This window comes from Labrus bergylta, chromosome 9 (genome assembly GCF_963930695.1).
Source record: "Labrus bergylta chromosome 9, fLabBer1.1, whole genome shotgun sequence".
Classification (NCBI taxonomy): domain Eukaryota; kingdom Metazoa; phylum Chordata; class Actinopteri; order Labriformes; family Labridae; genus Labrus; species Labrus bergylta.
In genome coordinates this window covers 18,369,477-18,479,785 of record NC_089203.1, presented here as the reverse complement: position 1 = coordinate 18,479,785, position 110,309 = coordinate 18,369,477, and the positions used below count along the sequence as shown (strand labels likewise).

The 110,309-nt window shown below is 40.0% G+C and overlaps 1 protein-coding gene across 5 annotated transcripts; it reads right to left on the bottom strand.

Annotated features, from left to right (window-relative positions):
• Window positions 1-1,975: 1,975 nt before the first annotated feature.
• Window positions 1,976-100,101, bottom strand: fgf13a (fibroblast growth factor 13a). Of its 5 annotated transcripts, none has more exons than XM_020635785.3 (7): window positions 99,900-100,101; window positions 97,486-97,648; window positions 50,249-50,416; window positions 24,213-24,323; window positions 18,220-18,323; window positions 8,275-8,473; window positions 1,976-3,966 (listed from the first exon to the last, which is right to left on the bottom strand). In XM_020635785.3, exons 2-7 carry the CDS (start codon window positions 97,532-97,534, stop codon window positions 3,830-3,832), a joined length of 768 nt encoding a protein of 255 aa, XP_020491441.1. In that variant the 5' UTR covers window positions 97,535-97,648; window positions 99,900-100,101; the 3' UTR covers window positions 1,976-3,829. The 5 variants fall into 5 exon arrangements, with proteins under 5 accessions (XP_020491441.1, XP_020491440.1, XP_029133545.1 ...); XM_020635784.2 differs by lacking the exon at window positions 99,900-100,101 and adding an exon at window positions 97,902-98,478; XM_029277712.2 differs by lacking the exons at window positions 50,249-50,416; window positions 99,900-100,101 and adding an exon at window positions 97,902-98,477.
• Between the last annotated feature and the right edge of the window lie 10,208 nt (window positions 100,102-110,309).

Genomic DNA, 110,309 nt, shown 5'->3' with positions numbered 1-110,309 from the left:
CGGCCCGCTTCTTTTAATCATCACAGACTTAATGCAAGCAAGACTTCCTTTTAAACACACCTTAGAGCAGGTAAACCTGTTGTCATGGAGATGCAAATCCATTCCAGCAAAAAGCCTGTGGTAAAGCCCAAGACAGACAAAGACGCGCTGCAGTAAAGCACACCTTGTCACTTAATGTTGCTGTTATCTGCTGAAACTTGGAGTGGGTAGAATATACATTTAACTGATTGGGCCACAATAAGAGGGACTGATCAGCCTTTTTTGTCAACCAGGGTGCTGTCCATTGTCTGCAGCGCTGCTTGCACACTGATTGTCATGCTGTCATTGTTAAGAAAATGAATAATAAATAAAAAATAAAAATAGTCTTGCGGGACAGATATGCTAGATCAGACCTCAAATCGATGTGTTTCATTGGCATCTTTTTTGACACACATTTTACAAATTGCCTCATCTTAAATTAGCTGGTTCAACTTTTTCATTTGGCTGAAAGCCAAAATGTTGCCAAAGGGGCGAAGTTACACTCGATTTAGGTACCGGGACAGTTACCATCTGTTTCCATCTAAACATGAGGTGGGATGGGTTGACTTCACTTGTGGTTGTGACGGTTGCCTATGCTCTGTGGTTGCCTTGTTAATACTGTATGACGGTAATTCCTTTTTGCAGTTCCCACGACAGCCCTACTGTGCAGACATTCATTTTTGTGTGTACCCAATATGGGTTATATCCGCTAAGATTGTCTTGATTTATAAAATCAGCAAATCTTGAAAATTTAAGCTGATTCCCTGATTGACATGTCTTATGTACCATTTCTATTGATTTTACTACTTCAGAAAATCTTCAAAATTCAAACTAAGTTTCCATAAGTACTACTACCTGCATTACCATATTGATTTAAATTGCTCCTGCCATTGCTATACCTTTCATCACATTTCCTTTACACCCTTCACCTTTGTCATTCGTGACATGAACTGTGAGTGTCAATCAGAGCAGAGTGATCATGGACAAAAGCCCTCATTAGAGGAAGTGCTTCTTCCTGCACTGACAGAGACAGTGAGGGAGAGGGCTGACCTTATTAACAGAGCCTGGTAGGTTAACACAGTGTCACACCATCATTCAGATCCCAGAAGCACCTGACAGATGGTAATTATTACCTTGTGTCATGTCCTCTGTGCACAGATGAAGACACTATAGCACTGAAGTGTTCTGACTTGACCAATTAGGCGGATATTTTTGTCTTTTTTATGCAGCATAGTAATTTGAGACTTATTTGATCATGGACAGCCTGTTATCCTCTTTCATTATGGAAATCTGAGGCAAATGGAGGCAAGTTGTGCATTTGCCTGAAATTTATTTTTGAAATGTTTTTAGAAAGAAAAATATAGTTTTTGCCTAAACAAATCTCCAGATCAACTTTGGTGAGGAAAGTAAAGTTGATCTTTCTCACTTAGTTCACTACCGGGGAAAAGGCAACACTCATACTGACAGAGGGAAAATTGCAGTGAAGCAATTTCCAGGCTTTGGCCTTTCCTATAAAAATAGAGATATTGATTGATAGAATGAACTCTATAAGGTTGTCTGCCTTAAACCTGAGGCAATTAAATCCATACCCTACCTCTGTACGGTATGCTGGTGGTCGCAGATTGGAGAGATGCCAGGAGGGAGTGTGTGTTCAGGAGTTCCTCTGCGGAGGAAGCTTTTCTAACAGCAATACAGCATTGATGGCTCCCATTTCTGCACCACCAATTATTACCGTTCCTGCCAACTCAAGTCTTAATGTTTGATCTGTTTTTAACTTCTATTTTTATTTTTTACAAGTATATTCCCGTCCCCTGTTTTCTGGAGCTGCTGTAATGCACAAATTTTATCCCACAACTGGAAATGTGGTATGATTACATTGGCCGGATGGTGGAATACATGTATTAATTTAAGTACATTAATAAGTCAACCAATAGGACAAAGAAGGAAATCAGACACATTTTAAAAGTAAATCTTAATATAAACATTTTATTCAGTGCATTTTTGTGTATACAACAAATAATAAACAACTGGAAGTTATCAGACAGCCCCAATGTGTGCCTGTAAATGTTTGTTTATCAGATTAAGCCTGGTAGTTTGGATCACATGATCCAACATGGGGTTTATACACATAGCCTACATCATGCAGCTCTAGACTGGAATTTCCCTGCTCTCTCCCATGCAACAGATAGGTTCACCTAATACAACCTCCAGAGGAAACCAAGAAAAAGAAAGCCTCCCAGAAGCATGTACCAGAAAGAAGTTATGTAGCTGAAGGGAAGAGTATCTAGCCCACAAAAAAGGGGTCCTTTTTGTACATAATTGTGTTTGTACATGCCCTGTGAAAGAAAGGGAAGATGTTCATTTTTGTATGTTTTTTTTTCTTCACGTTTACAAATATGACGTGTCCTATAAAATGTTAAGCCACCTAAAAGTCCACAGTATTTTTTTTTTTATATAGAAAATATTGTCACCACAATAAGTTACTCAAACACATAACAAGCATCCTGGGATGGGGCTTGCACCATATTCCTATGGTGAAATGTATCAGTCAATTAAGGTTGACGAAAAAGGAAGGCGTGGGGGAGGGGTTGAAGTATGACACAAGCACGGAGGGAGGAAACAGGTCACGAGGACAAAAGACATGTGACACATTGGTTACAGAAGGGAATGGGGACATATTAGTTAGTTCCATACCTTGGCCATTGAGCATATCAGCATAAAGCACAACGTCAATCACTTTGCCAACTTGCCAACAAGTGTGTAAAATCACTTCCTAGACCATTATTCCTTTTTTCTTCCAAAAATCGTTGCTTTCTTTTACCACAAATGTACAGTGAAAAAAAAAATTCCAGCTTTGCCTTTACACTGGCTTGGTTTTCAGCGGCTTAAAGGGACACTCTTTCGTTCTGTCTTTGGTTTGCTGGAACCCCTTTCAATGATGAAAGCAACATAATACAAATACTGAACCATGGTTAAGGGAGGACAACAAGAGGGGACAAATATAAACAAAACCATTTGTCAAATAAACAGCTCTGGCTAATTCAGAAAATTAGCAAAAAAAACAAAAAAAAAAAAAACAAGGTGCAGCTGTGGCATTTCTGAAAAGAAAGAAAAAAACTGCGAGAGCCACACTGCCCCTTCTTATATTTCAGGTCAGCTGAACATAGGCTTCATTTTCCCATGCTAGAGAGCTCAGTCTCTGAGCGTGTGCACTAGGACGCAGTAGAGCTACCGTCTGGCTGGCCGCAGTCCCAGCAGCACTGGGCGTTGCCACACCAGGGAGTTTATAGGCTTTGTATTCACAGAAGCACGGATGAGACAGAGATCAGGGCTTACACTGTACCACTGTAGCCTCGTAGACCAGCACCATTACTGGCTGCCCTGAATGCTTACGTCTAACTTTCTGTCCCTGTCTGACAAATGGACGAATGCTTGGTGTCTACATGACCTAAGAAATGATAGTATCCACAATAAATTAAGAAAATAAGATAAAGATGAGCTAACTGGTATGTAATCATCAATTTAAGAGAGTGATTAAGATAATATATAAATCTCAAGCCCAAAAGAAAGATTTTAACAACGTTTTAGTCCAGAATGGTTTATGTTCCGTTAAGTATCTAACTATAGATGATGAAGAATAATGTATAGATGCTTCCTAGATGTTGGTTATTGATGGTGTCAGGGTGTATGCAAATGCTTTGTTGTAGCTAGTCCTGAACCGCTGATCGGTGAAAGAAGTCTTCTTGGATTCACGCTCTGCTGGAGGTAAGGTTTTCGTGGTTCGGCCCCAGGCCTGGTTTGGGCTACCGGGCTACGTCGACTCATTCTGGCTCACAGCTTTGCCTCCGTTAAGCACAGCTGAGGCGCTCCGACTCTTGGTTGGCGTGCCGCTGCCGGAGCGGGAGAACTCTGTCAAGTCATGGAGGGATGGCTCTCTGTACATTGCAACTGCGGAAACAGAAAATGTAAGAGAATAAGACAAAAGATCTAGTATACAAAGACAAATAGAATAAAAACACAACACAACTCAATTGTGTAAGAATACCCTGTGATGATATAATATGAGATCTTAAAGTTCCCTGCAAACTGCTGAGATCACAGCAAGACCAGGTTGGTGCTGAAGAGAAAAAAAAAATCCTGTATTTACAGCATGGCATTATAAATTCAGTAGTTGCTAGTGCTTTAGCTTTGCTGTGTTTGCAGCTTCAGCCCAATCTGCATCTCAGCAACCTTTTAGAAGAAATATCAGTAATCTGAGGTTCCCAGTCTTTGGTTTCAGGATGTTGTCAACATTCTTCTGCCTAGGATGCTATTTGATGTTCATTCCTAAGGGATTCTGTCGCTGAAACAGCAAACACAGTGCTTCAGACACTTCACTTAGCCCAGCATTTTCCGTTACAGCAGCAATCCGCAGGCCATCCTTATACACATCAATCAATGGTTGGATTTCACTCAGAAACTGCTGATGATTGGTTCCAGTCTTGTCAGTGACAGCCTTGTATGATTATAATGACGGACGACTGACCTCGGGATTATGGCATCACCTCAAAACCACTGCTACTACTCTAACATTAATCCCCAACAACAACCATCCATCTTGTCATCTTCTGGTGCTTCAGTGACAAACGCCACTTAACTAACTATACACTTACAGATACAGGCGTCTCTTTGTGCTCGCAGCAAGATTTTCAGGAAGGATTATAAGAGGATTTTCCTGTGTCTGTTTGAATGACGTGAGCTGAACTAGCTTCTTCCAGAGAAGGACAGAATGAGAGGCTGTAGGCTGGGACTCACTGACTGGAACCAGAAGAGCAGTCCTGAGTAATGGCTGGAAGAGATGCCATTGCCAAGGCGGAGACAGCTTCTTAATTGGTGCCCTGTAACACCACTGCCTCTGAATCTTTATGAGCTGCTGGAACAAATTCTCCTTTATTTTTCTCTCACTCTCTCTCTGCCTTGCAAAACTCCAATTCCGCCTGCTACATTGGGAATTTCTAATTATGTGAAATGTATAGTATAGCATTGTGCTTTACTGATTGATTAAATATGTTTTTCTCATTTTAGATTTGCTGTTGGACCTCAAAGATAACAGAAAAGTCAGCGCACATAAATGGTGTTTGGATTCTATGAGAACATTATTTCATCCAGCCTATATCTATCAGGTTGTTAATCTCGCTTTCTCTTTTTCAGTATGTTGTCCAGCATGAATCCAATCATTCTCTGGTTATCCCGTTAAAGTGTGTTTGAGACCCTCTGGATGGCCCGTTAAATGAAAGAGAGAAGCTATTAAAGTGATCTCAGAGGGCAGACTGAGATTCTTAATGAGATGCTGGCTGGAGCAGTTCAAACAAAGATGCAAGAAGAGGCTGCATCACATTGAGAAAGAGGAAAAAAATATTTAACTCCAATCTGGAATAGTTTAGCCCATCAAGCCCTGCTGGATACTGTAATAAAACCCAAATTACCAAGATAGAACAAACCCGAATCCTCTTCAGTATCTACTGGAGGTGGTTTGGAGAGGCTGTATCGGACTCGTAATCTTTCATCATCCCATTAATAATTTAATATCTCATCTTTTAATTTCATACATTTTTAATGAATTCTTATTAAGTCCTTGGGCTTGATTTCCACTAGAAATAAAGTTTGCAGTGACCTTAACTGACCCATTCTGCAAAGAAGCATGTGTGCCTGAACTCAATTGATTATAAGTATTCTTAATCAGCAGCATAATCACATCTTTTGACTCACTAGAAATTTTTAAGACGTTTAAGATTTCCTCCATTTTTAATAAATGATAACAAAAAGTGTTTTTAATAACATGTCCATTACGGGTGCATAGTATAAGAAACATTTAACAGCTCAACAATATACCATAAATTAGAATGATTGTCTGTTGGGGCATTTTCAACCAAATACCATACCAATACCAAAGGCTTTGTTAATGTAGAATTCTTAGCAGAACAGTTTTATTTGAGTGCATCAGATTGTACCTTATGGAATAGTAAGCGGGCAAATCACACTTTATTAATCTCTTCTAGAGACTCAGAAAAATGTACAGTATGTTAAAGTTAAGATGATGAAACTCTCTTGATGTACCAAGTATAAGTACCACTATCAAAGTAACTCTACTTTCAATTGAATCATCCCAAATCACCCAATACATCACTTGTGTGATACAGGACGGATTCTACTACAGCATGAAAAAAATTAATGGACCGAAATCATTGCACTTATTTCATGACTTGTTCTACATTTCAGTGAGTTACTACAGATACCACTTATAACATAATAGTGCTAGGAGGTATTTTATTGTCCATGCACAGAAAACCCCCCAGATTGTAAACAAATGATAGAACTGATAAATCAAAGAACAACATCTGGCATATCAAACATCTGAAATCGCGCAACTATCAACAATCTAAATGTGTTTTCTATGTCATTTTGTTTTTTTGCACTGCAAGCCTTTTATTTCATACTGAAAGAAAAAAGTGCTCTTCTTTGATCCCTCTGAAGTGAAAACAGACTCTGTCTGTCTCCCCTGTGTTGACAGGTAAGTCTGTGTCTTGTAAAAGATAAAAGGACTGTGGCCTTTTCAACATAAAAAACAGACCCATTTCTTCCTCTCTCCTCCCTATTTCCTGTGTTCTCCACAACCACACATACACAGCCTTCATGGGTGGGGCTCTCTGGGACTTTACTGTACTGGAAATAAAGTCTCATGGGATATTATTCAGAGCATTAAAACACATTGTTCCTGCTGCTGCACAGAGACAATGGCTCAGCCTCCGTCTGCAAAGTCTTCAGCAGAGTGTGACCTGCTAGGGGAAGCTACAGAATATTTATGTGCCAGCATCTCTAAGAAATATGTTAAACACTGAACAGTAGAGGGTTATGTCGAAAGCAGCTCATTTGGAGCCGAAAAATATATTAAAATGGGAACCCATGTTAACAAGTCCATCGAGTGATTGTCTTAGAAACACGCTTACATTACCATCTAGGGCTGAGTCAAAAAATAGATTCATCAATGCATTGCAATATATTTTTTCCCAATTCTAATTGATTCAGAAATTCCTTAAGTCAATTATTTCCATTGTAATGAAGCCCACCTCCTGTGGGGGCACTGTGACGCTATACTGTGATTTGTGTTGGACAGAGGCCCCACTTGACGTCTGTAAAATAAATTTTTCAATACAAATTATGCAAACATTAGTATTTAACACATTTCAGAACGTACTGTTATTCATTATCTGGGTATTGTTGTCACTTATGCATATTATTGAATCGATATCAAAGCGTATTGTTCAATATCGAATCAAATTAAATCGTGACCTAAAGAATCAATATCAAATTGAATTGTAAGGTTATTGACAATACCCAGCCCTATATATTACCATCATTCATATGGCAACCATTTTCCTCTGATATCACACTTTGGATAGGAAGTTAAAATGCTGTAATCATTTTATACAACATTTGTTCTAGTAGGCAATTCTGGCCATATTTGAAGTAAAGTAAACCTCTACCCTTATGACCAAGGCACAATTACTTGCCCTTTCGAGTTAGCAGTTTAGAGCTCCACTGTCATTACGTCTTAGTACTTTTATATTTATTGCCCGCGTAATGTTGGTGTTGCAGTGTGCCTCGCAATGTCTTACGTTTTTACAATAATCCCATCTCACCCCTGTAACGCCTGTTACCAACACAAATGCCAGCACAGTGGTAGTTACTAGATTATCTTTTTTTCCCCTTTTAAGCTGTTAAACAATCACAAAGTAGTTAAAAGATAGTTTGTCAGATTCACTTTGTTAGTATAACTTACTATAAAAGATAATTTGTCAGACTCAGTTTGTTAATATCACTTTTGAAGTGCTAAACAGCAGTTTGACAGACCGGCATTTAACCCCCCAATCTGAGCCTGATATCATAGGAAATTATCATTTGTGAGTGTTGTGCACACTTTGCATGGAGTATTTCTAGTGGACCATAACGCAACTTTTTTTTTCTCTAAATCTAATTTTGGAGCTTTTTCTGCCTATCTGTGAGAGGACTGTGGATAGAGAAGGAAAACAGGAAAGAGAGTGGGGAAACGACATGCGGAAAAAGGAGCCACAGGTCAAACTTGAAACCGGGCTGCCCACTTGGAGGACTATGACCTCTATTGATGGGGCGCGACCTAACCACTATGCCATTGACACCTTATAACCCGACTCTTAGTATTGAACTGTCAAATGTAAATCAGGATCTTGGCAGGCTTACCTTTTAGAGGTTTGGGAAGGAAGTGGGCTGCTGGTTTGTTCTTCTTCACATGATTCCCCTTCATGATTTCTCCTTCTTTGTTCAGACCAAGGTACCAGCCCCTGCCCGACTGCTGCTGTCGGTATATCATGGAGGAGTATGTCACATAATAGTTCTCGAACACCGACTCCTTGAATTTGCACTCCGGTGTAAAGTGTTCCTGCGGGGGAAAGGAAAAGTAGATACAATGTACAGTAGTTGTTGGACAGTAATTCACAAGGTCTCTGGAGTCTCTGACATCGTGATATGAGGAGAAGCAGCTGAAATGCAATAGTTCATTACTTGGAAGTGCAACTTAATAATGGTACATTGCGCCGCATGCCCAACACACTTGAGCACAGAATGAGGGAAGGAACTATCTCAAGGCTTAAGGCCGTGCTTTAAATGTATGTCTCTTGAGAATCATCTAAATCTATTCATTCCATTTACTGTAGTGAATAATGTAGAACTTTATAGCATACATAACCGTGGTATGACAGATACAGAGGGGCATTAATAAAATATTCAAGATGAAGAGTATATTCTCATTTTGCTTCAAGCTGTTAATTATGCATGGGCAGTTCATTATCTCAAAGAGTATTGTCCACCATATTCAAGAGTTTGTTGGACATGATACTTTATGTCTGCCATTTCACTTACTATTAAAATATTTATCTACTTTACCACAACACAGACATGATTGAAACTCTTTCATAAGACAGCTTTAATGACTTTATACACAATATTTGCTCACTTCTTTAGCTCATGTGTGTTTTCTCCACCCAGCTTTTGTTATATTTGCAGGTACTTTTTTAACTCCTTTACTAAAGATTCTGGCATGAGGAAACTCCTAAGAGGCATGCAGTTTTGTAGTTAACTTTCCGGACTCCGTACTGTGGAAGATTCCCCCCCCCCCACTTTCTGTGTGGTTAAGGGCCTAGTGCCTATATAGGATTTTGCCATTAGTGCTACAACACAGTGGCTGAGGTTTGTGTCCTCTGAGGCCAGATTTTCTGTGTGTGTGCTTCAGTATATACGTGTGTGCATCGGTCCAATTTAGAGAGCTGCTTGTGCAGCGAGTCCGCAGAACAGAGCCTAATCAGTTAGAAGACAATTTCCCCCGAGAGACATCAGGGACATTGTGTGAGGGAGAGGCAACTTAAAGCAAGTGAAGCTAGTCAGCAGTGAATTTTTCAAGCTAAGCTTTTATATTTTCTTCTAAGGACAACTTGTCTGAACATGAACAAATGTGTACAGTATAAACACCACCATAACATCAAGTTACAACAGTTGGAATAGCAATCGGGTTAAACTAACAATGGATACAAAGTGAGATTTCTCAGAAAAAGACGAGATTAGATGGCTCTTTCAGACCAAGTAGTGCCAACTAGGATCCCTCCAATACTGAAAAAAAAAAAAATCACATTTGTCGCTGTCAGTGAGAGTGATGATGGCTCACCTTGGCCAGAGACCCTCTGTGAGATCATGACTTACAACATGTCACAACCAGATATGGAGTCATATAACAGCCTCTCTGGTTTTTGTAACAGTCCCATAACGTCACTTTCCATGTGCAGCGCTAAGCGGACTTCAAAAGACTGAATGAGGAACAGGTCTGGTGAGGTGCTTGGCTCTGTTTTCACTTAGCTTCAGTAGATAATGCAGCATAAACATACAAAAGGTACGCGACATGAAAGCAGTTAACTGTAATGGGTTGTAAAAATGCTCCCTTATTGGACTCGTTGAAAGAGCAACCTGGTGTATGATCAATAGTGTGTATTTAGAATTTTTCACTCCCAAATCCAGAGACAGTTTTTGACACAAAAGCCAGACTAACCTTTAGTAACCAACAACAAACTCATTCATTATCTCCTGCATCTGATCTGCCCAAACCACACAAAACAAACAGACAGACAGAGATAAAGTCACAGGAAGCTTGTGACATATCACTTCATTGGGATACATCCTGTTGGCTCAGCGGGTTCTCAGTTAAGCTGCAAAGACACAGGGGTACAAAACACTCCATTTGGATAAATGCTAAGCATGCCGGCGGGGGGGGGGGGGGGGGGGGGGGTGACGACACCAGCTGGGAGCTCAGTGTCACCGTTAAATTAGATTTGATCCTTCATTTTTCAGGCTAAAGATTGTTAATGCTGTTAAGAAAGAAAGAAAGAATATGATTCAAGCTATCTTTTTTTGACAAGTGCTAAAAGTTATCTGCATTTCATATTGAGCAGGGCTATATCCTACTTTTCACATGATTATTTGCCTTATAATTACGTAATTCACTGATCTACAATATATTAACACAAACTAACATACTCTTACATGTTTCAACAAAAAAATGCCTCCCCCATGTAAGACCAACATGGTCCCTTCCAAATGATAGTAACCACTATTGCAGTAGAAATAACATGATCTCTACTGACTCCCAAATGACAAAGTCAAGATAAATCCTAACATTAAACACTAAAAAATAAATGAATCTAATGAGTTGAGTAATATAATGTCTTAATTTATCAATCATTGGTGAACTAATTCTCTTACGATGTGGATTGATTTCATCTCCTCAAAAACTTAAAATACTAAAAATCAAATGGATTTTTGGGGTTTGGAAAATACATTGACAAATTTACAAACCGTAAAGTTAGTTGAAGCAGTTTTCTAACAAAATCTGTCTTGTTACCTACTCTTAAAGCATGAAACACATTACTAGAACTCTATATTCCTTAAAGATAAAAGCACTCAAAGTACAGTATATTTTGTGTTATGTCATACTTCTTATCCTAACAGACTTCTGTCATGTTAGGATTTGTTCTGTGTGAGTCCAAACTGAGATTAGGGAACAAACCAATCCACCAAATGCTTGTTCAAAGTTCCAGAGACACTGACAGCTGGAGATGGAGTATCCAACATAGACCACACAGTTTACCCTGATGTACAGCACCTGAGCTGGTGTCATAAAAATCAATATTACATAGACCATGTCTGCACTTATTTTTGCCTTTGAGCTTAGCCTCAGTCCTAGACGAGATAAAGATGTACAGTGGACTGCTTTTGTCTCTTGCATGTTCTCATTCAGACCTTAGAGCAAAGGTTGACATATTTTTCTTCAATCAATTCTACATTCAAACAAACTGCATGCGCATGTGCACTTTGGACAAATTGTTTCTTCTGTCAGTATAGGCTGCAGAAATCCAGTCCTTAACAGCTTCAAGCGTAAATGAAATAATCCAAATCTATTCAAAAAGCATTATCCAATAGGCTTACTGCCATTACATTTTGTATCTGACCGCATAAAGTACAAGTACTATGGTTTCAGAATCAGTATAAGATTAAGATTGTTTTTGTACTTTTACTTCATTCTAATCTGAACGATCAGATGTACACTAAGAAAGAACAAACAAAGGATGTGAACCATATGTTCATGTTGCTAATCTGCTTTATTTTTTTGCATAGATTAAATTTGGTGATGGGTCAAGGCTTTGTCTAATTGTTAAAGCTACCTTTTATCCCCCCTCATCCTTTTTCAGATATATTTTCTTTTGCTGCTTTCTTAATCCTTCCTTCTCTTAATGAACACTATCTTAATGTCTTCTTTTTTCTTGTTGTATAACTGATTAACTGCAGCAGTCTTAGAAAACCTTGGCAGCATCCATCTCAGTTATCCATGAGCAGCAATTGAGCTAAACAATGGGCTGCTCAGCTCTCGAGCCAGGAGTTCTGTTCTACCTCTAATAATGAGCTTATGTGGATTTGGCTGGTTACACTCGCCCTGGAGAAGAATAAGAGTCTATTGATAAACAGACGCATACAAAAAGATACAGGCACACTTAGAGCCAAAATGGAGGAGAGGCTGCTGGCTGGTGCTGCTGTATATTGGACGGGGTCTGTGGATAACAGGCTCACTCAGACTGACACAAGGAGGGGCCAAAATGGCAGGGGATCCCCATCTCCATCTTAACAGGACTATGACAGACAGATATTCAGATTCTTTTGAATGGACTCCAGTAGCTTTGTCTTCTTGAATTGATAGCATATCTATTATTCACTGAAACCAATCTCAAATCACTTTAATCATGGCTCCAGTGGCAGCTGGAGAAAAGGGAAATCACTTCAGAAAAAAAAAAGCATTACATTTTCTGCATAGAAATAATATTGCTCGTGTCATCTCCCTCCCCCCTTCTCTATAGTTCTTTAGCTAAATGGACTTCTGATTTTTCCATTACACCACAGCTGCATTTTACTTAAATATCCAACTTCAAGTCCTTGTCAAAATGATGCACAGCTGGCAAACTCCCATGATGTCCGGGGAAGAACATATTGCTGTTAGATGAGCCCCATGCTGTACACAATTCTTTTTTAAAGTTTGTCAGCTGTTCCTTATTCTCAAAAGCATCTAGTTGAGTTGCTTGGAGCACTGATCTTTTTCTAACATGTAGAAAAAGATTAACAATAACACAATTAATAATAACAATACAAGAAGTTAGATAAACCTGAACGTCCTTTTTATTTAGAAAGTGCTTTTGTAAACCTGAGTACAACTGATTGTTATATGAAAAGCTGCATCATTACAATAACATTATTTGCTACGCCCCATCAGGGACTTCAACTTTACAAAAAACCCTGTACATAACAAGTTTGCAACAATTTACAGAAAAACGTTCTTTGTATCATAGATGTGCTGTGCAGTCAGACCAAACACAAAAGGAAACGTGCATTTAGGGGCTAAATCTACATACAGTTCTGGCAGAGCCTTGGAGGGTTAACCAATGGCAAAGCCTGTTAGAACACATTCCTTATAGAACTGGAGTTACATCCAGCAACTATTATTTTTTGGACCGAACACAGCGCTCCGTGAAGAAGTTTGTTTGTCGAAGTTTGCAACTCCAAACTACAGCAGGCTGTTGCGTTACTGATGAGAAATGTGAATCTTATTGTTGTCAATCATCACAGGGACTGCCCATCTTGGAAACCCTTTTGTTATCTATCATCGCATTAGCTGTTATCTATCATCCATGTACATAGTTCAGCTGTGTTAAGGCTAACTGTAAAATGAACATTGCATTAGCATGCCAAGAAATCCCCGATCAATTATGATGCACGCTCAAACAGCATTCTGCTATGTTCAGGGTGTAATTACTGCCCAGTGGTGATTTCCTGATCCAATCAACTGTCGCAGACATGCTAACATAATCTGATCTTCTCTGTAAAGATATTGGCCAGATTTTTCACAAGACAAGCCAAATCAATGCTGCAAGCTGCCCCATGTGTACTCAGCAGCCATATTGAAACTAAGATGGCACCAATTATGCCAGTGGAATCAGAGTTGAATCCTGTTCATGTTTCTTCGCAGCCCTGACATCAATTCTGGTGGGACTCACTAAAGCCAATGCTCCGGCTGGGCAGTGAAGCCAAATCTTCCAAAATCCGACTTTTTAATGTTCTAGTCATTTAACAAGAGTCGAAGTGGATTAAAAAAGCACCTTTTACTTTAGCTACAGATAAGGCACACTCATTTGTTTGGGAATAAATTGGAGAGCTTAAGCTAGTGGAAAAGACCCTTTACAAACACCAAACACCCACACAGGGTACACATTGGAGCCGATGGCGCACGCACATACACACACACACCACAAAGTAGTTAATGACACAGCTCAATGGAGTGAAACCTTAGAGCAGTGGTTATTTACCGAAGGCATTGTGTGCCTGCTTAATGGATGAAAAGGCATGGGTGTGTGCCAAGTACCTAACAGCGGTGTACTAAAATACATTTATAAGTACAATATACATACTGTCTTACTGTTTTCTGTCTTCAATAGCATCATGAATGGTTTTATTGTTATTATGTGCTCCATTACCTCTACTGAGGCATTCTCTTTCTGTTGGAATTAAACCTTAAATCAGGACTAAGAATGAGAATAAAAAACTTAATGCGACTTGGTTAGACAAAAAACCTGTTATGCCTCTGTTTCATATATCTAGCGACCTTTCGTTTAAAGTCATCATCACCTCTATCCTTTTTGTCTGTCTTTTCCTTTGTATGATCCAGGTTAAGTCTCTTTTCATTACGAACAAATATCTGGTGCTTAATAAATATCCTGGCTGGGTGCCTCGAGTGCAAATGCGATGGGTGTTGTGTCTTCTGCATGAAATGTTTCACAGGATGCGTTCCCATCACAGGAGTGTAAAGAGCCCGTAAACTTCAGTGCTAACCCGATAAATATTTCTCCACCCCATGTGCCCTGAACTCTCCATTCTACACTCTCACACAGCGCTGTCTAGACAAAACTCAACTGGAGCCTCTGTGACTCGCACAAATTCCAATATGACCCAGCAGGAAATTAATAACACCACTTTAAAAGCACCTCATGAAATATGTGAACACTGCTAAGCTAAAATATAAAAGTATAAAGACACCCCTGGAAACATGTCAAGAAAGCTCAAATGCTTTTTTTTCCCTCAGATTTGGAATTAAGATTCACTGCATATCAACAAGAATAAGACAATATTGTTTGTGTAGAGGGTCACAAAAAGTAAGATAGGATAGTACATTTAAATACATATTAATTGACTCCCACACATTGACGCCAATCGAGGAATATATTTTCACGGGTGCATTCTGCCTCTCCCACACGTGCACTATTTTCTCCCTACACGATTCTCACTCTCTCCATCCCTTTTTCTTGATATACTCACATAACACCAAGTGATGTACGGGGGGATGCACATACACCAGATAGCAACTCAAATGACTGCTTTCACAAGAAATAAAACATCATCTTAAATCTAAAGACACACATTTATAATTTAGTATGCATTAGAATTTATGTCAGATTTAAATTGACTATATATGTAAATCTGATGAATCCTGTTAATGAGACAAACATTGGCTAACCATTCACTCATATTTCCATTCATGCATGCATATTATGCACATACATTTACAATAACGGGAGGCTTTATTATCCCAGCAGCAGCACTTCAACCCTCCACCCAGACTACGTCATCTGTTGTCTCTCTGCTGTTCATTGGGAATCTCCCTCCAAAGGTGGCCTGCTATTGGCTGGTTTAATGTGTAGCTTCGAGGCAGTGCTTCACCAACATAACAGCAATCCCAGCTAGACAGGCACTATTAGGCAGCCAGCTACACAGTCAATTCAATTCCCTGTCTAATTTAGCTGAAAGAGAAAGCCCTACAACCCATCCCCCAACTGCATTCTTCCAACACTACTTTACCTGATACTTGCTATATATACTGGGTTTTACAATAGGGCTGGTATTTACATCGCCAAAGATTATATACTGTATAAAGCTTTTTATTCGCCTCACCATTCATCAAAAAGGTATGCATTTATATTACAAAAACAAAGAGTATAAATGCAAATTCAAAACATACAGTTACATTGTATTGGTTAAGGTTCCCTTTTTTTTTTTTTACTAAATCCAACTTACATTTTCTGAAGCAGAATAAAAATGAAATTTGTGCCTACTTTCAGCAAGACGCAAATTTATTTAAAGGTCACATATTATGCAAAAAACACTAACATGGTTTTATAACACTCATATGTAGAGGTGGGGTAAAATCGATTTATGTAAAAATCCAGATTCTTGTCTTCTGAGATTTTAAATAGATTCATAAGTTCCAAAAATCAATTTTTATTTTTTTTTGGCTAATCAGTCACTCCCTGCAAAGTGCTAAGGCTAGCTCTTTAAATCAGTACAATGCCAAATGGTGTAGATAGAAATTCAGCCAGTCTCACAGATGGCTGGGGTAGATTCTGAAGTATAAACTTGAATCCAGAATCGTTTTGAATCGAAAATAGGTTCTCAATCGAAATGTGACCCCAAGAATCGAAATCAAATCGTGAGACACCCAAAGATTTCCACCCTTACTCATATGTGTCCCTAGCCTGTCAAAACCCCAAACCCTTAGCAATGAATGACATTTCAGAAGTAAGGACCTTTTACTGCTGCTTCTATATGCTAGGAAAGCCTTTCCTAGCAGGATCCATCTTTAAAAAATGAATCATACTGCCATCTGCAAATACTTAATTAGTGACAGCAAAGCGTATATCATTAAAATCACTCACTGGGAGCAGCAGACTGTTGGGGTACCATGTCAGATACAGCACATGAATGTTTGTGGGGGGGAAAGGTTTGAAGGAGTGTTTTTTATTTCAATTATTTCTGTATATTCCCCCCAGGCATGCTAAGCTAGGACAACCCCCAATGAATATGTTGTCAAACAATTGCTAACATGCATTTATATGTTATTATAGGCCGTCCACACGATCACTCACAACTCTTGCTACAATGATTATGCTGTCATTCTTTTACTTTTACAGATATTACACTGAATAAGACCTCTGCTTCTACACATAGAACACATTAAGAACAACCATCACTTTCACAGTGGATAGCACCTCCATTGGTTGAACTCGGCATAAAAGGCTGAATGATAAAACCCCATAATTAGCTTTAACTCCAACTCTGTTTGAACTGCCAAACCAAACCTGTTTTATGGTCATACCTGCAAAACTCTTGATCTGAAATGTAAAAAACTTATAAAAAGCATGTTTGTAATTTAAATTTTAAACATTATAGAATAGCGATAAAACACAATGTGATGCTGAAAAGAAATGGAAATCCAGCTTTCATGTTCAAACAATATCCTGGTCTTTATTTTAACAGTTAAAATAATATTGTTTTTTTTTAGTGATTTGATAAGGGGATTTTGTTTGTCACAAAAGTGTTAAGATATTATTTTTTTTACCCTTGAATTAAAGGACTGCCTATAAGTTTATACAATTTACATTTTCTTACATACCTCTACTTCTTCACAAACAGCTTTAAGTATGACAATTGTATATCTATACAGATAAACATCATCATTTTACACCCTCATATCTTTAAACTGCTACGGCACCTTAATGTTAAACATATCTTTGTCTTTGCTTTAATCTTATATTGATATATGAAGTATGGATTGTTCCATTTATTTGTGTGGTTTTGTTTTTTGAGATCTCCCTGAAAGAGCAGAGCCTTCTTCACCCGATGTAACTGAATAACCATTTGCAATTTCTTGACATAAGTGTCTCTGACTGAACTAATGCTTGCTGAGAGCTTGCGCATTAACCCTGCTTATTAATGCATTTGTGTTTGCTTATGGAGAGAGTATGATCTGCAAAAAAGAGAGGGAGAGAAAGAAGCGAGATTTCTTTCTTCCTCTGTCACATTATGCCTAAGTGCATAATGGGTCATTTGTCAGTGGCAGCTGCAGAATAAAAAGCTACAAGATCATTCGGTTCCTTTTTGCTGTTTTCAATCTTGTTTCCATCAGTCACCATTCTGTCTTCCAACCGAGACCTTTACCATACAGAACAATCTTTACTAATTTGACTCTGAGGGTTGTCTGTTAACATTGAACGACTGTGTCTGCACGCCCTCTGGGTGCACATCCGACCCGCCTGTCAATCTTCTCAGTGACGTCCTCAACACAATACAATGGTGGCATTTGGGAGGACGACTCACAGGGACATTGTTGGACCTGAAATTGAATTATTCATAACCTCACAAGTTTAATCAAAGATGAAGAGCCAGCTGCCACAAGCCGATATGTATTGAACTTTGAACGGATACTGAACAGTGTCAGAAGATGATGCTGCTTTCTCATCAGACTCAGGATTATGTATCTTGGTTTGCATGGTGAGAGTGAGTTACACATTCCTGCAAAAAATGCAAATTAAGTGAAATAAAACCTGCTAAAATATGTTCCCTATATTCCTTGGAGGAATGAATCCCCTCTCTATTGTTGATGTCAGATGTTAGAGACCTCACATTTCTCTCTGCGTACAGCCAAACGAGATGGTCAGCCACAAGGATGGAAACACACATGCACACAAACATTATAGGTAAGACACTTACTGATGTATACAGGAAGCCCTCACTGTTCATAGCCAGATAGAGTTTGGTCTGCACCCCCTGGATGGCCACCACTCGCAGCCCCACTGGAATAAGGTTGAACACGGCTGGAAAGAGACAGACAGCAGACACAAAGTGTTAACTAAAAGAGACTTTCAATTCCCTGTTAAACACACATTTCATCAGTTAATGAAAAGTAAATAAAAAAAAAAAAAAAAAAACAGAAAGGATTTTAGTTGTACTTTAGATTCAGATTTAGATTCAGATTCAATATTGTCTTACAAGGGGACATTTTGAATCACTGTATAATGATGTATATGACTTTGAGAAATTATTTGTGTGTAGGGCAAATAAGCTTTTCGTAATTTAGTAGGAAAATATATATAGCATTTATTGACACATAAGGAGCCAAAAAACAACATTAACTTAACAGAGACAAAACAACCCCTCAGACTAACTGTTTTTTTTTTTACTGTCACTGCACCAACCAGAATGTAATATTCCACATTAAGGTGTTAAAATAGTCATTTATCTTTCTGGAAGAGTGAGTTGACAACAACAAACCACAAATAGAGAGGTACGACATAAGCTCAGGGACTCAGTCGCTCTCTCCCAGGAGTGTTTCATAAAGCAAATGATCAAAATCAGAAACAAGAGACAGAAGCAGAGAAATAGCTAAAGCAGCCCACAATGTTGTGTTTCCACACTGATATCCTAGGCTTTGTCAAGTACCGCAAAGACAGTATTTAAGATCTTTAAGGTGAAAAGAAACAAAATATGTAAACAGATTTTAAAGCCAAATGATAGGATGATAAAAGAAAATTGCTGCTTTTTTGCCAGCAGGCACTGTGAGCCAGTTACAATGCAGCACTGCAGAAAACTCTTGCACACCTCTGTACATAGACGTCCTACTCATGCTCCAACACACACACACACACACACACACACACACACACACACACACACACACACACACACACACACACACATAAACCTGTGTGTGACTGAGTATGAGTCGTGAGTGTGAGAGAGCCAGCGGCAGCCCAGCTGGTCAATGAGGTACACCTCTACCTAATTACTGTCTGCCTGTGCGGTGTATGAGTGTGTCTGTGTGTTTCATAAGATGCTGGCAGGAAACGCTGAATAGAGGAAAGCACATGAACATCCACCTGAAAGTCTGTAGTCGTGCTTCTGTCCCAAAAAAAGGAATGTGCTCGCCTTTTATTCGGACTATTGTTGGACATCCTCCCAAACAGTGATGCCATCACCACTGCTGAGGATTTTCGTTTGATCTTTTTTGCTATCACAAAATGCAGAACTGTCCACAGAAAATTCACAAAAGTCTAGTCTGATAATGCTGTTCTCTGACACATAAGTACGGGGTCTTCCACATTTATACCCACAGGGGCGGGGTAATTAAACTTCATTCTCACATCAGTTAAGCTGTGAGTCAGAGGATGACCATACTTCAGCTCCTCTTGTCGACCACTAAGTACATCTCTATCTGCAGACTCCTTTGAAAGAGGTACACTATAGAGGCTTTTTTCCCAGGCTTCTTGTTCTGCCTATATCACTTTATCACCACAGACCTCCGTTTCTTTGAGCGTTTACTGTAAACAACAGCTACAGGAATGCATAGGGTTAGGGTTATGTATTTACTTAAACAGGCAAGCCTTTCTACAGATTATCATTATATACTTTTGATTATTTTAAAGCCACATAAAAGGTTGTTTTTACCTTGTCAGCCCTTTTAGAATGATACTGTATAAACAGTTGAGGGTGACTTGATTGATCAGAAGCCAAAACAGATCTCAGAAACATATAAGGCTTTAGTCTGATCTGTAATATATTCCTCTATAGAATGATTTCTGTGAGTTTTTACTTTTTGCAGTTATGTAATCACAGCCTCTCTCATGAAACTGGCATCTCATGGCAGACACTGGAGCTGTGTTTTGCCTGATGAACTTGCCGTTTACATTCTCAGGTTCAGCAGTGTTGAGATTATTTGTTGACTAACAACAGCTCACACTGAGACAGCCCCCCTTTTCAAACGTAACCACAATCCAATTATAGTACAGCTATCAGAGAAGGCTCCCTGTGAAAAGAAACTCTGATCTCTGTCTTGAAGGTATAAGTATACCTACAGGAAATTGGAACTACGATGTATAACCTCACTACATGCTGTATTTTACTGTGTGCCGAGCAGTAATCTTCTTCAAGTATTCAGCTGACCTGCTCATTTTTGCACAACCTCCTGCAGAAGGAAGGGTCTAAAGATCATGTCAGACTTTTCTCTAGTTCTTTTTTTTTTTTTTTTTGATTATTTAATACATTTTTCTGCAAGTTTTGTTGCTTTTCAGAGTATTCTTCAACATTGCAGTGCGGGGGCTTAGCAATATCTTGCCAGAAATCCACAGGTTACAGATGGCACTATCTGCAAACTTTCTCAACAAGTCCACGACCGTAGTTCTCATCGATCCATCTTGGCTAAGCTGTGTGCAGAGCTTGAGGGGATGCAAGTGAGTGATTTGAGAATAATCGCTTCCATGTACTAGAGTTTGTCAAACCGGCAATATGTTCAGACTTTTTCTGATATAACGTTTGGATCCTTGTAGAGACATTTTGTATCCTAATTCTCTTCCACTGCATAGTTTGAGATATGATGATTTCATCTCCTTCCCTCCTGGAACACCTTGCTATGTGAGCACTTCTTGTCTTTTATAATTGCACCCTTCGCTCATGGAGTTTTCTCCCTTCATACTCCCACCACGACGCGCACATACGCATCTGCAGTCCTCTTCATTTCAGGAGGATTACCAGCCGGTGTACCAATGGAGATTTTCAAGAGGGGAAACTCAATTACTTCCTGCCTCCTAGAAACACCTGAGCACACTGAAGAGGATGACAGGGCTGCCACCCACTCTCAGACCTTTCAGGGTACAGGGAGAACACAGAATAAGAAGGGTGACAGGGCCTGAAGGACGGCTTTCACCATTACCTGCAGGCTGTTTATGTGTCTGTAAGCTCCACCTGCTAACATCTGAGAAGTTATGACCAGTCCAGAGTGACACTCAACCTGAAGAGCCCCAGAAATCACTTTTCTTACAATTAAACAATCTTACTCACTGTTTTTTGTTTATTCAAGCAGCAGCAGGCTTCGATTTGTGCAGCCGAAATATGACAGCATGACAAAGTAATGGAGCTAAAATAAGCTGTTGTGACAGAATTACACAGCACATCTGATTACTGCTCAGCTGCTGTACACTGATTTCCTTTAAAACACATGATATGAAGACTAAATAATTTAAGACTTGTGTATAAAGCACCAAAACCATTTCATTTCATTTGACTGCATTTGTCAAGTAGCACACAGAGACATTTACTGTTAATTAATGAAAGCATGAAACCTTGTGTATAGTGCTAAGGTATGTTTTAAAGGTACAGGTACATTTAATAGAAGGAGACAGTGGTGTGAATTTGTGATTGATATTAATTACCCGTCACAAGACATGCTAGTTAATTCTTCCCTAATCCTTGCATCCATACTCGTCACTTCCTAATTAATTTTTTTTCACTAGAGAGGCTGTTATAATGTAAGACTAAATCTTAACCTAAAAAAACTCTGAGCTTAGACAGCGTTGAAATAAAAGTGCATAATCTCTGGGGTGGATTTGTGACACAGCTTGAAAATCAAACTCAAGCATTTATTTAAGTTTGAGAAGTTGTATAGAAACCTTTTGAATAGAAAAAGAAAAAAGGAGAAACTGGGAAGCTTGCTATATTTACCACAATTTATTTATTACTTTATTTTCTCTTTCTCTACTATTGACTCTTTGTGGATATGTTTTGTTTGATAGTTGTTGAAAAGCAGGTAAGGTTTAGGTCGAATAAGTGTAACTTTAATTCAACTCCAATTTGAACATGGCAGTCGAAAAATGGCAGTCAACATTTTAGTTAAGGTTTACTTTTCATTCTTTCTATTGATTTCCTGTTTATTTATTTTGTTTTATTAACTTTTTTTAAATAAAGATATTAATAAATCAATCTCAAATGTTGTTGATGGTTTTTTGTAAATGGACTTTACACATTTTGTCTTTAATGTCGAGTTTTCTACAAAGGCAGAAAAGCCTGAGACTATGTGCTGCATTTAAACATAGATACTGTACCCTCTTTCTTTCAAAGAAAACAGTTCTACTGTAGTCTTACAGTTCTTTTTCTCCCTCCACATACCCGGGGGGGGGGGGGGGGGGGGGGGTTGCTCAGTTGTGATGCAACACAAGAAAATAGTGTATAAAGTGGGAGAGAAAGCAGTGGGAATGATGAGACTGAGGGGGTTTGTTTTTTTCTGACATTGTTTGCCTTCTCAATGGAAATGTCACAGAAATATCAAAGTTCTTTTTTTTATCACAGCCAAACAGTAAAGTCTTCTCAGCAAAGATCACTTCATTGTTTTTCTGTGAGTGTGATCGTGCTTGTGTGCATCTGAGTAGGTCCTCTCCCACCATCACAAGACACCAGTAGCTCCAAGAGGACTGTGCTCTCCGTCACCATGGAGACAAGCGCACCCAGCGCCTAACAACGCTATTTTTGGAGCAGTGCAAAGAGCTTCACTCTTTCTCCTTCTATTTTTTTTCCTTTTCAGCAGCACTCTTTAATTTTCTCTTCAAAAACTATTTTAGTGCCGATGCGGGCCAGTTGTTATGCAAGTCAACAGTAAAGTGATAGCATGCAGACGTATTGTATTGACGGGGTGGATGACGGTGTGTTAAATGAAGTGTAATATTGATGTTGTCATTTAATTATGTGTATTTCCTCTCCTGCACTTAGCCTGCTCTGTGTCGTATTTAACTCTGCTTTGATTTAATTTACGAGACAAATTCCACGCAGATTACAAAGTGCTGTTCTTCTTCGACAACATCCCACATGCACAGAGCTGCTATTTATATGTAAGATACACACGCCATCTCCACCAAGGGAGTAATTGAATACTGTGGTACTAATTCAGAGGCTCCACGTGTTTACATCCGCTTAGTGTCGGGATTACACGCTAAGTATCACATCAAAGCTGTTTCAGCGTGCCGTGCAGATCTTTTTTCTTAAAAATAAATAATAAAGAATTGTATGGGGACAAATCAGAGATCATTAACATCTGTACTGTTTTAACCTTTAAAACCATTGACTGACATGTCTTAACTACTACAGTGTAAGGCTCTATTTCTGCTGCATTGTTACCAGACACATGTAGTCAAGTATTTCATTGATCTCTTCTTTAATCTGTATATTAAAAATAAAATAAGAGCCTGTAGGTGTAATGGCAGTGATAGGACTGCACCAATAAATAGCATTAGACAAACTGGGGCTCACCACAGAGACCGTGTGTAGGAGAGAAAACAGCCAATCATCATCTGTGTGTAGACGGATGATAGGATGATTTTGACTGGACAAAAATACACAGCTTATCAGTTCTGCAGCGCTTACATATGTGCAGGCAAAGACATGCTTTTGTTTTTACTGTGCTGCTGGAATGTTTATCCATGCTGATGATATAAAACCAAGCTGGGTTTTGAACAGTTTGAATGCTGTGAAAAACAACATGTCTGCAGTTAAGAAGAACAACTCAGGGTTTTTAATTAAGCATGAAGAAACAATGTTATATACAGTCTTTGTTGAACTGATTCAGAGTGTTCTATTCTGCCAGATAAAAACATTAAACCCTCGTATCCTTTTAATGATACACCATAAATGTGTTTATGGCTATATGTTAACATCTGCAGGCCCCTTAACTGAAGTGAATCAAACCATATGTTTGCAGACTTTGTGATGTCAACATTTTTTGCATTGTTCCAATAATATTTGATGAACATCTATCGTGATATAACTTGTGGTTTTCACCTCTAGTTTACTCGACATCGCTTCATGCAGCCCTGATAATAGTGCTTGGAATTGAAAGATCTTTGTAGGAGACGTGTGGCAGTGTGCGTATTAGATAAACTTACTATAACCATTGTCCTCCTCCTTCGTTCCGTCAATGGTTCCATCTGCCTGCAGCTGCAGGTGGAAACCTTGTCGACTGTACAGCTTCGTCACTATCCCCTTCAACTGGGGCTCTGTGGGAGCAGAGGGGACACAGACAGGAAGACAAGAGGATGAAACCACACACTGTAGTAACAAATACAAATGTAGCAGCGTGATGTCACTCGTAGCCTCGCAAAAGTGAAAGGATAATAAGGCTGAGTGGAGCCAAGGTTGGAAGTAAATGAGCATTTAGGAAGGCTGACTGTGATATACAAAGACACCTGTCACTCAAGCAGACAAGATCAGATCTAGCTTCTAGAAGCACCCCCAAGACAATATCAGAAGAAGCTAACTGAGGCGTGGCATTGTTGATGGACTGTTGGTTGTGTTTTAGGCTGAAGCCGACAGCTGTTTTAAAGTCTTTTACAATGTTTTGACCGCTCAGTCATGGTGGTGACCACTTCATTGGCTTTCTAATTCATATCAACAAATAAAGCAACATGCCAGATGAGCTTCCGAAACAGTTTGACCAATATCTAACAGTTTGTCCTTTTCTCTATGCTGGAACAGGGGGAAAAGTAGATGGTGCAGCCCCCTGTGGCTGAAGAACAGAAACTGACACCAGCAAATAGTACCAAATTTAAAAATGGCTTTGGGGATGTGTGGTGGCTCAGTGGTCTTAAATGGCTGAGGACATTTGTTTCACGACACCCTTTCTCTTTCTGAAGCAAGCACTCTCCTCTCGATCAAAAATATTTGTAATATATACTCTTCTTTTACATTTATAAAAGCTAGTTCTGGATAAATTCAGTTACACACAAACAAAAACAATAATTCAAACTTCTCTAAAACCTGTATGTATGCAATAATCACAACTGTTCTATAGTGCTTACAGTTTTTAGTATATTTGTTGAATAGTGAAGTTAGTTCCAAAATGTATAAGACCATTTAAAACACAGAAAAAGAAAGATGGAGGAGTGGAAACAGTAAGGCTTCAAAAGGGCAAAAAGCTTCCCGACACCGTTTAGCAGCTTTTAAAACAAACCGCCATATCTCTGAAAGACAGTAGTTTAAAGTGGCTGAGCGTTTACTTTTTAAGTGTCGGGGCTGCCCATCTGTCTGTGTTCCATCAGTGTAATGTCTGATAAGACCTAAGTGCTCTCCACTCCCTGGTTACTGTCCCTATTGGAGGGTCCTCTACTGTGGTTTACCACACCTTTCATCTATCCTTTCATCTGTCAGACCTGCCATTTCTAGATGACCCAAGGTTACTTTTACTGCAGAGAAGGTTCAATCCGTCTATACTCCTGGAATATTGTAACAATGTTGTAGTAAAAGGTCATACAGTTTATTATTGAATGTAGCCTGAAGATATTCATCAGATCTGTAGCTGGACAGTTTGAAACACTCGAATACACTGAGAAATGTACTGTGAATAAAGAAATACATAAATACATAAAGCCCATGTGCACACTACATTAGCTGCTCTTCACAATGCCATGTACAAAAGATGCCAGCTCTCTTTGTGTGTTTTCTTTCAGGTACCATGTGTAAGCCATACGCACAACGCCTTCTCCTTGCCTCTTATTGCTTCCTCCACAGGATACAAATGGAGATTATATGTGAGAGGGGTTTAAAACTGCAGGGTAGCAATGCTTTGTTACATAAACAATCACTGTATAATCTGCAGGGGCAACAAAGAGATATAAAAACTGATGGAGCCTACATAAATCTAAGGGATTGAAACCGTCCTGGGATGGATCACTTACTGTAGCTGAATGTTGAATGGAGTTGAAACATACAAGCTTATTTTCTACTCACATACTTTAAAAAAAAGAAAATGACACAGCTGACACAGAGGGGAAATTTTGAGTCTGCAGTAAAGTCTGATTAGATCACATTTGCAGCCATGGTCCCTTCTGTGATTTCCAAGAGAAGTGGGTGCTCTTGGCTATAGGGACACACTTCTGTCACTGCAAGAATAAGAATGATTTAGATACCACCCTGAACCTTGACTCACTTATCCTGTTTCTTATTTTTAACACCAAGGTCTAACTTATTTCCTTGTTGCTGCCAAGTATTTTCTCAGGTGTATACAGTATTATAGCAAGCATGTTGCAGAAAAGGTAACTTTTAAAGAGCTGATTATGTTATCAGTTAATTCTAAATAAGATAGCACCTGTTTAATTAGATTTGTGTGCAAGACTGTGTCTACATGTGATTCTACGTATATTAAAGTTGTATCCTGCCCATTAACTCTTTTTATTGATCTCATTCATCAATTTGACAGTCTCATAATACAGACATTTAAAGTGACCTGAGGTGAATTGACTATGCAGTTTAATTTGAACATTGAGCTCTTACTTCTCAGTGACAGTGCAGCCTTCAGTGATTTCCAAAATGGACTTAATAATCCCTCCTGTCCCGTGTGCACTGAATAAGTAGACAGTTAATGATGAAGCATGAGTTTAATAACGCTTTTATGGCTTCTCAGACCAGTCTGAGAAGCCAAAGGTGAGCTCTCTGTGGACAAACTTCCACAGAGTGAGCCCCCTCGTTCTCCCACTGACTTTGCCACATGTCGTTAATGACTCTTGCACAAAAAAGGCAGTTCTTGATCGTTTCTGTATTTGTATGTTTGAAATTCAATAGCACTCTAAAGTAGATGTAGAGTAAGTGATGATGAGGATAAATGCCGAATGAAAGTGCACAACAGACCTGGTCGTCTCCTTCTCCTCTTCTTGGAGCCAAAGAGTTTGACCCGGGAGAAAACATTAAGTCGGCTTGGTTTTTCACAGGTTCCTTTGGTTTTACTGGGGCTGCTGACGCAGCGGCAGGCATTAGTCTTCTCCCGCTCCCTCGCCTGCCTTTTCTGCCGTATGAGGGAGCTGGCTATCGCTGCAGCCATGGCCAGTTTGACAGCGCTCTGGAAATAACTTCCAGAGTTAACGATGAAACAATATCACCCTTTGAATCCAGAGAAGTGGATTCAGAAGGACAATGTCCGAGCGCGGAGGTAACGAAAAGGCAACTACAACGAGTCGTGATATCACAACAATTTGTTCAGGTGGACAATGAGGAGTAGACAATAAAATAGTCCCAACAGTTTGGAAAAATAAGTTGGATAATGTCCACATGAATCATATTTTTCATGAATTTGGGCGTTATTCGGGAATCGTCCGTTGTAGCTCCGAGACAAAAGTAAAACTTAACCAAAAATAAAAAACCACACGTTCCACCGTGAAGCTGCAGAAAGACTTCCACCAAGGCACGCTGCATGTTCCTCCACATGTATCATTTTGTCGGCATCACAATCAATACGCACAAAGCCAGTCTCTGGAAGCCGCTTCTGCATCATCCCACCAAACTACATGGCCGCGCACATGGTGCTCAGGCAGGCGCACAGTCGTGAATGAAGCTCAGCGCGCAGCTACAGTGAAGGATGGAAACACCTGTTTGCAGACGGCAGCACAGTGTCAGCAAAGCTCCCTATTTGGTTTCCCTAAACCTTATCTGAAGCTGAAGTTGTGTGAGAGAGAGAAACTTACAACTTGCAACACAGAGGATGTGAACGAATAACTAGGGAGATTCTGTTTGTTTTTCTCTCTGTTGTTGGAGCGAGGCAGCGCAGAGTAATAGCAGGAGGCGCCTCATTGTTAGATGCAGTATATGAGCCCGGCGCAGAGCACACACTCAGCTGAGCTGTGAGATGGAGCAGGGAGGAGGAGGGGGGGGACAGGGAGTCTAACTAGTGATACACAGACCCTGGCAGTGTGCACAGACAATGAAAATCCCCACACAGGCCGGATAGAGGATAGTTTATATTACATGTGAAGAGAGAGAGTGAGGGGTGCAGATGGGACTAATGGAGAGGTGGCATACAAAAAAACAAAACAAAAAAACAAAGACGTTATACCACAGATTTAAAATGACGATAATAAAGACACGGAGAAAAGACCTAATAATTCTGAGGCTATGATACATTTGAAAAATTGATCTCCTGTTTCACACTGTTGCAAAACTCTCCATCTGACCTAAAGTTTACAAAATGTAAAACAGAAAATTACGCTAATTAAATAATGAAATCTTTTCATTGATGTCATTGCAGGCTTTAGTACGCAGGTGAGTGAGCAGAGTAAAACAGCATGCAGGGTTAGGATCTTCAGACGTCAGCAGTGGTTCTAGCAGGTCTTTTTTGGACTATCTATAAACTATATGCATTTAAAGACATTCACACTTTTTTATTTATTTAGTATTAGAAATTAACACTCAAAAGCAATCATTATTTGTATTCTACCTCAAATACATCTATTATCTTATTTTTTAAATTGTCTATTTCTGATAAATAATGAATTTACATCATGACCATGTCACCTGCAGAAAAGCATGCTCCTCACTATTTTTGTTTTCTGAAAGCACAGAGCAAATGTTCTGTTCTGTCATTTCCACTCCTGACTTCCCACCTCTGTCAGCCTGAGTCCCGGGCTGAGCACATCTAACAGCTTAACCAATGGTGCCATCTACAGTCCTCAGCACCAAACTGTCCTAGACATTATGTTTATGTCCTCTATATAGTAACTGACGGCAGTTACACACACTGGGATTGTGTTGATTATAAAGGAAGCTACACATAGTTTTGTCTTAAATCTCGCGGAGTAGGACGGTCAATAGAGAAAGTTTAGAAACGAAACAACTCCAAACATAATCCTCTCAATACTCTCTCTAGTAAAGTTTCAAACAAACAAGAAAACATCTGCAAAGATCCAGGGCAATGAAGTGTTTAAACCTGGTTTAAACGCAGCTCTCCTTCAGCACCACGGACAGCTCCAGAGTGATTTACCAGCGAGCACCGAGAAAAAAACACCATATCAGTTAGTAACGTTACTATAAGCCTTGGCTTAAAGGTTTACATTTACTCAAGATAAGTATTCATCATGAAAACACACGCAATTCAAGTTTTTTTTAAAAAGGCACAACATAAATTGAAAACAGATCAGCCTACCTGACACAGCTTTTCTCAGGGGAAAAGTCATTTTAGTTTACGGAGAAGCCAAAGCGCAGATTGGATTCTTGCAGCCCTTAAGTAGTGAAGTGGAGCAGTCTAGTAAAGTTCAAACCATTGCCAGACAAACTGTTCGAGACACTGGGGAAGAGAAAGCAAGCATCTAGGCGTGGCCATCAACAGGAAGATCATTACAGGACATTAGCGACATGCCATTATGACTCCTAAAATGCTCATTAAACATTCATTTAGAGGTCCGCATGATCCGACAAACACGGGCGTGTTTGCTGTTCTGTTGCTGCTGAGCATTGGAGGGGCCGGATTGGAGAAAAGTGATCGAAAATGCAGACTGAGATTAGACTTCCTTCTTGGGGCAGAGAAGACTTTGCTCTCATGTTACAAAAAATGATGTAAAATGATCCGATAATGCGTCGACTAAACCGGTTATGCAGGCCTGTCCACTTTCAGCAGAAAAATATCGATGTTCAATGAACCGAGACAACATGCATTAAGGAAAGTGTTTTTACAAGGACAATTCTCTGTTCTGTGAAACTGCACAGTTTAGAGCTTTTAACACTTTTAATACTGACACGACCTGATTTGAGTTGGGATTATTTCTGAACATAGGCTATAACTGTCAACACAATGCATGAAATGCTGTCTCGTTGTTTATTATAACGTCAGAGTCCTTACATACGTTATTATATAAATTAAATTAATACACGGATTAATGTATGCTCGGTTGGTAATGATTGACCGAACAATGAGCTCCCAAAGTGGGCCTTACAACAGTACAGTACTGTACAGTACAGTAATATTCTCTACTGCCAATAGGCATTACTGCTCTCTGACCACTAGATGGAGCTAGTGTACAAGCTGTAAAAGCAGCTTATACAAGCTAAAGGGAAAATGTAAAGGAGAAAAAAAAAAACAATATACAGACATCTCATAGACAGAGCACCAGAACCTGAATTAAATATACTTTATATATTTTTTTAGCATTTAATCAGCAGCCGACGGTTATTTGTCTTGGAAACATGCTGTAGTATTCGATATTATTTTTTTAAGAAAAGGTAAATACAACAGAAACAACATACAGAACTAACTACAGCACATGAATAGACTGCCACCTTAAAATAATTCTTAATAACCTGAAAGTCACGATATGAGTGTCCATTATTGGATTTAAAGGTAAAGCAGTCACAGTAACATATACTGTAGGCATTAAATGTACATGTGTACAGTTCAAATGAAATATAACATTGTTAAAAGGGTTCTGATCAGGCCAACTTTCCACTTTGGTATCGTTTAAGTTGATCTATTTAGCTACCTTAGGGCTTTGATGGACAGATGTTTGAGTTTCAATTCATTGATTTAACATGCAAATACATTTTATTTAATATAAAGCTTGTACTTGTGAATCAGACATGTTCTCATCTGTTAAAAACTCACATTAATCCATAGCCAAAGGATAACACTAAGATTAAATAACTACAAACAGTATTTTCCTGCCAGTTAGATTATAGACTGGCATTCATTTTACCATCTTAACCTGAGATGAACACGTTTTTATAAAAAAGAACATTCTGAATATATTCAAAGCAACATGAAACCATAAGTGCAGTTTACTATTGACTAACTAATAGCTTTCTGCAATCAATTAAATTGTGGTATTGTGAAGAGAAATCATATTTCATTCAGGATATGAGTTATATCCCATGATGCTTTGCAGTCAGCCTACAGATGCTGGCTACCAATATATTGATTAACAAGGGATGTGGTTGAAATGACATGAGGCGCTGTACAGATAAAAGCACTTGTTCTCCTTTTACTCGCATTGATGTTCATCATAAACAGCTCCCTGTAATAGCAGGGACTCTGACCTTTGACCCCGCACGCACTAAGAAAGGATAGTGGCCAAAGTTGTTCCAAGGTTAAAGTAGGCTTTATGGAATCACTTCTATCTGGAGAACAGCTGGCACCTTAATAAATAACAGCATTTATATCCACAGGGGCGATTCTTGCTGTTGTGTAAAAACAAAAACCAGGGGAAACCAAGATCTCATGAGCAACACAGAATAAACAGAAATTATCAAGATGAAAAACGATCTCTTGTCAAGTATTTTAGTCTTAGCTTTTCTTGCCATATTCACAACCAGAAATAATGGACTATAACTTCAAATGTTTTGGTCAAGAATTCAGTGTTAAAAAACCTATAAATGTATATGACAAATAAATCAAAACTCTGTGGCATACTGGAAATAACTTTACTGTATTTCATTCTGAGCGAACAACGTGTTTCGCCTGTAGCTTCCTCTAGGTTCGCCCAGCAGGAACCCAGGTGCCACAGAGTTTTGATTTATTTTTCATGGTTTGTATCTGCAACTGTGCACAACTGAGAACATATAGGCTGTGCACAGGGTATCCTGTTGGCCCTTTCTATAACTGTATATATACATCTTTGGATGAGCTGTAGATATTTCAAAGTCATTGATAAGCAAGGAAATTAAAGTCACTGTACTGTAGTTAACAATAGCATGAGAACAAGTTGTAGCACTGCTCTATTACTTGGTAATGTCTTAAGCTGGTAAGATACCACACTGAAATGTATAATGATGGCTCTGTATGCTCTACACATCCAGACCATCAGTGAGAAGATTGATTATTTCTTTATAGTTATTTATAATGCCTCAAAACACTGCTAGGGTTTTACTTTCAGCTACAGTATTTAACTACTGCACTCTTAAAAAGGGGAAAAAGGGTTTCCACTATCAACCTGCCTACCTGGTACCACCCGATACCTCCTGATCCTGCCCTTAACAAAAACAGACAGATCTCCTCACTACCAGAAACAGATCCCTGGTTGTTGCTTCAGTTTTCCTCCTGCTGATAAACCTGGGCCATCACTCAAACAGACATTGCAGCCCTTTAAGAGGATGGCTGGGTTTATCACTGACAGTTAGGAGGACACAGAGAGAAGGTGAGAGTCCCATGCTGCATTGTACAACAGCGACACTAATCAAACACCTCAGACAATGTTAAAGAAGTGCGAATGTGTACAGGCCTGATAATGTCCGCCCTGCTGTTTCCCTTTGAAGCAGCAAAGATAGGATGAAGAGGGAAAGTGCAAAAATAGAATCGAATGACAAAAGGGGTAAAATAAGAAAAGAACAGAGTCATGTTTTGAATAGACAAGAAGGGATCAAAATATTAATTGCAAACGTTTGTTTGAGTCTATTTTCTGAATATCGTTAGTTTTCAGCTGTCTCTGAAGAAAATATAGCTCTCTTTCTCTGTTGTAGTTTTGTCATTTTGAAAGACCAGTGTGCCATAGCTATATTTGACTTATTTGAAGACGACACAAGACTTAAAACAAGACAAATATAGCTAGACTCCATTTTTGTCATTAAAACCCAAAGACAGACCAAAAAAGACTAGAGAATGCATTTCATCTTATTTTTGCAGTATCATTATGCAGGTGGCTCTGAAGAAAATATAGCTGGTCCTTTTTTAGCTTTTTAAAGACAAAAGTGGTATCCAGCTATATTTGAAGTCCATAATAAGACAGAGCAATGTGTTCATTTTCTATGCTGTCAGAAAGTCGATCGAAGATAAGAGACGATGCACAAGAATTAGTTTTTTACTAAATGCAAAAAAAAAAGTTTCAGTCACAGTTGACCTCTGTATCTTAAAAGTATTGACACTTTAAATAAGACCAATGAGAAGTACACAAGGACACTCTCACTCACAAAAACTGCCCCCGTGTCTCTCTGCTGTGTTCTGGTTGCTTGTGAAGCAATGTGCCATGGGTACATTAATTACTGTAGTGCCCCAGAATGCCGGTCTACTGTGGCCTCCCTGGGGCACCTTCACTGAACTTTCTCTCTCTCTCTCTCTCACACACACACACACACACACACACACACACACACACACACACACACACACACACACACACAGTGAGTGTGAAAATAGTTGAGAAGCTAAAAAAATGACAGTTCTGTGAGAAAGTATTGCAGAAAATGCTGCTTTATGCTTATTTTGTTAGTCTGCTAACACATACAACAAAAGTCCAAGTACCTTGCTGCTAGCTCTTACCACCTCCGGCCACTAGAGAGCAGAAGTCCAGAGTTAAAATAAAGTACGAGATGGAGCTGTGTGATGCCAAGGTCGAGCACTGTGTTGACCTTTGTATTATTAAATATAACCAAACAATTAATACTATCTCTTCTTATTAATAACCCGGGGCTGTTATGATTACACCCAGGCTTTAATGAATTTTAAAAATTCATAGAGAAAAGTGGCCTCCAAGGGCAAACACTGAATAAATGAAGAGGGTAACCTTGCTCCTGGTGTGTAATAGAGGGCAAAGTTGCATGCGATGATTGTGCCCATCAAGATATTTGACGCCCAGCTAAATGAGTGTCTTCATATGGCATTTGAAAGTGCAGTAGAAGGCTTTTTTTTCAGTAAACCTCTTGGTGGAGAGCAAGGGGATGAAATGGAACATTATCATGTACAGAAAAAAAAAAGTATAATCTCAGATAAGCTCAAAGGGGCCACTGGTTCTCAGACCTTTCAGCCCTCTGAATGCATCATTCTGCAGGCTGCTTGTTTTTCTGCACATGTGCTGGTACAGTAAATCCACTACAACAGCCGCCTGCAGCATGCTAGACCATAGTGATTCCACGTGTTACCATGGAGACTGCACATACGCAAGAGAGGGTGTGTGAAAGATGAGAGTGTGGGGCTGAGAATGGGGGGTTTAGATATTACAGAAGAAGAAGCCATCACTCAAGGTTCCCAACGAGGGGGAAAGGTGTGGGGTATAGGATACAGGCATGGTTGGTTGATTGGGGGACTCTTGGCAATGATTGTATGATGTATCCCTTCCTTGTTGGCATTGGAGGGTTGCGTTCAGGACATAAAAGCAAGGAGGCAGCAGACTGAAACTGCCAACAGGTAAACTCTATCTCCACCTTTGGGACAAAAAGCTTGCAGGCTGAGTGTAGAGAAAGTGTCCGAAACTCTTCCCAGGGAGCAAGCTGTGTAAACAAGTTTGAACTGTGCTGGACCTCTTTAGGTACATTTATTATGGCTCATCAGCTGTGCTTTATAATTTGTAGAAGGTGCCAGAAAGATGAGAAAATTATTCATATAGTACGTTCTCCTGTTTTCGGCTGCTTTGAAGAAGAAAAAAACATAAAACGTTTTTTTCAGCTTGAATACCCAACTCAACGGCAACATTGAGCTGTGTGCCAATCTGTTCCTCATTAAACCACCACCCGTTCCATCTCCATCTCACTTTAAAACTCTGGAACTAATTAGGAGCCGACAGAATGCCTGGCATTTGTCATCTCACCTCTCACCTTTTGTATAACAACTGGCTTCAAAGTCTTTGTCTTACTCATCAGCGCTGCCATATTTTTTTCTCTCTCACACACTCTCACATAGAGAATAACTGCAGATATTTTTAATACCCACGTGAAAGGAACACGGTTCTATTTTGTACCTCAATGAAAGCTAAATATGGCACTGAAACACAGAGCTGAAACAATTGCAGGAGTTGAGCATCTGCCAGACTCTCTGTCACAAAGCGACGATAAGGTGCACAGCTGGATGCTTTTTTTCCAACCTCTGAGAGGTTTATTTGACATCTGGACTCACATGGCTAAATGCAAGAATTATGAAGAGTCAGAAAGGGTTGTGTTCATCCAAGAAAATGACATTTTTATTAATTCTGCCTTCGTATGCCTCATCCAAAAGCACAATAGATGATGTCAATGTTTCTGCAGCTATTTTATTATGTAAATACGACATTTAAACAAAAGGCTACAATATTATGATTTAAAAGATCACTGATCATGAGGACATTAGGACACATAAGAGTATTTTTTTCTACATTTTTCAAATACTTTCTAAGTCCTTTACTCAGTTGATGGTTTTATTTATGGTGAAAAAATTGACCCCTATTTTCTTAAAGTTACTGATGTGGCAAACAATCTGTAGACTTTATACTGAAAGTTCATAGACATTTAATGATACACTTTAGGCTTACCCTTACATCCTGTTTTAATTCAATTAAATCACAGCTCAAGAAAATGGATTTACATAGTTCTTCGACGGATGTGCTGTCTGTAAAAAGCTAACAACTGGAGATTGGTAGAGGAACATATAAGCTGCTCCTTACAGGCACTTAGCACAAAAACCAGTGAATAACACAAAGCTAATACTCTAGTAATCATTGTTACATAAGCTTGACTCCACATGATGTCCCGTCTTTATTGAACTGCATGTTGGCTTTCACATGCATGACCCTCTGAGCTCTTTGTGCCTGTGTGAATATTTCTGTTTGTGTTTGTGTGAAAGGCTGTAATGGCGTGGAGAACTCTCAAACAGAGGCAGCAAACCGGTGTGTGAAATGGCCAGTAAGTTCAGACAGCAGCCTTCTCCGAATGACTAATGCTGCACCACCAATGTGCTATCATTACCCGCGACACATACCACAGTGTAAAACTACAGGCCGCAGAGGCTCCCTGTTTCTTCTGTCCTCGAACCAGCTGACCCTTATATGTTCCTCACACTTTAAACTGAGATAGTGATAGTTTACCAAAAAGCTGCAGGGCACAGATTTTAAAGACCTCTTTGTCTCTCTGTTAAACTGAGCAGGAATATAAAAGAAAGAGGCCAGTTTACGGAACACTCAGGATCGCTTATAAAGCATCAGTGAGATGAAGTCAGCAGGCTTTGCTTTTATTCAGGCCGCTAATGGAAATTGCAATGTAATATCTGTGTATGTGTGTCTACCGATTGCATGGCCCTTGCATGACACCTTGTTGGTGAATCATAACCAACATTGTTGTAAGCCAGGGGATGGTGGCTAAAAGCCCCAGTGACTGATTGCTTTGTAGAGAGCTGTTGACAGTGTCAATACAGCAGCAGGTCTTACAAAGCTAAAGCCACATTTTAAGGCTGATTCAATAATCAGGTTTCAGTTTAGGGTATATAGTGGAGGACACCCTTTGAAGCATCTTCCAGGCCTACAGTGATGTCAGTTAGTACATAATGTTCTGCAGGCAATAAGCTTGGTGCATATAACGTGGTTTCTAGGTTAGTTACAGCACACAGTCTCTAATGACACATTACTTTTCCATCTGCCGGCTGAAGCAGAGCAAGTGGGAGATAAGATCAGCATGATGTATACACACATACACTGTGTACATAGATAAGATAACAAGCACACATACATACATGCATAATAGACACACACGTGCACACACAGACTGCAAAATCTACTAGCAGCCTCTAAATTGCCTGTTATCAGTACAACATCCAGTATCTATCAATGCCAGCATCATAACAGGAGGTCGCCGGAGGAGAAATCTAATGCAGGAGATGATCCCTCTGCCAAAATGGATAAGTGAACAGTCACATGTGTAAATCATAGAGTGAGTCAATGGAGACCCCCCCTTTGGCAGTTTCCATTAGGGTGGGTAAGCTAAAGAGAAGGGAGAATTTAAACAGCTGAAAGAAGATAAAAAAAACAAATTGACATTTGTTCTCCTTCATGTCATCCCTCCTCCATTATAACTGCCACCCACCCACCCAGGAAACGGGCCCTCGTCACAGCGAAGAGGGACAGCTGGTATCAAAGAGAAATCACAGAAGTATGCTGCAGCCAAAAAATGAAGAAGCTCCTTTTTTCTGAAAAGTTCTTATTAATAACTCCACACTAATTATACCCGCGTCTAGCAAGAGCTGTCTAAGTCCCAGAATACAGTAAGTGAAGTGATGTTGTCCTACATATTCCCTCCAGGATGACACATCAAGGAAGTGGGAATGGAGTGAGATTAAAGGCATCATCTCAGACACCAGCTGGCTTAAACTGTCTACTTACTGATGCAGACACAAAGGGAAACTCTGAGACTGGCACTGGAGCACGAGGTCACACTTCCTGCTTCTTTAAGAGTTGCTAACTTGGGACTTATTGTTGTCTTAGAGGTGATGGACACTTCCTAACAAGGCAGACGAAAGCTGCAAATCTGCTATTCTTGAAGCTAACACGGTGTCTGTCTTGATTTAGAAATGCAAAGTAAACTAATTTGTGCTCACTTGGAGAGAAGAAACATAAACTTCTGTCTGTCTGGGCGATGGAAATGCTTTTCATCCAAGTGTTTGTAAAATACTCTCATCTTGTCCATTACGCAGATCCTGTCCTCAGAATAACCCCATCACATCCCTCGTCTGGCCCTCAAGAATAACTGTGAATATTATGCAACGAGTTCAAGTGTGCAGCGCAGGGAGCAGGGTGTGATCATTAATGAAGCTCATTTTAGTCCAACCACACGCTCTGGATCTCCCTTGCCGCTCATGATTGTCCTCCAGGAAGGTATTTGGGGTTTCATTTCCCTTGTGGGGTTTGGCACAGAGAGTCATGATGCCTGAGAGCAGATATGAGTGAAAAAGAAGCTGCACAAAGAGAATAGTTCTAAGTACTGAATAGTTGTATAATCTCTGGAAATACATTTGTGGTAAAAAAAAAAAAAATCATGTGTATAAACATGCCAGTGTGATTGCATGGCTGGATTGGCATGGATTATTTCAGTGTACTTAAAAGCCCGACGTGTTGGCTGGAACAGATCGACTAAGCTGCAAATGACACGACAGGAGACATGACTCAACTTATGGGAGTGGGTGGGTAAATAGGTCATGTTCCCTACCCAACACAGCATTATCCCACTTTTCACTTTCAGTCCCAAGGCTTGTTAGTGGAGTCAGCATGCTGAGAAATCAATGCGCACATAATGACAATGGATAGTTGTGGACCAGAGTTTGGGACAGACCAGTTGGAAGGAGCTGTGCAGAGCTGATAGGGAATCCTATAGAGGTATGAAAAAGTAGGGCAAAGCAAAGCAGAAGAGTGGTAATAGCTCTCTGTAGTAGGCATTTAATATAAAATGCAGAATAGCTTGGACATGCAAAATCATAATGAATTTGTAGTGGTAGGCTGCATGGCCAGGTATCAACATCCAATTAAACTAGCTTTATGTAGAACTAGTATCGGTATTGGCCACAAATATCCCATAGCGGTCAGGCCCTAAACCAAACATAGAACTGTACAACCAGAACCCACTTCTCCCAGTACTCCCTACTGTACTCAGGACTTTCAAGCTATTATATTTCCTCCCTGAATCTTAGTGGAGCTATGTCTGCCAATCTATTACACAGTCCAAATCTGCACTCCATTTCCTGCATGTCTGTCAATCAATGTTGTATAATGTGTACAGAGACCCAACATTTATTCACCATGAGCAAAGAACTTGGCAACCATGAGCAATAAAAAAAATGTTCTTTTAACATGCAGAAACATTGAGCAGAACCAGATTCATGTTGAACAGCCATCTGCTGAGATTACAGTAGTTGTAGAGTCCACAACTAGATTTTGTTATACATAATTCCATGTGTCTGATAAGTGGTCAATTCAAAGAAGATTAGAATTATGTTTCAAGTGGCATTATTTTAAAATTACAATTTACAGATTCTTAATCTTATGGACCAAGACTAGCTGGACTCTTAGGGTTTTGACTCTAAAATGAGAAGAAGTTGATAAACCATCAAATATCCAGGGGATGCAGCCTTCTGTTCAGGCTCCACCTTCTGGCAGGCCCAAGTTTATCCTATCCCTCTGGTGTGCTGTATAGCTCAAAGGTCATGCATTGACATGATTGAGTGATCACACTGAGGCCTCTGTACCAATTGACGGATCACTGCAAATGACTGGAGCTCATCATATCATATTACTAAGGCTAACACCACAGCAGCACACAGCTGCTGTGTGTCTGAAGCTCAGTAAGTTTGCACAAGTGGCTCCCTGTCACAAATGTGCACTCATATGCAACAATTAACAACATGTTTGTTTCAGTACTGCTGGATAAAGATTTGTACCGCAGACTGCAGGAAATAAATCCTAAATGTCTAGGCATCACCTTTGATACGCACCAACATCCAGGGTCAATTTGTGTGTTCGCAATTAAGGAGATAACACGAGGAGATTAGGACATATTAACTGATGCTTTGGCAGCCAGAGTGCACAGATTAGAGAGGGGAGGCTGCGTGACACCGCACTGTTGTGATGATGGTTTAACGTGTGAACTTCAGCGCTGCTGAAGGTCTGGCTCAATGTTTTGCTCAATGATTGCTACCCATTACATCACACTGAACATTGATCTGAGGCCTGTGACATTCTGCTCACCTACACACACACACACACCCACACACACACACACACATCCAGAACAGAGCCAACAATGACTATTAGTTTTTTCACTCCCACACTGAAAATGTAATATTAACAGATTGATAAAGTAGATCAACCGATTCACATTAAAGGTTATGTGTGTGAGGGGGGTGGAGGGTAGAGAGAGAGAGAGAGAGATGCACAGCTGTCAATGTATGCTGGCAGGGCATGATGAGATGTGCAATGTCTAATTATCTCTCCAGTCAGTGGATTAATGAGCGAACACTTATAGCTGCCATAAGGCCGTAGGTCCAAGAGGGTACACACACACACACACACACACACACACACACACACACACACACACACACATATACTCTCACTCAAATGCAGATGAGACATATGCAACCAGGTAATTCTCACAGAACATAAGCATTGATGTGTTTTTTAGGAGAGCACCCACGTAAATATAAGGGGCTGGTTCCTTCTTTGATGATCTAACCAGAGAGACATAGGGGAATAGACAATGGGAGGCTTTTTGAGACTACCTTCTGTGGACTATGCATGGTTAGCTGAGTATAGCATATAGTGGCAGATTTTAACCACAGTGCGCAGTCTGCTTCCATTGCTGCAGTTATGTGCCTGAGTGTGCATGTGTGTTTGTAAATCAGCCTGCATGCTGCCTTGTCTCACCGCAACCTGACAGCTGGGGTTCAGCCCCACCACACGCATGCACCACCTCTAATGATATTTATTCAGTCCAATGCCACGGCCTATCCCGCTTGGTCGCATGTATGCATGCTGTAAAATTAGATTTCGGTGTAGGATAATGACTCCTGGGCCTCCTGTTCACAGCATACTGAAGACAGCCCAACTGAGGGTGTCTGTGTGTATTGACAAGTACACTCTGCAGGAGATTGCTGAATGGCAAATGCTCATCATCATACAGGCCAATTTGGTTTCCCTCATCAGGGCTCATTTGACAAACACCTGCAGAGGGTAATGGGGAAGTGCTGTACACTGTAGTGACGCTAACACATTCAGGAGGGAGCTGATAAGGCAGAGAGCAGCACTGACTGAGGAAGCAAGTGAGAGCACTGTATGACAGTGAAGAATTACCATTTCATTAACAGCGTGCATTATGTATGTATCACCACTCAAATGCCCTGGCACATACAGTATATCTACTATGACCTTGAGCGATCACACTGGGTGACTTATGATGGAGAGAATGTGAAAAAGCACCACATTTAAGTTTTAAGTGTTTTAATATTAACTTGTCCTCGTTAACATCAATCTCTTTTGACATAGTTTCACTTAATGAAAAAAAACAGAACCATGCATGAGATTCCTACATTTGAGTCAACGTAAGAGGTCTGACTTTTTGACCTACCACACTGACATGCACACGCCTCGCACATTACAATGTGATACAGTTATCACTGAAGTGCAAAGCTGTGTAAGTGCAAGGTTAAGTAAATATTTGCAAATAGATCAGGGGTGAAACATAAGCACACTAATGTAAACAGCCAGTATAATACATTATTATAATGATTTAATATAGGACTTGGATGCCTTTCCTATTTATTTATTTTTTCAATTGGCTGCCGCTCCAAAGTTGCACTTCACAGATCATTGAGTCGCCATTCAATTGGCAAAGGCCACAGTGGATACCCTGGACACTTTCCAGACATTCAACCACCACTGAAAGGCAAGTAAACAAACAGTCCTTCTGCAAAAATACAATCAAGAAAAGGGAAACACAAACTCTTGCTAGCTGGCAGCGTTTAACCCAACATTTGTTTAAAACTGATCCCATGCTAGGCCAAAAGGTTTTGAGTGTAAGCAAATACATTTTTCTCCAACATCTTTCATCACTTAACAAATCATCCTTTGTATGAGAAGAACAAAGCCATTTTTCTGATCCTTACTCTGAGCCTAGACATGCACCCTAGAGGAGGCAAGCATCCTCCATGACTGGCAGGAGACATGATGGGAGAAAATGGGCATACGGCAAATTGTCAATACAAGATAGATCTCTGTTTCTCTGTAATTTAAGCTCCAATGCTTCATCTTTGGTTTCACTATACTATTTTTTGTCCACACAGAGAATCAGTGGCTGAAAGCCCAGGATTATTAGAGCTCAGTCTAGTGGAGCAACTGTAATGGAGAGTATAAAAGGTAAACATGTTGTGCTACCAAAACGACAGTCTGTATTTAATCTACTGAACATCTTCTTCTTCACATTAGCAACACCTAATTGTGTGTATCTGTAATCTCTGTCCTAGCAGCTGTCAGGAGCCACTTTGCTCGCCTCCCATTAATGTGTTGCCGACTCAGCAGTTTGCCTCATTGCCCCTATTAAATAGCCTAATGCTCGTTTACTCGGGGGGAAAACTTACACACCGCTTGTGTCATAGTTACTATAGCTTGACTACTCTACTGATGGCTCCCGTTTAGCTCAGATTTAGAGCTGGATGGTAGTTTTGCAGGATGTCCACTGAATTAAACCCTAATACAGCATATTGATTAATGAAAAAGAGGGAAGTTTAGTGAAAGGCTGTGTAAGGGTTTGACATATCTGAGTCAGGAAGTGTAGGTGAGTGTTACTATCTGAGTCCAGAGAAAATCTGGTCATTTAAATAATTTCAGAGCCGCGATATAAAAATGTGTTATGAATGAAAAAAAAAAGCCAAAAATCATATTACGGTTAAACATCAAACTAGGATTTCTACAAGGTGCCATAGGTGCCGACCGCTAGGTGCCGTATCTATCACCTATTCAAGATGTCAACTAAAGAGCAGCAAAGAATGTAAAGGTAAACCAAGGAGAGTCACAGTGAAAAACTCGACTGTTTGCAGCTCTCCTCGAACAATTTCTCAGGACTTTTGTGCATTTGTGACAGCTCTGAGTTGTGCATTTTGTGTTTTGATGCTAGTATGACATTTTCCTTTATATCCAAATATGTAAGTGCTATGTGAAGTTTGTCCTAATCATGGTATCAACAAAAGAGTGGAGAAGAACATACTAGCATACAGAAAACATAATGAAGAAGTTTCATGATGTGTGTCTCCTCATGTTCTGCTGGTGCTGTTTTGGCTTTTGGGTTTCAAAAGTGACGAAAAATTCAATATTTTCTTTACCATTGACATTCTATGACTTTCCCTCAAACTCTTAAACAGTCTGTTAGAAACTGTAGTGTAACTGTTCAATAAAAGTGGGAACATTGACTTTTCTAACTTGTTTTCATATACTTGTGACTTGTATATTTGGGCCATTAAAACTCTGCTATGACCAATTAGGGCCTTTGATAGGCCTTTCAAATTCAATTCAAAAATTCTTTAGGAACCATGCTGAGAAATATTATCTATCACTCTTTGACATTCACAGAGAATGCTTAGATCCAAGGTGAATTATAACCTATATTTTTACTTGTTGATGAAAACACGTGTGGTGAGACTGATAATATCACACCTCTACAACATGCGTAGGTATATGAAATCCTTCATGTATTACTGACAGATTTTGTCTCACTCCAGCTTAAATTATATGTATTATTAGCTGTTTAAAATAAATCTTATTGTTCTTCTGCGCTGTCAGCCTGGTTTGGAGTCCAGGCACATGGTAAAACTTTAAAAAGACACTAAACGCACACTTCTGCTCCTGCAGGCAAACAAAGAGGTCAGGTTAGCACAACAGAACTGACATTGACACTCTTCTGCCAGCCTTCTCTCTCCAGGCACCAAATCGCATAATCATACACATTATTTATTCATGCACTATCTATTTATGTATTTACTCAGACAAACAGAGTTGTTGCTTTCATGCAGAGAGAATTAAATTCAAACACACTGCTATTGTAGCATGAGAGCATCCTGAGGCTGCATGTTTGTCTATTGTCACCACTACACTATAGTGCTGGACTCAGTGAGACATTGCGAGTGAGATACGTTGTTGTAAGGAGCCACGCTGGCCCCCCCTGAAATGTAATTGCGATGAGCAGATGTTGTAGTGAATCGCCACCATATATTTAACATTGGATGCGGGAAATGGATGGGACTACTAGTCATTACTCTTGCACTTGTGCTTACATTTTCTTGTATGAGTGGGCAGTAGATGAGTTATTTTGTCAGTAAGGCTGAGAGAAGGACCAGATAGGGGTCTGAATGTTAAGCAACTCGGCCGTTGGTTCTTTAGTTTACATCCCAGAGCTTGCAGTTGGTGTTCTAGGTTAATTTGTCGGAGTTGTTACCTCAAATCATGTATGTTTTTATTGGCCTGGTTAGAATTAGATTCTAATTAAACCATGACTCATTATCCTGTCTCTTTAAAAATAACTGGTTAAACTTAATCTCAAACCAATTTTGATTGTGAATTGTGAAGATTTACATCGATGGGGGACCACCGTCTATTATTGTGTTAGTTGCTTACCAATTACAAAGAGGAAAATAAATATGATTTGTCAGATTCCCTACATTTATATGGCTTTAAGTCCTCAAAAAAAGTTGGGAAACTTACTAATTGGTGTTGTATTATATATCGTTGGAAAGCCTAATTAGTCACCTTTACAACGAGGTATAACTTTTAAGGATCGTGCATTCTTGGAATGAGCAAGAAAGCTAAACGTGTGGGTAGCGCCCAAAATAAATGTGCCAAAATCCCCTGCAGGCTTTCCAACGATATCTAATACAACACCAATACGTATTATTAAAGGGGCAAAATAATTGACCAAAATAACGTTTCCAAACTTTTTTTGAGGAGTTTGAATCAAATTTGGAGCTAAAAATGCACAACACTGCCTGAAAAAAAACACTCATCCTATGTATTTATCCAACATAAATGAAAATAAATGAACACTGCAATCAGGTGTGTGTGGCAATGATTGGCTTTGATTAAGCCCACGGGTGGGGAGCTTTCATATAGCCTGAGACTTCAGTGCTCTGTGCCAACTCATTATCTCACCTTCAGAGGTAACGAGAGGTTCTCCCTGTGGCTTCTCAAGTTGTTGGTGTATCTATAAACACCAACTCAGAACTTTGTGTGTATTTGATGTCAGTTGCCTGTTTCCCATTGTATTACTTGGGGTGATGGACAGTTAGTTGTGACTCCAGCCTTTTGAGTTATCAAAGGACTCCCGGGGAACCTTTGCCTTTCGTTTCATGTTTTCTGGGTCTCCTGGACAATTTTGGTTTTGAGTCAGCTGCTTGGCAGCAGTGGTTTAGTTAGTTAGTTTCATTAAGGAAGCCTGTTGTGGCTCTATACAGTTTCGTTGTTTCTTCTCCCCTTTCCAATCTATCGCTATTGCGATTTTGTGATTATCCCTCTATGATAACTTTGAGACATCCCTAGGTCCGCACCTACGTCCCCCCCCCCCCCCCCTTTCCTGACATCTTACTTATGCTTCATACTTGGATATCTTCATCTCTGTCTGTGTATATACCGCCTAGCCTGGAACTCTAAGCACTAAGTCTTGCAGTCGTCTGAATTATGGATGGGATATTTACACAGATCGGTGCCCTGAGGCACTGTCTTTTATTTTTGCTGAGGAGAAACAGAACACAGAGCCAAACACAGACACAGAGACAGCCAGGGACACGGTAGAGAATGACTCGGGAATTAAGAGGAATCGAGAGGCGGTGACACAGATTGAGCCAGACAGAGTTTAAGATAGATAGAAAAGTGTCTGTTTGACAAAAGGCAGCAAAACACAGGCCTGAGGATGAAGGAAGCAAGTCTAGTTCACTCTATTTATGTTGTTATGCCCTTTGCAGCTCTACACAAATAAACTCAGAACTTCAAGTGTGTGATTTAACAATAAAGTCTACTTCATGGACAAAGCCCTTAATGGCTAAGCATCATCTTATCTTTAAGAGCTAATAGTGAAACATTATTTTCCCAGAATGCAGGCCTGTTTGTGGTGCTTACAGTCTCTAAATGTACTATGGGAGGTAGAGCCTTCAGTTATCTGGCCCCTCGCCTTTGGAATCATCTATCAGTCAGCGTCCAGGAGGCATGACGCCTTCTCTACTTTTAAGAGTAAGCTTGAAACTTTCTTTCTGATAAAGCTTTTAGTTAGAGCTGGCTCAGACTTGGACCAGCTCATTTGCTGCTGTAGGCTTAGACTGCCCGGAGACCTGGCACATTGTTCTCATCTCTCTCTCTCTCTCTCTCTCTGTGAATTCACATCATATTACTGCATGTCACTATATCTTCATGTACCATTTAAGTTAGAAACCATATAGAGACATCAATAGTGTGGACGGCCTGCTACTGTGCACCTTCCTCCCTATCCAGCTGCTACAATCATTGTTATAAATATTAAAGTCAATCTAAGAGCTTCAACTATTAATATCAGCCTTACATCTATTATCTTTAATATAATAAAGTGAATCTTACAGCTGCTTAACTTCAACCTCTCTAATTAACATAGTCAATTATCCTCATTTCATCATCATTACAGTTGCTAATGTTAATATTACACTAATCTGTCTATTGTTACTGGCATTGGATCTATAAATCTTTTGTATTCATTGTTGTTGTTGCTCTGTTTGTCTCTGTACTTCTCCTTTTACTGGATCTCACTTTATCCCACTTCCCAAGCCCTATCACACTTTTGGCAGAGTCTGGTTTTACTCGAGCTTTAAGCCTGTTAAAAGGCCGTTTTTACCTGCCATTGTAACTTTGCTTTATGTTGCTGAGTGCTCATGATGGATGAATGCTGGGTCTCTGTCATATTATATTACAAAGAGTACTGATAACATTTGGTATTGAATTGAATTAAATAAAGATGGGATATCTGTCTGTTTGTGTATACAGCCTAGCCTGGACCTATACACACAAAGATTGATTGATTGATCTGTCAGTTGTTTTTTCTATATAAGCTCATGTGGATATTTTCATGTTAGTAGCCGCCTCTGAGGATCTGAGGATTTGTTCTCGCCCGCATGGATGAACTGATATGATTTGAACTCATCCTCTGGGGTGCTATAGTCCAAGCCCATGTGATCCTGCTGATGTGCTGTTCCGTCAAGCGTGTCTCCTGTGACTTTTATAACCAATATCTTTGTCTCTGTATAACTCGCCTTAGTGTAGTGCTGGGTACAAGGACGGTAAGACTCAGAAGAAATGGTACTGGAGATAACTGACAATGCTACATGTATGTTACAGGTTAACTTAATGGTTGTACCTTTCTGAGCACTTGACAGTATGCAAATTTTTTTTTCTAGCAGAAACATAAATCTGAACTATAGACTGTTTAAAAAGATGGACCATATCAGTATCATATCATATCGTACACAAAACTCCTGAGAATTTTTTCGGAGTGGGCTATAAACAACCAAATCTTACATCTGACTTTTTTTAACCAAGAATATTTCCTGAAACGTCCAAGTGAAGTCGGTCAGCTGCAGTGAGTATGCAGCAGGAAATATTCAGGAAATTCAAAGCGGAGCAAGCAGGAGAGGTGATGGTGTTTTATTCTCACCCTAGACTGTATGAGTGAGATCTCTGGTCACAGAAAGAAACTCCTTCATTATAGCCGTTTTCACATATGCACTCCGGATAATATCTAGATAATTACAGAAGGACCGCTCCGGAGATTCTCCCGACCTAGCCGTTCACATATGCTCCTCACAAGATCAAAGATCGTAGTGGTCGCTTGCAGACACTTTATGCACCGTGCGGCAGTCACTGTATATAAACGTCATTCTTGACAGGATCCGTAAAGTTACCTAGTGTCATGTTTTGTTTTTTACTCATTTATTTAGTATTTTTGTCTGTTCCTGTTTTATTTTGTACTTACCCTTGTCTCTGTCTATCAGATCCTGCTCCTCATGTTTTCCTGCCTTGAGCCTCCCTGCCCTGATTGTGCTCCACTGTGTCTCGTTATCCCCTGATTGTCTGTGCGTACATATCCCTGTGTTTCCTCCCTCATGTTGCCAGTTCGTAGTGTGTTCATGTGAGTCACCTTGTTCCAGCATTTTTTTTGCTTGTCTGTGTACCGGCCTGGACTGTTATTAAACTCTGCTTTTTCCAGAACTCAGCCACGTGTGAGTCTGCTTTTGAGTCCCTGTCTCAATCAGGTTCTGATAATTCTCTTTCTTTTGGCTCGAGGTGAATTCTCCGGAGTATATGCTGCCGCGTTCTCACATCAGCTCACTCAGACTTTCTGCAGAAAAAATATGTGTCTGGCCAGAGAAACTCCGGGTAAGGTCCCCACGAATGATTCGGCTGTTTGAGTTCACATATAGCCTAAAGCCCCTCTGAGTTTTTCAGGAGATTTCCGTATGTGTGAAAAGGGTTTAAGTTTTCTGTCATGTCATTGTCAAACAATGAAATTAAAGTTTTTCTAAAACATGGTTTCTGACATTAAAGGTAGGTCTTATAATGCTGATTTATTGAACTTTAACAAGTGTTGACTTTTCTGAGAAGTTTAGTTTTATTTAGTTATTTGATACTATTAAAAAAGGGGTATAACACCATGATTGACAGCTCTGTTGATAAATGTACCTCCAACAGCACTGTGTAGTGGGTTTGCAGGATAGAGGAGAAACAGTGAGAGGAAACATCACAAAGACAGACACAACACAAGCTTCATTTAACTCTCCATAACTCTGCTTCAAACTGTCTCAAGAATCTGCTCTGCAGACCTTTGGGGATCATTGCTTAGTTAATGATGGCTATTGTCCAGGGTGGGATGCAGCACACTATCTCTCTACTATCTCATACTCTTATTCAAAATAACACCCTCAGCACAAGATCTCAGCACTCATCGGGGAGTTGACTTCACTTTTGTAAAGTAGGAGGAGGCGGACTCTCTGTCCATCTTTATGATGGACAATGATTTCAACTTTAAAAAATCAACAAAGTCCTTATCTCTTAATGTAACAGCAGCAACTAACTTAAATGTAATCTAACCATGAAGGGAAATAGAGAACAAACCAAGAGTACATGCCTAGTCAACCACTACTTCTTCCATATTCTTTGTTTACATGTCTTCTTCAAGTGTTCTTCAATCTAGCATCCATAAAAACAATTTATAAGTTGAACATTAAGAGGGTTGTTGCCACAGCAACTGTGACTTTCCTCCTCAGATTTCCTTGAACATCAAACTTACTTGTTTTATCTGCAAATTAAAATGAAAGTTTTACAGCATAGGGGAAGCAAATACAACACCTTTTAGTATAGTTTACGACTAAGTATTAAGGTTTTATTTAGCCAGAATATTAGCAGACATAGCTTTACAGCAGGAAGAATTTCCATCCACATCATATAGCAACATTAATGATGTCCTCCTCGTGAACAGCTTACGTAACAGCTCAAAGTCTCCCCTCCTTCCTTTGTAAATTCAGTCACGTCCAACTGGAGCTGCAGCCAAACTGAATAATACATCGTTACATCTCGAGCCAGACCGCCGCTAGTATTCCACATCTTTATCTCTCTCCCCCCACAAGAGTAAGTGTGGCTACACAGACACCCTGCAACAGGTTAACTGATATCGAAGTGTTGAAACAAGAGACCAAATGTGGCTCTGTTTTAGATGCAACAGGAGACAAAGCAACACATTGCGGAAAACATGTCAATAGTGATATAATTCATATCTTACCTATCAGGAAGTCTGCAAAGAAGAGCAATGTCTACAATCTTATCACTCTATTGAGGGAGAGATGATAAATGGGGCTGTCAGAAAGCCTGAGTGCAGGGTATGGTAGCATGCTTGAAGGGATTTTATTATTTCTCCTTTTTTTTTTTACTGAACTGCATGTCCTGACACTACAAAGGCTGATAACATGTACAGTACGCAGGCGTGCTGCGGCGAGCACTAAAGGAGGAAAAGGAAATAAAAGAAGGGAAAAGGATCAAACAAGGTTGCAGAGGAGGGGAAGTATTATGGCGGTATGGAAGTAAGGAAGGAAGAAAGGGGGTAGGCTGCAGCCAGAGAGACCATGGAGCCACAGGCATAAGCAGTGGAAGCACAGGGAACAAGAAGGGGGAGGGATTTGGGGAGGGAAGAGGGGGTTTGCTGACTTGCAGTCTGCAGCTGAGTAGATTGCTGTTTAGTCATACATATGAAACATTCAATCTCACACAGGCTTGAGGACAGTAAAGCTATAAGAGTTTCACTTCTTTTTTACTCTTTGAGGCCAATTGAGGTGGAAGCAAACACACTGAAAATGCAGAGTCACTGAACTTGTTAGGGCGGCAGCTGTCTCCATCTATAACCCCTTTTCTTTTTGCAGTTTGTTTTGGTCTGTGCGTGAGCCTCAGGGTGGCAATGACCGAGTTAATGGTTTGGTGAAGGGAGGGGGTGGGGTGGGCAGGAGCTACAGATGCTATGGTCCTCAGTCCAACATAGGGCGTTTGCAGACAGACACACGCTCGTCCAAACACACACACCACACCGGAGGGGAGCAGAGGGGTTCCAGGGAGAGATGCCCTCCTACGGGTTCTCTGCAAGCAAACATGCCCTGAGCATTCAATCTTACACTGTGCTCAGACACGCACTCCAACTTGCACAAACACAAACACACACACACACACACACACACACACACACACACACACACACACACACACACTTTCATGCACAAACACACCAGATGCTCTCTTAAAAAATGGGACAGGAATGAAAGAGAAGTTAGTTTGAAGGGGGCGGAGAACTATCAGTTCACACAGAATATGAGGGGGGGGGGGGGGGATCAAGAGAGGAGTAGGCAGAGAGGGAGGAATACGGAAGAGCATCAGCAAATTAAAAACATGGAGGGGGTGCGAAAACAAACCTTCGGGCTCTGTGCTCTCTTTGTGGACGGCTTGCTTCAGTGGGCAGCAGAAGATTTCGTGACACTTAGCACGAAAGGGGGACCCTTTACTCCTTATATCCGCAGAGTGGATGGAGTCCTGCCGTAACATAATGTACTCCTGGGTACCTGGGGCAGCGTCATCCTGGACTGCGGTGGTGCCATAACAGAATGAACTGGGGTTAGAAAACATCACCACACATGGAAATAAAAAAAAGAAAACAACAACAGCAGCAAAATCACAAGGCAGAAATACAGGCAAATAAAAAATACATGACACATTAGCAACACCAATAGCTTTAAATAACTTTCACTTTAGCACAAAGTTCGAGAGAAAGAATGAGGAGAGAGGGACAGAGGAGGAGAGAAAGAGAGAGACTTATATCAAGAACATCAAGTCCACAAAGGGACTCAAATTAAAGACATCCAAAAACAGTGGGGAAACAGTCAATTATGTACTTGGTCACTGAAAAGGAAAAAGGATAAATAACACAAAGAAAGGCAAACAGTTCAATGTTCATTATCAGTGCTATGGCAGGCTTTTCGCAGAGAGGCGTAAGAGGCTGCAAGGCAAGCATGCAGTCTGCTACCGTATGTTCCCAGTCAGCATCACTGAGACTGAGGTCACCTGGTGGGCGATAATGCCCCCCCCGCCCCTGGATCACCGCATATCCTCCCCATTTACTTTATTTTAAAGCAAGCAGATGCAACGGCATGCACAGGCCTACACGTCACACGTCCCAGTTTACTTTCATGCTTTACTGTAAGTGACATGAACCCTATAACATCATCTGCATATAGGAATTCTCTACTGGGATCCTGTGAAAAGCCCTGTGTTTCTATCTGTGTGTTTTGGCTCCATTGCATCTGTCCTCTTCTGGGCACAGTCCCTGCTTGGCTTCGATCATTGACCTAATTTCTTTGTGTTGATGGATTAGCTACAAGCGAATCAGCCCCAAATAAATTGCATCTTTTTTGCCTAATGGATTTCACCACCATGCCTCTCTGTGACACATTCGCCACTTAATGAAAATGGCTTTAAAGAAAGCTATTGATAAGTATCCGATGTCAAGCCACCACGCTGCTTAATTTGCCCTTGTTTAATGACATGTGTGACAAACATCATTATTTTTAGTCTAACTCAACCCACAAGAGGAAATTGATAGTGTTGGAAATTCACAAATGTAACACGTGAACCATTTTCACATAGAGATGGGCTTGATGACCTGATATGGATTACTCTTGTTATGTCATAATACCAAATGTTTTTATTCAGAATGCTACGTGAATGGATTTCACTATCGACTTAGTTTTGACTCCCAGTAACCCTTAACTACAAAATACAGAACGAACACATTATGTAGACAGAGTGACTCCTACACACTGACTCCCATACTGAATGATCACACACAGTGCACAGAGTGAGTTCTTCAAAATCAAGACCCACACATTAACATTTCTCTGCACTTGTGTCTCAAGCACAGGCAAAAATACATAAAATGAATATGGCTGCATGTATTAGAGTAATACCGGTCCATTAATATTGTTTAATAAAGATACTGAACACTGTGCACCATGTAATTAAAGTGACTTTCTGCTTCATATTCATACACCCTAACAACTACTATTTGGAATCAAGAGCCACAACTATTTACTGCTAATAATTGTCTGTAGTTTACTTTTAATCTAAAAAAAAAAAACCTTTAACACATAAATAATTATTAACAAATAATTTGTTCCGGTGAACCATTCTCTGGTTTAATAACCAGTTGTCAGATTGGTCTTAACACTGGCCTTTTTTCATAGTTCATTACAATTCCCTGTTATTTACTGATGGAGTGAAGGCAACTGGAGGAGAGTTGACAGTGACCAACAACACAGCAGTGATGCCTATGTTTTGCACTGTTTACAGCTTTTCCAACTGATAAACTTTATCATTGGCAGCAGGCCAGTTCTGCTAACATAAGCTCGTGCTGTTTCTCTGATAATGACGACTTCAGAGCCAGACATCAAACAACGGAAAAACGTAAGTGTTTTTAATGGGATTTTTTTTAAATGACCAGGTTATTAATAAGATTAGTTCGAAAAGGGTCGCCTGGAAGGTTATGATTTACTGCAGTCCTGCTGACTGCTCTGTAACTGAGACCTGACTGAAGCGATTGGTGGCAGGAAAGGGGCAAAATTATGAGAAAAATGAGTGCCATCCAAACATCATATCAGAAAGACATTTGTCAAGGATAGGGAATGGCCACAGAAATAAAAACTAGGGTGGAGAATTTTTTTCGAAGCACATTTTTACAAAAATGACTTTGAGTGACTTGCATTGAGATACAAATAAAGGTTTGGGAAATCAGCTTTAAAGCCGCCCAAGAGCTCTTTCATTTTCTGTTTTGCAGAGCCGAGTATCAATCAAATGGAGAGAGGTGGTGATTGATGAAGATGTTGAGTAGGCTATACAAAAGATGATTGACAGTCATCTCCCACACAGAAGCAAAACAAACTCCCCACAACACAATGGACAAATTGGACTCCCCGAAACTGTTATCAGTGTCTGCATGTGATTTTAAAACTGAGATCGACTGGCACAAACGGGATAGCTATACAGTTGTAGAAAAGACATAAAGAAGAAGACCGTCCACATTTTTAAACATGTTGTTTTTCTTTGTTTTATATTGTTAATATAGGAGTTTGGAGTTTAAAGAGCTGTTCACTCACTATCATCAGCTACGTAAGTTTTGAGAAAAGTAGTAAATGTATCCTGACTTATATCTTAATTTCAGATGATGTAGATTAAAAGGACACTGTATTTATGTCAATTTTTTCTTAAATAGGAGATGTAGCTGTCTTAGCTGTCTGTTAAAAAAAAAAGAAACAGCCTCTTTAGTAGGGCCTTCAAACTGGGCCACAAGTTCGGACAGATCCAAAATGAATTCTCACGTGCCAACAAGAGCAAGTAGACTATCCAGTAGGCCAGCCATGTACTGACACAAGCCTCCCATGTGTATTTACCCCATAAAACACACACACGGACACACTCACACTCACAGGCAGCAAATAATCAGAGCTCCACACTCAGTGCAATTAATCACCACATGCCGTTTCTCCTGTGGGACTTATCAGTATCTCTGTGCCTTCTTCTTGCTCCAGGATAACCTGTTACACTAACACCTCTGCTGCAGCAGAAGGTCCTGAAAAGCCCACAGACAGACAGTATCCATCTCAGGCCCGAGTCAAGCAAAACCACATCACTGCTAAATCTTTAATGCTCCTTTGGAATGACAGAGCAGAGGTCTAAGTTTCCTTCCTGGAATGTGATCCCGTTCTTTGCTCCTGAGGCGCAGGGAAGCTGCAACTGTAGTTGGTGCAGTAGAAATTGAGCTTTTAACGCTTCTATAAGAAATATAAACTGCATATGGGGAACTAAAAGTAATTACACAACCATCTGAAAGTAGTCCCTCCCTGATTTTTCCCTGTTGTTCAGTCAGTTTCATTTTCCTTAAAGAAACTTAATAATGACTGTTTTATCTACACAAGGCAGTTTAGATAAACTTCCACTGGTTCATTGGCAAACAGTCAAACTTCAAACTGCCTCCTGGCACAAACATTTACGCTCTTTGCAGTTGTTTTCTCTCCAGCATCCCCTATCCTGTCCTCATGTGTTTAAAATATATGTTACTTATCTCATAGTAGAGGTAGAAATTGTTCATGTGAAGGGCAGGGAGAACAGACTCCTGAGAACTTCTGCAAACATAATATTCCAGTCCACTGTATATTAACGAGCACGCTAACTGCCCGCTCATCCAAGGCAATAAAAATGAGCGACGATGGGAGGATGAACAGAGGAGGGGGTGGACACCATCTTTTACAGCCTGTCTCCTCCATCCTTGCCCCAGGCTTGATGAAGAGCCCATATTGGGATTGAGAGGATGCGTGATGGATGACACAGCAGGGCCTGGGACCTCACTCTCTATCAGAGCAGCCACTTGGAGTGAGCTGTCACTCAGGTTCATGATAGTAGGTGATCTACAGACAGCAGAGTTGCCACACCGGACCTTCGGCAGGCTGCAATGGATGTCCTTGCTCCTCTGATGGGAATCAATCTCATAGTAAAGAGGACGTCTACAAATAGTAGGAGGAGGGGAGGGACATTTCTTGCTTCAGTTAGTTGCTCATCTATTTAAGGCCCATTATGAATGACATGCTCAGTTTTTACAGCTACAGTATGGTGGGTGTGCTATCTGTGTGGGCAGTTTTTTTTTTTTTTTTACCAAATGTTCAAGTGTTGGACACATCTAAAGGTCTGAATTGCAATGCAGCAAAGCATCTTAAGTGACACCCTGGCTCACAAATGCCACCTGCCTTACGTTCAAATGGGGTTCAAGGTCTTGTGTAATCAGCCGGAGCACTGCCAGGTTCAGAGAAATGAACCACACTCCCCTGTATGAGGTGCAATCTGCACAATCTACTCAAGTCATGGCTCGTATCCATCGGGGGAAGGTGGAACACATTCATCATGACTTGACGAATAGCACACTCACCAAATTAGACTCAGAATTAAGCACAGAAACGGGTCTGAAGCCTGAGGTTTGCATTTCAAAAATAGCCGTGACCTCAATGTGGGTTTTACAAGGAGCAAGAATCTAGCACATTGTCTTCTGGGATGCCTGCCTTTGCTTTTGTGTGGCTCCATCTCAAGAAGGAACATTTTGCTTGTAAGTCACCTTGCAGGCAGCAGAGGAGAAAGTGAGTTGAGTTGAACTTGAGGTTCTTCTTTGAAACGGGAATGAGCTTGCATTTTTATGCATGTTCTTTCATCCCTCTGAACGTATTGTTTGTCCTTTCTCTCTCTTCCAAGTGTCTTTCTCCCTCTAGTCCTTTGTTCCTCTTCCCTTATGTTTATAAACTGAGGCTCTGTAAAGCCAAGTAAGTAAGAAATCAAGCTATATTGACTGATAAAAATCTGCAGTTTCATAGTTTTGAACATGCTTTGTAACCTGTATCCTGTATAATTTAAAATAACATCTCTTTTTTTTAAATATATTTCGATGTAATTTGTAGGTTATTTATCAAAACTTTGCTCAGGCTCTAATTCCATTAATAGAAAGACAGTATGATACATAACGGAGCATAGGGAACAATTTTCCACTAATGCCAGTAATTACTCACAGGACTACAGCATGGTCACAGCTCGAGTCATGCCCTCTGTGCAAAAGACGTTAATTATGCCAGTAGCCAGTGTGTAAGGGCGCTATGAATCTGCCTCAAAGGATCTGCAGTCTCCTTCTATTTATTCATCTACCTCTACCTCTCTCTCTCTACCCTGTAAACTAATCAGACAAAAGGGACTGTCCACTTAAAAACAACAAAATAGGAAAGGCTTGTAACTAACTGGACTGAATGTTTTGTTTTTTATGTAACCTGGATTGTGAGAGTTCTTGTAAACAGCCCAAAATGCAGAGTCAGGTAGAAGCTTGTACACCAAGCAATGCACCGAGCTCTGACATAAAAAAATGTCAGTGTTTTTTCCCCATGTAATAAGATGTATTTTAAGTGGTTTATGCCAACACTGAAGTCTAGGTATTGATTATCTCTATTTACAGATTATGTTGGAGCTGGATTTTGTACAAGAATAGTTCTGGGTTTGATTTGTAGTATTAGTATCCTCAACCAGCATTTCAGTGCTTTTTGGTAAACATTCTGTGTGGAGAGCAAAAGCGGCAGAAGGCAATCGGCCGCACGGAAACCCTGGAAACCTTTCACAATTATTTAGCTTTTAATCAAACACTAAAATGACAAACTTCGACATGTAAGTGCAAATAACAGTCCACTTTTAATTCCAGGTGAATTCCCAAGTTTCTAGTCTGGCTGTGAAAAATGGCAGCTCACGGAAACTGAACTAGCTGCCAGCTACACCAGATGGCTATAAACTCTTTAAAGATATCTGATGTGTTCTGAGACTGCGATATCAGAATCAATATTGGTTATTAAAAAATGGTGTAGAAACATGTATTGAGTTTGGAGCTGATCTCTGAAGCACCTGCTGGTTGTACCAGCAGTGCCATATTGAGTAGTCACCTGAATGTGACAGACTGACGCTTACAGTACAGTATGAGCCCTATCAGGAGACGTTTGGTAGCTCAGCGTGTCTGTGTGGTGTGTTGAAGAGGCTGATGAGCAGGTGGGGGAGAGAAAATGTAATCCAGTGTGTCTGCAGAGATGAACGTGATGAAACTGGCAGTGAAGGCTCCGAGACACGCTTACAGCTCTCATATGAAAAAGTATTGATCCAGCATCAACAAGTGGCCTTGCAAAGAGCCCATTTCCCCTTATTATGACAGCTTCCTTAGCCTCAGGGTTAGCAGTCCATGCACACGCTCCCACTTGATGGGTCAGAGATATATGTCATCTGTTTATGAGCATGTTGTGTAGGGTTGTTTATGTGTTGTCTTTGTGGTAGAAATGTGGAATGTCATTCTGTTCCCAAAAAAGGTGCACATACAAAAACCTTTGAATCTGAAAGGAAATCTTCGCTTTTGAAAAATGTCAATATTTTTCAGAAAAAGTTCCCAAATTGGCTTCAGGTTTGATTTATGTTTTCAGCAAGACTAGAGGGCCACTCTGTTAGTGACAGGGGGTCAACAACTCTACAGGGGAACGCGTAGAGCTTAAATCATGGAAAGAGGTGCTATAATGTTTAGTACCATCTAAAAACAATGGTCAGTCAACATATTCAAAAGGATCTTTCCTCCCTAACTTTACAAGAACAGAACAAAGTGAAGTGATTTTAATGGTTTCTTTTAACGATTAAAGAAAGATCAGGAAATAAAACTAAATGTAAATTGCCCACCTCTTCATTGGTCTTTCATGAACATCAGAGAGCCATATCAAAATCTGCCAGCTTCAGAAACTTTCATTTATATCAGTGTGACACAGAGCAGGGATCAACAGAAGACACACTTATATCAGTATCATCTTTAACAAAGCTCACATTTACTCAATGGCAAAAAGAAAATATGTTTTTTACACCAGCATTAGGTTTGAATACAAAAGACTGAATGGGCTAACTAGCATATTTTGCACACACAGTATTTAAGTTGTAATTAAGTAAACATTTATCTCAAATGACTGATCAGCTGATATTTGCATTTTGCCTTATAAGAGTCATTTCATTCACTTTCTTTAATCATAACATGGCAGACAAGAAGCTCAAGATTTGCTTAAAAATGTAATACTGACTAAAATGCTATCTTAACAACGGTTGTTTAAACTCTATTTATGAGGAATTCATTTGAGACAAATACACCGCCCTTTTCTGTTGAAGTCAAATTCATCATCCAACTCTGAACTAACGCTTTTAAAAAGTATCCTTGTTTCACCTTTTTACCCTCTGAAGTGTTTTTCACACCTGATTGTATTTTCATGGAGGCTTGAGTTCCTGGAATGCATCAGTTGTCTTGAAAATATGCCAAGCAGAGAAAAATCAATAAGAGGAGACTATTTGGGTGCAGACAAGCTGACTCTCTCTGGCTCACACACACACACACACACACACACACACACACACACACACACACACACACACACACACACACACACACACACACACACACACACACACACATACACACATTTCCAGTGTCTCAAACTTTTTTAGTATCACTTAAATGTGGAATGGGTGAATGACAGTGGATAGAGATCAACAAACACAAATATGCAGACAATATGCAGAAAATCTTAAAAAAAAAAAAAAAGAACAACTAGTTTCTGGCATATTATTGTGTCAAACTCAGAGTAGCTGCTTTCTTCACACTTCAGTTCATCTCTATGAAGTTTTTGTCCATTAAAAGATTCTGTAGCCAAATGAAATATTGTTTTGCTCTTCTTTAAGTGTTTAGAAATTGTGTGAGAACATAAAATTTACTGCTTTTTCAACGCTTGCCAGAAAGCAAATGAGCACACACACTGAAAGACAAATCATTTGATAAAATACTCTCACACACACCCCCCTTCATCCCCATCATAGATTCAAATGATTTGTGGATACCGTGTCAACAGACAGGGATCATGCACTCACTCCTGCTAAGACGGATTAATGCTAAGGACCCCTTTCATGCCAATTAACAGCTGACAAGAGCAAATAGGATTGTAAAATATACACTCCTGACAGTTATCATTAGGCGTTTGAGATCGGTGAAGACTGAAGCATTGTGGGAGGAGGTTCAAGTGTAATAGGATCAACACAGCATGTGCAGTGAGTGACACCAAGTAGCTTATGGTATATCGTGTGTCAAATCCTCCACAGTGACATATGTTTCATATGTGCTCTATTCATGCTGGATCTGTTGGTATGTCTCTGGTCTGCAGGCAGCTGACTGTGCGTTTTATGAGCTGCAGTTCATCTTGTGTTAAAGATTGTAATCGGAAACATCCGTCTTCTTTTATGTATAAGATGATTAACACAGTCTGCTACCTCCTCCACAAAATGATCATGAACTGGTGAACCAATCGCACCAAGGCACTAGTGTGTCTCTCAGTGTGTGTTCAGTTAACAGTGCAACCCTCCCACGTGTGTTAACTCTACTCTGTGTACCAATACACAGTCAGCGGCGCAGTATGCCGATTCACAACCATTTCATGTAACAGTGTTACCCGCGGTAAGTAATATTTCACATTTGTTGAAATATTGATTATTTTTATTCTTTTTAACTGCAAATATAGTGTAGCTATAGAGTTGCTAAAAGCCTACAAGGAAGCAAAATTGTCTTCTAAATTTCATGATTAATTTTAATTCAGGTTTAATAACAGTGCATAACAGATGTGTACTTTGCTTCATGCAGCACATTTGTTGCCTCGTACTGACTAAAAGACGTGTGGCATGTACACAGCTATATTGATGTTAAAGTCTCAGCCAAGTGTGTATGACTCACTGAGAGTCACTACAGTATTAGACCTTAAAGATGTTGATCTATGTACTGAATCAAGCCGGCTCCAACCGTAATGTAAGCACACTTATATGCATACAGATAAGCTCACAGTATCCTGACACCACGAGGAGAGAGCGGACCAATGTACATGTATAGCTCCATAAAAGCTGCACTCCAGTTATGTACAAAAAGAACTTCTTCAAACAAGTCACAAATGTGTCCTTCATTGGACACGTGGTTCTATAAATGCAATCCCCCCCCCCACAAAAAAAAAGGAAAATAAAAGCCAACTGAATGCTGTCGTATTGGGTTGCATAACAGGAGGCAATCTCAGTGTCAGCTCAGAGCGAGAGAGAGACGGGAAGTCCGAGCTGCTGGATCCTAAAGTTCATCATCACTGTCTGCAACACATCAGATCTACATCTTCAAACAAAACACAGAGATTCAGTCAGAAACCAATCTGCAGATTTTTTACAAGCCATGAACTATATCAGAGTTTAACACTCAAATTAATCATTTTAACATGGAAATGTTAGGTTGCATGTGTCCTTTTTCACACAATAATAAAAAGCATGATATGATTGAAATGTAACTTTTTACTGCTTGCTATTAAGCAGGGCAGCAAGGACTGACCCGTCGTCAATGCTTAATAGCATCATAACTCTACCACACACTCAAAACTAAATTTATCTTTGTTTACTGTAAAATCGTTAACAGCATCACTCAACATCAGTTTTGTGCAGTTCTGTAATGTTTGTGAGCATGGTATGATTTTATCACTGCTCAACTAAGCCTTCACAAGTTGTGAGAAGCCTCTTTATTAATTACTTTACTAAAAAAAAAAAAAACTCCTGATCCAAGCCTTTCCACCAAGAACACAGTCCTTGGCAGAGCAGATATGAGGGCAGCTTCTTCCTCCTGCCCTCTGCCAACCAGATCAGATCCCAGATGGGCATACAAACCACACACACACACACACACACACACACACACACACACACACACACACACACACACACACACACACACTGAGTTGCAGTTTAGTCAATGCACATTTACAGTCTTTCCTGTTTGTCAGCGTTGGGTAGGTAGCAGCGGGAGAGGGGGAGGAGGCATGTGAGCACTTGAGGTGGAGCGGGGAGAAGGAGGGTGACCTTAAAATGAAGTTAGAAAATTTACTGAAAGTTTGAAACCAACCGGAACGCAACTCATTCTTAAAATTAGTTTTTAATGATAGATCAGTGTTTTGGAGAGAAACAGCATGGAGGAGGGAAATGCGAGACAGTTTGATTGGAAGTCCAAGGCAATAAAAAGGGACGTGTTGCCACTTTTATCTAATTAGCTCTGCAACAGTTTTACACAGTTTAGATGAATTTCCATTAATTGACTGTTGGCAAGACTTTAAAATGAAGGATTTTTTAACATGTTAATTAGGTTAACACATTATGTCAATTCATATAAACAATGGTGTTTATTTTGTGCTTCCTTTTCTTTTTGAAATAGAAAATGTAGCTTTTAACACGCACAATTATTTATTTTTTTTAGTCACCTCCAAGTTACATATTATACCTGTTAAAGCTTAAAACTTGCTTTGTGAGAAAGTCATTCTGTTTGTGTTTGTGAAAAAAACGTTCTCTGAAATTAATCATTTCATGGATTATTGACCGGAAAATTGAAATTTATCCTGAAGATACACATGAAGATATATGTTGATGAAGATTTAAACGCCTGATGAATCACAAATAACTGCAATAAAACTCTCGATAGACTTTATAGGGTTTAATAAATCCTGACTTTATGAAGCATGGAATGTGTTGGAACACAATTAAACAAAAATAATAATAAAATAATAGTGAACATGATTCTTTGTGTTCACCCAGCCCTTTAATATGAATATGGAGTTCAAAGGAAATGTTTGTTTTGACAGAAGTTCTTTCTCCTCATGTTTTGATTGATTCAAATGCAGATATGAATGTGATTTATTGAGAGGAATGTATTAAGGGAGCATCTCACAGCAAACAGAGAGTACTAAAGGTTTTATATGTACTCTAGAATAACATGCAGTCCCTGATTTCGATGTGTGGTTTAAATTAAGCTTGTTTAAAACGTTTTTATCTTAATCACTTATAATTAAGAAGTATACATATATATATATATATATAGCTGTTGTATCACATATAAAGACAAAAGAGTATTGGCAAATGTAAAAATGATGATAAGAGCAAAACAATCCAATAAGAGCATCTTACAATACTGTAAGAGTGGGAAAAAAGACCCCATGAAGAAAAGGATTATGTTGGTATTATAGCTAACCCTTCTGCTATATTAACAAGTGATGAACACAACATAGATTCCAATTGACCCAAGAGTCCCCACCAGCTTGGCCTTGATGTAGGATTACGTAAAGGATTCAAAGGCAGGCATTCAGAGAGAAGAGATTTAGGAACAGCTAACACCGACGCTATCTGAATCATCAAAAATATGGGATTAGTGTTTGATGGCTCAGTTTCCTGATGATGCATTTTAAGAGGGACCAAATCCACACACACACATTTACAACACACACACACATCCCTTAGTCGTTAAGCTTGTTTTCTTGTTGGGATAATATCCAGACATTTGTTCTGCTCTGTGAGGGAAGCCACAGGAAGAGGACGAGGAGGGGGTGGTAAGAAGGGGAGGGCCAGGTTCTCCTTCCTGTCTCAGATTTTAAAGAGGTGAATTGAAATAGTCATATAAGGTTATGCCAGAATTAAAGTCATTATCCGAGACGATCTTTCAATCATTCTTCAGTGGCAGAAGAGCTAACCAATCAGACAAATAATATCTGTTGCCATCCGTATGTGTTCCTTGCATATGCAGATCCTCCGTCTTCTGAAGGTTTTTTCACTAATTCTATTTATATTTCACCTCCCATCCCAGTCTTTTACAATACTCCTCCATGAGTGAATTTTCTAATAACTTTGATATTCTAAAAGACCAGGTTTACTGTAACACCGGAAATTGGCAGATTTCATTCAGAGACCGGAAAAACAACCCGGACAAGCTGTTAATCTCCTCCAAAAAGCTGTGTTAGCGGAAACATGTTGTATTTAGGAAAGTCTGGCTAAACAAAAAAATACAGATTATGTCATGATTTTAGGTTGTTTTTTTTTGTTTTTTTTGCAGATTTACAGTGTGTCCCTTTCTGCAGCAGCTGCCAAGTTCGACAAGTATCCTGGTACAATGTTATTCAGAATTGTAATACCTCAGAACTATGCACAGCTGACCAGAATACAGTTGGTGCACTATTGTCATTATCTGCCAATGTTTGGAATATGAAATGAAAAACATTTTCCATGTCTTGTGGTTTGACACCAAGCAGTTCCTGTTCACTCGCAGCTGTTCTCCCAGCCTGAACATTTTCTACTACATCAGCCAAGTCATTCCAGCTATTACCTATCATGTGCCTATGACAACACACACACCCACACACACACACACACACACACACACACACACACACACACACACACACTCATACTCGAATGGAGAGGGAAGCCAAATCCACAGGGACAAAGAAGATTGGTGCTTGTGGTCAGCAGTGAGAGTAATGCTACAGTCTCAGTTTCTCTTAGTGTACAGTAACACCGGATCTCAATGGGATTTTTCTTCCCTCAGCAACATCCTTTGTGGGGATGCATTAAGAAACAACCACGCACCGGGTGCAGGTCATGTGATGTGTTCAAGTTGATCTGCTACACTACATTCTACAATGATTTCCATAGAAGTCCTTTTGTTGTTATTTTTTTCAGTTTTCATCTCAGAGGAGGTTATTGTTGTTTTTATCTGGTATGAATGAATGATTGAGTGTTCAAAAGAAGATATCCATGGAAGTGTGAGTGTCTAATTGTGTCATCCTGTCCAAATACTACACAACCTCTGAAGTTGTGTGAAAATCACCAAGTTTCCCATCATCTGCCACTATGAAGAAATCAAACTGATGTGACTCCCACGTCACAGCGGGACAACAATGACCGCAATGTCCTCCCCGCTGTTTATGGTGAGGTCATGGACTCTTGTCATCTTGCTTCTTCATGGTTCTCAGAACAGACTTTCACAAATGTGTGTGTGTGTGTGTGTGTGTGTGTGTGTGTGTGTGTACGCAGTGTGTCAAGCTAATATCACTGTGCACACTGCAATGTGTGTAGGCGGGCTTGTCAAGGGAGTCCATCTGCCCGAGCGGCCTCAGGACATCAGGAGAATGTGCATGCACGTGAGTGTATGCGTGAATGTAAAGTGGCATAGACAGTTTGTACAAAGCCATTGTCCAGGATTTACAATGACCTGTACTTTGACTTTGCAACAACTTAACTGTGACATTTTAATGAATTACAGGAATTGGAAATGTACTTTGTAATGTGCCAGTAAGACGATTCACTAAAGACTTGAATGTCACAATAACCCCCTAATGGACTGCTGTTTGACATTTCTCTATTGCAGACAATAACCATGCAGGGCTACAGACTTTCATGATTGTTTTTTTCAATCTAAATACTTTTTGTTTATTTTTAACCTGTTCTTTGTTGTTTGTTTTAATCTGTTTCTCTTAATGGTATGTTATCTTACTTCTACCACTGAGAGAAGAAATGAAATGTAGTTTTGTGCAATGACAATCAAGTATGCTGTATTCTATTAGGTCCACTGAACTGACCACATGTCACTCACCAGCATAAGATGTGCATACTTTCTTTCTCCGATTTAGCCTGAGAGCATCTGGTTACAAACAAGTTTGAATTGTCTTATCACTCATGAAAACACTCAGGTGTTCTGTTAGCATCATGGTTGAGTTACAAGTCATCAGAAAAAAACGAACACTAAATTCAATTCAAAATATAATCTAATTTAATCGAGCACTTCATGTCAAAAGACTATGTTTCTTGTGGGGTTATTGAATTATTTTGGTGTCTCATTTTTGTGGAGTAGGTTTACATGGAGTTTGACTATCAGTGGGTGTGTCTCTAAGCCTTTTGAACCTGCAATTCCCATCAGCTCCCAATGAGACATGTTGTCAGAACTGGCCTTATCTCAAGTGGCATTGTCCCTGACTAAACACTGATTCACTTCAGCAGACCCTGTCCAAACACACAGACGCTAACCAAAACACCTGCAACTGCAGGGCATATCTCTAGATCCTTTTTTTTCTTTAGATTTGATTTATTTTGGGGCATTTTGCCTTTATTGGATTGGACAGTGGATAGAGTAGGAAAGCAGAAAGGGGAATAGCATGCGGCAAAGGAGGCACAGGCCAGGCTCGAACCCAGGCTGCCCGCTTGGATGACTATACTGTAGCCTCCTTACATGAGGCCAGACCTAACTGGCCATCTGCGCCCCATCAATAAAGAGTCTGTAATTGTTTGTGGCTTCTGTTAATAGCTCTTAATGTAAATTGATTACATGTCCCAGTAGAATTAACGAAGAAGAACCCTCCTTAAGACATAAAATAGTTGTCTTGTTTCACAGATAAGATAACGCACCAGCTGATTCCACACAGACAGATATACAGTAGTGTGTTACAACCAGAATATTTCACTTCAAACGTTAAAATCCAACATATTTTTGTACTGAAGGACAGTGTGATAAATACAATGGCTTCAAAGAACTACAATTCTCTGTGGCTCTGTACCAGGTTGCTTGTGTGTGTGTGTGTGTGTGTGTGTGTGTGTGTGTGTGTGTGTGTGTGTGTGTGTGTGTGTGTGTGTGTGTGTGGCATTAGCTGATGTACCAGCATTTTATGACTACAGAGAACCCATTACACAGTTGAGGAGAACAGCAGAGAGGAGGGAGGGGGTGAGAGAGGAGGGGAATGAAGGATTTAGTTCTACACCAAAACATGAATAATGCAGCCGGGGCCATCCAGATATGTAGCTGTGTATCTTTTATAAATGCCTTACACAGTCGAGGCAAGTTTAGCCAATATTTCCACACGCCACTCGCTGGTACACATGGAGAGCAAGCGAATGAGCGAGCGAGAGAAGAAGAAACGGGGAGGGGAGAGTATCTCAGCAGAAGTTTCTGGAACCACAGGTGATACAGAACTGACATCTGAGAGCGATGCAACAGAAAGAGTTCACTTCATTCATCTTACTCGAGCACTTCACTTGAAGGATTTAAAATGATACATGGAGTAGAGTTGGCCCTTAGCGAGAGGTTTTTACAAGGCTTGTACTCTGTCATAAGCATCAATATGGCAAGGGGCACCATCTGTGCAGATTTGGGATGGATGAGAGGGTCATCATGTTAAGCCCTGCAGATGGTAACCAATCAAAAACAAGTGCTTTAAGTGGCCTCTCGTTTTTTCATAAGTTCTCGGGAAAGAGCTCCACAAAAGCCTAGGATGCTTCTGTGTGAGTGTGAACAGATTTATTACTCCAGGTTTCTTTGTACTGGCATGCAAGTGAGTGTATGTGAGATACTGAGGAATAGAGGACAAAAAAAAAGAAAAGAAAGAACGCGCATGTGTGTGCGTCCAACACTGAGTCAAGCTCCAGGCTAGGTTTACTATCTGGTGTTTACAGAGAGCCTGATCAGAGGGATTACAATTACACAGGAACTGCTTAAGACAGCTGCTTTACTCAGCGATATCAAACCACCCACGCTCGCCATACGCTGACACCCGACAGCACACACAGCAGCAGTAAAGGGGAATCTGCACCCTTCCTGGTATTTACAAGCACTTGCACACGCAACAGTTGACTATCCAGGGCGCTGGTGACGGTATTTTTCCAGGAATTACCGGCATCCAGACATTTCTTACATCAGACAAGTCACCAGTGTCTAAAAGTAGCTGTATTTTTCAGTCTGGATGATGTAAATGAACAGTTCAGATAGTGACATATTTCACTTAACAATAACATTTCACACTAATCAAGGTCCATTTGGTGAAACCCATCTATAAGAAATATAAAGCTTGATTTATAATGGCACTTCCACCGCCATTGGTTCCTATAGAAGTTCTGAAATACATCAGCATCTTATTTCCTCCAGTGATGCACCAACTGCAACACTAGACATATGTAGCAAACATAATCAGGCAGTGTTTACATTCCTTTGGTTTACTATAGGGTATAAAGCTACACTGGTCGACCCAGATAATCGTAGAACCTGAGCTACATCCAGGTAACTCTGTCACTTCCTATATTTATTGTGTAATCATTGTGTGTTCAACATTGAACTCAAAGTGACAGGGGCTATGATTAAGCGAGCAGACGTTTTTTTAGGGGTTTGTTCCTGACAAGCTCCAGAACTAGCGTAATAGTGGCCTCACTTCCATGATATAGCATTAGTAAGGAAGGCAAAAAAAAAAATCATACCCATGTTACAGTTTCTATAGTCTTGAGAAAGAATGGCTGCAAATGCTGTAGCCCCAAAGTTTACTAAGGTTTTTGAGACTTCGGGCTTATTAAAATTCCGCAATAGAATCCTAGTCCAGCCCCACTGTGCTGTGATTGGCCTGGAAAGCCTGTAAGTCAAATATTGGATATTCACCCATTAGATTTCTGTCAATCTCTAATGCTAAACCAAATGACTACATGACTTAGTATGTTAAGCCAAACCTGATTTTTTTCTTAACCTAACCAAGCTGTGTTTGTGCAAAAACCTAACTATGTGGTAAGTTGAGGAACAGTTGAAGTTTGGTTAGCTTTAGACAGTAATCATGGTTTGGGCTACAAGTTATGCACTTACATAAAGGGTCACACATAGCAGACTCCAACCCACTCCCCCCTTGTTTAGAGCCAACCCAGAGGGACAACAGTTCAGAGAATAGCAGTACTACAAGGTGTGAAAGGTACTTCTTCCTGGTAAAGAGTCCAGAAGGCAAACTTGAGAAAAGTGTAGCCAAACAAATCACAGGCTTGCGGGATTATGATAAACTATATTGGGAAAAATAAATATAACTTCAGTCAGGACCAGCTGCTACTTAACCCCTTGACTAAAATCTGTAACACCAGCAGGCCTAAAGGAACCATGACAAAATTTATTTTAAGGAAACAGTTATCGGCACTTAGCTATCCAGTAAATGTGTAGTCATTTTTTGGCAGCTCTGTCTTGGCTCTCTGCCTCATTTATTGGCTGAAGTCTAGGTACTTCAAGAACCCTATCCCAAAATTAAGTTACCCTTATTACCAAAATACAGCTATTCAGACTCAAAAAACAGAGGAGCATGTATTTGCTCTATGCAGAATAAATCAATTTCCAATTTCAACAGGCTTGGCCACAACCATAAATTAAATCAGGCTTGACACTTTTGGTACCAACTGGGGAAAACAACAAAGAAGAAAACTACATTATTGAGGCTGGTACCTTTAACACAATCACAATTCATCGTTAATACCATGATGAGCTGCCAAACTATCTCTTGATGTCACATGAGAATGAATGACAGCCTCAAAGAGGGACACAGCAAGGTGTAGGAAAGGGCCAGTTGTTGATGATCTCCGTGTGAAAATGTTTCTGAAACTCAAGATCTCTTGTAACCCTGCCACACTTTTCCAGAACAGTCTACACTGCGATGCCAAGGGAGCAGCTGGTGAACCAGACCGCCATGCTCTGTCTCATGGTTGGCTCAAGTTTCTCTATGACTGCATTGATTATATTCATATTCAGTCATTCATTCATTGCCCATGGATGAATGAAAGGCTGAACAGAATCAAATACTTGCATATTCTTCCAGCTGCACAGAGATATTATTGTGCTCTCCTTTTATTAATGGTCCCACAGCTGCTTGGCTGCTTGTGTTTGTGTATATTTAACAGCTAACACTGATGAGCTGGAGCCAAGGCCACAAAGCACTAAACTGCTTCACAATGTTGCAGATAATTGCCATGACAACATCCACGGCTTGAGAGAAGACAGAATAACTAGGGTGGAAATGCAATGAGAATGAGAGAAATCCATCAAATGAGGCAGTTTTTCCCATGAGACATGAGCTATTAGCGTGGTCAATAACTCTTTAATGAAAAACAATTGTTACAATTAAGAATTAATTGCTACATCATAGTTATCTGCCCTCGTGCTGGCATCTGTGAGGAAATTGTGAGTGGGCTTCACCTGCTGATTCGTGTCAGGGTTGATTCTCTTCACAAACGCAGCAACCCCTTCATTCGAAACAAGCAGCAATAAAGTAGAATGCATGCCGAGATTCAAATGCTGCTAATGTGAGGAAATGTGTTTTTGTTTTTCTATGGGAAGCAAATTGTAGATATCACTTCAGTAAACTTTCCTGACACAGGACGTATAAAGGAAATAATTGTCTTCTTCACCTTAGTTGGAGCAAACCATGTCAACTACGCTCTGATATGTTAAATATTTGATAACCACATATCTGCGGCTGAGGAATATTTGCAAATCAATTTCTGTCTACCTATATTAGAATGTGAAATAATGTATCTTGAGGCTAAAGAGGCTGTGCTTTAGCTCTTTCCTCTTTTACTTGTTGTTATAAATGATATGAAACGTGCAATATGGCCAATGTTCAGTGTTGGCATTGGAATGTATTCCTATATTAGCTTGTTGATTGTTGTTGATTTATTTACTAATGATTCTGTGCGATGCTGCTACATGTATTCAGTATTCGAGTTGAAGACAAATTTCCCAGTATGGACAATATAATGCGTCATTGTCGTATCATATTGTATTGTATTGCATTGGAATGTACAAACAAATTTCATATTTCATATGACATCTTATTGCATCATATCATAGTGTATCCTTCGGTGTGGTAGCCTATTTTAAGGCTAGCCAGGACAAATTTCCCTTCAGGAACATTATAGTGTATGGTATTGTATTGCAGTGTATTGTATCATATCATATTGTACTGTATAATAAACAAGCTAGTCCAACCTTTAATAAATTGCTGCATATTACATATGCGCTGATTGTTTTAGGCAAAAGCTTTGTAGCAATGGTGGCAGTAATAACATTGCTAATTTAAGGATATTAATAAACGTTCATAGGCTTACAGTTTATGCTAAAGCTGAACGTTTTGAAAAAGTCCTTCTGCTTCCTTGTTTCACATACTCTGAGAAAGAGCAGTGCACTTGTCTGCATCATGGATCTTGTGCAGACATTTGATGGAGATAATGAGTCAGCTCCCTGGGTTCAGGAGTCCATTTGTACTAACAGACCTGCCCTTTTGTAAAATCTTGTAACAAATGCCACACTGGTGAACTCGAGCACTGAAAATGGCACCGAGAGAGAGAGATGTTTGATACAACATCAATTTCCTCATATGATTATGCGTCTGTTGCTGCAGGGCCAGATGTCCTATTCAAACAGAGACGAAGAGATACTAAGAATAAACCCAATATCCTCGCTGCTTCATAATATTACAGGACGCAAACCAATGCAAATCATGCAGCATGGCTCACATCACATGTGAAGAGTAATAGCAGCAGTTCCTGATTCACAGTCATAATTCAACCTGTCACCATTAATATGGTATGCAGATCAGTGGAAGTCAACATTGCCTCCAGGTTCAACAGGATCCGGTGACACATGTGTCTCTGCAGGTTGTTAAGGCTTCAACATAAACAACAACAACCTTGATGACCTAATAAAATCAAGTATTTAGATTTGTATATCCATTATACCATAATGGATATTTTTTAGGCTATGTGACAAGCTTATATAATCATATAACCACAAGCTTTTCAATATTTTGTGGAAATTAAAGTATCCACACAGTGTTTAAAATTTATTTTGAAAGCTGCAACCTGTCAATGGTCAACTTTATTTAAATCACCATTTTAATTTATACTCCAATGATTTATCTATTTCCATTTATTTTTCCCTAAAGCTGAAATTATAAGTTGATTAGCTGGTTGTACTGAATTATGTAGTTTGAAAAGGTGAGAGAAAGGACAGGTAACCCACTTTCATATTGTACTTGTCTGCCAGCAATCTTGGGTCATGGAACCATGAAATAGTTTGGGATTGAGGTTGTTGTTTTTCTGCTGTTTCCTATGTCGCAGCTTTACATCACAGTCATTATTAATGTCAGAGCAGTAGACCTTAGCCAGAAGACATGAGCACACTCCCACAGGAGACATACTGTATATGGAGGAGCTTAGAAGTCTACACATCATGCTCACAGACTTCTATCTGGTGCTTTCTGCACAGTCTATCAGGTTTAAATCTAATGCAGACTGGATTAGACTTTGTCCTTCATATGACCTAACCACAAACACTCCATTATGGCTTGAGGCCATAAAACCCAGAGGGACCATAGTTCAGTGCATAAAGCACCTCTGGTCCAATGCAATTCCCCTCACTGAACTTTTCCAGTATAACTCAGATAACCTGGGTGCGTCAAAAAGCCATTAAGGTCAAGTAGCCTTTCTATGCAGTGAGCCTCCCATTCTATCTGATTTGCAAACGTCAATCAAAATGCCTAAGCTAGAAAAACCTGAAAGTGAAGACAGGTAAGATAGAGGTTAAGTGGATTTTTCTCAGTCATATAACATGTACCACACAGCAGGCTAATCTGAATGGTAAGATTCAATAATGTAGACTGGGAAAACTAATCAACAAAGGGAGCAGCAGTGGTTTTCCATGACCTTTGCTGCTGTTGGCCTGCAGTTTCACGAGCCACAGGGGATTGTGAGTAAAGCAACAAGAGGTAATGGGGGCGGGGTTTCAGGATCGTTCTGAGAGGGAAGAGACAGATATGGACAAAAAAAGCCGAGGAGACTTGAAGGAATTTATCACACTAACTGGGAAAGCTGGCACCAAGGACAAATTTAGATTTTAAGAACATGATACTCAAAAAATGTAAGATCATATTCCTTGGAAAAAAATGACCTTTGACAATAAAGAGATATAATTACACACAATCCATCTACCTAACCCTAATGACCTAATTCCTTTTCCAACAAATAAAAAAAACTAATCTTAACCTGTCACACTGGCACCTCAGGGGTTAACCTAAAAAAACCCCACCATAACCACAAAATAAAGTACATATCTCAGGAGCAATCAACACCACGTCACTCCATCCATCATCATTCTCTTCATCCTCACCATGCCTTGCAGGCTGCTTAGTGCCCTGCCCCCTGACCTGTGCCATAAACAGGTATAATGACACGCTGAAGGAGGCAAACTGTGAACATGGCACTCCAAGGCTGAGAGCACGATGACACCTTCTCAACCAATCCGCGCCTTAAATAAATCTAATTCTGTGGTGCAACAACCGACCGCAACCTTGGGTGTGACACCTTAAATGGGTGAACATGACTAGTGGCATGCATGAAGCTGAGTCCAAAGGGACTGTGTGGACAGATGAGGTGGCTACAATTAGGCTTCTGACCTTGGGAAAATGTTAATGTGTACTTAAACTACATCCCACAAGAGGGATTGATGTGTTAAATATCTGCATGGCTGTGATTCGGTCATGGGCATAAGGCCACTGGCCGAGTGCCAAAGGTCAACACAGTCATACTGATATTCAGTATAACAGCACAACCTCCAATGTGATGTTGCTTTAACAAAACAAGATGCGCATTTAACTATCAAAACAATACCATACACTTTATTGGCCCCTTGGGGAAATTTGTGTTGCACTCCAAGTGCACACATTTAGCTGCCAGTTGAATTGAAAAATAAAAACAATAGAAACAAACAACAATCCCCCTGTAAATAGAGAGGAATATGCCAAAGCAAACCAAAAACAACATATAATGAAAATGACCCATATTGCACCAGATCCAGATAAAAAAAAAAACACAACATAAATAAGACAAAATGATAAAAAGTTATTGACTGGGACTGGGCTGTTGCTAAACAACAAATAAACAAATTCCCTCAGTCTTGCCTCTACTCTATTATTGTAGACAAGCAGAACTGGTTGTTCTGGCAGGCCGTCAACCAACGACCTCGAGGAGCCTAAGAGAGCTCAGGAGCTCACAGGAGGTCCGCATTCTGGGACCGTAATGTTCTCGAAGGGTAGTACGGCACTAGTAGCTCCTTAAGATAAGATGGTGCCTGGCCATTTAGAGCTTTGTAAGTGAGAAGAAGGATATTGAATTCTATTCTAGATTTTATAGGGAGCCAGCGCAAGCCAACACAGGAGTAATGTGGTCCCTTTTCCTAGTTTTAATCAGTACACGAGCTGCAGCGTTCTGGACTAGTTAAAGAGTCTTTAGAGATTTACTAGAGCACCCTGACAAAAGAGAATACAATAATCCAACCTGGAGGTAACAACGAGACTACAGACTAGTTTTTCTGCATCATTTTGCGACAGGATATGCCTGATCTTAGATATATTAAGAAGGTGAAAATAGGCTGTTCTTGAAATTTGCCTGATGTGAGCGTTAAAGGACATATCTTGATCAAATAGAACTCTTAGATTCCTAACAGTGGTGCTAGATGCCAGGCTGATGTCATTAAGGACAGTCATATCATTAGAAAAAGTATCTCTGAGATTTTTAGGGCCTTGTTCAATAACTTCAGTCTTGTCTGAGTTAAGTATCAAAAAAAATTTGGTCATCCAGGTCCTAACGTCCTTAAGGCACGTTTCTAGTTTACATAACTGACTGGTGCCATCGGGCTTCATTGATACGTAAAGCTGAGTATCATCTGCATAACAATGAAACTGTATGGAGTGTTTTCTCATAATATTTCCCAGAGGAAGCATATATAATGTAGAGAGAATCGGTCCAAGCACTGAACCTTGTGGCACTCCATGGCTAACTTTGGTGTGCATAGAGGACTTATCATTAACATGTACAAACTGAGATCGGTCTGATAAGTAGGATTCAAACCAACTTAAAGCAGTCCCTGTAATCCCTGTAAGTAATTGTTCTAGTCTGTGTAATAGGATTTGATGATCAATAGTGTCAAAAGCAGCACTAAGATTCAACAAGGCGAGCACAGACAGAAGTCCCCTGTCTGAAGCTAGAAGTAGATCGTTTCTATCTTTAACTAGTGCAGTCTCAGTGCTATGGTGGACTGTAAATCCTGACTGAAACCCCTCAAATAAACTGTTGTCATGGAGAAAGTCACACAGCTGATTAGCTACCACTTTCTCCAGGGTCTTAGGAAGGTTAGATATAGGCCTATCGTTAGCTAGAGTTCCTGAATCTAGAGTAAGCTTTTTAAGTAGAGGTTTGATTACTGCTGCTTTAAATGACTGTGGTACATAGCCTGCCAGTAAAGACATATTGATCATGTCTAATATAGAGTTGCTAACTAAGGGAAAGACTTCCTTAAACAGCTTGGTTGGGATTGGGTATAAAAGACAGGTTGACGGTTTCGACGCAGAAATAATTGAATTTAGTTCTGAAAGGTCGATTGGAGAAAAACAGTCGAAGTTAATATCAGGTCCTGGAACTGTTTCTGCCATATCCAGAGGTATCTGCACCCGGTAAGGGCAGGAGGTTACCAATTTTGTCTCTGATGTCTAGAAGTTGTTAAAAAAGCTCATAAAATCATTACTGCTGAGGGCTAAAGGAATACAAGGCTCAATGGAGCTATGACTCTCTGTCAGCCTGGCTACAGTGCTGAAAAGATATCTAGGATTGCGTTTGTTTTCCTCAATTAGAGAGGAATAGTAGGCAGCTCAAGCATGACGTAGAGCCTTCATATATTTATTATGACTATCCTGCCAGAATAAACAAGATTCTACCGTTTTGGTAGAGCGCCATATTCTTTCAAAATGTTGCGATGTTTGTTTTAGAGTATGGATTTCTGAGTTGAACCATGGAGCTAGTCTCTGCCGTTTGATAACCTTCTGTTTTAGGGGAGCAATCGAATCAAGAGTAACTCTCAGCGAATCCACTGCACTATCAACAAACTGATCTAGCTGAGAGTGACTAAAGCTATTATAAGAGTTTCCAACTGGGTTAAAACACGGTACTGAATCAAAAGCAGCTGAAAGCTTCCTTAAATTTAGCTACAGCACGATCAGATAAACTTCTAGAGAGCACATTTTTATTAAGCAGAGATTATTCTGGTAAGTCAAAAGTAATAAGGAAATGGTCTGATAGAAGAGGATTTTCTAGGAAAACTGTAAGGTTTTGGATTTCATTGCCATAAGCTAAAATAAGATTCAGGGTATGGTTAAAATGATGAGTAGGTTTGTTTACACCCTGGGTGAAACCAATAGAGTCTAATAATGATATGAAAGCTGTGCTAAGGCTATCATTATCAACATCCACATGGATATTAAAGTCTCCTACAACAATTATTCTATCACTGCTAAGGATTACATGTGATAAAAAAAATTCTGCAAATTCAGAATATGAGCCAGGAGGGCGGTAAACTACAACAAATAGAACTGGCTGAAAGGTTCCTGAGACTGGATGTGAAAGACTAAGAACAAGGCTTTCAAAAGAAGAGAAATTCAGCTTTGGTCGAGGGTTAACTAGAAGACTAGAATTAAAAATAGCTGCTACTCCACCACCTCGTCCGGTGTCTCGAGGTATATGAATATTAAAATGACTGGGAGGAGTGGATTCATTTAAACTAACATATTCATCTCGACACAGCCAGGTTTCAGTTAAACAAAGTAAATATGCTGATCTGATATCAGATCATTCACTAAAAGAGATGTGGATGCTAAGGACCTGATGTTCAAAAGTCTGCATTGAATTTTCTGATTTTTTTAACCAAAATTGTATTTGTAGTTTTAATTCTAATGAGATTTTGACAATTTCTGCCTTTTTTTTTCTACGTTTGGATGACTTATAAAAATGGGTCTGGGCCGGGGGACAGACACAGTACCTATAGTATAAGTATAATTACAGTTAGATTCAGAATTACAACTATAGTGACAGGGAGACAGATCTAAGGGAGGCACAGAGAAGCGTGTAAGACTGCAGCTCTGCCTCCTGGTCTGAACTCTGTGTTGTTGTCAAGGTTTTGGACTAATAACCTCTGTTATGTTTCTAGATAATAGAACTGCACCGTCCAAAGTGGGATGGATGCCGTCTCTAGCTAGCAGACCAGGTTTTCCCCAAAAAGACTGCCAGTTATCTATGAAGCCCTCATCGTTTGCTGGACACCACCTCGACAGCCTGCGGTTGAGTGATGACATGTGGCTATACATGTCATCACTGGTCTGATTTGGGAGAGGTCCAGAGAACACTATGGAGTCCGACATCGTCTAAAGTACACACCGACTCCACATTAACCTTAGTGACTTCTGACTGGCGTAGTCGGGAGTCATTAGTGCCGACATGAATTACAGTTGTATTGCCGACATGAATTACAGTTGTATTGCTTTGTCAGCAACTTTAAATGAGATGCAATGTCGCCCGCTCTGGCCCCGGGTACACACCTAACTATGCCCGCTGACTTCGCTAGCTTCACGTTTCTGACTATGGAGTCTCCAATAATCAGAGTTTTATTCTCAGCGGGTGTGTCGCTGAGTGGGGAAAATTTGTTTGAAACGTGAAGTGGTTGGTGGGGAACCGGGTGAAAGGTCAGCTCTGAAAACAAACACCTTGATTTCTTCCTCGCTGTGCTTACATGTTGGGAATTTTACAAACAAAGAACAAAGAAAAAACCAAAAATGTGCATGGCAACAAATGAAAGGGATTGTTCTATTCACTGTGATATTCAAATGTGACTTTCCAGAAATAGCTTATTGTCAGCTACATCCAGTTGAGCTCTCACTCATGAATAATTCAGAGACAAATGTACAGGTGAGAGTGAGCTCATCCACATACACACTTACACAGTGCTGCATCAGAGGCGACAGAGGGATGCTTAAAAAATAACACACCATACATAATCATATACATCATCAACCATACACGACATCAAACACAAGCACTCACATATTCTAGTGACACAGAGAGCGTGGGCCACTCCATGCAGATTCTTCCCTTTTACAGACATGCATGCTGAGTGTAACCATACTTGGAATATACATAAGCTATTCTATAGCCTACATTATGACCTAGATGGGAGAAAGGGGGGCAGTGAGGAGACTTAAACACTTTTCTCTGTCTGCTGTCTCAGTGGAAGTGTAAAGCCCTCCTTCTCCGACACACTTAGCCACTTAATGGGGCCTTGTTTTGTGTGTAAGAGAGACACGTTAATCCTCCCTCCCCTGCCACTGTTACCACGACCACCTCACCAGCCACACACTACACTCACTCAGGTAGCATGCTCATTGACGTGCCCAACATGTGAGCATGTGGTTTGGCAAAAGGCAAGGCTTGGAACTTGCCTGCTGATTTTAGGCCCTCAGAAATTAAGACAAAGTGGTGCAGGCTTCTCAATAGAAATAATAGTTGTCAAACCTTGTTAATTTCTCTGGGAATAACTTCCCCTTTCCAATGTTAAATTGACCAGTTAAGGTTTTTTTTTAAGTGGACTGATAACTGGGCTAGTGTGATCTGGTCTAATCTGGGCCGGGTTGTTCTGGGTCTTTCTGTTGACTGTCCCCTGCTCAGCGCTGCCAGTCTGCGCCCAGAGGGCCTGTTATTTTGGGAGATCAGCTGAGAAGAGATGACAACATCATGCACTGCTTAAGCTGCTTACATTTCCTCAAGCACTCCCAGTGCACCCTGGGATCTACACCCTTGTGTTGTCGCTGCTGTCACTGCTGCTCCGCATGCACTCATGCATTTCAAGTAAACTGGCATTGTGTTGGATGTGCAAAGCATTCAGAGCTACATAGACACACACACACACACACACACACACACACACAAGTGAAAAATCATTTTTATTTTGGGGCAAGAGTCACATGGAGTGATGTCAAAGGGAGGGAACATGTGACTACCTGATGATTATGTGCGGACAACACATTCTTACTGCCGTCAAATACAGGAGCTTGGTAAGTTGCCCCAGGATTCAAAATATGATGACCACATACAGCAACATGTGCAGGGCTCTGCAGTGAGGTTAGCAATAGTAGAGGTCAACAATAGGTCTAAAACAAGTATTATCAACATACATGTGCACTAGTTACATAAATACCATATTTTAGCCGGATAGTTTAGGGGTTTTGTTGCACGCCCAGGTCTGAATCAGACCTTGGCCCTTTGCTGCATGTCATCCCCCCACTCTCTCCTCCCTGTCTCTCTTCAGCTGTCCTATCAGATAAATGCAAAAAATGGCCCAAAATATCTTTAAAAATTAACTCAACTCAGGGCGCTGGTGGTGCAGTGGTGCAGTGGTTAGTGCCCGCGCCAAAAGTGTGGAGGCTGTAGTCTTCCAAGCAGGCGGCGCAGGTTTGAATCCAGCCTGTGGCTCCTGTCCTGCATGTCATTCCCCCCACTCTCTCTCCCTGATTTACGACTGTATACATTGTCCTATCTCACTAATAAAGGCACAAAAAGCCAAAAAAAATCTTTAAAAAAATTAAAAAAAATAAAAATAACTCAACTAAATAATCTATGACTTAAGTTGAATCAATATATATGTAACTTCATTCACAAATGTTACACACCTTAAAATGAAATCCACTCATACAAAGAGATCAACTACTTTCCTCTGATTCAAGTCCTGTGTTTGTTTGACTCACCCGCTCCATAGTGGACTCCCTCTACATTTTTATACGTCACCTGTCTTCAACACCACATCAGAGGAACAAGCTAGAGGACAGTGTCCAGAGATGATGCTATAGTGGTATGTACAGAGTCATATTTTGACACATTGGGACACTGAGACCTTGGGCAGATCACAGGTTGATTATGAAATCCCAGATGACTTTGGAGAGGGCTGTGATGAGGGGTGGGCACATAGGTGGCATGAGTGTGTAGGTAAGGTTTCAACTAATGAACACAGTTCTCCAATGAATGAGATAAGATTTGTTTTTCATAAAACCTCTTGTCAAGATCTTTGAGATGGTAATGAAACAAACTTAGTGATGCCTTTTATAAAGCCTACAGCAAACAAGTACTCCAGGGAAAGATTGATTAATTCTATTTAACTAATTATTATTCCTGTCATCTGTGCCATGGAGTAGGTGTCTTAGTCCAGGCACTTACCAATGTGCTGAGGAAACCGCTTTTTTGAAAAGTTGTCCCTGCCAAGACTACCAACTGATTTGCATATTAGAAATTTAGAAAAATCAGGATTAGATTTTTTTGTCACCAAACTGTAAGTTTGTACATGCACAGGACAGAAGCAAACAAAGACACCACTTGTCCTGTTTTGGCCACAGTCAACACAACCAACATTTCCTGAAGCTTACAGGAGCTTTAAAAAATACACAAACTGTCACTTCACATAGTCGTTTGTGTGTCTCTCCATTCATTATTTTGATCTTTTTAAATTTGAACTTCACTTGAATTATACTGCAGCCTTCCTCTCTCACCTTGCCCTTACACACCCAGCCCTGTTTCAAACCTCATAGGCAGCCCGCTGTAAAACTCAGAGCCTGGGATATTGCAGGCTCGTTGGCCAACAGAGTGACATAAAATTTGACAACATGAAAACTAAGTGTCGCTGAGGGAGGAAGAGGAGGAGCTGAGCGTGAAGTTATGCTGAGTGAAATGGTAGGAGAGTATGGTGAAGTGGAAGTGATAGAAGGGGAAGTCGACAGGCCGAAAGATTTAAACCCTTTCTAAAAGGGGAGTCTTAATGTGCTAGAAGTAGTTAGGAGTGATAAAAAGGGGAGGTGGTGTAAGGAGAAAAGAGGGGTGATGACAGCGAGTCTGGGAGACTTTTTTCTGAGGGTAACAGGAGTGGGCTTGTTACTGAGGCATTTATAGAAACATATTTGGACACTGAAACACAAGTGATGACTCCTTCTCATGGGAAGTGTTGCTGTAAATTTGCACAGCTCCCAGGAGTTTTAAAAAACCTCAATAATCCTACACTTTTACAAGTTAAATTTGACAAGAGAATCTCAGTTAGATCAGGTTATCTGCAGACATTCATCAGCGTTCAGATTGCTGCTGGCTCAGACAGCATTCTACAGCACAGCACAGAGAGAGAGAGACCGACAGACCGACTGACAGACAGACAAACAGACAGACAGACAGAGAGGGAGGCAGTGAGACACCCTCAAGCCAGAAGAGTCACATGAAGTAACCTTGCAAGACAGTATGCACGGGCCGCAGTATGCACAAGTCCACACCTGCATACAAAGGCAGTCACACAGCTCACAATGGACAATAATAATACAGCTGCATTGTGTGCAGTAAGGGACTTCTGCTCAAATATAAGAATGTCTTCAATTTATAAAGGAAAAATCTTGAAAGAGCAGGTGAAAAAAATAACTTGCCAAAATATTAAAATATCCCAGAAACACTGATTTTTAAAAATCCAATTTCCTTGTTTGTGAGTTTTTTATTCAAAGTAGTTGTAAAAAAAAGAAAAACATGATCCTGTGCCTTGAATGAGAATGAGCGTGTGTAGGTTATTCTGCGTGTTACCCCACACTGCGACTTCATTCACGCTATAACCCATAAATGCATTTGCATGCAAATTTCATTTAAATATTCACAACCACGTGTACCAACAGTGCACTCACACACGCACAGAGATTTACATACTACGACCACTGGCTCAGTCAGCCTTGAACACACTTTGTGTCCGGTAGCGTCTTGAGAAGAGGATGAGATTACCTTCCTGCTCTCCCTCTCCCTCCATGTTGTGTATTAGTTGACATGTACGGGCACAGGGCCCCTCTGCAGCCCAACACTACCCAGACACAGCAGATGGGAAAGCCATCAGGTTTACACTCGCTCACACAACCTGTGCCTCTGAGGGCTTGTTTTTACATAGCCTTAGGTAAAAGGTCAAATGCTGATCCTTCACAAGAAAAGCTATAGGGTTTCTCTGTCCACTGTTGGAATGGGCAGACTCAACAGTCAGGTAACCTATACAATGACAATACTTCCTACAACTCACTTCAACAGTCCTTGACATTTTGTTTAAATCCTAATCCATGGGAAACAGCCAGAGGCTTCTCCAGTTAACATTTAATAGGAATTATCACCACATGTAATGTTTCAGGCCCTCGCCCTTCATCAGACATGATCCTTCAGAAGTGGTAAGGCAAGTGAAATATTAAAATAGCTAAATACCTGAAATCACAGAAAGCAGGTCTTCCTTTATTTTATGATTCAAATCTCACCAAGTCTGCCCGTTAGACTGTGGGTTGCTTTTTAGAGGGTTGTTGTTGTTGTTGTTTTGCCTAACCAGTGGATTTTGATAAAGGTACCACACAGCTAGCAGAAAGGTTCAAGGATTTCATCTGGTAGTAGCAAGTTGATAAAAAACTATACATCCTGTGTCAGGACCTGATTTCTGTATCTGATAGAATACATAATAGACCATTTATGATTGATCGATGTCATGTGGTAAAAAAACAACATCTGTGTTTTCAACTTGAAATGTTGGAACAGAAAAACTTCTAAAATTACTTCAGCCACATAATCTTCTTCTCCCAGCTCCATCTGTGTTCTCAGTATGCTATGAAATCTAATCACACAAAATCTTTTTAAAGCACTTTTCAAGCTTTTAGGGATGATTGTCAAAAATAGAAAGTAAGATCTTGATTTGAAAGTCACAATGTACTTTTTTTTCTACTTCTAATTTAATAACTTTAAAATACGTCACCAGTGTGCACCAGCAGAGCACACTTTCTCAACCCAAAGAACTGCCTCTTAACGAGCCCAAACTTGCCCGATTCAGGGACTTGTACGACATCCGCTGCACTGCCTGTTAGGATAATGTGCCACTATGGGGTCATTTTTCTCCCATTTTTTCTGCTTTCATCTCCCCTTCAATCAGCAGAGGCAGGGTGCCGTGACATAACCACTCATTAGTAAGCAGCAGTGGGCAGGCCGAGATCGCTTTGCAAAGACAAACAATTTAATTAGTGGCAGCCCAGCTTTAATAAGTTCAGCTGGAAATAGTTTGGAGAACGGGGTGAGAAACACGACATCAGCAGCACTGTAATTATGACTGGGCCCGATTTGGATTCCATTTAATTTAAAGGGGAGGGTGCGATTATTGAGGCTACTAAAGTTTTTAATGTTGGCATCCTCTGTGATGTTGTGTCAACAAGCCAACAAGTGATGCAGTTGATCATATTTAATAAAATGATGATTATATAATCATAATAAAATGATTATACACCCACACGACACCTATTTTTGAGTTTGCATTTGCTTTTACATTCAATTTGAGAGACTTTAAAGATCTATGCACCTGCAACTCCAATTCTCTGCTGTGTGTGTGTATGTGTGTGTGTGTGTGTGTGTGTGTGTGTGTGTGTTTGTGTGTGTGTGTGTGTGTGTGTGTGTGTGTGTGTGTGTGTGTGTGTGTGTGTGTGTGTGTGTGTGTGTGTGTGTGTGTGTGTGTGTGTGTGTGTGTGTGTGTGTGTGTGTGTGTGTGTGTGTGTGTGTGTGTTTGTTACAGCCTTTGTGTGTACTTGTGTTTTGCTCACACTGTTATGCACACAGACACAACAGTGCTTTGCATCCTGCACACTTCCGGCTTTTTTTCTGTCTCAAAATCTGTGACTAAAGCAAGCACAGAGATGATTGAATAAAAACACTTTTGCAGCCCTCCACACCTGCAGACATATACCCGGTGTGCAAATATTCTCAGTTTTATTCAGAGCGGAAGCAGCATACTTCAAACCCTTTCACAAACTAGGGATCAATTACCATTTGCTCATCAATCCTCTGTCTCTACACAGTAAATTGTAGATCACTGGGGCCACATTTACGCAGACTGCGCCTTTCATTCAATTTGCGTTCGCAATCTGCTGCTAATTAGAGCCTAATTATTAAGGTAGCGGCTAATTATGCAATAAAGAAGTGGGACTACTTTAGAACACGCAGTTCATCGAGGTGAGTTTATCTTAGAAACTCTGAGGAGAAATAATGAGATGCAGCATTAAAATATAAATTTCCTACACTTATGTTGAAGTAAATTGAAACTGAGTGACGATATGAACATCTGAGACTTAGGTTTTCAGACTGTAAGGCGCACAAGAGTTGATATGGCGAGGCAAGGGATAACACACAAGACCAAAATACTGTGTGGGGTGAAATGGGACATGGTGTTCTAAAACAGCAGGAAGTCAGTTATTGTAGTTTATCCCACTGATTTGGCTCAATGCTCAACAAGGTCAGCAGTTATGGGCAGCATTAATGGCTGAGACAACCATCACATGGAGGCAATTACCAAACTCTTAGGCCTCAGCGTTGAATTTCCGCAATTTAAATATAAAGAAAAGTATTTCTACTGGAGTCATAAGTCACTTAAATTAGAACAAAGCAGGTGTGAGTCACATAGTTGGCTGACAAATGCTTCGTTTTTCATATTTATGATATAAAAAATTGAGTATATGAAATGTGATGCTCCTTGTAACTCCAAAAACTGCCTTTTAGAATCCCCATATTTTGAACGTTTTTTCTTTTGCCTCAGTGTTATCGAGTTACTAATATAGCTTGTAGGTTTTTTACTGAAAATTAGAACAACTTAAAAAAACGTATTAGTGCTTATATATTGTTTATGCTAAACAATATACGACATTGACAGGCGTGATGATTAAAAAATCCAATCCATTTACTGTACTTTTGCAACTATAGTAATAAAGAGCAACTCATGATGTGGATGTTTTTTCTAAGAAAATGTCATCAACAGGCCTGTAAACCAAAGTGCTGCCATTAAGTTAAAAGAAAAAAAAGCTGCTGAGCCAGTGGGCTGTCGCAGCGATTAGCGTGTTGGTTTGGATCCCAGCATGGGTCAGGTCACTCCCAGAAGCAGGGTTAGTGGTTATCGCAGAGTAGGCAGCTTGGTAAGCCTGCAGGGTAAAAAAAGAACTCATACTTCCCAGTGTGTGTGTGCTTGTGTGTGTCATTGTACGTCTGTGTGTGTGTGTACTATATTTGTTTTCTGGGCAATACTGTGATTCCACAGCCAAGACAGGATGGAGACCCTGTGCCAAAGACAAGAGACCGGTAGAGAAACTCACAACAACACTGAGCAGCCATCTGTCCCTCAGAGCTTTGTAGTGTGAAGCCCTGAGCACCCACCCACCCACTCACATTTACTAACATACACATACACATACACTACACACACACTACACACACACACATTCTACACACAATCCCCCAATGCATTTATCTGATGAAGTAAGCATCATGCTTCATCACTCTCTGAATCTCCTGAATCTGCTGCTGCAACATTTCCTTCTCTAGTGAATGAAGAATGAATGGAAAATTTCAATCAACACATTTGTTTTTTGAAACCCCGTAGTAAACGAAAGAATCTGCTATGTTGATGCCTTACAGCCAATAAAACTGCACCAAACTATAGAGGATGGAAATATGCACCACCAGCTATTTATGGTCTCAAGCAGCCAATGGTTAAAAAAAAAATAAACAATGCAATAAGTTCAACCAACCAGCAGTTACAAATATGATTTTCAATTATTTTTCTGCTGCCCTGGGTCTCACAGCTAAGTAGCATTGCAAGTGCTGTTTTTAATTGGGTGTGATGACTGATTTTAGAGCGAGTGTGAGGACTGCCTCCAGTGTTAACAACACATTCTGTTCATCCTAGCAAAAAATACCCAGAGGGTTCAAAATGCTGTTTCTAAGCAGACATACTAACTTTGACATTATGTCAAATATTCCTGTAAATCTGTTTTAGCAGTAAATATATGTAGAAGCTGCAATAAACATAAGATTGACATTAGTGTAGGGCTGCTCTACTCAGAAACTGTATTAAAAATCAATATTAATATGGAATGTCTTACCCTTGTATGAGGAGATGCATGTTTTATAACTGCTGACATAAGTATGACATGTATCATAATAATGTGGAAATGTGAGAGTCCAGAGATATTCACACCTCCTGAATAATTCATGCTCCAGAGGGAATGTGTTAGATTATACGAGCATGAAACCAGATAAGTCTTGGATAACACTGTATTACTTTGTAGATTCTTACATACACAAAGACTTCTCTGAAGCGCAGCAGACATCACCGAGCCTCATCTCCTCTTTTTCATCAGGTCAGTGCAAGTTCAACCCCGAGACTAACTCTCCTATATGTGGGCGCGTGCAGGCCCTGTGAGGACGAGCTGTATCGAGGATGGCTCAGTCTTTGAAAGGATGCTAACGATTGAGATTTCATTGATAATAATTTTGTTATTTTTTTCTAATTAACTAATTAATCTTCCAAAATTCCCCCAAAAAAGTGAAAAAACTAAATAAAACCATTGGAACTCAGTGTGCTGTCTGCATTTAGTCTCTAACCTAGGATATTCAACGATAGAAAATGAGGATCGCGGTGCCAGTTAAGCTCAATGGTTAGAGCAGCCGCCCCATGTATAGAGGTGAAGGTCCTCGTTGCAGCTGCCATGGGTTCCAATCCGACCTTGGCCCTTTCCTGCATGTCATCCCCCAATCCTCCCCCACAGCATTTCCTGTCTCTCTTTAGCTGTACAATCCAATAAAGGCAAAAATTACCCAAAAATATCTAGGAATAGGAAGTTAGGACAAGCAGACGTTCTCTCATTTGAGAAGTTGCAACCAGGAAACGTTGGCATTTTGGCCTGTTTTTTTTTTTATTCTGGTCAATGTTTTTCTCAGTCAGCTAATTGACAATGGAACTAATGTTCATTTGTACAAGAGCTTGACCAATATGGGATATGGCTTTTGACCAATACTGATTTTCAAGCCAAAAAATTCTCCAATTCTAATACAGCAGCAGAACGATAATTTTTCAGTTGAAATGAACACGTGCATTTTCTGCATGTTTGAACCTGTATGACTACGCAGATGAAGGTTTCTTTCTTTAACTATAAACTCAACACTATGCGGTCAACCTAATCTGGTTCTAATCTGTAGTACATGCTGCAGACTGTGCTGAAAGTATTCCAAAGTATGGATAGTGAGTGCTTTCTGCTTGACAAACTATGTTGACACCATTCCTTAATCATCAAGTATTGTGTTATTGTTTTTTATTTACAGCAAAAAATGTATCCATTTCAAGTCGACCCATGGCTGAAATCTTAGATGCTGATACTAATACAGTATACAGTATCATGATTGGCCCAAAATTGCCTAAATACTGGCTGACCAATAGGTCCGCAGGCTGTATTTGTACCCCACACATACAGCATACAGTCATAATGAACTCATACATATATATATCTCCATATGCACAATGGAGCACCAGGAGAACTATCACAAGAACAAACATGAAAGAAAACAAATCTGGGCTATATACAAACACCAGATGCTCTCCATTCCGATCTGAAACAAAATCTCAATAACACACCAGCTGAGCACACAGGAAACACACGAACACACTCCAATATATTTATAGACATTTATATATATACTGTATATCTACCCTCATGTGAAAATAAGACCAAACAAGAGCCAATGAATGGCACAACAAAAAAGCTTGCATCTATTGTGTAAGGCCAGGGAGATAAACATGATTTAACTGCACACCAAACATGGCAGCATGTTGTAAAGAGCTGGGTAGAAAGGTTGGCTTCATTAACACCCGGTGTACTGAAGCTGGACACGCTGCTTGTTGAAGAGAGGTACCATATAGAATAAAAGTGGAAACCGACAGAGAACTGCTGGGATTGCTATAGAGGGTTTTTGTCGAGGTAATGAAGCAATTTAACATTGTCTAAATTTTCCAGTGTAACCTTTAAGCAAAGCTGAAGCGCTTTGTCGTTATTATGCGTAACCTTTTCATCTCGCCCTCAGCACTGTTCATCTTCTTTATGGGAGCTAGTTCTGCGGTTATGGATTACTGTTAGATCACTGACTGCCATCTCTCTCCCTCTGTTTTCATCGCTTACTCTCTCTCTCTCTCTCTCTCTCTCTCTCTCTCTCTCTCTCTCTCTCTCCTCTCATTCTCGCTCTCCCTCTGTGTGCTGCAGTGTAGACAGAGACTTGTCTCGTCTAATTACATTGAAAATGATGTGATCATTCACCTCAGAGAATCTCTGATGACATGTGACAAAACACAAAGAAAAGTTTGTCAGGTAAGAAAAAGGTTCACACTGAAATCTATAGCCTACTGATGACAGGCTAAGGTCAGGGTTTGTGGATCTACAACGCCTGCTACGTTTTTCAGACATTTTCAGCCGTTCTAACAAAATCAAGTATTTATTAAAAACATCTATTAAATTGGGGCTTGGCCTACTAAGGGAAATCTGTAGGCTGTAGGTTGTAGGCTGTAGGAAAAGCTGTAGGTAAACAAGAGCTCTTCTGTCCACTGGAACACTTTACTTTATTTGGTATGTGTAAGTATTAGAGTGGAAAGATGTTCAAAGACGTCTTTTCTGTTTCAAAGTGACAGATCATAGATTAAGTGTGGTCTAAATGTTCCCTTTTTGTCTCCATCACTCACCTTATCCACTCAAATGACTTTTTACAATTTTTACATTGAGATGGTGTTTTTGAATCACATACACAACTGACTAAGTAAGACATGGTTTAAAATGAAAAAGCTGCATCTACATCGATGCTTAGTTTCGTTGTAGATGTTAAATTTGACCATGTAACTGCTTTGGATCAAAGAAGAATTATTTGGAAATAGGGCGCAACTTTTTGGGGAAAGATTGTGCAAGATGGTTAGGCACTTCAAAGATATACTGTATGATGTTGCCTTACTCAGGCACAGACACAGAAAACTACAACAGAACAGCTGGGCGGCGCTTAGACCGGATGAATGTCAATTAGACAGCAGCGAAGAGGAAGTCGAGGTCTGAGCGAGACAAGGCCCTCTAGTGGATGCGTTATGAAATGTCCATCCCAATGTAAAGCATGCATGGGAGTATATAGCAACCATTATATTGTTTAAAACGTGCATATATATTTTCAGATGTATAGGGAGCATTATTTAGCATTAAGAAAGAAATTACAACTCTTATTATTGACAAATATTGTCTTAAATAAAAATCATATCAACATGTTCTTTCATAACGAACACACAATCACACAATGACGTCATTTAATGTGCAAACCACATGTTTACAATGCTCACCATCCTCCACACACACCTCCAGCCCTTCCACCAGCACCACTCTGGAGAACCTCCCATTTACTGATGCTTTCCCACCATTTATTTTCTGATCAAGGGTTTGTCTCCATACTCTCTCTCTCTCTCTCTCTCTCTCTCTCTCTCTCTCTCTCTCTCTCTCTCTCTCTCTCTCTCTCTCTCTCTCTCGGGCTCACAGCGTATGTGTGTGTGTGTGTGTGTGTGTGTGTGTGTGTGTGTCATGCATGATGTCATTCTCAACACCGCAGCCCACACCTTATGCATGTTATGAAGGCACCTCAGTATCTACCCCCCATGACTGACGACTGATGCTTAGTGGGACTTTGTTGCCGTGGCAGCGTCTCATTATGTAAATGATGTGTCCCTGATGAGGAGGAGGCAGGCGCAGCCATGATGTTCACTGCTCCAGACTGTGTAAAATTGGCTTCAGGGACCAGTGAGGGATCGTTGCTATATTTAGCAGTCGTCTCAACAATGCCTTTCTTCCCCATTCTTTCCCACATCCTCGAAACACAGGGCCCACTCACACTAACACTTGCTTCGTCACTTTCACACACTCAAATATTACTGAAATTAACACACACACACACGTCCATGAAAAGGTTCCCTACCTCGTTTCATTTTTATTTAGCTCTTCAGGAGTTCACATACTGTGATTTTCACCCTGTGCCATTTTATCTGAATTTCTGTCATCTTCTCCTTCCTGTTGATTATTTCACTCTGTATGTATTACCCTTCCATCCGTGTCCTCATCAATGCTGAATGAATGAGCTTTCTCTGTGGCTGGCACTAATGGCTTTCGGCTATATATCATCTTTTATACGCCAGCTCAACATAAGCCAGGACTAAGTGCTGCGCTCATTCCAGACATTATACCCTGGCCCAAGACTTGAATCTAGACAGTACATATATGTGATTTCAAATGAGTTGCAGTTATTTGTATAGGCCCTGGCTCAGGACAATTTGTTCTCATTTGAAGGATGTCTAACAACAAAACTCTTGCATGTCATACAAGCTGTGTTTCTGCGGCACTTTTCAATATAGACTATGGAGGGAAGTCAGAGGGTATTAACAATGGGAACCACAATTAAAGTTTAGTCCAACTTTAACCCTGAAAGGATCCCTTCTCAATGGGTAGTACAGTGACATCATGGCCAGCTTTGAAGCGTTGACATTTCTGATTAGTGCAGTAATGAAAATGGCTTTTTTTTTTTAACACATCAGCAGACTAATACACCTTCCGTTCATGTCTTTAGACCCTTGGTGCAAACATGGAAAACAACACGCAGAAGGACATTTTTATAACCCATTGAAAAGGAGCTCCTGCGCTTAAAGTCCATGACCTTTTGGTGGAACACAGCTATCTTAAAATGTGTGACATGAGCACTGAGCTTTGAGCTAACTCCAAAATAATTCCATGCAAAATGTAGGCCATTTAGCCTCATATATAAGCAATAAAAAACCCAGTGGGAGGAAGTCAGAGTGGATGGATGGATCAAGCATAACAGACATTTTCCAGAGAATCCTGTTGGACTCCTGTTTGAAACATAAAGTCCAAACTGAGCTATTAACTTAAGGCACACCATATTGTTTTCCTAAATCAAATCAAGTTGATTGGTTCACTCTAAACCTCACCAAATTGTGAGTGTTTACAACATTCATTAGACATTTCTGGTAAACAGGCCAGGGCAGCAAAGGGCTCTTAAGGTTAGCGTAAAACAGTTACATGTTTCCTGTGCTTCTATGAGATGCTTATCATCTGACTTGATACAGGAATGTGTCTGTATATATGTCCATCTTCATTTGAATTCTAAATCACACACAACACATCACAAAAACACGCTGCTGTTTTTCAGCAGCATGTTCCTTAAAAGTTTGCACATTGCAGATTCAGTATGGTTGAATTAGGCAGAGCGTTGGTCACTGAAATACTTGGTGTAAAGGTTTGAAAAGATTTGTGGCCCTGCTAATACCCCAGAGATATGAAATACATATTATTTCCTGTGTTTATAATAAAGAATTTGAAAACAATTAATCTATTATTAACAACATTTCTGTTTCAACAAAATGCAAAACCTCATTTTTAAAACAAAATAGTTGCCCATGAATTTACTTTATTGGTGCTGACTGCTGAAGTGAAAGGTTTATATAAAGATGTCTAACAGCGAAATAGCTCTGATTCAAGAAGCTTTCCCTTTACGCCTTTCCTGTAATGTTCTATACACAGTCTCATTTTGTTTTGTATAATATCCATGGAGAAGGGATTTGGATTTCTCTTCTTATCTGCAGCACAAACAAAATATAGAAATTCAAATGCATTTCTCAGCCAACATCAGCACAATGCCTTTGAAATAAATGCAAAACAACAATATCTTTAAATCCTGAACCTATCTGTTCACTCTCTGTCTCTCTGTCAGTGTGGATATCATTAACTAATGCTTCAGCCACACATTTCGATTGCACACAATGCTGCATGTTAACGAGCAATTTCCTGTGTCTTTGAGAAGTGCAGATTGTTGGCTTAAACATTTGGTTTACCCAGAGTATCAGCGATTACAACAAACAGTAAAGCTTCATAAAGGCATATACAGCCTGTAAAAAATATATATTTTCCTAATCTACCCACCCATCAGGTCAGCTCAGGTCTTCCCCTCTGATTCCCACACTGATGTGTTCTCCCTATGGGCAGTAAGACCTGCTGGCTGCTGAGGTGGAACGCTGACGCGGGCCGATGAGAGGCTCCTGTTTGTGACTCGCCTGTGAAATGAGCTGCAGGATTGGGGAAGAGCAAGAAGCGGGTAATCCTGTTAACTATTCTCTGCATGTGTGCAGAGGAGACGCTGCTTTGCTGTGCTGGTGTCTTCCTGGTGAATCATCGCTACAGAGAACTGTAGCCCTGCAAGACATTGCCAAACGCTAATCTGCGTTCTGCACAAACCAGAGACAATCATTTGGCCTCACCAGCAGCACCCCAGAGACCTGCTGGACAGCTAGACGCTGTCTCCAAGGCCTTCTCTGTTCAAGCCTGTAGCTCCTGTTTATTACCACCGGTCCTGCCTTATCGCATCCCTTTCTTTTGTCTCGCACTAATCCCCTTTATAATTTTCATCAACTTTAATTAGTTCATGTCCAGAGCAACTAATAATCCTGAGTCTGATTTAAACTACAGAATATAGCTCAAGAATTAAATGGGTGACGCTTTCAACAAGCAAACACCCATATGGTCTTTAAATCGCAATAATGCTACAACTAAGTGCTTTCGTGCCACTGGGATCTGTGAAATGGTTGTGTTGGTTGATGATGACAGCTTATGGCTTCTACAGTGACCTATGAGGACTGTAATTTCTTATGTGACCTTTTTGTGACCTTAAAATCTCCGGGAGCTCTCTGCAGTGCCATACATGCTCTGTTGTAGTGGTTTCTGCACTCGTAAAACTCTATGTTTTTTGCAAAACAGCCTTACTCGAGTCTGATGGAAACCTGATGCATTTTTCTTCAAGGCCTATGCCCATGCCTTTGCAAAAAATAACCACTTGAAGTTTTCCAGACCTTCAGGGATGCCTTACACTGGCTTTGAGATAACGAAAGACGACATCTGTGGTATTCAGCTCCTGCAGGACTTCATGTAGCATGTACTATACCCAATCTGAATGCTAGCTCAGGGTAGTGTGAATGCTTACAGACACATGAGTCAGTGCCGCTACATGCTCAGTCAAACAGATGAGCCTTTTCCTTCATATCAGATGAGCTAACAACGTCTGATCCGCGGTGAGCCCATTAGCACTTGGATTGTCAAAACCCCTTGCAGAGGTATTATATGGGGACGGATAGATTCAGTTTGCCATTTGTCATCTTCTCTATAAGAGGAGTTTAAAAAAAAGAAGCCACACAATGTCACATAAGTGTGCTCCCTCTCAAGAGCAGCAGTGGGAAGGAGGCCAAAGAAATACACTCAAGGATCATTTTGTACTGATCTCATCTTTTTCCAATTCTAGCAGATAATAATAAGCCCTTAGTAAAACTGCCTTGTCCTCCACTTCCTTGGCCCTGCACCAGATGAAGACTGCTAAACTCCAATCTGCTTCTACTATCGGAAGGGCTGTGCATAACAAAGCATACAATAAAATACCCTAAATTACAACTTTGGACACTTTTACTTGATATGGATGGATCCAACAGCTTATCACACAGTAGACGTAGCACAAACAGCCAGTTAGTCGGAAGTATTTTGCTTGAATGTGAGTAACACTCTTGACAGCACGCTCTCTTTCCCCTGCAAAGAACAAGCTACCGGTGAGTAAAAGTGGAAATCTTCTATAAAAGAAAAATAGTGAAAATGAGGGGTTCAAAGAGATGGTGGAGATTAGCTCGAGCTATCTTTCAAACATGGTGGAAATGGTAATGGTAAATAGACTTGAGCTTGTATAGCACTTTTCAAGTCTTCTGACTACTCAAAGCACTTTTAAACTGCAGGTCACACCTATCAATTCACACACTGATGGCAGAGACTGCTATATAAATTGACCTTCAGACCTTAATTTTGCGATTTGTTTGTTTTTTTATTCATCAGGCCGGATAGTTGTGGAAATGGGGTTTGATAATTCAGCTGCTGTTTAAAACATTACACATAATAAACACTGAAGGACTCCTAACCGAAAACAAGCCGACGTCTTAGCTAAGCTAATTATAGTGGCAGCAGCCTTTCAGAGACGCCGGTATTTGAGATGAAGCCACTGCTTTATTCAGCATATGAAGCTTTGCCTGTTTATATTATCTTTTCCGATACGAATGTGAATAAACTATATTTTGAAGTTGAAGGGAACCAATACAGTCCTTGTTGTCTGTTGGTTTTCTTCAGGAGGTTACGCCTCAAACTGATAGCCGTAGCTAATATCTTTAATGATAAACATTGGTATTGATCAATATAGAAAAAAAAGATCATGATCATATCACCAAGCCCTGACTATAGGTATTAAATTAGAGGGTTAGCATGTCCCATACATCTATGTGTAAACCATCATGTGACATAGTTTTGGATCTGATGATATAAGAGCTCAGTCATCTCACTCTGAGATATTTCACTATCCTGGCCCTGTGGAGAGACATCACTCTTTGTTATCAGAGCAGTGTAACCACAATTATGGGGGATTATCTTTAGATGGGATTAACTACTTTAGCATGGAGGGCATTTCTGAAAGTAAAAACGCAGTAATCCAAAATCCACAGGTAGTACATAATGCCGCACCTTGGAAGTCAGAGTTTGGATCCGAGCCATTATTTTCATGAAAGAATCCATGTGTAGAAATGTGATTAATATCAGGAGCAATGTTCTACAACAGTTGAACAGTGGGCGACAGATAGAAAAGGATTTGATTCCTATAAATGTCAAAACAAAATATGCATACTCCTTTCCAAAAGGCTGATCTGTGAGATTAAAATATGAAACCATGACTGCTGTTGTGTTTGCAAAAGAGCAGTGAGATCCAGCAGAGAGCCAGATGTTTTAGCAAGCATGCCCATTTTATCATCTTAAGATTCAATCACTTCGGTCCTTCTGAGTGACAATATTTAGAGAGGAAGGAAATGATATGACCAACTTAGAAAAGAGCAACAAGATCAGAATATGGCAAGGGTAAAAAAAAAAAAGCACAGAACAAAACTGAGGGAGATAAAAAATATATGCAGGAAACCAGTGCCACCACTGACATGTTTTCACTGGTTCTGTGGACTGAAAAATTACATCCAGAGGCGGCCATGTTCCGTTAGGCACCATGGGGACAGCGCACAAAGCCCTTCACCTCAGAAGACATGCAGCTCTGTGGATTACCCGCAGCAAGCTGACTAATGCACCAGAACTGTCAGGTATTTAGAGATTTTCGGGCCAGAACACTCTTGGCAGTGATGACGCAACACAGTGCGTGATTCGCTGTCAAAGTCAAGAGAAATTAAGAGGATGAAAAATGTCCTCACTCAGACAGGTTGGCAGATAGTTCCACCAGTAATTGATCAATAAATGACTAGTGAAATCTATGAACAGTGGCCTCCAGCAATGTAGTTGGCGTACCTTAAAGATCACAGCTTCCCTTTCAAAGAAACAAACTATACAAACCGCCTGACAACACAACAAACTGGGACTGAGAAGCCAACGCACCAGTCACAGGGCACCCAGCGTCACTCAGAAACCTAATCTGACAGAGGAATTGAAGAGAGGAGCTCTCAATGTTCCCATACAGCGATCAGCGTGCAAGTCAGCGATGGAGAGTGGCAGATCTCTGATGCGAGGCGAAACCAGTTTCCTCCAGGCGGTTGGGCCGGATCTGCGTCAGTGCCAGAAAAGCATCTGACAGGAAACAACTCCTCCACCCTGACACCACAAATGCTTCCAGAGGAGCGTGTCCTCACGAAGTCCAAAATGTTGTTTAGTTATGTCATTTATGGATTGGAACCAAAAGAATTGTACTTAAAAATTAACTAAGAATGGTAACTTTTTTATTTACATTTAGAATTGTGTTTTTTGATTATGTGTTGTTCCTTTGTAAAGATTTTTTAAATACAAGTTAATGCTAAGGTGTCAAATTAACAGTCAGAGGAAGAAAAATGTATTCCTATAACATGACACACTGTCTTGAAGTTTTGACCAAAAAAGGGAAAAACTCGGAAAAAAAGGGAAAATGTTTTTTTTAAGCTGACCCCATCAAACAGCAGAAAATCCTCTGAGCTTGCTGAGTTCAAGATTTATTTGGAATCATTTCCCAAACCCTGGGATTAGAATTTGAGGAACCCTACATGGAAATCTCCTGCACTACCAGTTGAGCTCATACACCAATGTGACTGTGAAAGAAAGTGTAATGCTCTAACCTGTTAATGTTTGCACTGCGGGACACAGACAGTTACTGCTGGTCACAGCTCAAAACTTAGGAAGTTCAACTCTGCAGAAGGTCTCAATAATATACAGATATTGTGCCTTACTAAGTACATGTACTTTTCATGCATAATGCACAGTAAGAGAGGACCAATAAAGCTGAGTGTACACAGCTTCTCAGAGATGGAGGCATGAGACTGGAAGACTCTGGTGACACTGTAGACAGCTGTAGACAGTGTGGTGGTTTAGCAGATGAGATTAGAGCAGTTGTCAGTGATGTGGGGGACAAAGACGCCTGCATTGTGATTAATGAAGCTGCTCCAAACTCATTTCTGAGAATCTATTGATCCGGTTCTGTGGCCTGGCCGTGTGCTGAATTAATCTGCCTGCAAGTATGCAAGACTTATGTCTTCTTTTTCTTCAATCTGCAATCAGAGGAAGACATGAATCCCTTTGCTGACACTCACACCTCAGAGAGGACTCTATCAATGCACTGCGCTGAGATAAGTATTAGGAGCGACAAGTGCAGACAAAGACACAGACAAAGACATTCGCTCAAATGTGTGCTGTTTATGATGCAGGAAATACATGTAGAAAAAGTGATCAAACACCATCCACCATGGCAAAGTTCAAAATATGAAAGTAATAATAAGGTCATATTATGTCTCCATAATTGGTGCACAGTGCATCATGGGTTGAATCAAGAGTTCATGTAGCCAAATTTTCAGGCTCAGGAAAGTTGTGTGTTTACATCATGGTTTGACACATCCCTTTGTCTGCACAACTTAGCTTCACAAGGACAGGGGGAAACTCACACAACGTGATTCAGTGTTCGTATTAGAGCTCTTACACACCACCTCATCTTCCCTACCATCTCTCTCTCTCTCTCTCTCTCTCTCTCTGCATGTTTTCTGTTTTCACATGTCCTCCTACAGACTGAACTGTGGCCTTTCTTACTGAGCCACAGAGGAGACAGATTACTGTCACAAAGCTCACACATTTCCGCAAGCTTTTTTCCCCAACAATCAATAGATTCTGATAATAAAGATCTTTGTTGTCTTCTTTTAGTGCCAAATAAAAGCTGTCGTTACAGGTTATGCTGATCAGCAGTAGTTTTTTTCTTGATGTTGAGCCAACTTAATGAGAAAACTGAAACGTTAAGCCAACACTGATATTAAAATAATTGAATAAAGCTCAGTGGTATTTCAGCAGCCTGGTAAATAAGCCATTCTTTATATCAATACTGAACATAAGTCTTTCTTTTAAATGATAAGGTTGGATGAGCAAATGCTGGCAGCACTCTTGTTCTGAACAACAGTGTAGTCAGAAGTGTCTGGCCTCCAGCTTGCAGAAAAAAAATGTGTGGAGATGGCTGGTGGTTCTGGATTTCAATGGACTATTTCCCTGAAAATTGCCAGTGTTGGCAGGGTCAATGCTGATTTTTTTTCATGTGCAAATCCCCGCTCGTGTGCCACTCATGTCTCTGATGGAGGGCAGCTGGCACCGAGTGACCCTCTTAGCCATGCAGATTGTCAACTAGAATTTTTTTTCTCCTACATTTTGGAAGGCCGTAGAGCCACAGCAGAATTTGGCTCTCAGCTCTGCATGTTTCAAACTAGAGCACTCTTTGTTGAAGCTTCTTGGTGAGGGTGAAGGTGTTTCTGAGAGTTTTTGGAGATGGAGCTGCGGCCCCAGGGCATCCATGAGTCAGCCATTCACACATGTTATTGATTTCCAGCCAGGGATGAGAGAGAAAGTTGGTGTTGAGGTTAATCTTGAAATCAATTCTTTTGAGCATCTTTTGCTCACTGTACCGTCAGCACTACACCAGGCTATATCTACTTATATATATATCTACTCTAATACTGTTCTGTTCTGTTTTTCAGCATTGTAAGTAACTTATTTGTCAGTCAGCAAGTACAGTACAAGCAGGGATGTCCTATACAAGATTCAAACTAGCTCTACAGTCCCAGTACAGTTCAATGAAGACAGCATTGTTCTAAATCAGAATACATTCAACCATTACTATAATACAAAGCTAAAACAATTTGTTTTCAATATATAGCCTAGGTGTTTTTTCTGAATAAAAATGCTTTATCTTGCGTTTTCTCAGTGTGGCCTGACACAAGACTAAATATTCTTAACAATCATCCCTCATTGTAAACAATATCTTTAAAAAAAAAAAGTTTCTGCACACAGGCTTGTTGTATGCTCCCTTTACAGTCACATCAGCAGGCACGTCATCACTTGTGTCACTGCTGCCAAAATAAGCCAATTAGGTTTATTGATTAGTTGTGAGCACGTTAGACGGAGCCGGAACCTGAGTACAAGGAGATCCAATTGAATCGCCACACTGTAAATAAACAGGAGCGATGCGGTGGGCAGCCTGCCACATTGTAAAAGCAGCTGTTATTATATTACACTCGGGAGTGAAACCTGTTCATTCACCGACATGAAAAAGCAACAAGAAGTCATGCACACTGAGTTTAATGAAGGCTGAACAGACAATGGACTGCGGTCTGATTTTTTTCGGGGTGAAAATCCTTCCATATACATCTGGAAACAAGTGAACTGACGCAATAGCTGCGTCATTCTCGACCAAAAATTATGCATTTTATTTATTTTCCGAATTCTTTGATTGATACAGACAAACGTGTAGTATGTCTGTGTGTCTGTGCGTAAAGTGTCGTGCACATCCCCGGCGTATATGGAGCGCTTACAATGGTTACTCCCGCCAGGTTTCTCTGGCAACCCCGTCTGTGCTTTGTGTCCATGGCAATGGATAGGCTGCTCTTTAAATTCCCTTTTTATACCGGGTACCAAAGGACCAGATATTTGACGCCATGGGTTAGGGTTAGCTCAGCTCATTTGGGTTTCGATTCCCAAACAACGCTCCGCGCGTCATGAGTGTGGCTGATGTGAATGTGCGGCTCAGTATGCGGAGGGCGAGAAACACAAAGGGACATTTCAACAGGATGCCAGCGACACAAAAGAGGAAATCACTGCCATCATTTCGACCCTCAGGTGTTTTCTTTTATTGTAAAAATGCAATCGCAAGCCATATGTGTCATGCAACATATTGTTCTCCTCTTTGCTTAATTGTGTGTCTGTGTTTGACGATCACCAATCAATGCAAGTAAAGCATGTGATCTCAAACCAGCGCATCGTGCAGCTACAGGCCTACAGTAGCCTAGATCTCGAACTGCAGTATCCACATGCACCATGCTGGGGGGATGGATCACCATCCACTGATTGCTATTGTCTCCAGTCTTACCTCAGATGCTGGTTGAATGGTGGCGCTGGTTAAAACCTGTGATTTAAGGGTTAAAGCAGTGTGTGTGTGTGTGTGTGTGTGTGTGTGTGTGTGTGAGAGAGAGAGAGAGAGAGAGAGAAAGAGAGAGTGTGTGTATACACACAAGGCAAGGCTTTCTTCTTACCCTTGGAAGCATCCTTGTCTTCTTTAGGCTTTGCCACTTTTCCGCTCATAGATCCCAGTTTGGATGTATAAATCCCGATTTAGACAAGGATCGAAATCCCTTTAATTTCGGACAGTCCTCAATGAAATCCTTAGCAAAGGTTCCAGGTGCTGAGATAAGGGTTCTGTGAAGAGAGAAAGATTCATTATCACACAAACAGCAGCATTTGGAGTCAAAGCAGGGCCACGGAACGAGACAATGGACCGTGGGAGCTATACTTGGGAAGGTGGTTATCAATAGGATATCAATGGAAACATCCAACTATTGTTGCCCATTGAGTCCACTCACACGGAGCACGACAAAGAGACCCATATGGTTTAAGTAAACACCTGGAAGAAGCCAGTGTGCCTTCCCAGTGTTTTTACGCGTTAACCTACCTTATCTCCTCCACGTTTTCTGCTACATCAATGCACATTGATGAAAGGAAACGCTCCCACCACGAATCCCGTTATGTTGCATTCAAAAAGAAAAAAAAATCACGACCTGCTTCTTCTTCTTCTGTGACAAAGAAGAGTAGCAAAAGGCTGAAAAATGGAGAGCAGGTTTCTTCTAGAGTGGTCTTTAATCAGCGTGGAAAAGAAACAAAGAATAGAGGTCAAAACACTGATCAGTCCTATGTTCACACAAACCCCGGGAGATATGCCATCCAGTGGAGCTCGTGCGAGCAGCTTTTCTTCCTCCTCACGAGCTGTGGTCCTCTTAAACGCGTGGCGGGCAGGATCAACAGGATATAGCCTACAACGTGAGAGCGCTCCCCCCGTTCCAGCGCACATTCACACCATGCACATTTGTTTTTCTGCCTTCTGTGTCACCGCCGAGATGAAAACGAGCTCCATCCGTCAGCGTGTGTGCATGTGTGTTCAGCGGCAGCCCGTCGAACTGCTTGGAGATTTAAAGCAGGAGGTGGTGCTGCATGGTGCTCTCCATCTTGCTGTTGCTCTCATTCAGTTTGCCTTTGCAGAGCTATGCGTCATCCCATTCACATGCAGCCTGCGCAATTTCTTCTTCTATGATCTAAGGGGTTTTTTGTTAGACTTCTTAAAATGCATGAGGTGACATTTGCAAAAAGTGGCTGGATGAAAAATTATAACATAAATCAAAGTGGATTGATTTTGTCGATCTTAATAGAGTTTTATTGGACAAAACGCACATAAATTGCATTAAAAGCAATATATTTCATCAGGATAGGCTCTAACCTCCAATATTCTGCCTGAAACAGTCCTGTGTACAAGGTATCTGTTGCACATGATATAGGCTAGATGGTACTGTTGAGTGACGTCAATACAGCTCAACTTAGTTGGAAAGAAAATGCACAAGTTAACATTCCCCCAAAGTCCCCCCCCCCCCTCCCTCCCCCTGAGCTTACAACACTTTACAGGTTTTGCCCGACAAAGTTGGACAGTCTTGCATTGCTCACATTAAAAGACACCTCAGCTTGTCAAAACATTTTGGAGCCCTTTCTTCTTGAAAAGTCTAAAATAAAAAGACATAAATCATCTTTTTCATTACCAGCTTATCCAACTTAAATCATCTAATTTATGGTACCACGAGCCTGTTTGTAAAAGTCGACACTTGTTTAACACTACAAAATGCAGTGAATATATTCTTCCATTGTTGTTCTCATTTTGTTCAAGAATAACTTTTTATTATACCCACTATGAGAAGGTTCCAGTGTGCATTACAAAAGAAGCATGAAATCATTTAATCTCTTTAGAGTTTGTGATTATAATCCCAAAAATATCTCTCGTCTTCATGACGATCTTTGTGAAGTCACCCTAAACTGATTAACATTTGTTAGTTTTGAAATTCCTCTACTCAACTTAACTAAAGCGCCTTTCATACAAGCATGCAGCCCGAAGAGCTTCACAAAGAACAAACAGACAGGAAATAAGAAAAGAAATCGACAACAACAGAAGAAATGATGAAAGACTAAACAAGAACAAACATGATCAAAGATTGATTTAGAATGAACAATCTAAAACATTGATAGAATAAAACACAGAAATAAATCAAATCAAATCTGCAAGAAGTAAATAAGACGAAAAAATACCAGAGATACAACTATGATCAGATTTATTAGCACGTGTCATTTGAAAGTCATGCCACCAACGAAAGTCTTTAAAGACTGCTTCTGACAGTATATCATCATATAATCTATAAAATGAGAGACACTTTATAAAGTCATTCAAATTCTTATAATAACAAAACAAACAGAATCTGAGCCTTATTGTGGCCCGCTGCAGGGAAATGGTATTTATCATATTTTAAGAGTTGTAGTCAACACTCACTATTAAGTAATGGACGCTCCATACACAGCATGTTGTCTAGAAAGAAAGATAACTGACTTTAAAGCTTAAAGAGTGTGCGGTCCTTACCTTTGAAGCCTGAAAAGATCAAGTCTAAAAGGTAAACCTCATTCTTTGAAAACCGTCCGGGTTAAGAGGGAAAAATCCAAATACTTTCCTACCTCTGAATCCACTTCTGAGGTCAATATAACATTTCAAAATCTGAGTTTTACTTTTATCAGCGGTCTAATCACAGTCCTTTTACATCTCTCAGCCGTGCAGGTCTGTTTGCACTCAGTGGCAGAGGAAAAAAGACCTGCAGGTTGACTGTTACAAGATCTATATAGTTGCTATTTTTAGAGGAAACAAGACTCCTTTCAAACTTTCTTCACATGCTCCAATCTTTCGGAGGCGTCCAAAGCTCACTGTAGCCTATTTGATCTGTTTCAGCTCACGGCTCTCACTGAAACGCTCCAATCGTTATTGGTTTAACAACATATTTTGCTCTGAGTTGAGTCAATTTGTTCTCTTCTGTGGTTAAAGACGCTGAAGTAAAGTTATGCTGATAATAAATCCAACAGTCTTTCAGATGTCTGGCATGTGAGATTCAAGAGGACACATTTTAAAATACGGTTGCAATCATCAGAACTTTTCATCTTTTTCAATCATACGCCAAAAATATAACAATTCTAATGCTGGAAACTGAACATCATGAACCTTAACCAACAAATCAGTGCCATCTTTGGAATAATGATGTTACAACAGCTTCCCTAATGGATAAAGTAAAAGTTCAAATTCTGACAACAGAAAAGTAACTGACTGAAATCACACTGTGATGTCAACCTCTCTTATTTCATACATGTCAATACGTAGAATGTGAGCTTCATTGGAAAAACAATATTTCCTGTGTTTGATACATCATATAATGATGTCTTGGGTTGCCATGAAAACAACACCGGAGGAATGACAAGTAAGCGGTCTCCTTTTTCTTAAAGAGACCATCTATATTGATATTTTTCATTGACAGTGAAATAGACCAGTCGCTCTGTGTGTATCAGTAGATAGGCATTCGTTTATTAATCTCCATTTAAGTACCTGTGCTCCATCTTTGTTTAATTTTAACTTGACTATTTTTATCCATGCCACTCACTGTTACCTCTCAGAACCTTTCCTGTTATGTTTCCTATTTGTCCCAGTAGATACCACCATACTCTGATCATAGAGACAGCTGACTGCTTGTCCATGTGCCTAATTGTTGGTATTGAATCCGGATTTATAGCTAGAAAAAGCTCATCTACCACTTTCAGTTCGTTCGATAGTTTGTTTCCTTTTCTGTCTTTTCTTTCTTTTTATTGAGAAAATGTTTTGATTTATTGTTATTCTTAAAATGACAGTATCTGCTTTCTTCTTGGTTTTCACTGACAGTGAGAAGGGGCACGTTTATTATTCTTATAGCAGCAATCCTAACAGCATACCTGAATCCAGAAGACTGTGAATCGATTGGAGCTGACCCAACCAGTAGCTTTAGGGGTCACAGAGGTCACATTGAGGGGGAGGGGAGGCGTATGTCTTCAGGACCGAGCCGAACAAAATCAGCATTATCACACAAACAAACACAGCACTTATGAAGTGTAGTGAATATATATAAAGGAGAACCACTCTGACTCAATAAAGTGTAGCTTTAAGTTGTGCTCTGATATGCAGCAGTCATAAAAACAGAGTGCCTTGGAGTTTTTCTTGTTTTTTTTATGACATTTAGAAATAATTCAGTAATAAACCTTACCTGAAAAGTTGTTTCCTTATATGAAAACTGAAGGGTTTTTTTGCCATTTAATGTCACCATAACTTATTAATGGTCTCAACTAGAACATTTTCATATCATGATAAATTAAACCATTGACAAAAGCAACCACACCACCACTCTCATCATACAACATTTGTCTCATTTTGAATAATGTATTGAAATAACCTTAAACCTTCTCAAACAAACTTAAAAAAAAAAAAACATTATTATTCTGTTTAATCACAGGTACAAAAAAAGCCTTGGTATTAGGGTCAGAGCTTTTGATAGGATACAATCCCTTATTGTGAGTTTGCTGGGTATGTATAATAGTTAACATGAAACTATGCACAACACGTCTTAAGTTGTTTATTTCATTTTAAACGGGCTCATTAACCGAGTTTGTGAAGCTTCCAGAGTCAATAAATTATGTATACAAGTCTGAATAATCTGCTGAATGATTTTTAAGTCAAAAGAAAAAGAGCAGAATAAAGAAAAGAGCACAGCAGAGCAAAATAAACTCTCCAAAGGTTCCTGATGACCTCTGACCTGACCAAAAGAATAATGACTTTAAACTGTGACTCTGCAGCAGGACTTGTGCATGTGTGTTTGGAATGAGTTTGAATAGCGAGGGTTAGACAGAGTGTTAATGTCAGTAGGTTGTTTACCCACTGCGTCCATGGCCTGTGGCCCTCGTTGACCTTTCCAGCAGGACGTCACAGTAAAGCGCTACATTCAGCTCCAGCCGGTTTAAGGCAAAGCCCTGCGGCCCGGCTGGTTCAGCTCAAACAAACTCCTGACTCACACTCTGTCACCTCTGATGTCACATCACACACTGCAGCCACAGAACCACCCTGAATGTCTTCTGTTTGGCTGCTGATTGAACGACTGCTGTGTGAAAACGCACCATCTCCTTTAGCTCACACTGCCCCGCACCCATGCTCACACACTCAGCACACTCTTCAGTTTTAGTTTTTTTTTTATTTTTGTTGGTAATTTAAAACCAGTTAAATGTCTATAACATAACCCTTTAAACTACCTCAGCTGTCGTAGCTCCATAATATCAGGACTGGAATCGATAGATAATTCACCTCTCATTTAGAACTAATCATCATATTGTGCTATTTATCAATATACAACATAACAGTATTTATATTTATATTTCACTTTGATGACACATTTGATGAAGAGCTCGTATCAGAGGCCAGCATGTTTTATGGACTCCTCCTCATAGTTACATAATCATGTAGAGTCCATCAAATTCAAACACCTTCTACATTACAGATTAGTTTTAAGATGAACATTTATCCTGGTATACCTGGAAGTGTATTCAAGTACACTAAAGTTACATGTGCAAACTGATATCTGCCTCCAAATAGGGTCAAATTATTCTAAAAATCAATTTCAACTTCTTAATGTGTGAGATAACTATTATGATTTTCTCATTCTTCAAACTTAATAAACATTAATGTAAGTACACCTGTCATCTACTACTGGGATACAGGCTGGAAGGGTATTTTAGTATTCTTATGTAGATTTAGCTGTAGTTGAAGTTGTAGTGGAATAAAGCATCACATGCTCTCAGGCAGTTGGTAAAAAAAATGTTTTGTTTGTTTTTTGCACAGGTTTACTTCCAGCACTGGCGTCTTCCAGTATTTAAAAAAACACGTTGTTTAAACAGAATGGGGGTTTGAACAGAAAGGGGTTTGGTCAGAAAGGGTTTGAACTGAAATTCTGTTATACCATGGGGATCATCCGTGGGCAAAGAGGATGAATGGGATGATGGAGGATTGATTGAACGGTCGAATGAACATATGATCATCATACAAAAATCTCTCTAATCCAAGCATTGAGATATTAGTTTCAATCTTTTTGGAGCTACATGGTAATTCTTCTTGCTAAAAGTGCATATTGATCTTGCAAGTCAGCTGAAAATCAATTTCCAATCACATGGGTAACAGCCACTAACCACATTTGCACCCTAAGCTGACTTATGAATCAGTTGCATTGGATGAAAAAAATTACACTGACCCCGTAGCGGTTTGATTTGTACCTCGGTCGGACTGAGAATCACCCAGGGTGATATAGGAGCCAGTATGGGTACTGGGAAGGATTAGTCCTAAAAGTCATTCTTTCGGACAGGCAGAGAGGTGTTGGAGAGTGATTAATGCTCTGTTGTTGTGAAGAGGGGTCATTTGTCTGCTTCCCACTGTAGGAGTGAGGCTGATTCAGGCTCTGAGTGAGGCTGATAAGGTAATCTGGTTCTGTTACTTTGAGGTTCTGATGACAGTAGATATGAGCTGCAGGTCGAGCACTGTTGGATTTGTGTCTGTGTTTTGTGTAATCTGGGTGGAAATGATCAAAACTATCTTCTGTGTCACACTGACAAACGTGTCAAATGTTAATCACTACATCTGCTGACGCTCACGCTTATCAGGGACCTGCAGGTTTGCTCATTTTAGGCTTTAAAATTGAAGATTCATGCAGCTAATATAAAACATGGACGCTATAAAAAAAAACACTTAGCATTCTTCTTTATTAGTTTCTACTTTAGGGAGAAGATTATGCAGCATCATGCAGGAGGGGTCCATGTCACATGTGTTAGACTTTAAATATTCACATGTTGCCATCATAACTGAATATAATGAATAATAATATAGCCAAGAAGCTACTGCAGGATAAAAAGAGCCAGGAACTGCAGATTAAAATAAAGGACATACATAAGTTCTGCATGTGTGTCTGCATGTTTACATGTGTCCATAGGCTCACACATCAAAGTGATGCATTCAGTGAAACATAAATATAGGAGATTCCGCCACTGCTCATTAATCTCTGAGCGCTGACCTTAGCTAAAGGTCATAACGGGGTCAGCAAGTTATTTCAAAACTAAAGAGGTCAGGGTCGAAAGGTGCAACACCATGTCATATTTCTGTCACGTCGCTCCTATAACGCAGCACATAATTGACCCGGTCGCTCTGCAGATTGCTTTTTTTATATCGCTGATGTCACTGAGTCTGGATGTATCTCAGCTGTGGGACAGATGATCTACATGGATTTGGTGCAGCTGACACTCTGCCTTTTCCCTCTGGTGATGAAGTCTTCATCAGTGCACCGGCATCAGAGTTATTAGCACCTGAAGCGGGTTTTTACCTGGTTACGAGTGAAAAATGTTTAATTCAATTATTATGACGAGAAACGTATTCCACACCTGATTGAGTTAGTGCTGTTTAGCTTTTTTTCAAAGTAATTTCTTGACATTCAGCAGGAAAACACTGAGCCTCATAGCCACTTTCTGACCAGGAGGGATGAGAGCTCCACTTTTCATTAACGGTGGATGAACATCCTGCAGCCGGCAGCTTTTGTCAGCTCAGCTGCATCACCTTCAAAAGACCAGGAGAGGATTCAGGCTATCTTTTTCTTTTTTTTAATTCCTTCGTTTCTGGGTCACTGTTGTCAGGAATAAGCATGGTTAACTTCATTTATACTCATAAAATGTCACATTGCACTTGATTATTCTCTTAATTTATCCTTATTAGTTCCACACCTGCACATAGATATTTAAAATCACGCTTTTCCTGAATATGCACCCTGCAATGATGCACATATTTAGATAAACTCATGATCTAATTAGACCAAGCGTTACTGGGTCACTGACCCACTTTAATATGGAATCAATGCAATGAAACAGAAAAGCAATCTTAGTATAATATATTTATTATTATATGTAAGGTTAGCATCTGCTGCTATTTCAAGCACAACTACAAATGGCAGCTGGGGTTTAAATGTGTCTTCTTTCTAATGTTTTACTGGCAGGATTTCATCTGAATTGCCTCCAACAGTCTATTTAAGACTATTGGACTGTGACTGGTGTTGTGAGCCTGTAAATACAAACATCTCCTCTCCTTCTCTGGCAAGCCAATTGTTTAAACGTGTTTGGCATGGTGGGGTTGCAGGCGGGCAAGCTGAGGGAATGGATGGGAAACATCAGGCTTTAAAATGATTCGAAATGACTGTACTAATTAATGGAGCGAGGCTCTCTCAAATATCACATTAATGTCAATGACTTCATCTAGAGGAGGGGGTGATGGGGGTATTAGTGCTTTGAGGCCTGCAGTGCTTCGTCTTTACAGCTCACATCATAGGCATCTCCCTGTGGATATTACTGTACAAGCTCCCAACACTGAAGAGAAGTGAGAAACGCCCAGAAACACCCGAGTATCAAACAGAAATCAGGGCTCTTTCAGCTTAGTAGGCCTATAGCTTTCTGCCTGAGGTTTCTGTACTATTGAATGCCATGGTAATGATAATGTCAGCTATAGTTTCAGAAATGAACTTAAGTATCAAAAATGTGACTAAAAATGTCTGGGACTTTGAGTGTTTTTCAAACAGAGGTGACAGCTTTGGATTCTTAGTTTCTTAAGTCGCAGAAAGCTAAAGTGTCAGTGTTGCTGTAAAGGAATAGTTTGAATGTTGAAGAAAAAACTCGTACTTACTGTTTTACCAAATGTTTATTGAGAAGATTGTTACCACTTTTACCTTTTTGCCTGTTGAGTATAAATCAGCAGCTATGAGACGGTTAGCTTAGTTTAGCATAAAGGTATAGAGTTAGCCTAGCTAACCTTGTCATCTCGAGGCCCACACCGTTGTGTACCGTGTTTTTTCCTCTTTGGCTTTTGTATTTGTTAAACATTTTAGATGTGACACGCTATTCTCTACTCTTAGTCTCAGAGATACTGGTAGAATCTTTTTTAACACCTTTCGGAAAGAGACAAGCAAGGTGTTTCCTCGTGTTTTCTGTGTTTATGCTAGGTTTAGTTGACCATCGGTAGCTGTAGCTTGATATTAAACACAGACATTTGAGTGGTATATCAATCATCTCATATTACTTTGGCTAGAAACTGAGCATGCATATTCTTCACATAGTTTTTTCTGTGTGAGCTTCTATTATACACTTTTTAAATAATTATTCTTTCCACAGTCCTATAGTCTATTGAGTGAGTACGTTCACACCATCTCCCTGAAATCTCTGCTGTTCTTGAGCAGGTGACTTTGCAGAGTTTCTTTCTGTCTCAGGAGGATTTCACAGAGAAAACATTTGCCTGCACCTGATGGTATGCTCATTTTAGAAGTACACACAAACTCTCTTCATTCAGTCGTGTCTTTCTGTAAAGTCTTCTACATCAGATCCTCTTCCTCTGACTGCGGCTGGGCTGATGATCCAAAGCTGACTCAGAGGGGGAAACAATAGTGATCAAAAGCTAACCCAGATAGTGATCGACTGTCACCAAGCACATACATAAATAGCTTAGCGTGCTATTTTTGCTTACGTCAACATATAATAGAATAAAAGCATCTACATGTCACAGCCTGAATAAAATCATGTTTTCAAAACCATAAAAGCTGGAATGTATGAGCTCACTGCCCTGTGGCCCTATAGGATCTTTTTATATTACTAACAATAAATCATTCAAATGTCACTGTGTATGAACCCCCCAACACTGTAGTTTTGTAGATGTAATGTTTCCCACACTGATTTCTAAGACCAAAACGTCCAGTAACGATTCAGACTGCAGACAAGTAGTGTGATTAAAAACCAAAGTGTCTGTCATTGTAAAGTAGTGTTTGTATATGAGCTGCAGCCAAATCTCACAGAGTCAAATGATTACAGAAACAAGGTCAGAGAGTTTCTGCCAAATCTAAAGACCACTCAGGCACACAGAGTTAGCCCTGCCTGACATAGTCAGCATCTAGATGTAAGAACCAACCTTTTTGTGAGTTTTTTTTAATCCAACATAATTTCAAAATATAGACATTACTGAGTCCTTATCCAGCGTTCAAAACCTCAAGAATTCAAGAATGTTTGAAACTGAGTTTATTTTATTTTATTTTTTACAATCCTGGTATTACATTTTAAAGTTTAAATAGGAGCAATTTTCACCCAAGACAGTTTGTTTTCACTGTTTTGTTGTGAAAGATGAATGAAAAATTATCAGTCTGATTTTTATGAAACTTGGAAGAAGCCAGTAGCATGAGCAAAGCACTACATCCCATCTTCACAAACAAGCAACAGTATTAACTGGACTGTTACACAAGCATCTATATGGCAAAGTAAATGATGTGTTGCAATAAAACATTCAAAAAATTAAATAAACTCAATCACATAGAACAGTGGTTCTCAACTGGTGGGTTGGGGCCCAAAAGTGGGTCCCGGATCCATTTTCAGTATTGAGCGAGTGTGTGACTGGAAAAATAATGTGTGAAAAACAATCTCATTGGTTAAAAAATATCCGAAATTTGGGTCGCTATTTGTCATTAAGGAGTTGGTGGTGGGTCCTGAGGCTAGACCAGCTGAGTGTCACTGACATAGAATAAATGCACAGCTGAGATAGTATCTTAGGGTATGCAGACTTGTCTTGTAGTTGTGGAGATATATACAGAGGTAAGTGCGATATATTTGTATAACGTGAAAGATTGGACTATTCTCGAAGGTCTGTGCTCTCTAGGTGCTTTTCTAGTTTAAATTCACATCATCAAATTTGATTTAAGATTTCACAAGACTAACTAGAAAGAATTCAGTGATTACTTTGTATTTGTCATCACACGTTTCCACAAATTCTGCTGCTCTTGTTTGAGCTCTCCAAACTTCCCTTTTACCAAAGCAGAACATAAGCCCTCTGCAAATGACACCGTGTCCCTGGTGAAAGACTGAGCTCTGGGTTGTACAGTAACAATCAATAGCAATGAGCAAGCATCAGAGTTTTTATTATGTGCGAGGCCCTGACTCCATCCCCTGCCACACTGACTAATCTAATTGGAGTCGACGCAGACTCCCCAGCTGAGCACTGCTGCCAAAGAAAGAGAGGAGACGGAGATGACAGAGAGAGCTTCACAAATCGTCCGTCAGTCACAGACAATATGACTTCCTGCTATCCATCGACGCATACCACTCTGTGCTCGGCTAACAAATCCTCACCTCTGTGCTGATAGCAAAGACTGTTGTTATTATTTTCTCTTGTACATACTTTAGTAAGCTCTATCACAGGTGTGTATCCACTCTGCTGTTAAAAAACTATCCAAGGCTGAGTGGAAAGTATGTTATTGTGTTTGTAAAGCCCACAGACTTTAAACAAAGATCAGCAACAGACTTAAATCTCAAAATATGACTCTACTTCAACTTTCAACTTTTTTTTTTTTTTTTTTTTAAAGATTTATTTTTGGGCTTTTTGTGCCTTTAATGGAGAGATAGGACAGTCGACAGAGTTGGAAATCAGGCAGATAGAGGGTGGGGAATGACATGCGGAAAAGGAGCCACAGGCTAGATTTGAACCTGGGCTGCCCGCTTGGAAGATTTCAGCCTCTATACATGGGGCACTCACACTAACCAATGCGCCACCAGCGCAACAACTTTCAACTTTCAACTTTATTGTCCTTGAGGGGAAATTTGTTTCGCAACCATGTGAAAACAATGTGAAAAAAAAAACATATAGAAACACAGGCACATAGACACAGACAATAGAAACAACGAACTCTGTGAACAACATTAAATACTACAAAAAAAAACAAGGGCTCATCAGGTAACAACTGGAAACTGGAAACTATCATCAAAACCAGAATAAAAAAACTAATTATCAGTCATAAGGGTCATCATTGGAGTTCAGACACTTGATGTCCTGAGTTGTTAAATGTTTTTTTTAACCTGTTGGATTTGGCTTTTGGCAATGTGTATCTCCTGCCTGAGGGCTGAAGCTGCACTAGTGTAGTGTTTATATGGTGTCTTATAGTAGAAACACACAAAGTAAAAAAAAAGAGTTCAAGAAAACAGTTGTAAAATTCAGCTACTTTTCATTTAATGTCTATTTTTTCTCATGGAATTGATTCCTGATAGTGTCAGTGAAGGCACCAAACCTACTTTACTCTGCTATCCATCCTGGCTGGGAGTGATGGAGAAGCTCCTGTATTGAGCAGACAGTGTTAATTATTTAAGTATGAATAATTCAGCTTCTGAACGATTGAATGAAATATAAATGCCCCCGGTCAATAGTTGCCAACACTTGAGAAGACTTTGGACTCCCTGTGGGGGGATTTGAGAGCCAGTGATGGGCTGCTTCTTCTACGCCAGACCACAAAGTGACACCCGAGTTAAATCATCAGCTGACATGCTGAATCAGCACCAGCGCTTCATATCATTCCCGTCAACACTGCATCAATGCTGCATCAATTTCTTGAGTATTGAGTAAACATGACATCCCTTTCCTCCTTCAAAGAAAAAAATACTATTCTGGATGAAAACATCGTGGAGTGTAAAAGTCATCTAATCTTTATGTGTAACTATCTTGTTCTGCTTATTTACACTTTTTAAAGTTCTATAATATCCAAATACAACATCATGTGTAAAACTTTTGTAAACATACTTGATAAACATTTGTTTTCCTCGCTGTGTCTGATATTTTAAAATCCTTCATAAGTAAGATATTCATTTTAAATTTGATGACTTTTTCTTCAGCTCTATTAATAAAGAATTAGAGAGCAGCTTCCTCTGTGCTCCAATAATAAAGGATAGATACATGATCTTTTCCCTGTTGTTGTCTCGTCTATGACTAAAAATTCATGAACGCCATCTAGTGGTGAAAATCCCAATGTGCATTTCTACCTTTCATATCTCTTTTAAAGGACTGAACCTTAATATTTGCAGTCTATGGACAGAACCCAGAAGAAGAATA

Excerpts from the sequence above, each read along its gene's own strand:
- fgf13a (XM_020635785.3), bottom strand. The coding sequence starts at position 97,534 with ATGAGCGGAAAAGTGGCAAAGCCTAAAGAAGACAAGGATGCTTCCAAG. Across the intron at positions 18,324-24,212 it reads GGAGGAGGACAATGGTTATA|CCGTGTTCAACCTTATTCCA; the intron begins GTAAGTTTATCT and ends GTCTCTTTCCAG. Across the intron at positions 3,967-8,274 it reads CCTTCCCAAACCTCTAAAAG|TTGCAATGTACAGAGAGCCA; the intron begins GTAAGCCTGCCA and ends CTGTTTCCGCAG.